Source organism: Lepisma saccharinum, chromosome 3, assembly GCF_977018435.1.
Source record: "Lepisma saccharinum chromosome 3, izLepSacc3.1, whole genome shotgun sequence".
NCBI lineage: Eukaryota > Metazoa > Arthropoda > Insecta > Zygentoma > Lepismatidae > Lepisma > Lepisma saccharinum.
In genome coordinates, this window is record NC_139231.1 from 74,727,835 (window position 1) to 74,872,013 (window position 144,179).

At 36.8% G+C, this 144,179-nt stretch overlaps 4 protein-coding genes across 12 annotated transcripts in view; 2 read left to right on the top strand and 2 right to left on the bottom strand.

Moving 5' to 3' along the window:
• Window positions 1–9,238: 9,238 nt before the first annotated feature.
• Window positions 9,239–37,444, bottom strand: LOC145985851 (PIH1 domain-containing protein 2). Its single transcript, XM_083119949.1, has 4 exons — window positions 37,375–37,444; window positions 24,836–25,000; window positions 17,334–18,101; window positions 9,239–9,778 (listed from the first exon to the last, which is right to left on the bottom strand). The coding sequence occupies exons 2-4, from the start codon at window positions 24,998–25,000 to the stop codon at window positions 9,617–9,619; spliced, it is 1,095 nt and encodes a 364-aa protein (XP_082976075.1). The 5' UTR covers window positions 37,375–37,444; the 3' UTR covers window positions 9,239–9,616.
• Window positions 37,445–37,805: 361 nt separating this feature from the next.
• On the top strand, window positions 37,806–77,698 carry Sirt2 (Sirtuin 2). 4 transcript variants are annotated; one of them, XM_083119951.1, is made up of 9 exons: window positions 37,806–37,961; window positions 38,949–39,011; window positions 47,791–47,963; window positions 53,253–53,349; window positions 57,421–57,653; window positions 67,085–67,208; window positions 68,940–69,138; window positions 71,302–71,488; window positions 77,017–77,696. In XM_083119951.1, the coding sequence occupies exons 2-9, from the start codon at window positions 38,996–38,998 to the stop codon at window positions 77,161–77,163; spliced, it is 1,176 nt and encodes a 391-aa protein (XP_082976077.1). In that variant the 5' UTR covers window positions 37,806–37,961; window positions 38,949–38,995; the 3' UTR covers window positions 77,164–77,696. The 4 variants fall into 4 exon arrangements, with proteins under 4 accessions (XP_082976077.1, XP_082976076.1, XP_082976080.1 ...); XM_083119950.1 differs by having other exon boundaries at window positions 37,806–37,956; XM_083119954.1 differs by lacking the exon at window positions 47,791–47,963 and having other exon boundaries at window positions 77,017–77,698.
• A 24,493-nt stretch (window positions 77,699–102,191) lies between these two features.
• On the bottom strand, window positions 102,192–103,059 carry mRpS33 (mitochondrial ribosomal protein S33). The gene has a single exon (XM_083118818.1). The coding sequence runs from the start codon at window positions 102,797–102,799 to the stop codon at window positions 102,341–102,343; it is 459 nt and encodes a 152-aa protein (XP_082974944.1). The 5' UTR covers window positions 102,800–103,059; the 3' UTR covers window positions 102,192–102,340.
• A 520-nt stretch (window positions 103,060–103,579) lies between these two features.
• The window catches only part of alph (protein phosphatase alphabet), a 100,438-nt gene continuing 59,838 nt past the window's right edge, over window positions 103,580–144,179 (top strand). For all 6 annotated transcript variants that reach the window (XM_083118823.1, XM_083118820.1, XM_083118824.1 and 3 more), the window contains exons 1-2: window positions 103,580–103,706; window positions 107,173–108,045. In XM_083118823.1, the coding sequence (XP_082974949.1) occupies window positions 107,200–108,045 (846 nt within the window). In that variant the 5' untranslated portion in view covers window positions 103,580–103,706; window positions 107,173–107,199. The remainder of the gene's footprint in view (window positions 103,707–107,172; window positions 108,046–144,179) is intronic.

Consider the following 144,179-nt stretch of genomic DNA (forward strand, 5'->3'; position numbering starts at 1 on the left):
GGACCTATTTAGCTTAGGGGTCCGAACCCCTCCCCCCCCCCCATCCGAAAGACTTATAGTTCACGCTAGAACCACAGTGGCACTAAAACAAAAAACTGTTTCCAAAATGACGATTCCAAACGAGCGTGCACAGGTTGTGTGGTGGTATTTGATTTAGTGGCTAAAACATGTGTGCATGTTTAATTTTCATTATTTTCAACATCAGAACCCCACCCCCCCCAAAAAAAAAATACATTCTGCTAGATAATTCTTGTGCTCCTGCTGGAACCTGGCATCCAGGATGAGGTTGTAGAAAATGTGCGGAGATCGTTCAAAATACATTCTTCGTGTCACCAAAGGTACCCATGTGCAAGTGCACTGAACCAGTAGCGTACGCAGGATTTCATCAAGGGGGGTGTTATTTCTAAAACTTTTTTCCAAATTCACATTACCATTGTTTTATTATACTTTAATTAAATAATAATAATCATAATTAATTAATAATACTTATAATTAATTAATTAGCTAAATTAATACTACTAATACCACTAATATTAAGTAGTAGAGATCTACATAAATATAGTATTTATGAAAACATTAGAACGAAATTACTTTCTAGTCATTCGATTTTTATCAAATCCTGGGAGCATTTTTTTGCTTCTTTGTTACGAAATAATTGTCTGGTCAACGAGGTGAGACATTTCAAGGGTGAAGAAGATCCGTAAATACAAGAAAATATATTAAAATAAATTGAAATAATCGAAGTATGGAACTCATCCAAGGAGCTGCGGTGATCTGGTTGGTAGAGCGTCTGACAAGTGACAATCACGCGGGAGATCCGGATTCGATTCTAGAAATAGGTTGGAAGTTTTCCGGCTTCTTCCCCATGTCCCTGATAATTCACATCTGGATTGTCTCCCTGTTCTTACCATCAAAACATTTTACAATAGTTAACCTTATTGTCGTTTGAATAATTGTCTGGTCTACAAGGTGACACATTTTAAAGAGACATTGAAACATGCTGCGGTAAACAATATAATGGAAAGGCAAATTGGTGACTGTATTCTTGTCCGCCTAGCCTTTGTCTATACATTAGCCTCTTACAACGTACCAATAACTTTATTTAGTTAATTCTCATTGTTCACACACAAAAAAATACATGTTCGTTGAACACTGGCGTACGTAGAGGGGTGGCCGATGGTGTTCCAGCCCCTACCGAAATTTTGAGAAAAATCAGAATTTTCAAATAAAAAACCGTTAAGAACTTTAAAAAATCAAAATGTGTAAATGCGAAACCTCTTTTAAAGTGAATCCCGATGACCATTTTTGTCTTTGAATGCAATTTTAATAGACTGAAAAGCTCCAAAAATACGAAATATTTTATTATGCATCCTGCCCTCCAAAACGAAGCCATGTGCTATCCACATTTACTATTCCAGCCTCTCCGGAAAAAAAAATCCTGCGTCCGGCAGTGTATTGAACATTGTTGCAACTGAGATACAAATCAACTTTTTTCTCTTTTAAATCATAGTTACCCTAACCTAACCTCATAAACTCGTGTTTATTTTCAAGGCATCACTCTGAAAGACACATGTGTTTGGAATGCTGTGCTTTTCTCCATGCTGCATGGAAATAATAATTCAAATTATCATTATTATTATTTTTAGTAGTAGTAGTAGTAGTAGTAGTAGAAGTAGTAATAGTAATATTATTGTCCCATATCTTTGACTGTGAAAAATTGGCCATTTAATTTTTTTCTACAGCATTTTTCATAATATTTCACAAGCTCAAGGGGGGGGGGGGGTTTAAACCCCGTAACCCGCCCTTGCATACGCTACTGCACTGAACTGACTTTTGTGATTTACACTGAACCTTTTTGTGAGTTACATTATCATTTTCATGCATAGTAATGATGGTATACAGCTTTTCCTTTCCATCCACTATATTTGTTCAAACTGTTGGACGACCTATATAACTGCACAAAGCAAATGAACAGTTAAAGACACACACAACATGGTGTATACTTACAGAGATCCACATTGTCCCTCAAAACAGTCACCATTGGTCGCTATGCATGTCCGCCAACATTGATATATCACTTGGCACACAGTGTTGGATAACATGTGACATGTTCAGGTCATCAGACAGAATTTTGTGGCATGTACCATGGCTAATCCCTACTGCTGCTGCGAGATCCTCTACTGTTTGGGTGTGGTTGGCACATACCAACGTTGCAACTTTTTCAATCTTTTAATCAGTTTGGCTCGTTCGTGGCCAGCCAGTATGCTCATCATCCTCCAAACTCTCTCTCCCCTGCGCAAAGCATTGGTGTCATATAAATACAGCACAAGGCATCGTCTCCATACACTTGATTCATCTAAAATGTTTCGCTAGCGGATTTACCTCATTTTTGGCAGAACTTGCTCAACCTGCGATATTCTAGAGTTCCGCCGCTCGCATTCAACAACCCTTCACAACAGAGATCGTAGTTCTGCTTACACAGCACCATCCCATGAAACTTATCTGTTTAATGCACCACAGCGAGACTATGCGGCCAGTACACAAACGTATTGACAGTACTGCTTAGAAGAGCAGGCATTATTGTCCTCCATAAGAGATACACGAGAGTCGAAACTCATTCATTAATTTTTAATAAGTTTTATCTAGCTTAAAACTGAAATGTGAGAAGATATATCTATCTATAACGTCCAACTCACTGTTCTACTTTTTTCTGATACTTGGGAGCATTTTGAAACAACTGAATGCAAAGTTGTACCTCAGTTTGATATCCATATTTTAACCTCGTATCATTTTTATCTGTACCGTGCAATTATATTTTTGTTCTTTCATAATGTCCCTGCCATACCTAGATGAATTATTTACCTTCTAATAAACCAATGCTCTAGCAAAAGCTGAAAGAAATTAGGAAGGAAATAATTGAAACACATCTCTTGACCTGTACGTCTTTTATTAAAGAGTATGGCTTTCGTTGTGGCAAGCAATCTTCTGTACAACTGTCATTCATAGAACATATACGAGGATTAAATTTTACACTTTTCATTAGTCAGTTATTTCAGCAACAGAAGCTTAAAAAAATGTTCCAATGAAGTGTAATTTTAATCTTAAATACTGCATATTATGGCATTATCTGTAACAAAGTTTTGACCAAAATGATAAGGAACTATAGTTGTCAGATGTACTACATGCTTATCTCCTTGTAATAAAGTACTAGCAAGATTACTTGAATATAAGTACTGCATTCACACCCACACACATACTATCAAAAGCTGTATAACCTTGCCACATTCATGTGAAAACTTACAAATAAGAACATCTATTACAATTTCTGTCAGAGGTAAATCTCGAAAACTATCGATTTAACTACACCAGAGTTGAAAATGTAACACGGTAAAGAAATTATGTAATTTACGCTGAAAATACACTCCGGAAAGGTACAAATGTGTTTGTGCAATACACAAGAAACACATACCACCATTTCCTTAAGATCGCACTATGATAATACTGTTTTTCTTTACATGTAAAAATCAAATTTTACACATAATGTAACGTGCATACACAGAAGCCATATGCAAGTTGACTAGAACGTTTATCACTCAGATAACTGTAAGTTACATAATACTGATTTCAATTATAAAACTAAAAGAAATATTATATACACAAAAATTACACTAATGCAACAAGATGATTATACTGTAATATATTAACCATGCAATATAGTTTACGAACATAATGCATAATGCTACTTGTAAGGAACAATGTATTGTACTAATAATTTCACATTAACTCAACATAAATTACTGAAAAGTAAAATAGTTAATAAGAATTAATTGCAAATAAAATTTAATCAGTGAGTAGATTTGCACACACATGCACTCTCCCTCTCTCTCTCTTTCTTATTTAATTAAGAAGAAAAATTGTACTACAATGATCATGAAAATAACCTGAAAATACAGAAATTGTCATCTGCCAAAAAGACAGCTTGCCGAAACTATTTACACCATCAAAGACGTTCTCTTACCTTTCCTAATATGAGCAACCAACAGATAAAAAAAAATCCCATCATTCATACTGTGCATACAGTATTGCATTGTGGAAACTAGAACAACTGTTTCCATTTCTTACAAAACCCCTTTCACCATCATATCTTATGCATTCAGAAAACACACACACCTCATTCTCACATTTACATATATACATAATACTGCATATTTACAGAATCATAACACGTTTCACACAGAACAATTTTTTTCCATACAGCAAACATCAAATGTGACACGTTTTGCTGAAAATTTCAGAACTACGATAGGTTATTTGTATTTCAGCAACATTACACACAATGATTACACACTTGGGGTTTCAATTTAAACTTTACAGACCTCCGTAAAAGAAGGATAATTTAATTCAACGTGATCTGCACATGCACACATTTGCTCAAATGTAATTTTTGATTTTTCTTTATTATTCCAAAACAACAATCTCATAAAATTATTATTAATGACTCTACACATCATATTATTTTAACATTGATGAGACTCTGCTATTTTGATATTTAGACATTTTATATGGATCTTTATAGGTGCACAATCTGGATTTATTGTCTTATGAAAATAATATTTTGCACGAGCATAAAATAATTTAATACATTTATAACAGAAAATAAAGTAACACCTGGTTGAGGCATTGGTAAATTTTGTATAATCTTGAATGGCTGGCTATGAAAAAATTTGTACAAAGTTACCAGCATATAGTTTCTTCCATGAAGAAAATAAATCACAAACATGACTAGAATAGTGGCTAGATAAGTTCCATTTTGAACTTTCATTTACATAAAACCATGGAAAAAACAAAAATTGGTATAGCTTAAGGCAAGTATGTTCAAAGTTACATAAGCACTTATTTCTCCAATGTAGAGGGGCCCAAAAAAAGGTACACATATTTTGATAATGTTCTCTATGATCTTTTTCAAAGTTGAATTGAATTACACTGTTACAATGATGTTCTTTCAAAAGATGTTGTTAATCATATGAATGCTAGGCATCATGCAACCAATAGGACATACAAAATTGGAGAAGCATGCTTGTCACTTGAAGAGCACAAGACTATTTTGAAGGGATATTTTAAATTTGAGAATGTGGGCGAAATATGACTATGGAGGCATGAGTTGGCAAATGAAACTCCAACTTGTCAGACAATAAATGCATTTGTGACAAGTTTAAAAACTCAGGAAAGAAGATGGAAGTATTGTGTGCAGCAATTCCAGTGGACACTTTGGCCAATGTTTGTTGACTGGATGCTCATGGTGGTCACTTGAGCACCTGTTGTAATTGCAAAGGTCAAGCATGACTTATATTCATCCCTTATTGTGTGTAAAAATTTAGTGCCAAGTCTTTTATTTATTTTTTTATTTGTTCATGTATGTATACATTTCTGAGCCTCTCTAGACGGAACAAGCTAGAGCCTACATTGGAAAAATTTTACCATAAGAAACATTGTTCGTCAACCGTACTCTCACTTGACTAGAATCAAAAGACTTGATGCTTGAGTTCAAAAAATAAAAATAAACAAAAAAATCATAACTTTTCTGTTATACTTAACAATTGCTTCCTACAAATTGCAAGAAATAGCATGCTACCACTTTATAAGCATTTCATTTTTCTTATTTGACAACTTTTACGAAAGGGTTCCAAACATCAAGTTCAGTTAAACAGAGTAATGAAATATCCCCTGGTCTTTCTGGAATGTTATGTCTGGCATAATGTTTGATATTCTTGCATTGCTCATATTTTAATTACAAGAATGAAGCTCAAAGTACTTCAGTAAGACACACTTCTGTCTTGGAAGAAGATCATTGCTTTTCAATATTATCATTACAATGCAGAAGTGTCAGTGAACTGTACGTATGCAACAAAACCATATGTAAATCTTACATTGTAAAGGCGTTGAATACCAAAATAATAATAATAAATGCTAGCAATATGACTACATATCATTGTTTCACATCTGCAAACAAAAAAAAAAAAGCATGGATACAGGGAAAATAGCATCACACCATGAATTTTTAACACCTAACCAAAAGTCATGTAAAATCTTGGCAAACTAAGAACAAAAACTTTCATATTCTGTTTTTCTACATCACACCAAAAAGGGTGTTGGAAACATTATTACCTGAGGAGGGCAAATTTGGATAATATTTATTCAGATATTCATCATAAATCCATCTTTAAGCTATTCCAAATTATTAAATTCCTTTTAAGAATTACAATTAACAAGTTTATTGTATAATGCATAACTTCTAGTGCTGGCACTTCCACATGAAAATACATGTAAGACAGAATTAGTGAAGAAAGATATATCCGAAGATGCATTATCTGTCACCATATGGCAGTCTAAAATGTGATGTTTCTGTAATAAATTTTTAGCATCTTGACATTCAAAATACTACCTACAGTATTCACAGGACACCGAATCTTTAAGTTCTGTCCATATTACACACAAAGGACTAATAATAATAAAACGGTACTGCAATGTATAAAGTTTTTTACTATTCAAAGTTTTGTCATATTTTACATGTCTTCCTGTTTTGGTTATAATCCCCGAGAAAAGAACATGTGAAATATACCAAAACATTGAGTAATTTGAAGTTTAGTCACTATAAGTACAGCTTCATTGTTATTATTTCTAATATGAATGTAACTATATAGACAAAATCTCTAGAGACTTAAGTTCCATGCTACCATCATTAAATGTTTCCGAGATGGTTCACACAACAAATATGTTGTGCCAAATATCATGTAAAAGTCCACCATATCAATGTCATTACACATTTCTGAGTAAAATGTTACATTTCATAATGTGTAGTAGTTGTACACAAAACTTCCTAACATTCTGATCTTATGCATTTACTATATCATTAGAGACCTGAACTTTTAACTCGGGTGCCACTATAAAATGTATGAAAAATGTATTGTAAAATGTAGTGATAGCAAAAACAAATTGAACTCTGGAATTGTTCTTTGGAAAAACATTATTTACAATATTATCACAAGGCCGTAACGCAGTTACGGCACTGCATTTACAACAATACCTTATCATGAAGTGAATCTCTTGGTATGTGAGACAGGTCAGTTCCGACAAAAGCTGGTTTCATACAAATCTCTACACTTCAATCCCTGAAGATGATAGTGATCTTAGCAATTAAAATCTCAGAAGAATATTCAGAACTGACCTGGCAGATATTCTGAGAGAACCTCTTCATTAATCACAACCAGGAAAGCTTCAAGAATTATTTAATACCTTTATACATAGAGTGAGGTGAAATTTCCTCTTTGGCAGATTTTCTATGGTTTTAAATTGGTATTTTTAAAAAAAACAAATTCAGATTTCTGAGTTTTAGTATCTCACCTTTCCTCTTCACTTTTAACCAAAAGCAAAAAATTATATTACTTTTTTCTTTTCAATAAAAATTCTATTACTATATTTCCCTCAAATAACTGACTTCTCTTCTTTCATAATTATAGACACTTTGTTTACATTAACATAAAATAAATTTGAAAATTATTAAAAATAGGACTAAGACAACACTTATATTAATAAAAGTTTACAATCAATCACTGACAACAATTGAAAAAACAAAAGTGGCAATAGCAGACTCAAATACAAAATACCCTGAATTATATTTCTTTTATCTTCCAAATAAATTGAGTAATGTTCTAGTGTAAAATTGATAAAATTAGCATGACAAAGATGAGTAATTTTACAATATGAAATTTACAAGTATTTGTATTTAAACATACCAAATGAAATTTCTTTAAGCTGAGATACAAAGATTTTAGTATTCAATGGTATGTACGTACACAAGTTCTAAGTTTTTTCAATAAATTTTGTTTATCCTAAAATATTCAGAATTAATGATTTAAAATAATTACTGACAAAGTCCAGTACAGTAATTCTCCACAATAAAAATGTAAAGGCATTACATACAGAATTGTGCACACAATCCTATAATTTATACTATATGTAAATTACAATCATTTGTCATTCATTTTCCTTTCCTTTCCTTTCCTTTCGTAATTTAATTCTCTTGATCAGACATTTGAAAGTTATGATATTTGACTTGAAATCCCAGAAAAAAAGAAAACATGCATATATCAATAATGGAGTTATGTTACAATAATAAACAAAAAGATTTTAATTTCAATGTATGAAAATATATTTTTTTCATATAAATAAAATATAAGTTCTAATTAAATTTGAGTAATAAGGATAAACAAAGAAAAATCACTGGAGTATTGAGGATAAATAAAAAAAAAGTCTTATTACTTGAAATCCAATTAGATTCAGCTAAAGGTAAAAAAAATATATTCACTAAATCCTAAACTCAGAACTATGCTTCAAATCTGGACTGACAATCATAATGCATGTGGTTCATTAAATCTGATACCTATAGGTGATTGTGTACCACTTCTCTTGAAACTCAGTACAAAAGCTATGATCCAATCTGGTAAACAAAGTAGTGCATCCAATTTGTTGTAATCACTTTTGCAACTACAAGAAACAAGTTGATACCATGCTGGGAATACTTTTTTGAATTGATGCCATATCATGCCAGCAAAAAAAACAGTACCATATATGGTTAACAATCAGATTACAAGTGCAAATACATACGTGTTTCATATATATGTAAATGTAATGACAGGTGGCAGCAGGAATTGTTAAAACTTGTGCTTACTGATAAAGATATATCCATATATATATACACACACACCTACATCCCTATTGCCAGCTGTCAGTAAAACATATGGATTGTTGATGTTAACAGCTGTTGAAAATTGAAAAAGTTATGATTTATTTGTACATTGCAGCACAGACAGTATTGTCCAAGTTCATTGCTGCATTGCTGTAATTTACATGGTTAAGTTTCCCGAAAATTACAGTAATAACTAATATACTTAAATTCACTGGTATGAAATTTGTAAATTCAAACTAATAAATGTACTGAGATTCCATAATAATTATTGTGAAATGTTGCACCATAATACTGAAACAACACACACTTTAGTTTTTCCGGTCTCATATCAGTTTCTAACTAGCCACCCTACACAACACCTACTCTAACCATCATCTACATCCTTATCTTTTCATGTAAATATTTACATAGAACTATTCAAAAGTCATAACATGTTGCAATGTTATGTTACTACGATCACAACTTTCTCCACCATATTGCCAAGGGTTTTTAGATCTACACTGGATTAGAGAAAATAAAAGGGTTTCCTCATTGAAAAGAAAAATAAACCATTCTTCTGTGTTTCAATACAGTGCAATAATTTTGTAACACAACCGTATGATCAAACATGAAAATAACAAAAAGATATTCTCACACTTTTAAAAAGAAAACCAAAGTACAACTTCCTATGCAATAAATACACACGTCTATTCTATTTTGAAGTGACGTGCTTGAAAACAAATTGCCACATTCTACATCTCCCTGCACGATGTATGTACATTGCTAGCGACTAAAGACACAACTCAGATTCTTTATTTTTACCCATATTCACATATGGATCATGAATAGAGCACAGGTACCAGTTGATTGAATAAAGCCAAAGTAAAGAGATTAATTCTCCACTTGCATTTGCAACATGTCATGGTCTCTGAGAATGACTGTGAGAATATGTCGTCGCTCACTGAACCTTGCCCTTGCCGTGTCGCACTGAACAGGTACAGGTAGTTCCAAGTTCAGCCTATAGAGGTCTCCCACCTCCAATTCAATGTCATCCTAGATGGTAAGAACAATATTAAAGCCGAGTATTTATAAAATCATTCACTTAGCAATTAAATATTATAATAAATTAATAATATAAGTAATTCTTTACACCTACTTTTAGGGATGGATTGAAATAAACTTTTTCTGATATCAATAAAGCAGAGGTAGAGGTAAGAAGATAAGGTAAAGCTATCCCCTGCATATACGAACATGCCATCAAGGAATATGGAAGATATGACCAGCACCATGCTCCACCCACCTCAATCCCCAAGGTCTCACTTATTAGAAGCTGGAATGAAATCACCTAGCTGGGGAATTGAACCTGGGTCTCATGCATAGCAGTCAGATGCCCTATTGATGATACCAATAAAGTACCAATATAAAATTTCCTGATACTGTCAATGATGCAACAGCCTGCTCAGGCCAGGGCCTACCTACCAACTGCCGGCCTCACTCCCGCATGCCTTAGCAAAGGTTCAACAAGTTTCTGGATGACGTGTGTTCAGCATGACAAACCCTCAGTTGCTGCTGTTGTAGGTGTCCATGTCTGGGTTACGCTACTCATTTGTAGCTAACCAATTTCCTCATGATGGTGGGTCCCATACCAGGGTTGGCATTTCGCCTGATTTTTTTTTTCGAAGGAAAAAAAAACAACAGGCAAAACTCAGTTTTTCAGGTTATGTTTATAATATTTGAAAAATGAAATACATTTTTCCCTGATAGTAATATATTGGAACATTCAATTTGTATTTAGTTCATTGAATCAAAAACTATTTAATATTTTCTGTTACCATAGTTAAGAATTGACAATCAAGGTCTCACACCTTGAAGTGATTAAATTAAAAACATACATAACCCTTAGCGCAACAGACCATTGAGGGCCCAGTCCTACCTACCGACTGCTGGCTGAACTCCCACCTGATCCTATTCTGAGGTGGGAGATCATTCAACCAGTTAAAGGGTGACGTGTTCAGCACGACGAACCCTCAGTCGTCGATGTAGGTTTTTCATGACCGGGTTATGCTACTCATTCATAGCTCCCCAATTTAATCACGATGATGAGTGTTCACCGGTCTCATACACAGTCCAAAATCTCAGTACAAAAGCTGTTAAGTTTCCCCAAGTAGGCTCAAACCTACACGTGTCCCATAGCCAGAGCCCAAAGCATGACCGCACAGCCACAGTACGGGACAAATGATTAAATTATCTAAAATACTATGTTCTGAAAAATTTGACCAACAGTTTGATTCTACTTTTGCTGGATGGCGTAACAGTTAATATATCTGTGATCAGTTCCCAGGGTTGCGCATAGCAATACTATACTAATATTTGATAGCTGTGGTAGTTTAGTAAAGCTCCGTGGCAGAGTGGTTAGCACAGGATGCTGCAATGCCAGGGGTACCGAGTTTGAATCTTGGTTCGTACGTGGATGTTTGTGTTTGTCCCAATGAGAATACAGAGAAAATTGATGTGTGTGAAAATTGAGAAAATAGAGAGAAAAAAGGGGATACTACTGCTTAGGGTTATTACTTTTATTACAAAAAAAAATTAAAAAAATAGATAGGCTCTCTGACTGTCATGCAGAAGACCCGGGTTCGAATCTTGGGGTGGATGATCTAAGGTTGGAATTTATCCGGTGTTGTCACTGCATAAAGCAGGTCTGGAAATCACTCAGCCTCAAATCAATGGGTCCTGGAGGGGTGGAGGGGATAAAGGCAGCCGGAGTATGGTTGTGATCACATCATCTCCACATCCGGAAGTTACTGATATCTAAAGTGCTACCACATTTCAAAATTATAAGCTTTGTTCGTTTAATGTTTTATCTAAATATTTCAGACCCTTTCGATTTTTTATTCCTTGGATATAGGTATCTTCGTATTATTTAGTGTTTAAAAGTCTATTTCTAGCATGATTTCAGAAAAATATCCTGAAAAAACCCATGACTTGTACCACATTAATTATTTTGAGTATTATAAGCTTGGCTAAGCCTTTATTTTACAAGTTTTCTCAAACTATTGACAATTCTAGAACATTGCAATTATTTAAAACATTTTCTCAAAAACCCACATTTTGAATGGGTTTCAAGGTGGGTTTTCTAAAAAAAAAAAAAAAAAAAAAAACACGTGGGTAAAATTGGGCTGGGTCCACTATCCCATACACTGGCTGAAATCTCAGGAGAAAAGTTATGTCATGTTTCCCCCAGGAAGCTTGAACCAGTGTGTAGCCCGAAGCGAAAGCCTAGTGTGAGAATATTCTACCAATGTTATATAAAATGTTCCTTGAACATGTTGAGTAGTTCATTCATCTCCTGATTAACATATGTAATCAGATGATTCTAACTTGTTTTACTTTAGAAAAGAAGTTGTATACATTTGATGAATTGTATTTGTATTTTTCTTATTTTATGTTGCTATCCTACCCCTTTACACTAATCTGGATGATAAGAAGTATGAATAAGAATAATGATGATTAAATTAAATTGGTGAAAGTACACTCACAAAGGAACACTAACTTGAACCTAGGATCATAAGTGGTGAGATGTGAGTCTAGCACTCAATGCACTCACAAGCAGAAATTAAATTCCCTAACTTTTCCAGATTTTCCAGGACAAAATTTACATTTTCCCTGACAATTACAAACTAAACTAAATCGATGTTTTTGCAAAATAATAAACTCGTTCAGATCCAGGTATGGATTTCTTAAGTACCAATATTATCTTCTATGAAATTGACTTAATTTCTCTATGATTTGAATTCAAACAGCAAAATAGTGAATTTTGAAAATTATTACAATTCACAAGCTAGGGAAGGATTATGGAATTTTATCATACACAGTAAGTTTAAAATAAAATACTTTATTATTTTTAAAGTTACGACTAAATGAGATTAGAGTGAAGAGTGATTGATTAAGAAATACATTTTGTAATTTATCAGTCTCCTTATCCATTCTCGGTATTATATGTTGATATTTGCACTGAGGTTTGGAACCCTCTGCTTGCAAGAACCATGAGTGCGGACTCATTTTTCGATGCATAAAGCTACTTCTCTCTTCTACGTAAAGCAAACAACTAAACTCTTGCATGTAAGTGAAACAATTGAATTGTACAAAAGAAAGTGTCACATTTCCTTACATTATCAACGGGATCTGCTTCAGTACAGTATATCCAAGTGATGTACTGTGAAACTGACAACATGCAGTTATACCATTTTTGATTATGAAAAGGGTAGCTATGTAAGTATTAGAAATTTAACGCAAGCAATTTATAGAATTGCATTGTATAGGTACCTGATTTAGCTAACCAAACATTTATATAGGAACACTCTGTTAATAACAGCTTCTGAAAGTTCATATACGAGGGGCATCCTGAAAAAAGATCCAAGTGCCTGTACGCAGCACTAGTGGCCGGAGAGCGACACACACGTGGGCATGAAGAAATGGCATGTAGCTGTAATCTGGTACAGTCGCAATGCAGCCATTTTAAGACAGTTCTAGGTTAAAGATGGCAGCTCTCATACAATCTCTCAACAACTGCGATGTAGCCTACATGTAGTAATCAGATTTTTGCACGCTCAGAATTTGGCACAGAGCCACCAACAATCGCATGAGGTGTGCAGACCGAACGTCGTGAGTGATAGTATGGTCAGATGATGGTGCAGACAATTCACGGAAGGCCAATCGAATGTGCACAACCTCATACAGCTGAGTTCACGTGGGTTCTTTGCATCACGTCAGGTGAGAGATCTTGGACCACTCCTTGTACAGCCCTGGCTTTGCATGTACAGACTTTCATCTCTTTGTTGAACTGAAGAGGTTTCTGGCAGGACAAGGATTTCACAGCTACACTGCGGTAGAGATAGTTCCAGTCTTTGCTGTCAGACACATATGCTAGGGGCATACAGAATTTAGTGCCATGCTACGACAAATGTTAGAACAACTGTGGTGATTATGCCGAAAATTAGGTTAGGACTCAGTGTTATTAATGCAATAAATTACAACTGATATTCTTGTTTTATTTATTCCTAATCGGTAGGGGTCTTGATTTTTTTTTTCAAATTGGTGTATTTTTTATCTTTTATTTTTTACTATTCGGTGTTATTTTCCCCAAAATTCACACTTTTATTTTAGCACATTTTCTGGCAAATATCTGAAATTATACCTTCATGGTGTTTTGAAACTACTGTTTCAAATTGTAAATCACGCCTCTTCGTGAGAGTTTAATATCTTGAACGTTATTTTGGAAAAGTTATTTTCCATACCCCCCTTTTTAATTTTAAGGTAAGGGTTTTACATAATGGAATTTTCCCCGTATATTCTGAAGGGTGCATAATGAACATAAGTGGCGATGCACCCAAAAAATTTAAATCAATCAATCTCATGTGACAGATACCGATATTGGCATTATCTTCTTTTGACTTGTTAGTGTTACATTTCTCAAAATTCACGTTTTTGTTTTAAAACATTTTTCTGCCAAATATACCAAAACGTAATACTCCATTGTGCTTTTAAACTATTATTTTAAATTGTAGGTCACATTGTCTACGTATTTTCGTGACAGTTTGATATGTTGGAACAGATTTTTGAGGAAGTAAAAGTAAAGTGCTCCCCTGCACTTTGCCATGAAGGTGTATAGGGGTGTGGAGTTAGGGCCCCACACTATTCTCATCACCACTGAAGTTGGGGGTGATGTGATCAGCACCATGCACCTGGCTACCTTTATCCCTCAAAGTTTCCTCCAGGTACCCGCTTGATATAACGCTGGATGGGTGCCAGAGCAGTTTGAATAGGTGGAAAAGATACTGGTTCTCCCCTGCAGGGGATCGACCCCGGATCTCTCGCATGGTAGTCAGATGCCCTAACGACTGAGCTCCATTATTTCTCGCTCGACAAAAATCGTGTGAAATACATTATTTAATGTGGCTGTCGGAATTATTCCATGTATAACAAGCATTATAGTTTACTCTTGAATAAAATGCTGCAAAACTTGCACGTTCTATGTACACAAACATGGCCTAGAAGAGACAAGAATGTTGGATTTCATGGAATTTTTCGTTGTTTTAGGACATTTGTTTTAAAAAAAATCGCTGAAAACACCAACAATTCGCATTTTATGCCAAATTTGCATTATTTTGAATGAGCGAAAAATGTGTCCAGATATCACTGCATATTCATAATTGGCATAATTCGCAGCAATTACCATTTTTCACGGTTTTCGCGTTTGCAAAAAATCAATGTCCCTACTAATTGGAAATTACCTTCTGGCCAGCCCTCGTATAAATCAGTAGATGGAAAGTGAAAATTTAGCAGGGCTGGCAAAGAAAAGTCAATTCTTGAAGAAAGTTATTTGCTCTTATGACTGAATGATTCGAGTAAATATGATATTAAAATATTTACGTATTTATTATTAGTATTTTTTTAATAATATTGTACATTAACTTCACTCAGTGAGAGATTATGGACAATCTCTCACAAGTTTAAACAGACAGGACAGAGAGGGGCATTAATTTAAATGCAATACTAAAGTTTTCCAGGCAAGAGAACGGACTTGTAAATTCTATTTTTGTCTTTTCCATCGAAAGCCAAGGAGGGTCACATGAACAGCTGAACCAATCGGCTTTGTCCAGTTGCCGTGGGGAGGGGGAGTTCTCGTGGTATTCTGCTTTGCCAAATTTTTTGTTTCGAGTCGTTTTTGAAACAGGTGGCACCCTCATCAAAGCCAGCACGGCGATGCTTATACCGCGTTTGTTACAACCTGTCCCAGTTCCCGCGCTAGCTAATCGCTCCCTTTTCTCCGTGCTGGGGAAAGTCAAAGCCAGGCAGCCAATTAAAATACGCAACGTAGCAACAGCGTCTACGTAAGTGCCTCTCTTCTGGCTTCCATTCGCTCCTCGCTGCCCAGCAGACGATTTTTTCCTCGTTTCTCATTGGCACCGAAACTGTCGAGCGATCTCTAGCATGGGAAAAGGGACAGGTTGTAACAAACGCGGTATAATGGTTGCCGCCGCGTAGCAAGTGAATGGGTCTCCGATTCCCTGCCTCTCCCTGAAATGTAAGCAAAGGGAGCTTGTTGACAGGAAGAGGTGTCGTGTACGACTGGACAAAAACCGGCGTGTAGCAACCGGTAGCAACACCACTTTCCCCCCCTTGAACTGGAGGTGGAAAGTCTGGTTTTCCTCAAGTCCATTCTCTTGCCAGAACCACTTTTTTCCCCTTAGTGTTGCAGTAAATTTGAGGTTGGGAGCATGCATGCACTTGCCAATTTTTATAACGTTCTCCAATGCAGATTTATGTTTCACTTTTTCGTGATAGTATTCAATATATGTCCCGTTTTGTTGGATTCTTCTTGATATCTCAGAATAGTGCAATGTCATTGTAAACGTATGTTAACTTGTGTGAAACCAGTAATACGTCAGGATGATAAAAGAAAATTTTCGTCAGCACTGCTACATTAAATAAGGTGAAGTGAGCCAGAAGAGTAATAAAATTCAAGCAGTATATTTGATGTCTAAAGCTCTTCTTGTTGAATGTTTAAGTCCAAAGACATCCAACAAAAATCAATTCCATACAAGTGCCATACATGCAATTTCTGTCGCATGTTGGAGTAAGATACTTTGTCAGGTGGCGATATTCAACAAAAATCGTATGTATCAATGGAGCCTATTTGTTTCCATGTTCCTTCAGTTTGTCCAACAAAATGCCTAACTACCACGTCCGACAACTATCGGACGGTGCCAGCCTCTCTCATCCCCTCCATCTGTTGACAGTTCTGTCCCCTTACTACTCCCATACGGACACGAAAAAATAATAATTCATTGCATTCTCCACGTAATATTTAAAGGCTTAACACATTTTTCTGCCCCTCCGGAAATTTCTCTCTCTCTCTCCTCCTGCCATCACTGGTTTCTGGTGCCGTGGTTGTGTTGTGCATAAAAGGGGCCTAAAAGTTGAGGCCGAAACTTAGCAACAAGATTTCCTGTTCCCGCGCAGAGTTCCATAACGATATATTTAAATCAATCAAGACAAAATTCCCTGACATTTCCCTGACTTTTTTTGACACCTCAAATTCCCTGACTTTTCCCGGTTTTCCAGGTCTGTCGCCACACTGACTCAGTCACAGAAGCAACTGTACCTTTATATTCATTAAAAATACCAGAAAATAGAAATATTGGCAAACTGATACAAGAATGTGCCTCTATTAGAGCCCACATTAATGTATCCCATCACTGTTTTCCTGATATTCCAGAACTCTGGAAATTCTTTTTCTCAATCCCAATATTAATATTTTGGGATCCAGCATGCCACAAGAAACTGACCTTGTGCTTGATCCTTTGTAAGGGAAGGAAGCCTTTTGAAAGGAAGTAGCACACTTCTGTCTAGCAAGCTAGATGAATGTTCAGAGGTCACAGGTGGCACAAGTTGCTTGATAATTTAGTTCACAGCATCAAGTAGGGACACCAGGAGGGAAAATACAAACACTGGTACTTCTACCATTCATGCTGAAGACAAAGGTGTAAACAACCAAGTCAGCCTCTAAATCTGAATTTGTAAATCCAGTGAAGCAACAACTCACCTGCGACACAAGTAGATTGCACTGCTCCACGTTATCCACTTTGGGTAAGTGGATCCTGAGCTTCCACATGTTGCCCTCCTCCGACAAGATCCTGTGCAACTCCCACTGCGGCAGTTCCGGACACTGCTTGTCACTATCACTATCGCCCGTGGTGAACTCCGCATCACTGGTGCCTTGGAGGAATGTCTTCTGGGATTTAATCACGGATTTCTTGGACACTGCACCTTTGGATCCGTACAAGTGAATGTTCTCCTTGCCTTCCTGGACCTCCTCGATGAGTTTACTGGATGTTGACGATTGATTATTTATGGAATCGTTGATACACTGCAATGCCTCGGCATCTATAATGTCGCCTGTGATGTTGGAAAGCTCATTGAGAAGGGAGGCAGGATTTGACGTTAAGAGTCCGGACTTCTTTTCCCTGTGACTTCCCTTGGGCTTTCCTTGCAATATGTGCCACACGTCCTTGAGTTCACCGACAATATCTTGGTTTTTCAGAATTATGTATTTCCTTCTGAACTGGATTCCCTGGTTCACGGATTCAATGAAATCTAACATGAGCTGCACGAGGGTATCCTGATCGTGAACATTTGCAGCCTTCTTCCCGAACTGTTCCAGCACTTTTGGGCTTGCCACCACAATAAATAATTTTTTTGAGTGATGCCTCATCTGCATGCCTCCGTGCAGTGGAACCGGGTCTTCATATGACTTCGGAGGTGGGACTTTGGTCCATGAGAGAACATTGATGTAGCAAGTCTCACCTGTACACTGAAATAACAATAAAAGAAAATTATTCAAGGACTCTACATATTGCCTTAATGTGTAGTATAGCACAATACTAATACATCAGCATTGGCTCAACTCTAATAATACATAAGCTTGAATTTGAAAGGCCACGAATTGATATTGATTAAATTTACCACTTTCACAACTAGGTTCAAGTGTTCAAAATTAGTATTGCAAGTTACAAAATACAACTACAATTTTTAGATTTACACCCATGTACTTTTTTCAAGTTGCTACTTTTGGCAACCAGACTCAGTTCTTTCAAGAAATACAACAGCTATGTTGGATGAACAGGGTTGTTTTCAATATGCTTTCCTAACATCTTATGCAATGCCTTTCTTGTTTTGCCTAAGTAAAAAAAAAAAAAAAGTAAAGTGCTCCCCTGTGCATAGCACTACGCCATGAAGGCGTATAGGGGGTGTGGGGGTAACGCCCCACACTTTCTTGATCCGGTCGTGAGTGGGGGTGATGTGATCAGCATCACGCCCCTGACTGCCTTTACCCCCCAGGGTTTCCCCCAGGTACCCATGTTATTCGACGCTGGGTGGGCACCGGGGCCGCTTCCATCCTTAGAAAAGTTCCTGGATTTTGAACCGGCCGGGGATCGAACCCGGGACCTTCAGCATGGTAGTCAGACGCGTTACCGACTGAGCCACCGCGGCCACTTCAATTATTTAACATCTGCTCACAACTCATATCTGCACCTAGTAAGACAGGAAGAGTATAGGAAACCTGAATCTTGTAAATCTAGAAATACAGTTGAAGACAAAAATTCCATGTTACCATGGGAAAGTGTCTTCAGTGAGTTTCAAAATAAAATCAGTATCAGCCAGCAGTCTGCATGGTGTTGAGCCTTTGTGAAATGCAATCCCTTTCAGTAACACAGCACAGAATCTTGAGCACATTTTCCTGACTTCCAGTTAGACTGTTTGTTGTGATACATAACTGCACTATATGTATTTTATTATTATTGCTGGCAAATATCAACATAAAAGACTGAAATTTTCTGCATTTTAAACAAATAATATTTGGAAATATACTAATAACTAAAGTGAAAAATGCTGTTGGGTCATTCCACATAAAATCACCCAATTGTAAGACAAATAGTTGCTTCATAGTCACGGATTTGCTTCATTTTTTTTTACTGATACATACTTGGTCCAATATGACAAATATGTAACATTACACTTGTCCAACAAATATGTTGAAAATTTGAAGATTTTAACCCATCCGCTTACCTAGTCGTCGAATCGACGGCCTGACTGGACATTCTGTTCCCATACCTAGTCGTCGAATCGACGGGTTCCCGATTTTCATCATGTAGTTCCTTTTTCATTCAATAGATGGCAGAGGTTGTATGATCTTTCAAATCTATGACGTGTATGTTTGTGCTGCTAAGTTTTTCATACCATTTCAAGCGTGTTTTGTTCAGTAATTTCTCATGTAAACAAACCTTCATTTGTTACGTCTTGCAAACACGTTGCATAAGAATGTTGTAGATGATTCTGCGATTGAAAAGTTGCTTTTCGATAACGATGAAAAGGAAAATGTGGATGTTGGAAGGGGAGATGAACACGGGGGTTCATTTTATGTTAGTGAAATTGAAGAATGTAGTGAAAGTGAGGAAGAGGTGGCTGTGGCAGGAAAAATATAAAAGGTTGAGGAATGGAAATGGAATGCAATGATGTGTGTGATCAAATTTATTAGGTGAGTTTCTAATTATCTTTCAAGTAAACTGCATATGTGCATACTTATTACTATACTTCCACTTCAATATATAAAATTTTCACGTAAATTGCTTGGATAGTTTAAACAATATTTGACATCTTGTCTTGCTGTGCAACCTTCACGGGAGATAGCCAAATTTAAATGGTATTTCATGGCAAAAAAATTGGCATTTAAATGGTAAGCGGATGGGTTAAGAAATTGGGTGAATGAACGAATGCACTATGTGACACAAAATATGTTATATCTCTGAAACTACTGTATGTGGAATATTGTGATGATTTAGGTATTGTTGGAGAGTAGAAGGATAGTTGTATCAGAAAAGAACCGTGTCATCACTCTTACTTGCTCAGCAAGTAGAAAAATCTTTAAAAAAATTAATATGTTGTGATGAAAAAGACACTCCACTTTGGGTAATTGTTTGATAGGAAGTCCCAGGTTTTACCACAATGAAAATTGTTACACAGCATAATCAATACATGTTCAACATAATATTAAAAAATCAGAAAGGTAATATTGTTCATAATAAAAATATCACAGTTTTCAGTATTCAATGTATGAACCATTCCTCCACTGGCACACAGTTATATTTTTGGCAAATGGCCCTAAAACACTCACAAATTACCACTAATATGAGTACATATAATATTGTTAGAAATGTTGAATATGTGGGACAGCCATTACTATGATATTTATCCACTTTTAGCTCTCAGAAATTGTACTAAGACCAGAGTTTTTGTCCATACGGGTCAGTCCATACCGAATGGTCGAGCACTGGTTGCTTGACCATTTTTAAAATTTTTCAATTTGCTTACCTGATATTAAAAGTGAAAAATATTATAAATTTTGAAATTATTTGTATTCCAAAAATTATAAAATAGATCAATATGAGAATTTGAGCATCAACCAGTCAACTTAGAGTTATGGTTTTAACATGTAAGTCAAGAAATTTAGCAAATTTCACACACATTACAACACAAAAAATTTAATTTCCATAGGAACCCTTTGCCTTCCCATTATGAAATTTTGCACACAAGTAATTAATTGATGTCTTCAAAACATATATTTTTATCAAAAAATTAAAGTTGTTTTTGAGATTTTCAATTCTTCTTTTCGAGTTTATGAAAAATTACAAAATTCAAGTAACACAGCCATGTTGCATTTCAAATTAAAGCTCATTAAAAGCAGAAGAGAATGACACCAATTTGAGCTCTCTAAGCCCTGCGTCAGGTCAACCTTGCAGCAGGTTTTAGCATATGTAGATCCAAACGTGCGCGCAAGAATATAGTTCCACTGAGACGGGTTCTATTCCGACACAACTGCATACTTGCAAGAAAACAGTTATTTAATTTGTAATATACAGACAAAATAATACATTGATTAGCAGGTATGGACTTAATTGGTTGCAATCACTGTGCAGACGAACTTAGAACCGCAGATTCGCCAACTCGAATCTGTAATGCGTTGAAGAGACATTGAAACTTTAGAGCGAGTCGAGCGAGACTGAATGCGTTGCAGAGCGCGTGAAATCGCTGATACCAGTGTTGCACCTCCCACTATTTTAACCCTATGTTTATTGTAGAGCGGCGAGAATGGCTGAATCTCCTGTTCAGCGCGCGGTTTTACCCGAATGTTATTTTGGGCTTCATCCGAAAGGAAATGTTCTTCAAAGTCAAGCAAGTTGTTTTAAATGCATAATCCTCCTTGCGGCAACAAGATCAAAGTAAAACAGGGCGTGAGGTGATTTGCCGTCAATGTGCACACGAATTGTATCACGGGTGTTGAATGATTTGCGGTTTGAGTTTAGCAAGAGGAAACGATTGTTTGTTGTTTGACGACAAAAGAATCTCCGCGGTATTAAAATATATCGCAGTGAGAAGAAACATGTTTATTATTTGGACGAGACGTCCTTCAACTCGGTGGGTGGGGGAAGGGGTAATAAAACATGGAAGGATACCACCATGCAAAACCACCGCCAGGGCTGAAGAAACCGACGATGAGGGGAAGGGGGAGGCTTATTGTTTCACCCACTGGCGGCAATGAAAGCTTTGTTGAAGGCGCATATTTACTGTTCCGCGCAAAGAAAGGGAAGGGTGATTATCAGCAAGAAATGGACAGAACAAGATTTGAATCCTGGTTTAGTGAAGTGATTCATAAATTGAAACCAGAGTAATAGCGACAGACAATGCACCTGATTGTATATATCACCAATAACAAATCATGCTTTTTTGGTGGTACAACTTGAAGTGCGTGTGTCTTACAGTAACGGATGTATTGCGAACGAAGCAACCAAGTTTTTCATAAATCTATTTCTTTCAAAACCAAAAACAATAATTTGTCATTAAATTCAAGAGGAGCCTATCGTTGTTTACTTTTATCTTTGTTTATTTTTATTTTTGCGTGCTCGAAATATACACACATGCTCTCATGTTTAGAAGTTGTTTCGCTCTTATATTAATGACACATTTATTAAATAATATATGCGCAGAAAGTACTTTTAAAATGTTATGTTTCAGGAGACAAAGAGAAGCAAAAATACAATCCACTTGACATGCATGCGGGTTTTGATGTGTTGTGCGGTTGGCAATACTGTAGATTTTCTCAGTGTCTCCGATGTAAGCAGCTCGGCGGTTGAGGAAAGACTGGCACGGAAGATTCTGAGCTCAGTTCTCGCGCGGATTGATACATAAAACCTGCTGCAAGGTTAACCTGACGCTTGGCTTAGGTCAAATAGTTTTTGATTTATAGCTGTTTAAAGATTTCAAAATGTCATCAAAGTTTTGGATTCTTGCTTTTTTGAGAGTCAAAAACTCGCAAAGTATGCGCCCAAAAATATGACATTTGGCAGCTTTCATTAACTTTACTGGTACTACTTCCTTCAAAGCTTTTGAATGCTTCCTTACCACTGATGATGCACCATCAGGAGGTATCAGGAAGTGTCTGCCATTGGATACTGTGGCTATGGGAGTATTGAGAAAAAGATGAATCATGCCAACTGCCAGAATGGAACAGAATGCTTCTTTGGGAACCATGGTCCTTTGGGTCTAAATGCACTCGGCTTGCAGTGTTGCAACTTCATTTCAAGTAGAAACAAAAGAAAATGCTCTCTTGCTTGTAAGTGTTCGTAAACTGTTTTCTCTCACTAGGGGCCATGACACACAATCAAGAATTTCTGCCCTAAAAGAGCTCTTGGTACATAGGACAATCCATACCCAAACAGAGGATAGCTGTGGTTGTGAGTCCAATGTCAGACCCTCATTAACCTGCAATAATATAGTCTTCAGGGGTACTATGTGGAAGAGAGGACTTGTAATTGGAGCCTGTTACATACCCACATGCCTGAAATCAGTTGTATATAGTTCAAGAAGTGGGTGATAGATGGCAGTGTGCAGCAACTAGCTAAGGGACATTAACTAGAGGAATAACGTGAGAGGAAATCAAACCAAAACAAATGTATATAGTAAAAAATGATTATTGACATTTGATTAGTAATAATATATCAACAATGAACTGTGTAAAGGCGTCATAATATAATGATCGCCATAGCTATCACATGTGTCAACAGGAGGAAAGTAAATAAGTCAAACAACGATGTTCGATTTGTGTCTTTGCCGTCTAATAGGAATGAGATTTCCTATTAGATTTTTTGGTTGTATTTTCCTTGGTGGTGCCAGGTTATAGGCAGCCCCAGAGCATTAGCGAGTTGCGCATTGTATTGCAGCACCGGATTGAGGTTGGCGAGGGATTGGCTGTGACCTTCAATCATCCCTTTTGGTTGTGTATGCAGTGGTGCAGTATTCAAACAGCGACCCAAAGGTGGGATAATTAGATATTTGGGGCAAGTGCCGAAGAAATGAGGTAGACGGGCCAGTAGGAAGACCCATAAAGCCTTGTTAGAAAGGAGAAGAAGCCTATAGAAGATGAAGTCTATCTACGTGTATATAATTATAGAAGAAAGAGCTTATGAAGTCTATAGAAGAGGAAATCTACCGACCTGCATATAATTATAGAAGAAGAAGCCTATAGAAAGAAGAAGTCTATTTATGTGTAGAAAGAATAAGAAGCCAACATCAGAAGAAGAGACGTAGAAAGAAGAAGAAGCCTTTACATGCGATAGAAAAGGAAGACTTTAAGGATATGAGGACCTTAAAGTCAAGATTGTGGAAAGAGAACCACATGTATTGAAATGTATTAATCTCATGTTTTCAGAATATACGGTGGTTTAGCCCTCTCTGTTGTAAGTAAACTGCTTTTTCCTTTCATAAACCTTTTGACGTTTGTTGCTCAAATTTAATAGCCCGAGGTAAGCTGGATGGTGTCTGTACCTAAAAGGGTGTGGCAATCCTATTCATGGCACATTATATATGTGAAAAATCATGCTTTTTGAAGGAAGTCTCATTTGCCATCTTTACAGACTGCCAGGTAGTTAAAGCTCTGCTGGACCTTTAGCCTATGCCAGCAAAGTACGAGTAGTTTTAAAAATTTCCTCTTCTTTCACAATACCATTATGATATTCCCAATTCTGAAAAATTACATCTGCTGGAAATCCTTCCAGAACATTCACGTGTATCTTCATGTAGTTTGCATTCATTGTTGTCTAGACATTCACAATGGTTTCATAGGCTTGCATAGCCATGAAAGTATTGCGAATATATAGACAACAGCAAAAGGAAACCACGCAAGGATTCACAGGAATGCTACAGAAGATATTATTCAGAAAAAGATTCAGATTTTGGAATATCAAAGCGATTTTCAAAAGCAGAGGAATTTTCAAAAATAGTTGGCTGGCACAGGCCAAAGGTGTAGCCAAGCCTTAAGCATCAACACTATGGTTTGATAATCACAACATTGTAGGATCTCATCTACCATTACACATTTAAGGAACAACTAGTTTTGTCCTATCCTCATCATTAACAATCTTATGCTGATGAGTAGATAAAAAAATATTTTTAATATAATATAAATGGTCTGATACACCCAACAGTGCTTACCGCGATGGTATCCTGAATACACATATGTGGCTGGGGAGGACTCATACATTCTTTTGCCTCTTTCATAGTTCCGGTAACAAAATTCCTGTATCCCTGAGGATCTGATGCAGCAAGGTGATCTAACATAGTCCACATTGTTTCTGCCTTCTTCAGTGCCTGATCCATCTGCAATGATTATTATTACATAACATTATGAGAGAAAAATAAGATATATTGTTTGGTTATTGGGCATCTCTCATGTAAACTCATGAACATGTGATCTACGAATTAGATATCACACTGGTGATATCTGACCGCAAGGAAGTATACAATTGGCTAATAGAAAATGTCCTCCACCCGCTCCTTGATTTTGGGCTTGCAATAAATTGTAAAGCAGAACTAATTATTACTTTGCACTGCTTAACTTGATGCCACACAGCACATGATGTGGCAAAGATAAAGCATTCTCTTTCTAAACATAATAATGTATTTTGAATGCTGGTAGCTATAACTGCAACTCATTTATTGCATCTTCAATGGAACCTCAGCTTCGACAGGTTGGGGACAAGCATCAATTTCTGTCTACTGTTTCCACTTAATGCCGCTATAAATAAATGTTCACTTCTTCATCAATTAATGTATGTGGTTTGGAGGTGCATTTATTGCAGAAGCCACTCATATATTTCTATTTTCATCATGTTAACACAACATGCTATGATGCCAGGGGTCCCAGGTTCATAACCCCCCCCCCCCCATCAAAGCATGAAATATTTAAATGTGAACCTACAAAAACCTTTGCTAAAATGTATCTTTTCTTTGTTAACTCACCTTTAGTGTTCTTTATTATAATAATAATTGCTAATACGTATCATCTAATTAATAAATATATTATTTTCTAAACGTACAATTATCATGTCTGTTCAATGGTGTTGGTACAAGAAAATCTGTCGAAGTGTTTCATCAATTCTCAGTATTAGAATAATTCTGTGTTTCACAAATAAACATTGTTAATTTGCAGAACACAGAACTATTTGAATACTTCTGAGAATTGAATGTAAACAAAGATATACGTTTGTGACAACCTTCATCTGTAAGTGACTGTGTGGCTGATTTTTGGATTGTGGGGGACTGTATCGGTGAGTTGATTTTTTTTTATCGTTATAATGGACCCTCTACAATTGTACATTTAGCCCTAACTATCCTCGGTACAGGCCTGCCCAAGTTGATCATATCACAACTTATTCTCATTTTCACGATTAGCCGATGGTGGCAGAAAAGGAAGTAAAATAAACTAAATCAATCAACATTTCTCATCATAGGTACAACTTGAAAATTACATGTTTAACCCTGGGGGGTCTAAAGGCTGCCAGAGTGTGGTGCTGATCACATCACCTCCAAAATGGCTGAGATCAAGAATGTGTGGGACCCTACACTCACAGTCATGTGCCTTCATGGCAGGGTGCTTACCTACTATAACATCAAGGAGTCTTGAAAAGAACAGCTGGGTACATGATGAAAATTCGTTAAGGCCAGTATAATTTAAAATGTCAATATATATACCGCATGAGGCACCTAAAAGTACCACCTGAAATAGCGAAGAAACCAGAAACAGGAGCGATGTGAGGTTTGCTGGAAACAATAATATCAAATGGGGCTCGTAAATCGGAGGTATGGAGTGGGTCGAAAAATATCGACAAATGGGGCATCTGGAGCAAAGTCATATTCTTTTAAATGGAACGATATACAATAACATGCATAATATAAAAGAGCACACGCAGAGAAACACAACGCCGTTGGTCTCATGCATCTACTGCACATAGGAACGAAGATATGGCCATGTGAAAATATGTAAACAAACTAAGAAGTGGCCCACTTGACCGTCAGTACCACGGCATGTACAAGTATGAGATGTCGGAAGCCATTGGACAAGATGAAGACAGAACGTGTTAAAGGAAGAAAAAATACAGTAGACATCGTCAGCACCATGTATTTGACAGTGTTACAGCATAATGAAAATGACCATGACAGTATGTCGAAGAAGCACTGCGTAAGAAGCGAAAACCTGTCAAAGTGTGTGTTCAAAGTGGTGGCCGTCAGCTGCGATACAGGCAACGAGGCGCCCACGCAAAGATCGTTGCACAGAATGTAGCAACTCGTAGGGAATGTCCCTACAGGCCACAGTAATGCGGTGTTGCATATCCTCTGGAGTTGTTGTTACATCCCGGTAGACAATGTCCTTCAGCTTTCCCCACAGGAAAAAGTCTAACGGTGCTAAATCTGGGGAACGAGCTGGCCATTTGACAGGCCCTCCACGTCCAATCCAACAATTTGGAAATGTATTTTTCACACATGCTGTAGCACATCTTGCACTGTGAGCTGGGCACCCGTCATGTTGGTACCACATTTCCCTCCTTGTCTGAAGTGGTATGTCCTCCAATAGTACAGGCAGTTCATGTTGTAAAAACTGTATGTATCGGTCAGCATTCAGTGTCCCTTGTATAAAAAAAGGGCCAATGAGATGTTCACCCACTATACCACACCACACGTTCACACTCCATGGGCGCTGGCATTCCACTTGGCGAAGCCAATGTGGATTTGTCACCGACCAATAGTGCATGTTCCTTAGGTTGACATTTCCATGATTGGTAAAAGTTGCCTCGTCAGTGAAGAGGATACGTGACAAATCGGGTGTGTCGTGTCGTAACATCCATGTGCAAAACCAAACACAGTCCACAAAATCATTCCCGTGAAGTTCCTGATGGAGGGAGATATGATATGGGTGAAACTTGTGTGTGTGCAGAATGCGCAATACACTTTGCTGACTCATCCCAGCATCCCTGGCAATTTCACGGGAGCTAACGTGCGGATTCACAGCAACAGCGGCGAGAACATTTGTTGCACCTGCCTCACCTTTAGTTGGCTTGTTCCGCACATGTGCTAGTGGTGTTACACTTCCGGTGTCTCTTAATTTAATAAATAACTTACCAAACAGACATCGAGATGGCTGTCGTCTGTCCGGATATCTCTCTGCGTACACACGGTAGGCTTCTGAGGCATTCCCCATAAATCAGGATCATGTCCGCTTTTTCTATGTTTGTGAACACCATAATCTTCGCTCTTACCACTACGACTGCTTGCTATGAACTAACACAATCTCGTGGACCTGCTATCAAAACTTGCTCTGCGTAAAGGCAGTTCTGTCAGGCACCTGAGAAGTCTTACATGCCGTGGTACTGACGGTCAAGTGGGCCACTTGTTAGTTTGTTTACATATTTTCACATGGCCATATCTTCGTTCCTATGTGCAGTAGATGCATGAGACCAACGGCATTGTGTTTCTCTGTGTGTGCTCTTTTATATTATGCATGTTATTGTATATCGTTCCATTTAAAAAAAATATGACTTTGTTCCAGATGCCCCATTTGTCGATATTTTTCGACCCACCCCATACCTCCGATTTTCGAGCCCCATTTGATATTATTGTTTCCAGCAAACCTCACATCGCTACTGTTTCTGGTTTCTTCGCTATTTCAGGTGGTACTTTTAGGTGCCTCACGTGGTATATATTATTAGCATAAAATTTTGGACATGGTACCTAGTTACACCGGATTTTAAAGGGAAAAATTTCCCTCTACAAAAACAAACAAGGGAAAATTATTGCTAAAAGAGGGGAAAAAAAGGGCTAAAGTTTTTTTTGCACTCCACTAAAAATACTATTTTCAATGAAAGGGCAACATAAACCATTCATAATATGATATTATATAAAAAGGGATACATTAAATTTTGTACCAACGTATCCGCTTTCATATATGAATGGTATGTATTGTGCTTTCATTTAACTTTTAGCTACCGGACCTCTCGTACGCCTATATTCGCGTTCACACCGGCGCATTTTCAAACTTGTTGCAAAGTACAAAAAAAATCGTAACTCAAGAACTAATTATCGTAGACAGATGAAATTTCTCGTTTTCTTTCTTAAAGACGGGGCTTTTAGAGGAGGTAAAATTTATACATTGTGCCTTCAAATAATTAGTGTTAAATTAAGAAGAATGTTGATTTTTTTCAAAAAAGTTTGGATATGGCATGCCCCCAATACACCGAAGTAAGTGAAACAAATATAATATGTAGCATTGGTAGTTACTTCCCTAATTACACCTTGAAATTAAGGGGTTCCACAATTGATAACTGGTGCAAGCACATAGTGGTTCGGATCCCTTTAAACTGTAGGTTCAAGCTCAAAAATCCTTGCCCAATAAATTAAAAGCTACCTATAATTCACTTAGAATCAATCATAGTGCATAGCTTGAAAATTATCTTACTTAATCGGGGTGGCGACAGACCTGGAAAATCAGGAAAAGTCAGGGAATTTGAGGCGTCAAAAAAAGTCAGGGAAATTTGACTATTGAATTTTTATTATTATTTTTTGAGAGACAGAGAGAGAGGGAAATTTCCGGAGGAGCAGAAAAATGTGTTAAGTCCCTAAATATTACGTGGAAAATGCATTGAATTATAATTGAACTGTCAACATATGGAGGGGCTGGAGGCAGGTGGTGCCGTCCGATAGGTCAGACGTCGTAGTAAGGCTTTGTTGGACAAACTGAAGGAACATGGAAACAAATAGGCTCCATTGATACATACGAGTTTTGTCGAATATAGCAACCCGACAAAGTATCTCGCTACAACATGCGACAGAAATTGCATGCATGGCAGTCTTATGGAATTGATTTTGGTGTCTTCGAACTGCAACATCCAACAAAAATTGCATGCATTAGACTGCAAATATGCTGCTGGAATTGTATTACTCTTCTGGCTCACTTCACCTTATTTAATGTAGCAGTGCTTACGAAGGTTTTCTTTCATCATCCTGACGTATTACTGGTTTCGCACAAGTTAACACGTTTACAATGACATTACACTATTCGTAGATATCAAGACAAATCCAACAAAACGGGATATACATATGTTGAATAGTATCATGAAAAAGTGAAACATAAATCTGCATTGGTGAACGTAAAAATTTGGCAAGTGAATGCTCCCAACCTCAAATTTACTGCAACCCTAGTATTGGAATGAAATTAATGCCACTCTCTGTCCTGTCTGTTTAAACTCATGAGAGATGGTAATTAATCTCTCACTGAGTGAAGTTAATGTCCAATATTATGAAATAAAATACTAATAATAAATATGTAAATATTTTCATATTTACTCGAATCATTCAATCATATCACAGTCTTCAAGAATTGACTTTTCTCTGCCAGCCCTGCTAAATTTTCACTTTTCACCTACTGATTTATACGAGGGGTCCCCAGAAAGTAATTTCCAATATGTAGGGACCTTGATTTTTCGCAAACTCAAAAATCGTGAAAAATGTTAATTGCTGCGAAGTTGTGTTTATGAATGTGCAGTGATGTCTGGACACATTTTTCGCCCATTCGAAATAACGTGAATTTGGCATAAAATGCGAATTGTTGGAGTTTTTAGCGATTGTTTAAAAAAATCTCCTAAAACAACGAACAATTCCGTGAAATCCAACATTTTTGTCTTTTCTTCGCTTAAAGAAACAAAATGTGCCATATTTGTGTACATAGAATGTGCAAGTTTTCCAACATTTTATTCAAGGGTAAACTATAATGCTTGTTATACATGGAATAATTCTGACAACCACACTAAATCATGTATTTCCCACGTTTTTTTCAACTTCTATCAAAACAATTTGCATCACAGAGCAAAGTGGCAGTCTTCTAACAGGAGATCGAGTGTGTATGTACCGTCACAAGGGAGCCGCCTGCATCTTCAGTATTTGTCCCGCAATATGTGCTTTGAATTACGAAGCTAAGTGCGCACCATCAGCACTTGTCGAGCTAGAAATAATGGAGCTCAGTTGTTAGGGCATCCGACTACCATGCGAGAGACCTGGGGTCGATCCCTTGCGGTGGAGAACCGGGATGTTTTCCACCTGTTCAAACTGCTCTTGTGCCCACCCAGCATTGTATCAAATGGGTACCTGGAAGAAACTTTGGGGGGGGGGGGGGTAAAAGTAGCCAGGAGCGTGGTGCTGATCACATCACCCCCACCTTTGGCCATGATCAAGAAAGTGTGGGGCCCTAACTCCACACCCCCTAGATGCCTTCATGGCTTGGTGCTAAGCACAGGGGAGCACTTTACTTTTATTTTCTGAAAAATCTGTTCCAACCTATCAAACTGTCACGAAAATATGTAGACCATGTGACCTACAATTTAAAATAATAGGTTAAAAGCACAATGGTAAGTTTTGGTATGGTTGGCAGAAAAATGTTCTAAAACAAAAATGCAAATATTGGGAAATGTAAAACTAACAAGTCAAAAAAGATAATGCCAACTTTTGGTCCCATAATATATATATCTGTATCTGTCACATAAGATTGATTGATTTAAAATTTTTGGGTGTGTCGCCAATTATGGTCATTATGCACCCTTCAGAATATACGGGGTAAATTCCATTATCTAAAACTCTTACCTTAAAATTAAAAAGGGGTATGGAAAATAACTTCCAAGATAGCAAACTCTTGGGAAGTGGCGTAGACCATGTGACTTACCATTTGAAACACTAGTTTAAAACACCATGAAGGTATAATTTCAGGTACTTGCCAGAAAATGCGCTAAAATGAAAATGTTAATTTTGGGAAAAATAACACCGACTAGTAAAAAGTAAACAATAAAAAATACACCAATTTGAAGAAAAAAATAACAAAAAATCAAGGTCCTCACCGATTAGGCATAATTAAAACAAGAACATCAGTAGTAATTTATTGCATTAGTAACAGTGAGTCCTTACTGTTACTAATTTTTTTTCTTCAAATTGGTGTATTTTTTTATTGTTTACTTTTTACTATTCGGTGTTATTTTTCCCAAAATTAACATTTTCATTATAGCGCATTTTCTGGCAAGTACCTGAAATTATACCTTCATGGTGTTTTAAACTAGTGTTTCAAATGGTAAGTCACATGGGCTACGCCACTTCCCGAGAGTTTGCTATCTTGGAAGTACAATGGTGCCATTGTTCTGACATTTGTTGTAGCGTGGCACTAAATTTTGTATGCCCATGGCATATGTGTCTGACAGCAAAGACTGGAACTATCTCTACGGCAGAGTAGCTGTCAAATCCTTGTCCTGCCAGAAACTTCTTCAGTTCAACAAAGAGATGAAAGTAGGTACATGCAAGGCAGGGCTGTATAGGGAGTGGTCCAAGATCTCTCACCTGAAGTGATGCAAAAGACCCACGTGTACTCAACTGTATGGGGTTGTGCACATTCGATTGGCCTTCTGTGAATTATCTGCGAAGTCGTCTGACCATACTATCACTCACGACGTCTGGCCTGCACACCTCACACGATTGCTGGTGGCTCTGTGCCAAATTCTGAGCATGCAAGAATCTGATTACTAGAAGTAGGCTACATCGCAGTTGGTGGGAGCCTGTATGAGAGCTGCCATCTTTAACCTAGAACTGTCCTATAACGGCTGCATTGTGACTGTACCAGATTACAGCTACATGTCACTTCTTCTTGCCCGCATGTGCGTGTCGCTCTCCGGCCACTAGTGCTGCGTACAGGCACCATTGGATCTTTTTTCAGGATGCCCCTCGTATATGAACTTTCAGAAGCTGTTATTAACAGAGTGTTCCTATATAAATGTTTGGTTAGCTAAATCAGGTACCTATACAATGCAATTCTATAAATTGCTTGTGTTAAATTTCTAATACATACATATCCTTTTCGTCAGCAATAATATAACTGCATGTTGTCAGTTTCACAGTAGTTCACTTGGATATACTGTACTGAAGCAGAAATCCCATTGATAATGTAAGGAAATATGATTCTTTTGTACAATTCAACTGTTTCACTTATATTCAAGAGTTAAGTTGTTTGCTTTACAGAGAAGAGAGAAGTAGCTTTATGCATCGAAAAATGAGTCTGCACGCATGGTTCTTGAAAGCAAAGGGTTCCAAACCTCAGTGCAAATAACAACATATAATACCGAGAATGGATAAGGAGACTTATAAATTACAAAATGTATTTCTTAATCAATCACTCTTCACTCTAATCTCATTTAGTCGTAACTTTAAAAATAATAAAGTATTTTATTTTAAACTTACTGTGTATGATTAAATTCTGTAATCCTTGCCTAGCTTGTGAATTCTAATATTTTTTTCGAAATTCACTATTTTGCAGTTTAAATTCAAATCATAGAGAATAGAGAAATGAAGCCAATTTCATATAAGATAATATTGGTACTTAACAAATCAATACCTGGATCTGAATGAGTTTATTATTTTGCAAAAACATAGATTTCGTTTAGTTTGTAATTGTCAGGGAACAATGTAAATTTTGTCCTGGAAAACCTGGAAATGTCAGGGAATTCCATTTCCGCTTGTTTGTAGCCACCCTGTTAATGGTAAAAAAAATATCATACTCCAGTCATTACCTAGCAGTTAACACAATATGATGCTAAACATGGCTTGCAACAATTTAATTCAGTTCAACATGGCAAAGTTGTAGAGATCAAACTGATTTTCGACCCAGTTCACCAGAATTTTGCCATTTGAAAGTAGCGAACATATTTAATTTAATGCAGGGTGCGGTTTGAAAGGACAGTAGGAGGGATTCCCCCCACCCCAATTCCTGTTTTGAAACATCAAATCTCAAATGAGGATCATTATTTCCAACCCACTTGTAAACTATATCGTGCTTATGGTGTTCCAGTTGAATTCAATTAAGCTTACTGCACCATAGCTACACACAAAAATTTCTTTACACACTTTATGGCAATTGTGTACAGTTGTGCCAATTTATATGGGTCCGTGCCCACCCAATAATTTATGTGATTTTTTTGTGAACTTATAATTCAAGTGTTTTTGAAAAACTGGCACCCCTGGCTGTCTCTCTTTTAGATGCCATGTATTTGGTATTTCTTCAGATTTCTGGTGTTTCACAAGAACTTTTGTATGGAGTATGTTGGGTAGCTTCGTCGTTCAATCCTGTTCGAGAGCTTGTTGAGATCTGTAGTGTTTTATTGTGTCGGATAAAAATAAGTTGGGATGGCCCCTGATCGATTCATGGGAGGTTCAGGTTTGAAGGATTGATAAAACGTTTGACAAAGTAGTAATTTATGATGCAATTTGTTATTTCAAGACTCTCTAGAAGTACTGAAAGTACTATCATTGTGTATGCAAAACCAAAATGCTTAATTTCTTAGATCAAAGCAAGAAATTGATGTGGCTACTCTTGAAACATTGAAAACGATTGATTCACTGTGTAGAAGGATGGTAGTTCAGGAGTTAGAGGAAAACCATACATTTGAAAGCAATTTTGTCAATCTTTGGTGGACAATATGAATAGGGTTGGGTTTCTTTTGAAATATAGCTTAAATTAGGGCTGAGCCGATGGCGATATATCTGAAAATTTCAGTTGGAATTCATATACCAATACCAGCCGATACTTTTCTGCCATGTGGGCCTTTTGAACAGGGTCCACAAAAATGCCACGTGACATATCCGCGGAGTGTAATTACCCTGAAAATTATGCGAAAATTCAAACTTTCTTGTTATTTTGCACGAAAAACTGTATTTTTTCACTACATAACATCTATTTTAATTTTCTGATGTAATTTTTGAATATTCTGAAACAAATTTCTTGGTAAATTTATGCACATAATTGAAGAATAATATTTAAACACCAATATTGGTCAATATTTTGAACACATGTTAATTTTTGTAATTTTCAAGTATTGGTATTAGTGGGAATCAGTTCAAAGTGGTATGGGCTCAGCCCCAGGTTAAATTCACACACATGATATTTAGATGATTAAGAACGTGTGTTTTATGGAGACATGTCAGGTGAACTTTAATGTAAGCAAAAACATGTGTGTGTCACTAGTTAAATATTTTCACATCTACAAAGAAAATGCAAAACACATTTCCAACTCACTCAAGGATTATGTGATTTCAATTGAAATTGTACCAATATATACAGCTGAATGTGAACGTGGGGCCCCAAGTTCCTTTTGTTTTATTGCGATTTGATCATGCTATGAATGCAATTTTAACATGGTTCGATTTTGATTTACTTCTGTTAGCGACTACGGAAGATTTTGTTCAATATATGATTTTGTGGTTAGGTTTGGTTCTCTTAGCATTAATAACATTTTTTCGAAATCCAAATAGTGCTCATTACTTTAAGGAAGGTTCAAATATCGTGTGACAATGATTGCCAAAACTCTACGATAATTAGTCTTCCTGCTAGGAGAATTTGAAAAAATCATAAAACAATCGGAACCATCTAAAACAGAAAAAAAAAACTTAAAATAACCCTCGATAACCATTTTTGTGTTTGAATAACTTTTATAACAAAGGTTTAAAATGGCAATCGGCGCTCATATCTCATGAAAATAAAACACCAACAAGAGGGTATGACCAAATTGATTTTCGCTGATGCATCCAAGTAAATATTTAATCGCAATCTGTTAAGTAAAGGTTAGATTCATAGCAGTGAACCCACGTTCGGCCTAAGTTCCTTTTGTTTTATTGCGATCTCACCATGCTACGAAATCAATTTTTACATGGTTCGATTTCGATTTACGTCTGTTAACACATACTACAAAGTTTTTGTGATTACTTAAGATTTTGTGGTTATGTTAGGCAGGTCAGGTTTGGTTCTCTTAGCATTCAAATAAAGTCCCTAAATGGATTATACTAAGGTTCCGATTTACTTCTACATTCATTCCCACTACTCTACGGTACTTACTATCACTGTCAATGGAGAATACCTTGTTCATGTGAAGCGCGCATGCTTGCGTAAGGTAATTTTTAAGTTGTTTTTTTCAACATGCAATGGGTACTATTATAGTATAAGGGAAACACCTATAAATCGTATATTTCGCACTTTTTCACATTGCTAACGTACTATTTTGGAATGCAGAACATTTCCTACGGTGAAAAAATGCATTTCTAACTCAGATAATGTCTATTTCTTACATGATTTTCGTAAGTACTTTTTCCTGTAAATTTGCTTTTCTGCCACTTTTGGCTAATCGCAAAGATGAAGATAAGTGATGATATGATGAAATTAAGGTAAATATGCGATATCGCCCAGATGGATTTCGTTAAATTTACAGGAGAAAGTACTTACTGAAATGAGTTTCTTTCATTCTGGACGTTCTTGGAGGTATTTTCTTTCACGGAAAGTAAAAACTTCGTAGTTTAATGCTACCGAACAAGAATTCATCACTTTTTACGTACGAAATTGGCATTGCCTGCCACATTATGCCGTTGTTTCCATTGTGTGCGTGTCGATGGCAAGAGCGTTGAAAGTCACGCGATCTCTACAGTGTTTCCAAACGTGCCTTCTTTTTACGAAAATCTCTATTTTCGCCACGCTTTCTTTTTCGATGAATTTAGGGATGAAATGAGTGCTAATGGAACCTAACCTAACAGGCCTAATCTAATCTTGTGTGAATGGTTTGTGGGGCTAGCCGTGGATGGTTTGTGGGGCTACCCATGGATGGATTCTGGGGCTAACGTCAATGGTTTGTGGGGCTACCCGTGGATGGTTTTTGGGGCTAACGTGCATGGTTTGTGGAGGTAAACATGAAAAAAAATCGAAATAATACGTAATTTTCGGTCATGAACGTTTGAAACACTGCTTGCGCACTGAAAATCGACAAAACACAAGTTGGCGCGTCATGACGCGCGATGATCATGATCCATGCACGGCATATTGTCTATTACAGGAGCGGAACACGTAAGTCGAATAATCAATCGTAATATGAAAAGTTGACAGTATTTTATGGAAAAAGGCATAACTTCACCTTAAAGAATGTTCCGCAAGTCAAAATAGGCAAGTACCAGTGGTAAAATTAAGGAAATAAATGAGTGAAAGATGTCGGGGCGTTATCGCATATTTACCGAAATTAATAAAGGGACATGCATAAGGAACATCCATGCTTAGGCCTGGATTTCAACTCAGGACTCCTAGGATTCTAGCACGCTGCAAACCACTCCGCCACAGAATGCTCTCAAATATCGAGATGGGGCACTCCATACGGGATCCACTCCTTACTATTTAGTACACCGTGAGCTGAATTTATTTAATTCGGTACTCCATAAACTATGAATCAATGCTGGTTTTCCTTCATCCATAATTAATTTTTTTTTAAAAAAAAAATCAAAAATAATACAAATTAAAGACCGTACATTATACGAATCATTGCTTACATTTAAATCCCTTTGCCACCATAACTTAAAAGTAGTTGGAGTCATTATACGTATACTGGACCCGTAATACAGAAGAAATTTTCATAGTCGAAAAAAAAAGCGAAATAAAGAACTATTGTATATTAAAATGCATCATAATAACAAATCACTCTTACGAACAGCAATCTCAAATGATTTATCTTAGAAATCAATAAGCTTATTTTCATCTCTTAATAGGCTCGGATATAACTTACCCGAGAAGTATATTTAAAAGTAAGCAACTTATTGATGTATATTAGAACTGGAAACAAATATTATGTCATAATTTTACTTGCCTCGGATCAAAGGGAAATAATTAATGGCAATTGCAATACGAGCGTACCACAACAAACTTGCAGGACCCGGATTAATTGACAAATATCACAGACTATGAATACAACAGTAAACAACTTTCAGTGTTGCCAGTTCCAAAATTATTTGTTTACTTTGTAACCCTAAGAATGATCTAGGACGTGACGGGGGTCCCACAAAGAGGAATAAAGCAGCTAGAAAGTAATTTCATTGATAGGAGAATTATGTCAATCACCTTATACCAATAACAACCTCGTTTCTGTTACACCTGTGTACACATTATTTTGTTTACATTACAACATTAATGAACAATGCGAATGATACATCGAGCGTTTGAAGGAAGTGAAGTAAACTCAATTCACGCTTAAACTTTTCGGGTAATCTGTGTTGAATTTGTCCTGTTTTCGTCATGACAAACACATTTAGTTATTGGATTCTATGATTGGATGTGAATTGATGTGGACTTTTATGGTGTTGACATTTATACAAGGAAGCTGTTTTATTTCGTGTCTGTGATGAACAATTTAGTCATTGCTTCATATTTCAAAATATTCTAGAAATTGAGGGTAAGGTACCGTATTATAAATAGCACTTGATTAAATTTTGTTGAGTACACTACATTAGGCGGTAACAGTTTCATATATCGGAAACACATTTCTTCATTTTTACAGAAGAAAGTACGACACCAGTCTGTTATAGGGAAAACACATTTCACTCGTCCATTTAGTCTTCTTTTACATTCGTACTTACCTATGAGGTACTATTTTACTATAGGGGTGACACCTATAAATAATTTATTTCGCACTTTTTACATTGCTAACATGCTATTCTGCATTGCGGAACATTTCTTTAGGTGAAATAATGAATTTCTAATAAAAATAATGCCGATTTCTTACATTTACGAGTACTTACTGTTACTCTTCAATTCTGTAACAGACATTATGGCGATATCGTACTGGTTCATCGTGCGTTTGAGAGTATTTTGTCGATTTATGCGGTGTTGCAACCTTGTTCACCGAAAAATACCTACTTTCGTACTCAGATTTGAAATTATGCTAATACCTCGCAAACCATTGACGTTAGCCTCACAAACCATTGACGTTAGCCCCAAAAACCATTCACGTTAGCCCCAAAAAAACATTTTCCGTAAGGTTAGATTAGGCAAGCATAGTTAAAAAAAAAAAAAAAAAAATTAAAAATCCTCGACACGTCATGTTCTGGTGAAAACACGACGAGTTTGAAACACTGACTATAGGGTTACGTCATCTTAACACACGGAACATTGTGCTCTCGTGCAGAAAGCAAGTCGCGGCAGCAGAAACAGCGTGTCGGACAGAGATTTTCGCAGAAAACAACATGTATTTGCATTAAAATGGATCAAAACTACATTCACGAACTTCCACAACGCTACAGAAAATGATTTCCGGAAATACTTTCTCCTGTAAATTTGAAGAAATCCGTCACCCCTATACTATAATGTTACCAATATTATTTTCAAGAATAATAATTAATGTGATGGAAAAAAATGATTTTATTTACATGTGTGTATTAATTACAGGTGCCTGCTGTATTTGTTTGGATGGGTGGTTTCTTTTCCCGTAAAAGATGGCAACGCAAGGAAGTAAGTAGATTGCTTAAATTCAAATTACAGTAAATATTAGAACAAGTCTAATCCAGTTTATTTGTTGTAAAATTCCTTCATGTTTTTGGCATGCACCACAGAGCTTTTTTTGTAAACATGGCTGGTGCACATTGTGCATATGGGCTGTATGCAGTGATTCACATTTCAATTACCACTTCCAAGAAGTGGGCAAAGGTGATTTAATTCTACAGAACATCACTTATGTGTTGAAGATATTCTCTGGGCTGGATATGCCTGTGAACTTTCATCTCATCTTCAGGTCATGCTGAAAATATTTCAGAATGCTATAATTTCTAACGAGTGATCAACACAACTACTTTGTGATATGAACATGTAACACATTAGGCTAACACTTTATGTATATTTCTTCTGTAAGGAAGAGTGTCTGAAATCCTAAGTTATATTATTTTTATAAATGAATCTTATACAACAGAAAAGTAATAATGTAGTGAACTTGCACAATATTGTCCCATATTCTGTGGCTATGCTTAAAAACTTATTTAGCATACAAGCAAAGTTCCCTGATTTTATTTCTATTTCCAGGCAGTCTTTTTTGTATTGTCTCATTTTGGGCGTTACTTCAAATAAGTTTGAGATTATTCAGTAAGTGCTAAAGTGGAGAGTTCTTTGTATTTTTATGCCACTGCATCAGGGTGTCAACCAACCAGTCTGGTGCTTATTTACTTATTCTGATCCTCTTCTACCAATTGGTGCCGAGAACACCTGTCCATCATTCACTCCATGAGATGTTCCTCCTGCTCAGGATATCCTTCATTCCCTCATTCCATGTCCTTTTGGTCTCTTTACATCCAATCCTCCCATTCAATGTTCAGGCATTCTGCTGCATCTGAGTTGTGCTTGCTCAACATCCTGATATATTGGTTTTGTGTTTAATGTTATTCTGATTGTTTGATTTCTGATTTTGTTCTTCTGGTCTTTCCTGCTATTCTCCTCAAATATTTAATTTCTACTGTCTTTAAGTTTTGTTTTTGTTTTTCATTAATTATCCAGAATTCAGTTCCATATATCAATGTTGGTACATAAGTTGATTTGTAAACCATATTTTTTTGTTTTTTGGCTTATTTCCTTTTTCCCTAAAATCCTTTGTTTATGGCATAATATAATCTGTTTGTATTCTTCATTCTAGTGTTTAATTCTTCATCTATGTTTCCATTACTATTGATTGTAACACCTAGATGCTTGAAACTTTGTACCTGTTTTATCTCTGAATCTTTAAGGCTTGTTATGCAGGTTTTTTATATTCTCTCTATCGATAACACAGATATCTTTGTTTATTTTCATATATTTCTTTGACATATTACCATTTATTATTTCAAATTTTTTTTGTATGTTTGCTTATGAATTTTCAAACAATACAATGTCATTTGCATATAAAAGTTCAGATACAGGTACAGTTTTCAATTTCCAATTTCCTACCTTCATTTTTTTCATCTTTGGTTTTATTTATTTCAGAACGTCATCCATCAGAATCATAAACAAGTATGGGGATAAAATATCACCTTGTCTTACTCCTGTTGTTGTTATGAATTCCTCTGATCTGTTATTGCAAGTTCTGACATAGCATCTGTTTGTTTTGTAGAAACTTTGTATTGCTTCTATTAATTCTTTGTTTACGTTGTTTTTCTTTAGTGTTTTCCATAGCTCTTGCCATGGCACCCTATCAAAAGTGATGTTGGCTCTCGAAAACTCGGAAACCTTTCCAGAATTTATTCATCAAACTATACTTCAGTTCAGTATATTGAGTATTACCGGTAGTTACAGTAGAAATTTCTTATTAAGAGGTCTACTACAATAAGTGGCTATTGGCATTTACCACTTTCTTGTTGCAATTTCTGGATTGTTTTTTGTTGAGATTACTAGTAAAACATATGTTACTAAATTCTCCTTATCAGGCATGTATATTCTAGGCTGCCTGGGCTATCTGTGAAGCCCAAACAAAAATACAGGAAATAATCAACTAGCAAATGTCACTGATGTCTCACATAACAGCCAAAAAGCACTAGTGAATGGTCGTCTTTACTTAACCTATATCCAGACTTCTTCCTGAAGATTCTTCCCCAACCAGCACCTGCTCATCAAGCTACTTACCCGTGACATATTTGTGTTGGTTTCTAGCCCAAGTGCTGGACAGAGAAGTCTTTAGTTCCTCCCGGAGATCCCTCATTGTTGCCAACAATTGGAATGCAAAAATCCGCTAAATGAAATGTGATTTAAAATGTACACATGCTTAATTCATGACAGAGCGTATTTTCCTTGTTGACAAAACATTCACTTAACAATTTGTATAAGGAAACATCGAACAAACTATAACTAAATGATGTTGATGACAGTCAGACAGCTGTAGCACTTACTGTACCAGATTTAGCGATTTTACAATGAAATTGGCAATTTGTTCCTGCTGCCTCTTGCAATTCCGCTTTTGTTGCCGGACAAGTCAAAAAGCAGACTTTCCCCTCAAGGTTAGGGTTCCTTCGCTCTGTGGATTTGAGCCTGTCCACAGCCAGAAAACATAAACATCCTTGCATGATAAGAACAGTTGGAAGTGTCGTCTTGAGAACTACAAAACTGGATGGGGAGGAATTTTTAAAATATTTTCCGTGACAGAGTTCATGTGTGAAGTATGGCATGTGTTGTACTGTCCTGTGCTGTGTGCGTGTCTGGTAAAGTGAGAACAAATGGAAATAATCCATGAATTCATGGAATAGACACCATTCTCTTACATTCCTTATGAGGATAGACTTGAAATAAATTTGGATGTAGTGTTTAGTGTGTAAAAAAATAATAATAATAAAAAAACTCATCTGAAGAAACATTTTGGAAAAAAGTGACCCAGAAATTCACACTCATGGAGAGAACAATGGAGTGTATGCTCAAGTAATTGATTTAAGGAAAGAAGTTAATTATTGATTATTTTGTACTCACATATAAGTCTAACGTAAATATGGCATATAGTAGGCTGCTACTTTTTATAAGTAAACCTGAAATAGTTTATGTTCATTTGTTTTTAATGATGAGATTTCGATGTAATAAAAAATCAAAACTAAATGAAGACCCCCCCTCCCCCACGTCAGGCAACTTCTTCTCTTTTGAAATTCAGACACTACTGTATATGGAGAGAGATCCCTGCTCTTGGGCTCAACATATGCCACTGGTAATTATGTATTATTTACACCATAATGGTTATGATTGTTTATGTAAAAAAGAATCCTTTGTTTCCCATTAGTCAATACGTGGTAAGTAATATGTAAAAGCTCACCCCTGATGACCCTATCCAACAGTCAATTTCTGTTCAGTTTTCCATCTTATTATTGCTTTTAACGTGTGAAGTGAATATTCTAAGCAGTGGCGTGTGGTGACATTTTCTGTTGGGAAGCAGATCCCGAAAAATTAAGAAAACCAAGAATTCATTGCTTCTACATGGTATGTTATAACAGGGTGCAAAATCATTGAAGACTGGTGGGGGGGAGAAGATCTTAATGTACACCCCCACCCACCCCCACACACTCACACACACACACACACACAAAAGAATTATTATGATATGGATATTTATTTTTAATGTTATTAAATATAAAAGTCAATTAATGACTAAATATTTTTAAAAAACATTATTATTAAATACACATAAAGTAATTAATTCCTTACTTTTATATAAATCATATATGTGTAAAGTAGCAAATTAATTCCTTTACTAACTGGTTAAAGATGTCAATAAATTACGAAATATGGAGGCACATAGTGGTTCGGATTCCACTTTAAACTGTAGGTCCAGTCCCGATTAGCCTTACTGTGCATAAAGTGGACTTAAAACACAAATTCAATCAATCAAAGAAAACTAAATAGTTTTGTTATGTACAAGCTTTTGTAATAATACAAAACTATTATAATTTATAATTATGTTTGACTTGCATTCTTCTTTTATTGCATCATATTGTTATTGGTGTGGACACAGTAATAATCTCTTGAAAAAGAGAGAAAGCGTTCTACACTCACTATTTTGTGTGTTTTCGATATTATCTTTAGTAAAGTACATACGAAGTAAGTACTAATTGCTTATATTATGTTGTTACAAGAAAAACTCTCTCCCTAAGAAATTTTTGGTGGGTGGATTTTCGAGGTCAAGACTGTTGGTGGGGGAAATCCCCCCCTGCCCCCCCCCCAGGATTTCGCACCCTGTGTTATAATGAAAAATACTGTTTCCATAAGGTCTAAGGGAAAGATGAATCTCCGGGTGCAGTTGTTCATTTTTTCGAATTTCAGTTGGTCTGTTGTCAAACATATTTAATGCAACAGACGGTTGCGGATGATTGATACAATTTTCAAGATTTTCACACATTGCAATATTCACAAATCCACTTTGGCACCACGTAGTTCTTTCCGTAATAAATAGTAAATGGTTCCAACACTAAAGTTTCTGAAGCAAGCAAATAGAAATTCACCCACCTGAAAAACCATAGCTTATCACCTCGCAAAGCACTTGAAAAAGTGTGACCGCAGCCAGGGAGTTTTACCAACTCCATTTGGCAGATGTGTCCATGGATATGTTAGCTGTCTTAATAGACCGAACGCTCGGAAACGTTTATCTCCACATGGAATATATCATCCGTATGTCAGCAATCATATTTTTGTGTTTCTCCTGTGTTTTGAAACTTTATAGTTTATTTATGATAAATTTTAAGTTTGGTGGATATGCTACATTGCTGACAGTACACTTGGACACTTAATCATGCAGTTCGCAACACTGAGGACATCAGCAGGCTGACCGACGGCACTCTCTGCTTTCTTCCAGCCCTTAGGGTTGGAAAATGAGCTTTGTCTCCACACAACGTCCCCTCCCATTGGATCCTTGAAGGTCGCTGGGGTATTTTTCGGGTTTCTGGTGGCATTGCCAGGGTGCTGATACTATGCAGCTGTTTTGTTTACATGCCACGAGAGGGGTTGATGGCCCCATATCGGAAAAGGACGAACCTTGGATACTTACAGGTTGATATTCTGTTTAGGCAACCCGGAAGAAATAATGAGAAACCAAAAGTTAAGGATTAATTTGTAACAGTTATGCTGTGTGCCACCACTGCTGATTCTTTTTTACAAAATTGTAGACACCCTGTGTATGCAAGTATGAGAGAGAATAAGCTTTAAATGCTTTCAGTTTTACAATAATTGGGGAAATACATTGAATTCAGTGATTCCTGCTAAATTACTGTTATCTACCATTGTTTAATTATTTTTTCACTACTGGCATTTTATTTTTATTTTCTGAGACAAAGGAAGGTGGTATTTATAGGGGGGTGGAGGAATTCCCCCTTTTGGATATTGCATCCCCCCTCCTGGCAGTAGGGGAAATGCTATTCATGTAAGGCTATACTGCATAAGCAACCCGTGTGTTTTTCTGCTTCAACGTTATTTTTCCACTTCCCATTGTTTCCTCCCCCTAAATCCTCCATGTCCGGAATTCTTGACTCATACCCTTTCCCATGAGGGATCATACATATTTCTAGTAGAAAGGGTCTATTCGACATCCTTACCTTCATATCAGTGGCGAAGCTCCTATGAGGCTTTTGAGGCTTAGCCTACCCAAAAAATGTTGAAATTAAAATGTTCTTGTACCCTGTAACAATCAAAGTTCGTTAAAACGAATTAAACTATGTAATCCGAACGTTTGCTTCCGCCGATCCTTCCAGATATCTCGTCAGTCAGGCGAGAAAGAGAGAGCGCGTTCGGTTCGGGCCGAACTGTGAGGCTTTTGACGAAAAGCCTCGCGTTAAAAGGCAGCTACAGCGTGAGCTCTGTGTAGGTGGAAGGGGATGGGACTGCCGATTCGCTGGGTGAAAGCGGCTAGCCTCAGAACCAACCTGTTGTGCTTCTAGTCTTCTTGTGCAAAGTGCGTTGTTCACGCGCTGCATTGTTGAATGTTAATTTACTTCAAGTGCATGCGCGCGTGTGTTTGTGTGTGGTCACATAGTGTATTTACTATTTATGTTATAAAAATATAATACTGTGAAATTATGTGTTGAAAATTCTAAGATGATTTGCAGTAAAATAAATGTAAGTGAACAAGCCTTCGTGGCTCTCAGATGCTTACTTAACCTACGAAATCTTGGACACACTGACTGTACAACTGGAAATACGTTTTGGAGATCTTGAAAAGATAAAACTTGTTGAATTGGTAGACCAAAATAGCTTTGGGGGATCCTAAACTACATTTTCCTGTGATGAAATTAAGTAACCTTCTGTCCACATATCCATTTTTCAACAAAGAAAGATTAGAAAATGATTTAAAGAATATCTATGCTGATGAAGAAAAGCATTTACCTCTTGCAGACCTTCTAAAATTCATAGTTAGCAATGATCTTCAAACAATCTACAAAGAAGTAACACAACTTATCAAGTTGGTCTTGACATTCCCTGTTACAACAGCTTCCTCCGAAAGAAGTATGAGCACCCTCAAGAGAGTAAAAAAATTATCTCCGTAATTCAATGAAAAATGAAAGATTAAGTTCTCTCAGTACAATAGCCATTGAAAAAAAGACTGGTTAGAAACTTTCCATTGATCAAGGCTTCAAGGAAAGAGTAATTGATACTTTTGCGACCAACAAGAATCGACGCATGGACCTGCTGTATAAAAAAAATAAGCAGATTTTTCAGCCTACCCAGTATTTACGCCTTAGCTTCGCCACTGCTTCATATAAGTCTTTATGCTTCCAAAAACCTACACGGATCCCCCAAATGCCCTGGAAAATTTTCACTCTGCTTATATGCACTTCAACCATGTGGTCACCTTAAATGTAAATGTGTATTGTCATACAATGTTTTCTATTCCATCCGTGGAAAATTTTTGTAAATGTAGTGTAGTACTGCTATGCCTGTTTCTCTATATTATGTTCACATTTCAACAAGTGTTTTGGATTCATGTGAAATATATGTATGTATGTACTCTGCTGAGGTTAAAATTAGGTTCATTCAGATTGTACCTACAGTTTAAAGTGGGAACTGAACCACTCAAAAGTACTGTGACAGAGAATTGAGTGTAGACAACATAAGTATTGATATGTGGAATTTGAATGAAAATTGATGCTCAACCAGGGTTTGATTGATTTAGTTTATTTTATTAGTTTATTTTACTTCGCGTTTTGTGCCTCTTGGCTAATTTGCGAAGATGGGGATGAGTGATGAAATAATGAAATTGATGAATGGACATTCACAAACAACCAAGCCCAAGCAGGATTCGAACCCGTGACCCTTGGCGTCACAGCGCAATGTGCTAACCACTCAGCCACAGGGGCTGGCAACCAGGACTTGAAAACTGAGTCTTTAGCATATGTGCCACAAAACCAGGTGGACCTAATTTTTTGTTTTTCCATATTCCCAGTATGGAAATTATTGTCAAGTATACAGAAAACAGATTCAGTATTTTCTAATGCCTATTTTGTCATATTCAAACACTGTAGTTCCAGAGAGCGCATTTGGTCTCATATTTAGGAAAACTGTTGTCTATTCTGACAACTTTGGATCAAACTTTCAACCGACCTATGGCTTTTATCTCTGATGCAATCCACTAACCAACACAGTTTGTCTTTTTCCTAGATTTCTAGATCTCTATCTGTGCGGAGCTGAATGTTACACTAGTAAACCTCATGTTAAAAATTAATGTAAAGCAACAGGTCAAAACATTCAGAAAAAAAGACATGTACTCCAATTTCATGTGAAATTTACTTATTGAATAATGTATGTCTGACATGTCTGCTGGATGGAAGATGCCCAGGAAGACAAGAAGAGAATTTGAAAGTTTGGAAACTAGTATGAATTAATGTTTCAAAACTTAATTTTTGTGAATTGTCTGTGTAGCTACAAAACATTTCAAGTTGGTAGAACATGAATCTGACATTTTTAGGTTGCAGGAAGGATTTTATTACTGGAAAGTATATTTCATTCATTATATTGTATTTCAGCAGCTAGAAGTTGCTTCTGGCTGTAAAAATGTTATATGCATTCAAAGAACAAGAACTAGCTGGAGAAATATCGATATGCTTTTAAAAATGGATCCATGGCAATTAGGAGAAGATAAGGATCTGAGGAAATACAAATGCAACATAACTGAATCTACGTAAGCTGCTCACTTGTATTTTCACACAGAAAAGAAGAAAACACAAATGTGCAGAATATGAAAATAAAACGTAATTTAATTCTAGAAAACCTAAAAGTGTGCAGATGTCAGCACTGGTCTGTTTCCTAAGCAACAGGGTTGTAAGGGGGTGGCCTTGCTGGAAACCACTCAACAGTCAACCTCAGGACATCCTACAAAATGTGTTTCTACAGGCAAACGAGGTGCTGGTGCCTGGACCCTCAGCCAGTATAACCCTCTGTGCAGTTTGTGTTCTATATCCTATCCAGTTCTGTTACTCCCTTCATCATTTTGATCTAATCCTGATTATCGTGGTTAGCCAAAACTGACAGAAAAGCAACGTAAAATAAATCTAATAATTGGCCACTTGATGTGAAACACATGGGACAGACAAATCTTTCTGCAAGAGAGACGCAGGTGTTTGTTATGCTAGTTCAGTATCCGCATTAACCCATATAGGCAATTCATATGATATACAACAGGCACATGCATAATGAAGATATCGGTATACAGCAATTGTAAGTCAGGGCAGTGATGTGTGTCACATAGATGTAAGGTGTTCACACGGTAGTAAAGCAAGGACACTTAGATGAAATTTGCATAATCTCTTTCAAGAACTGAATGAAGGAGATTCTTCTGATCCCGAGGAAGCATCGGGAGGCGAGGGGACAACTGGCAGCAGAGAAGGTGGTGGAACCATGGACATGCTTCAGAGATACTTCAAGGAAAAATTAGGTTTCTATGATGATAAACAAGATGATGATGATGCAGCTGAGGAAGAGCCTAAGGTTTGTAAAATTCTGTTTCTTCAGTTTCATCTGTTGTGCGAATTTTGGTAATCTGAGTTTGGAATCCATAGTTTTTCAGCACACTATTTGCATAAACTTGCACTTTTGTAACAAATCTTGCTTTCAGAAATTTCATTCTATGTGCATGGTGTGCACAGTACAAATACTTCTGTAATGACCAGTCCAGACTAGAAATTCAAAAATACTCTATTTTCAATAAACTTCCCACCCAATATAATCAGTATCATCTTCCAGCAAATGTGTATTGCTCTTCTTCAGAGCTTGCTTTTCAATCATCCATGAGAGCAAGATATGAATTTCTTAAAAGTAGGAATCGGATAGATTTATGTGCATTGGTAAAATTGCTAACTATTTTACCTATTCCCTGGTTAGTACAATATAATTTACTTATATCAGCAAGTGTTATATCGATACTTTATTATACTTTATTGGTATCAAATAATTCCTGAAGCTTTCCTGGCAGCAAATGATGAACATGTTTCTCGGAAATCATCGGTTGATATCCCAAGAAAACCTATTCTTCTTTATTGATATCAGTTGAAATTTCATATCAGTTTATCCCTGATTATCAACATGTTTGTTTTATTGTTATTACTAGGGAACGGAATTTTAGGTGCTAGAAAAGAGGGACTTAAGACATTATAAACTCCATTTTAGGACTTTTAGGTCCTTATAATAAGTTAATAGGCATAATTATTAATTAATAATAAGTTCATAAAATAACTGGTTTTAGATGTAATTTGTATACAAAAGTTAACTATTTTAAGTGCAATGAATTCTCTTCTTTGATTTTAAAAGATATCAAATTGTCCAATGCAAAAACTTTATCATATTTTGAAGCACTGCACCACTATATATGCTTTTCAATGTTCTCCGTGGTGAAGTTCTTTCAGTCGTCCGTGAGTGGGCGCTTGTACAGTCACGGAAACTCCTGGGTTGTAACAAGCCCAATAGCTTTCAATTTGATCGTTAATAACCCAGAAGTGTCCATAGGGAACCTTCTCTCCATGCACCAGGAAGTTATTGATGCAAACTTCATGAATGCAACTGCTGCTGATTCCCAAGGCATAGTGGTATCGTTGTCACCTTGTAATGTAATGGAGAGGTCATAGGTTTGATATCTGTTGGAGAGACACAGTTGTTCGGATCCCACTTTAAACTGTAGGTCCAGTCCCGATTAGTCTATCTGTGCATGAAGTGGGCTCAATGAACTCAAACCACAGGCAGGTTTGCAGTGGTCTTCTCACCTTGATGAACAGCCTCTATACTAGGACAGTTGTAGTTTCGGATCTGATCCCTCCCCTTTCACCTAGGCAAGTTGATACTTTTCTCTCAGCATACATGTTCCAGGTCTCACGATGTAAAACTGGGAATACTAGACTCAAAAAAATAAGATATTAGTTCCATTTCTGTGTATGGGAGAAGGGGGGATTTACCTTGGCAATTTAGCCTGAATTTTGTGTGATATTTTTTCATTAAAGCTGTGTAATGTTGTTTTTACAGCCTGTTCTCGTGTGTTACCATTTGTGTTTGTTTCATGTTGAAAATCCAAAACACTTGTTGAGTGCCATTAATGAAATAGGAAGATGGTAAAGAAAGGATTGGTGACAGTCTTTGTTATACCGTATTTACGCGTGTATAATGCATGTGCATGTATAATACGCACCCTGGTATTTAATGGAGAAAAGTGACTAAAATTTTATCTCGTGTATAATGCACAGTATAATCCAGGTTCAAGAAATTGCTTTGTTAGTTGTAGGTTGTATAGCTGTTGCTATGCCAACCAAGAGCTAGTGACATCATAACTATTCAATGAGGCACTTGTTGCTATGTAGACCAAGAGGAGACTATCCTCTTGTGTAAACAGTAAGTCACCAACCCAAGCCACTTCCCCCCTCTCCCTCCACTGTGTTTAGCATTCTAAAGCTTTCACTCTTTATCAATTATATTTATTCTGTAATAGTAGAAAGGGAGATCAAAATTACATTATGGATTTGCAGTGCCTAGGAAGTTATTTTCTGTTATTTCTCACCCAACAAATACCGCTGATACACATCCCATGTGATTGGAGGTGCATGCTCGAATTCTGCCAGAACAGCACTGCTTTTTTTGTGTCGCAGAACATTACATTACAAAGTGAAGAATCGTGGAAAATGGCCTTCAAATTTTTATGCATGGTGTTGCTCATTTTCTCTTTACTTTTTCTGAAAAAAAAAAAACACTTCAATATATATATACTTTTTCCATGACTAATGTAACATTTATAAGAGGCCCATTTAGGGCCCTCAAACTAGCAGTTAGCAGAACCAGATTTCTTTCATTAAGCCAATCTTGTTACGTGCCATTGAATAACATGCAATAAAAGATTCAAAGAAGTTCCATTGTTGTTACAGGGAAAAAAGAAGTTCTGTACCTTTCACAATGATCTCCTTAATTCCAATGCTTTTGGTGTACAGCGTATGAATTCACTATATATCTCTGTAGACTTGATGTGAACTGAAATTTCTATCTCATATATTGATGTATATGTAGTTCACAGTGAGTGATCATTTCATGACAGTTGCCTAGATTACATGCTGAACCTTACTTGAAAAATTAATCAGGTTATACTGAATAATGAATGGTGTGTTGTATATTAGCCAATAATTGTACCAGTTTTTCTCTAATTTTCCAGTGATTTTATCCCACAGTTTTTCTTCCTTTTGTTTTCACCCCTAACAAAAAAGAGAACTTGATGTATACTATTCATTTAATGTATTTCTATATAGCCAGTTCTTTGTTCTATTAATATTAGTTAATGCTTATTAAGAAATGTCAAACAATTGGAAATATAATATGCCTTCATTGTCTAGGATACAATCTATTACCATATAGCATGTGGAATGGCCACACACAGTATTACATCTGATGAAACCCACAGAGTGAGTCATAGTAAATTTATGTTATAAGGAAGCATGCTAAAGGAAGTGGAATCTTGATTATATGTTTTTCATGTTAAATTGATGTATTATTTTGAACTGAATACAATTCGGATTGCAAAGGTGTACCTTTTTGGAAGGCACTCGGTGACAACTACTCTTCTACATAGTGTATACTGGATACTACATTCTTGCTGATACCCTGACATGTGGACCTACAGACAGTGTAATCTGTTGTGGGATTTTGTATTCTCTGTTATGGCCTTGTGAGTGCCGAGAGTGCCTTTGTACAGCCTCAGTTTTTATCAAATGCAGGGCGATCTCTGTAACATAAATTTAAGATAATTCTTTTTTTTCTTAATTGTGATACGTGTCAACTATTTTTTTCTTGATAAAAGGTTTGTTCCCTCAGTAAGTGGTGTGTGCAAAGAGTACACACTAAAAATTACACGAGCTAGAGTGGATTTTAAAGGGTAATTTTTTCTCTAAAAAGGACAAACAAATGTGCTTCACAGCGTTCGACAGGGATTGTAATATGGCAATATAGCATGATGTAGTGGTTGCTTCTTTTATGCAGTGCATGTTCATTGACTAGCTAGTAACTAGTGTTGCTAACTGTATTACTGAAGCATGCGGTGGCTCAGTCAGTAACGCGTCTGACTACCATGCTAAAGGTCCCGGGTTCAATCCACGGCCGGTTCAAATCCGGGAACTTTTCTAACATTGGAAGCGTCCCCGGTGCCCACCCAGCATCGAATAACATGGGTACCTGGGGGAAACCCTGGGGGGTAAAGGTGGTCAGGGGCATGGTGCTGATCACATCACCCCCACTCACGACCGGATCAAGAAAGTGTGGGGTGTTACCCTCGCACCCCCTATATGCCTTCTTTGCGTGGTGCTAAGCCCAGGGGAACACTTTACCTAATTATATCACGGAAGAAGAAAGGCAAAGTGGTGGTGAGTTTTGTTGGATTGGAATCACCATATTTTTATTTTAAGTATTTGACTGGTTTGACATTGTGTACATGTATTGCGTGTGTGTATGTGAAAGTTTATGTGTTTGGCTAGTGAACGTTAAATTCCATAATGCCTCCAGTACTATTGTTCATATTTCATCACTTTAGAATTGCTCAAACTAAATAACTTATGTGGATGCATGAGAATTTCAACTCTTGGCTCTGGCACATGTTCTTGTAGAAATTGTATGATGGAAGCAGTTATTTTTGCTGCTAATGCGATGCATATTGTTTTCTTTGTTAAAATTGGCATGCTTGGATGGGTGACAAGTTTATAACAAAGGAAAAAGCCATGCAGCTTATTGTCTCGTGGCAATATATGTACTTCTTATTCTTGTTATTGTTGAGAAAGCCGGCATCGTTTGTAAATGGACAACAAAGGCAGCCGACTGTCGCCCTTCACAGAGAGGCAATAATACTGCTTAAAGAGTGTTTGTGGTCCAATTGTCGCGGTTTAACACATTTGCAGGTTATTAGTTCTCAAACCAGTGGTAGTGGCAGTCGTGTATCAATCACATATCGTTGCAGTTCCAGTGTACCAGTGCGGATGGGCTTATTGGGAGTGAACAGTTAAAATGCCACCAGGTTCATTAATGCAATGGAAAAATATTTTTTTCACTTTATTTGAAGTCACACAAATAATGAATCACTATGAAGATGTCTTCTTTGCATCATTTTGGGTAATTTTACGCATGTGTTAGTCCATATTTAGCGAAGTTTTAGTCCATATGTTTGTACAGTCACGGATACTACTAGGTTGTAACAAATCCATTGAAAGTTAATGAGATTGTTACAATCCAGAACTGTCCGTGACTGTACATATCAATCCCAGCCCTGGTTATAATGCATGGCGTTCAGAACTCAACGTTAGATAGAGCTGTGCCTCAGCGCACTGTAGCGATTTTTCTATCGAACGGATTAGCAACACTGGTTCTCGCATTCTGCCATGCAGATTGCGGCAGAAACTCGTGAGTTACACTATACTAATGCTTTCAAGCAACTCCCCCTATTGTCCTCATGATGCTGAGTCAAAAATGAAATTTTGGAGCTCTCACCAGGAATCAAACCTGGGATTTCAATTTAAATTAAGTTATGCACAAGGTTTAATTTAATTTCACTTTCTACATCACAGCATTACTCTAACCTGCCTGTCCCTTGTAAAGGCATAGTGGTTCAGATCCCACTTTAAAATGTAGGTCCTGTTCTGCTTCACCTATCTGAGATAAAGTGGATTTGAAACAACTTTGACAGTTTTTTTTACATTTGTCATTTTAGTCTTATTATAGAGTCCTGCCAGTTTCCCCTACTGATTCTTGCTTGTTTTTGTCTTGCAGATTTTGGAAGAGACGACACTTGATGGGATAGTCAAGTATATCAATGAAGGCAAATGCAAAAACCTAGTCACCATGGCAGGAGCTGGAATATCAACATGTAAGATGTTAATGTGACTCGAAAAAGTTGGCAAATTATTTTAGTAATTGTAAGAATGAATTTGCTTAACCAAAATTACCTGCTAGTAGTATATCAGCTTATCAGTAATAATTGTTTATAATGTTACTGATACAATTTTGTAGTAAGTAGTACATTACTTAAAATCTGCATCAATATCATTTACTGGTTTATAAATAATTATAATTAATACAGTACCATCATTGTATTTTTGTTGAGTTACTGTAAAGTTCAAAGCAATACTTCAGAGTTTGGTGAATAAAAGTATACATAGGAGACACTTGAAAACAAAGTGTTGAGTTTTCTTTTTGGTTTATTAAAAGTTAGATGCATTTATGTGTGGAATTGAGTATATTTTTCCAGTACATAGAAGATACCAGTGGCGGTCCCTCCATGGAACAGAGGGAACAGGCTGTTCCCTCCTACTTATCGCCCATGGAAGCTATTTTAATTATCTATATTAACATAATAAGAACACTTCTTTCTCCCGAAATCAACACGCCAAAGAAAACTTCCACCTTGACTGGACGTTTGTTTACTTCACCTACCCTCGTCGTTCCACCCTCTAGTGCCTGACACCGAGTATTTCCGACCACGCGCGAAGGTAAACGATCCTCATGGTCCCACCTCCCGCACCACGGAAGCTGAACTCTATAGCTGTTCCCTACGAGAGACAGCAAATTCGTTTTCCTTCGAGTATTTGCTATGTGCTAAAGTTTAATTGCGTCGTAGTAATAGTTTTGAGTGTAGTAAGTCTATAGTTTCCTAATCTCATTGCAAAATTTTGTCTGACATTCATAACAAACTGGAAAAATCTTTTACAGTTAATCATCTGCTAAATGCCTTGGCTAAATGCTGCGAAATAGCTTCCGAGGGAACAGCTCGCATCCACCTGTTCCAACAGCCCCAAGACCAGGCGCACGCAGAGGCAGGACAAGAAAGCGATTGCGAGGGTAGGGTTGAGAATGTTGTATGATCGACAGGCTGAAGACTAGAGCTTTTAGTTCATTAAACTTTACAGAAAAGACAGCAAACCAACACCTACCGAACCGAATTAAAAACAAAAACGAAATCATACACAAGGCATTTTATAAAAAGTTACTACAACTCTGTAAAATGATTAACTGGATACTCTTCCAGTGGCAAATTATTGTTGTCCTTGTTTGTTTGTTTGGAACAGTTCGGGTTTTGTCACAATTTCTACAAATCTAGCGGACGTCATGGCGCAGGTTGCATTATCGAGATTTGTGGGGGTTCAAATAATATAAAATTCAACATTTATATCTTTTTCCAAAATATATGTAAAAATTTTACACCTAAAATGCAGCATATTTAATCCATTAGATGAAGAAAAGAAAGTGTTTAAGGGTATTATCGAAGGGGAGGGGGTGGAGAAATATTCAACTCTTACATATTAGACCTTAATTGACACGGGGGTTTTGGGGGGATTGTGAATTAACATTTGGGGGGAACAGTATCTAACTCTAGGTCTTAGATTATTGCGGGTATTTTAATTAGAGGGGAATTGAGCCTTAAATTGAGGGCAATTACAATTATTGTGTATTACTATTGTCTTAGGCAGACTATTGCGGAAATTCTGGTGTGGAGACTGAGAATTAATTTTTTGGAGGAGGCATAATTCATTCTTCAATATCAACAGTAAGTCTAAAATTTTCATGGAAAGTTTGGCGAAATCTCAGATTGTCAAGGGATTTCTGTAGTGGAGAGAGAGAGAGAGAGTTCGAAAATTAAGTTTTGGAGACTGCATTTAGCGATATGATATCCACACGTTTTCGACCCCGAACATGCCAAAGGGGAAGCTGGAAAAGACTAAATATCTCGGGGTCTTAAGAAAGTATTGACATCCCATGAAATTAATATTCTTGAAAGCCTGCAAAGGAATGGATTTAAATATTTTCTTGCTAGCTTCGTTTGCAATGATATGTTACTAGGATGTGTGTTTGGCGCTTGAATGAGGTGAATGTGAAGTTTATATATATATACTATAGCTGCATTACAAGATAAGATATATTCTCGATTATGATGAACGATTTTAGGGGTGGTCTTGAGTGATGGGCACCCCTGTTTAGTAATGAGGGGCAGATGAAGTATAGTGTTCAGTAAAGCTAAGAAAGAACTTACTTTCAGTAGACACGCTGTCGTAATTAAATACGTTGTGGGGTTTACGATATGGTTTAAGGGCACAAATTATATGATTTGGAGGGGATGCACAATTGGCCTTGGGGGGACACCCCTGTATTTAGTTCATTTCAATAAGGGTTGAATTTTATTTGGTCTACTGTATTATATTACGACGGATATGGGAGGGGAGGGGGGAAGTGCAGGTCACCTGTTCCCCTGTCTGATTTAGCACCGCACGCCACTGGAAGATACTATTCTGAATTAATAGATATGTTGCTTTTATCATGTTCCGAGAACTATAAGAAGGTGTTTGCAACCCTTATACTATAGACAATTTAATAGAATATCTGTCCCTATTTATGTGTGTGTGTGTGCGCAAAAGAGAGAGGGGGAGGAGGGAGAGTGAATGTATTAGTTCTGTTTCTATATAAATTAGAGATGAGACAGATTAACTGGTAATGGGTATTATTGACTGATAAACATGGAGACATTTTAGTGTAGTAGTCCATTTTCTTAACTTTAAATGTATAATTCGTATTTTCTTAACTTTATAAATAAAATGTATAATTCGTATACCATAATTTCTTAAAGAAAATGTCCAAATGCGCAGTTCCTTTTTCCTGGGGCAAGGGCAAATCCTATTGCAGTCAGCTGGTTATGTGAGATCTTCATGGAACATTTACACTTTAATAACAAATCTCTACAATATTGGCAATTTTTTGATTGATACTATATCACTATCGCCAAAAATTTCACAAGAGTCGATCCCTGGGTTTTTGAAAGTTCTTAGTGTGGATCTTGAGATAACATGCTAAATGTAAATTCATAACAATTGGCATGCGACTGTCACTTTAATGTCAGGTGCCTGTATTTTTTTTTTAGTGAGTTGAAAAGCTTCTGTTGATGTCTTCTCAATTGGATTTCACATTTAAATGAAAACTAGAGCTGATGCAATACCAGTGCCAATATGTCGGTATTAGAAAGTATCGGTTGTATTTTATTTACTGATACTGTGAGATACTTTTCCAGCATTTTAGTCTTTCGCAGGGTCATCAAAGATGCCACCTTCATTGGAGTCTAATAATACTACACATTATCAAAAATTTCAAGTTTTCATTTATTTTTCACCAATATTGTGTGAAAAACTGGATTTTGGATTATGTAACTGATATTTTAATATTTTAAAATAATTCTTGAATATTTTGAAGCAAAACTGCGGTAAATTGATGCTTATAATTGGAGTGGAATATTTACTCACTAATATCAATTAGCATTTTAAATAACTTTTAACTGTTACAATTTTCAAGTATTACTATCTGTGGGAATCAGTAACAGTATCTACATCAGTATGGGTAACAGCTCCAAGTAATATTGGCTCAGCCCTGATGAAAATACACTACTAATTTAGTATTACAACATTATGTAACACAACATGCAAAGTATTAACTTATACGTATACTTATCCACAAAAGCTAAGTTGAAAGTAAGTCAATTTTCCATGTATTCAACACATATTCTCAACAGTGGTGCTGATATTGCATTGTGATCCCTGACAGATCAAATGACATATGTATTAACATAGAATCTCTGGACATGTTTTAAGAAAATATCATATTGAAACCCTTTTAGTTTGTCAGTTTTCACTAGCTGTATGAAATTGCTCAAGTCATGCAGAGAACATGTTACAATTTTCTAATTTTGGCTCAGCCAGGAAATGCATCTGGGTCGTAGGTATAATTCCTGGCAGAGCTGCGATTTTAACCCATCTTTTCAATAACTTTTAATAAGGTTTTTAGAGTATTTGTATTGTACAGGTCATTATATGATGAAACAAATATATATCAGTGCAATTATCATGTGTTCATTTTTCCTCTATCCATTATAAATTCTAAATACATTTATACATTGCAGCTGCAGGGATTCCAGACTTCCGCAGCCCAGGCTCTGGCCTCTACCATAACCTTCAGAAGTACAATCTTCCAGATCCTCAGGCAATATTTGAAATAGATTTTTTTAGAGAGAACCCCCGCCCTTTCTTTGCTTTAGCCAAGGAACTATTTCCAGGTTCATTCAAGCCAACAGTTTGTCATTATTTTATCCGCCTTCTGCATGAAAAAGGACTTCTACTTCGTCATTACACACAGGTAATTTTTTTTCAGTCCTAGTACTCCCTAACAAGTAATTATGTCAATTTTTGTGTTAATTATTTGTAATGTAATAGAAACAACAAGAAAAAAAATATGGGTCATGCTAGAATTGAAATACTAGTGTGTGAAATAACGGGAGGATTACTAGGGTTCCCCAATCCTAATAAGACCCAAGTACCCTGACAAAAAAGGTAAATTTCAAGTTCTCTGCTATAGAGCGTCTCACCCCTTAAAAGTCAGTATGGGTTAAATGGAGTGCGGCATTGCCAGATCAACAAATGGATTCGCATCGAGTCGCTGTTAATTCCTAATGATTGCAACAAATTTACTTCCTTAATATCGTATAGGAAACATCAAAATCTATGTATTTGATGCATTTTGGAAAAAAAAAATTATAGTTACCTCAAGATTTGCATGTAAATATTTATATTTCGACGTAACTATTTACCATTTTACATTTGCATTATATGTGTAATACATAAGGATATTGAATTTTCACGATGCGCGAAATCGCGAAATGTGAAAAAAAGATGCAATTTTGAACATTCTGCACGTAACTACACCCCAATGATGAAATATGCACGAGTTTTATTCGCGAACTAATGCGAAATGTGTGCTTTTCCACGAAATGAATGCTTTTTCGCGAAATAACCGTGAAATATCATCAAATTAAGTAGAAAACACGCAAAAACCGGCAATCGAGGTTGTGCGCGGAAACTGTCGATTTGTAACGAAACGTTTGCCTAAAGTTTCCTACCACTTGCAGCTGAAGAACGTTTTATTTTCGATCACATCAGGAAGACGCTGCAAATTGAGATTTCCCATGCACATAATCTCAGTTCGAAAACTTTGCTCCCTGTCAAGCTGCATTCCTTTCTTCCCCCAAATGTCTACTCAACTTCCAGTTTCATTGAACTTGCTAGCTTTCTTTGCCCCTGTACTATGGCCTCTAAATACTAAGCCTTGTCTAGCAAAAAAGTAAACAATCCTTGCCCCTCCCAATCGCCGCTACTGGCAATTACAGTTGAAATCTAAGTACCTGTGTATGTGTACAGTTTATAAAAATGAAGTAGTTTATCAACTTATAGCTCTTTTGTATGTTGTTTCCTCTCATGATGAAAAAGTGTGTGCCAATTTAATTTTTTTCCACCGCTGGTATATACCGCTGATCTAACATTTTATTTACCGCTCTCCTCAGTTTTTATTTACCATAAATTTGTCTCCCTAGTAATACACGAAAGAACTATTGTTACTTCTTTCGTTGAATGTTGTATTCTTTACATAAACAGAATTAAGTAAATGCAAAACCAAACATAAAGATACATTTTTTATGGAAAATAAAGTACACTACACTTCCTACGAACCGGGGCACCTGCCTGCAACCAGTGACGTTCGGTGATGTCGACACTTGGGGTAGCAATCAGTGGCTTTCCCAAGGGAGGTTGGTGTGGGTCATAATCCCCCTCTCCCCTTTAGGGCCCAGTATTCCTAAAAATAGAACGTCAAAGAAAGGAAAGGATTGCAAAATGAGGAAGGGCTACTGAAAGGAAACACGTGTTAATCCCACCCACTGTCGAAAATCCAAAACATGTTGATTTGACTATTAAGCCAGAGATCCCGGGTTCGAACCCCGACCTGGGCATGGGTGTTATTTGTGTTTCTCCCTTCATCAATTTTACCGTACCATCTTGATGATTAGCCAAAAGTGTAGGAAAAGCGAAGTAAATCAAACCAAATTAAACAATCACAATGATTTGATTTATGCTACTTAGCGTCGCTGTCACATTTGGTTAATCACGAAGATGGTACAATACAATTAATCAGGGGCGGCGGCAGAAATTTTCGACCGGGTGGACAGAAGCTGTATATTGATAGATTTGGGTGGGCAGGTATGTATAAATGTAAGGTCATATATAAATACATGTTCCTGATTTTCCATCATAAAATTATGAGTTTTGACTGAAACTTGGGGGTTAATGATCACTTTTCTTGGCTTACAAGGTTATTGCAACTGACAAATGTATCTGAATGTTTGCAGTAACGGCGATCGGGTGTCAAAATGTGGGGGCAAGGACAGTTTACATTTTTGGTATAAGAGTCTTAGCATTAAGAGGTCATAGTGCGGAGTCTTAGGCATTAAGAGGTCATAGTGCGGAGTCTTAGGCATTAAGAGGTCATAGTGCGGGTGCAACAAGTTGCAAAATGTGGCGGGGGAAACTCCCCCCTCGCTCCTCCTAATCGCCGCTACTAAGTATTTGGATTAAAATTAATATCTTATTGGGAATGTAAACACACACACAAATGGAAAAAACAATTCTTTGTTCATTCTGCATAAAGTATCCCTAGGCTCATGAAAGGCTATTTTGATAAAATTATCGCCCAAAAGTAATAATCAAGTAACATTGAAAAATCTGTTAAGAATTGAATACATTTCCTAAGTTGCTATTCGTTTTCTGAAGTAAGTCTTCGTTACTCATGCGGGAGAAGTAACACACGTATGGTTAGATGAACACATGCACTGAGGGGGATCATTGACGCACCTGCGTCATAGGAAATGGGGGGGGGTCGTTTCGTTTGATTGACTTGTTATTGATTTCTAGTTATGGTTATTATGTACAGTTTCTCTACCTACCTGTGGGTGATCGCGGCGTTGGGGTTGAAATGAAACATCAGCTCTTATGCCTTTACAATCGGTTTGGATGGGAGTGGCCGTGCTGTTCGCATTAATACAAGGTTAGTCAAGCAGACAAACTATTAAGAATAAGGTTCAGTACACTAACAATGACAGGCTTTATGTTAGCAAACATGAAAGCCTAAAGTACCTAATGTATACATATATTGCTTAAATATGTCTGTATTATATTGTTCCGCAAATTTTGGGGGGATGAGCACCCCTGCATGCACTAAGGTAACAAGTCAGAGGCGAGGCGTCTGGTCATCGGGAGATGCGGCATTGACCTGCAGAATAATGAAAATATTGCATTTTGAATATTTTAGAGAAGAAGTAAAAAAAAAAGTAAGCATACTTGCATAATTGTGCGAAATAATCCAAGCGACAGCATGAAACTGCTGGAAATACGCAAGAGATTTGCTAATCTTAGCACATCGATATGAGGCCCCAGTACTACCCCTCGCGCCAAACCCTCCCGCCAAGTTTTCCATTGAAGGCAATGGTGTTAGTAGCCTCAGCTCATCGCAGAAGTGGTGCGAATCCCTGTTGTCTTTGTCGGTGCCGAGAACAGCCGAACGCTTCCGAACAGGCAGACCCTACGACAAGGTCCAACAACCTCTACTTTGTCCCACTCTTGAAGGTCTGGGTCATAACAGGTCCTTTTTTCAGCCCGCATCCCCATGCTTACAGCCACGGCAAGGTTTCTCTGGAGTCATCAAGATTCTTCCGAGTGTACAGTGGATTGCTCAAGGAGGGGTGGTGAGGGTCATAATCCCTGCTTAGGCTCAATAATCTTACAAAAAGAAAAAAAAGAACGTCCAGACAGGAAAAGGTGGCAAAATGAGGAATTCATGAATGACTACTAAAAAGTACATGTAACCCCTCCGCTCTTCGAAAATACTGGGCACACCAATACGAATGTCTGCTATTTCCACTTGTTAAGAGGAAAAGTACACATTGAACGATATGAAATCTGCTTTTCATTATCAAAACACAATTGACGGCGGACCATTAAAGACCTTTAAACGTGACAATTGAGGTGTTTTCATTTCAGATTTGATCATATTTAATAATTCTCATCGTATGGGATAGAATTATGTGTCTTTTGTAATCGTAAGGTCTGTAGTATGAGCTTTTACATTGAACTGGCAATGACCTTGGCGTTTATCGCACAGATATATTGTACCTCCCCCCCTCCGTTGAAAGATCGACCATGACGTTTGGCAAATCTTGCGATGACTACCTAAAAATGTTACGCTTCGCCACTGGTAACAAATAGTTACATTTTGTAGAATGTGAATTTGGACACAAGGAATTCATCGAAATTGATCACCATACCCGGTAATTCATCTCTTTTTCACAGACGACTATCGAACACACTCAAATGTCAACCAGCTCTATCCTACCCAGTATACCCTTGAAACTTCAATCTTGCAGGCGAACTAGTCTCTGGCGCCTGGAACCACAGTCAAAATAATAATTTGTGGGTGGGTTGAATTTTCAGTGTCTGCGTGTATTTGTTTACACCCTTCGTCACTTTCATCTAATCACCATTGAACCTCATCTTCGCCATTAGCCAAAATTAGCAGAAAAGTGACTTCACATAGAACAAATCAGTCAAATCAGCAACAATTTACTCTTCCAAAAGTGGAGTTGCATTAGTTCATACCCCTTCCAAAGTTGAGGTGGTAGTTTTAATTTCACAGTGTTATATTGTTGGATCAAGGCAGCTAACTCCGTGTACAATAACGCTGTTTTCCGAAAGTCTTAAATGCTTCCCTCTGGCAATACACCCTCTTAAATGAACGCATCTTCTGTGGTGATAAGATGACACGTTCTTTCTGTATACTTTTTTCTCCAATGGCATAATGTTGTCGCCTTACAATGCTCTTTTAATCAATGGTCAACGGAAGAAAATAAAATTCAATTCAAAGAGGTTCTGAGTTCTACTGCCCCCTCCCCTGGTGGATCGGACTCCACTTTAAACTGTAGGTTCAGTCCCGATTAGCCTATCTGAGCATAAAAGTGGATTTGAAAACAAACAAACAAAAAATTATTTTGCATACTTCGTGATAATACTTTCTTGTTTTACTTCATCTGCATCTACAGATTCTGTTGACCTTTTCGGTTCAACCTCTGATGCTTCTAAAGTTTAAACCATTATCATCGTGATTGGTTAGTTCTCTGACGCCCTCAAAACAAAGCTTTCCTACCAACTCCTTCTTCTTTTAATTCTACGTAAGTTAATCACAAGAAAAATCGCATGATTACGTAACTGATAGGCTAAATTTATGCGAGGAACGAAGATTTCTAAATAGAAGTAGCCAACCGTTATTAATTCAATAATTCTGCATCCCAAACCCAGATAACTGTTACATCAAAATTTATACACCTCGGTATTGTAGTGGTTATTGTGATTGCTTCTTATTAGTATTTATTAGTAGAATGAATACAAAGTTGTTATTTTGTAAACCATGTAGATATTTGAAGATGACATGACGCTAAGATGGGTTTTTTATTTGTTTATTTAGAGATTTTTAAAATCATACCCAGGCCGGGATTTATATATGTGAAGACCCGGACCTTACAACACCAAGACCTCACCCCAATCCCCTCCAAAGTTTCAGTTATAACTTTTCTCCAAGCTACATAAGGTGGTTAGTTATACGTATTTCTACATTTTTTCATCACATCCGAAGTACCTCATTTTTTTTCTTTATGTCGTACTTTTCAAAGCAGTTTTTCCCCAGTGAAGGCCCAGAGCTGCAGACCTCAAAGTCACCCTAAATCCTGATCTCATCTTGATCATACCCTGCATAATTTTGCACCTCCTAGGCCTAGTAGCTGCTTCTAATCATAGAAGTATCAATTGGTCACAGCTTTTCTGTTTCAAAATCTCTAATTCCTTTTGCTTTTTAATGACAAAGTTAAGACAGCTTTTTATGGGATGATGATATGTGAACATTTCTAGTATAGATAATATTCATGAGTAAAATATACATGTAATGAATACCAGAATACACTTATTTATTGAAACATTCACATTTCCCAAGTATATGTAAATACTTAATGAATGTAAATACTTAGTGAATTTGATTGGGTGGGCAAGCGGGTGGGCACAGGAATTTTTGGGTGGGCGCTTGCCCACCCGTGCCCACCCCTGTCGCCGTCCCTGCAATTAATGAAGACACAAACACAAAAAACACCCATGCCGAGGTTGGGGTTCGAACCCCCAAACTCCTGGTGTCATAGAGTGCAGTGATAACCACTACCCCGCGGTTGGTTGATTTGGTGTTTAAGTCCACTTTATGTACATAAAAGCTAATCGGGACTGGACCCATAGTTTAAAGTGGGATCCAAACCACTATGTGTGTCCACCTGGTACCGATCCGGGGCTACTTGCACTCCCCACGGAGGTCGACCGACAACAACGATGAGTGGAAAGCTATCTCTAACTATTCGGATACTTTGGTGTCGGTAAAGCAAACTGCATATTTACTCAGTGGTACGTAAATTTCAATTGGATTTTTGAAACACCATATTTGCATATGATTAACGTTTTTCCAAAAAAAATTGCATTCCTTGATTTCCCTAATTTCTTCATCTCACGATCCCGTTACTGAAGGATCCGAGCTCGAGCCTTGGCCTGTGCATTAGTGTTCCTTTGTAACCACTTTTCATCTGTTTAATTTAATCAACGTTCATCGTGATGGCAGAAGTTAGGTAAAGTGATGGAAAAGCAAGCTAATGAAAGGAAAAAGAAAATACAAATAATTTTCTCCCAGTGCATCTGCAGGGCACTGTGAAATCAGGAGTCCAGAGTTCTCTGTTTATGATTGTCCCTCATGACTTCCATAAGCTCATAAGCTACTTATCGCGATAAAATCCATACAGCTAGAAAAAGTGATGGAAGGTGGCAAAAATTAAATTTATTAGAGTGGATGAACAGGTAACAAAACACACTTTTTTGTAGTTTCTTCTTCTTCATTTGGCTTTTTTAGTTCTGGGATACACTTTACATTCCAAATTATTTCATTATTCACTGCAGAGTACAACACACAGGAACAAGAATGCGCGCTCGTCACGGGTTCGAATCCCAGCCTGAATTGTTCTTTGTGAGGTCCCTTCATCAATTTCATTATATCATCACTCATCCTCATTTTCGCGATAACCAAATGTGGCAGAAAGGTGAAGTAAAATAAACCAAACCAACAACAACAATTAGAATGCACGTTTTCTTGCCCAAATTAATACATCCGTATTCATGACTGTTTAACTTACCCATTTTTTTATTGGAGGCCAAATTATTAGAATATTTAAAAAACACTACTAAAACGAGAGCAAGAGATAGCGTGAGTAAATATTTGTTATTTAATCATTATATATTCCATATTTGAAAAAAATAAAAGAAACCATAACATTTACGTCTGCACATAATACAAGTACGTTCCCATTCATATAGAAATAAAACTACATCCCATATCATACAACGTTTAGAAGGTTGTGTAAATACAGAGAACATAAGTACTGCAGAAAATTTTCCCCTGAGTTCTTTAGAGGATTTACAAAGGAATCGAAGGGAAACCAATCCCCTATCTGTCCTATAGGAGATAGACTGGAGGACCTGAAACCACGGACTTTCAACCATGGGAGCGGGGGGGCAAAGGGGCAAGGGAGGTACAGGCAGAAATCTTCCCTTTCGCTTCAGGCGGTTGTCTATACCTGGATCTGGGAAGGCGGGAGAAGAGCCAGCTAGGGTATTCAGGCTTGCCAGCTGATCACATCGAGGGACGAGAAGCACGTGGAAAGAAATGTTGCATATGAACTGAGGCTTCAAGATAATAAATATTGTGATTTGAAAATAATTAGAGATGTGAGATTGATTGATCTATCTCTGCTAGACTAGCTACTCCTCAGTGCACGTCACTGCCTGCAACTGAATTGTAAACTTGATCGCACGCAATGAATTTGATACGTGAGACAGCCCACATAAACAAACTACGATTGCGGAATAAATAACGGTGCTGTGGAGTAACAATGCATTCTAAAAATAACTTCAAACAATGGTCAACACTTTTCTCGCTTGGTCTGCATGTGTATCGCAACAAGTTGAAACGTTTCTCGCTAACCAACTTTTTCGTGTTACGGTCTGATGATTTATACAAAATATCCAATGTATGTGTGTGTATATATAAAACTCTCCTCGTAAGCAAATTAATTCACTCAGGCAAAGAATAGCATATCTACAAACATCATAGATCCTGTAGAAAAATAATTGGTGAAGTTGTTCAAGCAGTTTGATATTTATGGCTTTTAAAGTATTTACTAGAAAAAAATTAAGCGTTTTGCAAAATTGCATAATTATGAAAAATCAAGATCACATTAATTTATGACAGGTTATATAATGCCGTCAGTAAATAGAGCATAAAAAACTCTACAGGATAATGATTTCACTGTTTGAAATTTTTGACTTTTACATGTTGTAAATTTTGTAACATCTCGCAAGGCAGCAGTGGTAGAGAAGGACAGAGCTATTGGCGAAACTCATATATTAGAGAGAGAGGGAAGTACTCCATTTACTTTCATACTTTTAAGGTTGAGACACACTATAGTTGATTTTATCCCTCACTCCATAATAGTATAGGTATTCAGTCACATTTACCAGGATGAATAAATTGTTTTGGGAGACAGAGATTGATGAGCCTCCACACAGGTGTTAAATGTTCAGTAGAACAGACTAGGTACTGATTATCACCTGGTCATGCGTATGTGTTACCAGACAGGTAACCATGTGCTGAGGCCCACACCCATGGAATTACGATGAAAACAACTGAGGGGAAACTTGTTGTTCATCTGCCCCTACACCACTGTTGAAAAAGAAGTTGAATGCTACATCTGCAGTGAAGAAAATCTAGTGCTTGTAGACTGGAGACAGCTGACTTGTCGACAAGCCATGGTATGCATGGTCAAAAATACCACTGAGACTCAACTCCAAGCTTTAAATAGCACCTGACAATTAGGAAACCACCATCCTGTATCACTGACTCATGTTCTCAACCTTGAATGGTTTCTCATGAGTTGACCCGAGAGCAAGCTCAGCAACATGCCACACTTTGTTGCAAATTGCTACAAAATTCACATGACAGAGTTCATGTGTAAAGATACAACAAATGTTAACTTATTTTAAATATTAGTTCTCTAAGCAAAAATCATTGAGATTTTTTGTATAACTAGAAAATAAGTAATTGTCAGAGAGTGAACGGTTGGAAAATACAGTGGAACCTTGATTAAATGTTCTTTGTGGAACCAAACATAAAATGTGAAATCCAGAAACATAAAATTGGGGTTTCAATGTAAATTTTTGAGGAAATTAAAACCTGATCGTGTAATTTTATATTAGTTTCCCCTATGTTGTTGTTAATGTGCATTTATCTTCCTCCAAAGAGAGTTAATTTCCCTATAGATACAAAAATGCATTTCTTGTATGCACCTGAATCCAGCAATGGATAATTAATTGTATACCATGTTGCTTTGTTGGGACCAGGGAGATTAATTGTATCATATTAAAAAAATATATAAAATCAGGACTCCACTGTATCAGTTGGGTGGTATTTTATATATGTTTAAGTTCAAATTTTCCATCCTAAACAGTCATTCTCATTCTCAAACGAAACTGTTAGTAAAATATACTTTTAGTTCAAAGTTAGTTAAAATTACAAAATCTGTTGGCGGAACTCATCCTTTTTTTTTTCTTTAGAACATTGATACATTAGAGAGAGTAGCTGGAGTTCCAGGTGAAAAAATAGTGGAAGCTCATGGAACTTTCTTCACGTCACATTGTCTTGGATGTCATAAACCTTACACTTTGGAGTGGATGAAGGGTAATTTCTCATTTTTGCATATTTTTTATTTAAAACATTCCCGAGGTATATTATAATTGCTAATTATGACTGCAAATATTTAGTTCAAGGGTTTGCCTTGAATATTAGGAAAGGCTATTGTTGTTACTTTGTCTTTTTCTGTTTTGGTTAATTTACTAACTGCCAGGATAATTAAAACTACATACCAACTATATACTACATTGATACAGGGTTTGTCCGGAAAGTAATAGGACTGAGTCGATTTAAAAAAAAATATTGAGCCAATCGTTACAATTCTTTAAAAACTTTCAAAGTAGTCTCCTTCTTCGTCGATACAGCCCTGCCAACCCGATTTCCAATCATTGAAAGCGTCACGGAAGGCATTCTCCGGAATAGCCTTTAGAGCCGCGGTGCAAGATGCTTGGATCCCCTCTGTCGTCTCAAAATGCTTGCCTTTCATCGGCCTTTTCAGGTGAGGAAACAAAAAGAAGTCCGGGGGGGGGGGGGCCACATCTGGGCTGTAGGCCGGCTGCGGAAGCGTTGGGATGCCTGCCTTGGTCAGGTAGCTGGTCACAAGAAAGGCGGTGTGAGCCGAGGCGTTGTCGTGGTGCAACTTCCAGTCGGCTGCGATGTCTTGTCGGACCCGATTGACCCTTCGTTTGAGTCTCTTGAGCACTTCCACATAAAACTTGGCATTGACGGTTTGTCCAGGAGGAACAAATTCATGGTGGACGATGCCTTTGATGTCAAAAAAGACAATGAGCATCGTTTTCACTTTGGATTTGCTCATTCTTGCCTTTTTTGGGCGAGGAGACGCCGTCGTGTGCCACTCGAAAGGTTGCCTCTTTGTATCATCTGGGTAAGCCTGCTTGATCATATCAAACGTCTCTGTCGCAGATTTACCGAGTTTCACACAGAATTTAATCGCATACCTCTGCTCTAACGAACGCTGCATTTTCGGCTTGCACCACTCACAGAAACACGTCGCGCGAAAAAGCCTGTCCTGACTCTCCGGGTGCTCGGAGACAACTGACTAGCCGCTTGTAGGTTAGGTAGGAACCCCCTCTACCGAATACAGTCAGTGCGCGCGCGCTCCGAAGTACAGTCGCGGCGAAAAAAAAATCAGTCCTATTACTTTCCGGACAAACCCTGTATATTCACTTTCTTAATCTGTATGTGATAATGTATGGAGGTATGTTGGAGTGCTCCTCTATCACCCAAATTAAAGCTGAGAAGATTTGACCAGTAAAAGATCTGCTACATTTTGTCTTAATTTATCTATCTTTCTAATTGAGAGTTCTACTTTAACCCCTCAACTAATTTTTCCAGTTGTCTTCTCAATGCTGATTCAATATCAAATGCCTAGCTTGCCACCGTTCACAAAACCATTAGGAAATAAGCAGTGCCGCATGCAAAAGGCATGCAGAAGACTACAAGCGTCGTTAGTGATCTCAGAGAAATGTAGTGTGTAGCCTTCCCTGGCAGTTAGTTGCTAAAATCAATAGGTCATTGAAATTACGATATTTTTTCATAAGTAACGTGGAATTATTGTGGCATCGCCAATGGCATAGTGGTAAAGTCATCAACTTGTAATTAAGGAGTCCTGGGTTTGAGGCACAAGTTGTTCGGAATCAGTCCTAGGCATAAAGTGGACTTAAAACCAAAACTCAAACAAGAATTATTATTTTATGTAAATCATCTTTCTATGCTCCAGTTTGTGGTATATATTTTTATGCATTTCTTTTCTTTCAGAAAAAATATTTGCTGATCAAATACCAGAGTGTGATGATCCAAAATGCAAAACTGTAGTTAAACCCGATATAGTGTTTTTTGGAGAAAATTTACCAACTAGGTTTTTCAATAACCTGAAAGATGATTTTCCCAAATGTGATCTTCTGATCATTATGGGTTCATCACTTCTAGTTCAGCCATTTGCTTCTTTAGTTGACAGGTTAGTGTTTAATATGTGAGTATACTTCTAGATTTAACTGGATGTAATTTACATATTATGTACAGGGTTTTATACTTTCTTGTGGGCAGATGTGTCATGTTGAAGAAAGATTTATATTTGCTTCTGTGTAGTTTGCTAAGGTGATACGTGATAAACTAATAAGCGTTATTAGTGTAGTTGTAATGCTGCAACATAAATACAGAAGGCTGTTCCGTGTATGTTTGACCAAATGCGATTCCTTCCCCCAATGCCACCAAAACTGAATCACTTTTGGGAGGGTTATGTTGTAGCCCTTTACGATGCAAAATTCAGTGTCAATGATCAGGAAGCGGTGTAAGAACAAGGGTTGTGACGTTTATTTGACTTTAATCAAGAATGTGATCAGCAAGTATAAGGATTCCATGGCCCCAGCATTCGGTTCTCCAACAAAGGGGACGAGAACACGGTCGTGCACACAAGCCACCACCAGTATGCAGGCGAAACTTTGCAGAATGGTCATGCAAGAGAATCCTCCGACCCAAATACAGATGGCGAATCATCTAAATGTGTCTTTGGGAACTGTTAACTGCACCTTCCGCCAACAACTGAATCTTGAAAAGGTGTTCAAGGCTAGCGGTCATCACCTTACTGATGCCCAACGATGGTAACGCAAGTGTAATGCTTGGAAGCTGTACAAGCGGCATCTGGCAAACCAAAGGTGGCAGTAAGTCGCTACATTGGATGAGGCGTGGGTGTACCTTTCCGAGTGCTGCAAACCAAGAGCCATCATGTACAGAGACAAAGGTATGAAGCGCTTCACAAAATGGGGTCCGAGCATGCAAAGAGGCTTTCCTGAAATGGTTCATGGTGGTTGCCAGCTACTGTCACCGAGGCAAACTTAAGATTCGCAGGGTGAAGAACAACTGCAAAATCAACTTGCAGTACTACCAGGAGGAGATCCTGAGGCTGATCTACGAGCAGGGGCTACCAGAAATGTATGGAAACGAAATCAACATGGTCCGCATCCATCAAGAAAAGCTTCATCACACACCTCAAGATCGTCCCTTGCATTCTACCAGGATATAAAGGAGGCTACTAGAATACAGGCCATACCTTTCAACGATATACCTGTAAAGTCTCCATACGCAAGTCCAATGGACTTTTGTGGATTTGGACTGCTTAAAGGGCTTTGGGCAAGAGACGTGTGACAACTGTGAATGGACTCTGGAAAGTTGTACAAGAGGAATGGAACAAAATCCCCTCGTAGTTCTCCAACAGAGCCTTCTGCAATGGAAACTACGTTGCCGGGCCATCGTTTGGAACCAGGGGAGACACATCGAGCATTGCCGCACCTGGCGCCACGGATTTTCGTAACTATTTGGGAAGTACAATTTGGTCACATATACATGTAACAGCCTCGGTACACTTTAGAACAAAAAAAAAATGATGTATGATTCTTCTGTGAAAACAAAGTCGTACAGAAGTAGGAGGAGGAGGTGATTTTCAAGGTTACTTTCTCAAAAGATAAGAAAAATTATACATTGGCTTGGAATAACCCAATCGCCATTTCAAATTTCAAAGGGGAGAGATCATCACTTCTTTAAACATCACAGAGAAAAGGCTATTGCTGCCATTTTAGGCCTCTTGGTAGTTGCAGCTTAATTTTAGACATTAAAAATGGAGGTAGTCAATATTTACTTGTTTTATTTTACAATTTAGTTACTTTTGGAAATCTTTAAAAGATTGCAAATTGATGGGGACACTTTACTTCAAACTGCGCACACCTGAGTATCCAATTTTCCCTCCAGTTGAGAGAAATATTCACTGTGCGACAAACTCAGGAGACAACGATATACACACTAGGTAAATAATCACACTTCAGTGATAAGCAACATGTGCAGTCACTGTGATGTGAGAAGGTGCATTTGTTTCCTCAGGTTCATTTTTAAGTGAAATGTCTTTTTGTTTCTTTCACCTCGGCATTGAATCTATCTCAAAAATATTTCATGTTGATCTAATAACATTTGTGCATCTAGTATTAAGTATCATGTAGAATGGGCATGCAGTTTGATATCTAGTTCGAAAATGTGTGACATTTTAAGAAAGATATTCGGTTAAATGGGGAATTGACTTTTAATAAGTAATTGACATTAAGAACTACTGACTAAATATGTTTACTTCTAGGGTGCAAAGTTCGTGTCCTCGACTGCTAATAAATCGAGAGAAGGCTGGCCAAAGAGACAGACTGATGCAACTTTTGGGAATGGGAAGTGGATTGGACTTCGATTCTGCAAAAAATAGCAGAGACGTAGCGTGGCTGGGTGACTGTGATGAAGGATGCTTGGCATTAGCTGATCTACTTGGATGGGGGGTGAGTGTGGTCAACAAAAGTTGTTCAACCCAATATTCAAATGTCTGTTCTTTCATATTCAACTTAGCCATCTCATATTTTTCTCAACAGGTGTCAGTACAAACATTACATAGTCTAACTGGTCTACAGTAGGTGTTTGTTGGTATGCCATGGAACACATGCTGTAACTGTCATTGAGAGAACATTATGACAATGTAATATTATAGAAAGTACTCACCTTGGCATGACATAAAGCTGTTATCCTACCTTTAACCAGGATGACTTACATATTGGACACTGCAGCATGAAAAATATAAAAATAGGTGTCCATAAGAAAGTTAGAATAGTCGTAGTATTACATGAAAAAGACCTCACTTCTGTAGAAACACGTTTTAACCTTCATCTTTTACACGTAGTACTACAACCATTTTAACTTCCCCTTTTTTTCTTTCTTCGTAAAATTAGTGATTGTGCGGTCATTCTTAAGTCACCTGATTTTAATTGTTTCTGACTAATTCCTGCATGGAGCACCTGCAAATCGGTCACAGATCTTTGAGAATCAAAAGTATCATGCGTATGGAAATCAACACCATTCCTATTGAGAGCATCTTGATTGATATTCTGTTTGAGTCTGAATGTCATCAAGGTGTTGGGCCATCTGCCAGACATATTATTGAAAGCTTGAAGGTGACTGTGGTTGTTTCACTAATGGGCAATGTGTAAGGTTGCAATTCTTGTGTTTGTCTCATTAAGAGGAGTATCACTTTTGTTACATTTAGAAAAGTCCTTTTATACAGGGTGGCCCAAAGAAAAGGTATCCAAATAACTTTTTTACCTTATGTTTTGGTTACGTTTTTGGGTCACCCTGTATAACAACTCGGGCTGAGCTGATACCACCATTTGCAGATTCCAATCAATACCGATGCTTGTATAATGGACATTTCCACTTTGACATGAAAAACGTTTTAAATCCATTCATTTTACAGATAATGACACAAACATGAGATGTGCAAAATATCTCGGCGATATTTGTTTCGGTTCTCGAGAAACACGCCTTCGAACACCGCTGAAATTCACCTACTACGTCACGGATTTGAAAACGTCCTCTCCACTGACAGAAGGTCCTCTGACGTCATCACTTAGAAATGCGTGCAGGCGGGGCTTCTGCTCGTCCCGACAACTTAGCATGAGCCGCGGAAGCGACAGAAAATTCACTTGCTACTGTGTAAAACAAGTATTTTACAACTTCCAGTGCAAAAATCTGTGCTCCATTTCTTGGAGATGAATTATGCCCTAGCAGTATAGTAGTATTTACTATAATTCAGCCACTCGGTAGAGGGTTTTCCCATTAGGGTGGCAAAGCAAACCTTGTAACAGTCAATGGCTGAACACGTGAACAGCCTTGCTCATTGTGAATACATAGGTTAGTTCTGACTGGCAATAACTTAATATTATAGGAATGCCTTTTCTGGAATTACAGTTATTTTCGTCATAAAATTTTCTTCACAAATTTTAAGATAATACTTTTAGAACACACTGGTTTACACGCCAATTTCTGCAATATAAGAGGTGATACGGAATAAAAAGGTACGGTGAGTTTTTCAATTTCCTGCAGTAAATGACAGTTTTCTTCAGTTAATATATATATATTGCAAATTTTTGTGTTTAGCCTACTTTTACGTCGCTTTTCCGTTCACTTTGTTTAACCGCAACGATGAGAACGCATGGTTAATTTATTATAATTTATTTATTAATTATCATCTCTAACATCACATTTCTTCCCACTTTTGGCTAATCGCTACAATGAAGATGAATAACTACAAGCTGTATTCGAAGTCGGGGTGCAGGAGTACACCCCCCCCCACACACACACACTACCACCAACTGCACAATCTAAGTATCACCCAACCTGCCATGATAAGAGACGAACTTTTTCTTCTGTCCCATCTCATTTCGAAAACATTCACTTGTCCCATCTCCTTTTATGAGACGAGACGGAACATGCCTCATCTCGTGAGCAACACTAACATTAACAATAGAAGCATCCTCCTAGCTATCCCCAAAGTCTCGAGCAAACATCCTCCCATGTAACGATTTCCAGTTCAATGAAATGTCACTCACAAGGAAACAGTCATGCCCAGGTCGAGAGTCAAACCTGAAACATGCGACTTCCTCAGATAAATCATGAATTTTGTGTATAATAATTACAACGCCAGTTCATTCCTGGTAATTCTGAATCTGCAGTTTGGTTTGCATATAAAGCAGGATAATATTTAGTTTTCGAAATGAGGAGTCAAATAATAATAATAATAATAATAATAATAAAAATATTAAGAAAGGTTTTCTTTGTATTTATAATGATAAGCCTCTGCATACGTTGTTAATTCTATATTTTTCTAGACTTGAGACGAGAACGAGAATTGCCCTCCCAAACCGAGACGGATGTTTATAAATTGAGACGAGACTGTCAATGAGACATTTACAAATAAACACGAGACAGACATTTACAACTCTCAACGAGAACGAGACCAAGGCTGCCATGTCTCATCTCGATAGGATCCTTAGTGGTGAAGTTGTGAACCAACCAATTAATGCTTTCGGGGTAACGAGATGAGGCGGCTTTTTTCGCAGTACAAAATTCAAAATAATTATATCGTACCATTTCAGTATGGGATATTGTTATACACATGGGCGTATATATAGTTCACGGGGGGATTGATGGATCAACTTTTGGTATGAGTAGGGTTGCTATATTTCGTAAGTGAAAATCCAGGACACTGCTGGCCGGAAGCTTGTTGGGGAGCATGGGGGGAGGGGATGTTGAACCCGACAAAGTTGTGTGTTTGTAGTCACGAAGTATTGATACTTTTCTGTTCATCTTGTGTCACTACGTTTTTAAGAACCAAATTTCTTTAATATGATTCGGGGGGGAAAAAATAAATGATTTGATAGTCTCAATGCAGTTTCTTATCGCAGAAATTCCAAAACTATCAGGGAATTGCAGATATTGGTCTGCAGTCCCATCTGGTGAGTGGAATTACGAAATTTCCTTCCCATCCGTATCCCGTCCTATACGTCTCTAATTTAAGAGAATGAAATAAGTCCGAAGGAATTTTTTTATAAACAAGCGGATAGAACAAGGAAACTGGTAATTTTAGTGAACCAAAAAAAGAGAGGGGTTGGACCCGTTGAATCCCCCTTAAATACGTCCATAGTTATACACATTATTTCCTTGTAATAATTATACATAAACTAAGTATAGATATGTACTGTGCAACTAATGTAATCTTCTCAGTGTATTTTCTCTTATCTGCACAAAAATGTTTGATCATAATTTGCGCAACAGAAATGAAACACAAACTGAAATTGCTTTATGGAAAAGAAAGTTAAATAGGCTTGATAAATAAAGTGAAGAATGTGAAAATTCCTATTTTGCACTACATAGGTTACGATAAATATCGATAAATATAAGTTTAAAAAATATTTTTGAGTGTCTGGTCAGCAACCAATTTTATAAGCAATATTTTTCGCATAGCCTGAGAACACACACGCAGCTGAACCCTTTCATTCATCTTGCACGTGAGCAGCACGGATATTTCATAGAAGAATGATCATTACAAAGCATAGCTTTCCTTTCTCCTATCGCTCCTTCTTCCATTATTTAAATCTGTACAGATTTGTAAAACTGCTGCACGTGTTCGCTCACCGTGGGCTACCCATCCGGAACTGGGACGCTACCCATCCGGACGCTCGAAGCGGACGACAAACGAGCTCCCCCTAAGGAGTGACGTAGTAACATGGCGGCGGCGTGTTTTCAGCGCAACGCTAGCCTCCCAACTTTGGAAGTCTCGTTTCTGCCTTAAACTGGACGCAGAGAAACGCGAGAACTTGCAGGGGTCATTTTTCCAGGGTGTAGTTTTTAAAATTGTTGTAAAAAAAATTGAGTGGAAATGTCCATTCCAGTAAAATAACAAAGGCTAGTTACTGAGTCACAAAGTCCATCACATCACATTAGTATTCATGATATCAAATACTCCAAATTATTCTCATATAACATTATATCACTTAAAATGTCCCGTGACATTTTATGGAACTTCTTTCTACCCCCAGAGGATGCAAAAAGGAAGAAGTTTTAGAAATGTTGCAAGCATTGTTAAAGTGTTGCAGATACACCGAAAAAATCGATGTATTATTATAAACGTCCCTGCAAGAGAAAGTTATAGTGTGTATAATAAAATTTATGTAGTGCGTATAGCATACAGCTTGCACAAGGAATGCAAAATAAATACAAATGTAAACAACATTCTTATCATTTGGATTAAACTGGAGAAGAAGGAAAGTGACGTAAAAATATACACAAATACAGATATATATTTAATGCTCATTTGGCAGCTCTGTATATGTCCTGCTGTCCATTATTCTCGGTCATTTGCAATAAAAACAAGTCACTGCAGTGTCGGCATCGAGCAGCATTCACGCAGAAGGGTAAGAGAACAAGAAGAAAATCCACACTCCTCCCTCCCACAGCGACATTCATCTCTTTCCCAGGAACTCCGAAATTAGCCTAGCATTAATGCTGGTTTTGAAAATGTCATGTTCTTAACCTTTGCTAGCAAGAATTGGCAATGGATGGTTTCTATAACTTGCGCATGGCGTTGACCACCAGAAGTTGCATGCCTTCAGTGTCACCTTTGAGTGCAGCACTTTCACTTTAACCCTACCTTTGACCTTGTCATCTGCTTCCCAGGAGGGTGCATCATTTTCGGAAATGTACATGGAATTCTTGTGCAGGACCCCAACCTGTCACAAGGAAGGGTGAACAAACTTTTGAAAAGGACAAATCTTGACAAGTGAGTTGTTTCTCTCTAGCCACTCAAAATCTTTGGTATCATCGCTGGCCCCCATGACAGAGTGGTTAGCACATCGTGCTATGATGCCAGGGGTCCCGCATTTGAATCCCGGCCTGGGCATGGATGATTGCGAGTGTACATTCATCAATTTCATCATATCATCACTCATTCCCATCTTCGCAAATTAGTCAAAGGTGGCACAAAAGTGAAATAAAATAATGCAAATGAATCAATCAACCTTTGGTATCGGCGAAAAAATTGAACTGATACTTACCGATACCGCTACGTCAGTATCGGCTCAGCCCTAATGACAACATGTTGTATGTGAAGTGTAATATTTACCTTAGAATTTTCAATCTGCCAAAATATTCAAGTACTGGTATTTGATTATATTAAATTGCTAGTTATTTTTATTTCCATTAACAAAATCACTTACCAGCCATGAATATTAGTTTCTTGTACTTTTGATAAATGCAATCTGTAAAAATTAATAATAATAAAAAAATATTGTTAGGTTGTATAAATTGATTAGGTAGTGAATGCATATTTTTCAGTTATTCCATTTGCCTTACTACATCAGACTCATACACTATTGATCTGTAAAATTCCCCATCTCAATCCATCAATTTAGGTTATATTTTCTTTTCTGTTAAATTAGATTCAAGTTATGTTCTGAAACAACCTCTAATTTTTTTGAAGGATGAGTTACGAGACGTGGTGAAAAAGGAACATAAAAGAATTGACTCTGAAAATAAACCACAGCAACCAAAGGAAAGCAATAAGGATGACAAGAAGAGTAAAAAGCCAGAAGAATCAGAAGCTGGAAGCAGCACTTCCAAGATTTAGAAACAGATTCTAAAGTGCAACAAACTGGTATTTTATAAAAAAGTGACATCTACACTAGTAAGATTCCTAGAAACAGTGAAAGGCAATTTGTAAGTTGCAACAGGAATGATCTATTTAATTCAATGTTTGCTTTGTGATGACTTTTCTTATATAATCTAATATTAAAATGTATATTATTTCTGCTTAATCCAGTACCTTATTTGTCGTTATATACAGTAAAACTGTGATTATACATTTTCAGAAAAAATGTATAATCGATGTTCCACTGTACTTTGTTATTAGGTAATTATTTTGTAAATGGCTTGTTTTGTTGTGAATTGTTATTGGTGTACCAAAATGTAACTTATTTTTGTACAGTTATATGTACCGTATGTTATGGTTGTTTTGTAATTTTGGCATTAATTCATACAATTTACTGTCATGGAATTGAGGTATGTAAAATCATGTAAGTGTTGTGGATAGTTACTATGTAACAGTTCATTTTTTAAGTTGTATCAATAAAAAAATGCAAATTTCTAGCTGTGCGCAGTGTTTAATCAGTATACAATCATAACAATAATGAATGGAAAATGCTGCATTTCATTAAACAGTGGAACCCTGATTTTATATTTTCCCGCATTATACATTCAATCTTGATGGTCCCAACATAGCAAACTGTAAAATTTGCCCCCATTTTAAGGTTTTTTTTAGTGTGGTCCCCTGAGAAATGTAAAATCGAGGTTTCACTGTATACTGCCTCTCAAATCCCTTCGATGCTTGATTGAGGTGCATTGCACATTCATTTCACTTGAAAACTGTATATCCAGTCCCGATTAGGCCATCTGAGCATAAAGTGGACTTAAAACAATCTTAGACTTTTTATTTTGGCTATTTCTATGTTACAAATCCTACAAAAACAGCATTTTCGATACTATATGCATGAAATTACGTGAGGAAATTCATGGTTGCCATCAGTGGCGTAACTTTTTTGTCTCAGCTCTGGTAAGTCCTAGGACAATGAGACAAAATCTGTGAATGTTAAGCACATTATAGACTACAATTATATTTGTGTGTAATTTTCTAAATATTATTGTAGCCTATAATGTGCTTAACATCACAGATTTTGTCTCATTGTCCTAGGAATTACCAGAGCCGAGATAAAAAAGTTGCCGCTGATGCTTGCGAATGGAGAAAATGATGTGCACCATGATAAAAAAATGCCCGTCATCTTCAAATCGGTGATAGTAAAAATAAAATAACAGTGGTTCTGAACTGTCAACATATGAGGCTCACACCACACAAAAAATACTTTTTTAAAAATTGTCAAGGAACCATGTTGTACCACTTCATAGGGATTGACCCATGTGTGAAATTCGAATTCGAAATCTTAGGAAATAAAGACCTAAAATCCTCAATTATTTTATGAAATTTTCATCACACAAATAATATGTTGTTCCAAGATGAAACATTGAAAGTTATACATTGGGCCCCTTATAGAGGGTGCCCAAGCGAAGTTTGGGTGGGCCCTGCCCACCCCTGTGCATAGCCAAGCTCAGTAGATTCTAAGCAACGTGCAAAACTTCATGGAAGAGGCCAGTCGGGTTATTAGCATCCCAATAAAGAATTTTGGCAAGAGAGCAGAGGCTGCGACGAGTTCCTGAACGAACAATCTCCGGCATGTGTTCTTGTAGGAATTATATAAAGTAGGCTGATATTTTTGCTGTTTAATGCGATGCATATTGTTTTCTTTATTATAATTGCCATGCTTTGATGGGTGAGAAGTTCATAGGAAAGGGAAAAGCCATGCTGCTTATCGTCTGGTGGCAATATATATACTTGTTATTCTTGTTATTGTTGCAGAAGCCGGTATCATTTGTAAATGTACAACAAAGGCAGCTGACTGTCACCCATAACAGCGAGGCAATAATACTGCTTGAGGAGGAGTGCTGTGGTCCAATTGTTGCACATTCGCAGCTTATTAGTTCTCAAACTAGCAGTAGTGTCAGTCGTGTATTATCTGTCATTGCTGTTCCAAGTGTAGATGGGTTTATTGGGAGTGAACAGTTAAAATGCCACCAGATCTAATAATGCAATGAAAAATAATAAATTGTTTATTTTATTTGAAATCTCACAAATAAGGAATCACTATATGAAGAAGTCTTTTTTGCATCATTTTTGGTAATTTTTACCAAAATGTGTTAGTCCATATTTTAGTCTATACTTAACCAAATTTTAATCCATATGTATGTACAATATGTTAGCATATATTATTCCCAGCCCTGGTTATAATGCATGATGCTTAAAACTCAAAGTTAGATAGAGCTGAGTTCTCTAATTTCCTTGTTTTACATAACAGCTGTGCCTCAGCGCACTCTAGCAATTTTTCTAGCTCTTCCATTAGCAACATGCTTCTCACGATGTGTTGCACAGCGCAGTAGTGTAATTGATGCTATTATAAACTCTAGAAATGATGAGCCCCCCTGAGGCAGATTTGGCTACACTTAAAACAAGCTCAACATGCCTATATGAGCTTTTTGCTCAAGTGTGGAACCCTGTCTAATCCAAGATTTTTGTAAAAATGCCCTCGGGAATTTCCCGTGAAATGATGACCCCCCCTCAGATTGATTTGCCTACACTTACAAAAGCCACATCTGTGAGATTATTGTCCATAATCCTGTCAAAAATATGCCCCTCTTGATATTTTTTTTGGCTACACCTAAAACTAAGCCACCCTCACCCACACCCACCCACATACACACCCACACACATATTTACTTCCGGTTTAAGTTTAATTATACACCAGGCTCAACTTGTGCAATATGCAGAGGCCTTCTAGAATTGCTCTGTGACTCTCTCATTTCTTACATCATAAATATATGATTTTTCCCCTATAAGAATAACACTACATATAGTGTCATCAGGGAGTGTATCGTGGAATTCACAGATAATTTTAATGTTTGTCCTGTCATTAACCACAACTTGTTTTCTTTTTGAAGTGTTGATGACAAACATGGGTCTCTGTGCTTTGAATTCATCTGGTGTGTAATACATGTCAGTATTGCCAGTAGTGACCCTTTTGTATGCTGTAAATGCTTCATATAATTTGAGGAAATCATCCTTGGACATGTTTAAATTATAATTTTCTCTAGGAAACACCTCATTTCTGCCATTTTTAAGATATATGTTCTTGATGTTGCAGTTATCAAATTTACTTGAATTTTTTTTCCTGATTATTGTGTCTTCCAGTCTGAAACAGTACCACCACAAAATCCGGCATGTCATATTGTATACTGGAGAATGAATTTGTAGCATCAAACTCATAATAGGTACCAGTGGCAGGTTTCTGTACACATTGATATGTATAAAATTGTAAAGGAATCTGTGGATTTTTTATTATATCTGCTTTGTATTTAAGAGCATAACTGGCTTCATATTCAACAACCGGGATTCTTAGCTCCATAGTCTGAATAATGCATTTGCCCTCATCAGGTAGGGTATTAGGCAAAGCTTCCCCTGTAGAGTTTATTGCACTGTACCTCATCAAAGCATTATTATCATTGGCAGCTCTTCTAAATGTGATTCTTAAACCACCCTTCCACATAATATCTTTGTAATCTGAGAAGAATCCTGGCAACAGGCGCATTGGGAACAGCACTGTGTGGCTCTTAGATATAATTTTATCACCAGCCTCAAATACACCTATTTTGTAGTAAGAAGCCTCGGTTTTGGATAATTGTAGTGTGGCCAAAGCTGTGGAGGTAATGCCGGGATAATCCACTCTGTTTATAACAACACCATGCTTTCTGATCTCAATTTCAGAGAACAGATGCGGCACAAAATTGTCCACCAATCTTATATTTGAATTTGCCGGATAATCTGTACCATCAAGCTTTACAACATCAAATTTGATGTATAGATCTGCTCTGTGGGGGTGTATAAAGCCATCCCCTACATCAAGATCAACCTCAATCTCTGTGTTGGGTTGATTTAAATTTGCAAAGGTCCTCCTGTTTGGGGGGAATGATTGTAGCTCATAACTCTCAATATTTTCCATTTTTTTTGTATGTATTTTTATTTAAATATTAATCTCCATGATTGCAGTTGTTGTGGCTCCAGCAAAATCAACTAATTCTTCTTTTTCATTAGTGACCATCAATTCAATATAATCTATTCTATTATGGCACACAGGAAAATATAATGTTGGTGATGGAGTGTAGATGATGGGCTCCATAAATTCAGAGTTAGGTTTGAATGTTGCAATGATGCCAGTTTGTTTGTGAGTGCCTATGCCATTTGATTTGGTGATCATACCCTCGGCCACATTACAGTGAATATTCAGAGTCTCTATGGCTAAGAATTTAGGTATATCAATAGCAGTGTGTTTGATGGCTGGTTCAAGTTTTGTGTTGTTCTCAAAGCCTAACAGCTCTCCTATAGTACCCAGATCCACTGTTTCTGTAGCAGATACAATCTCTACTCTGTGAGTGACAGAATTTTGAGTTAATACTATACCTCTGGGTAACTGAGCATTTAGAGTGGATAGATTATATTGCCCTAGAGTGATGACAATTTTTTGATCCCCTACTGCAATTTTGTTGTTGTGGTGTGTAATATTAGGGATCAAGTACATGCCATAAAATGCTCTGAGAGCTATTGTTTTGGGATACACTATATCATCATGTAATTTGAGTTTCAATATTGAATTTTGGCTGGTGAGATGGAATACCCCCATGATGTTTTAAATACCACAGGGCTTTTTGAAAATTTTCAATTGATGGTTTATTTATTTGAGACATATATCTAAGAACAGATAAACACAAATGTCCACAATTAACATCTTCGAAATTTTGAACACGGGCATTATTATAATAAAGATTAGTTGATTTTAGATATTTTACTAAATTTTCAGGTGGAACACCTCCAAATGAATCAAACACAAATGCCTCATTGTTTAAATATTTAAGATAACAAATCCAGTGAGTGCCCTGATTTTTGTACTCATCCAAATTAACAATGCCACACTCTTTGTTGAGTGGTTGTTCTGGTAAAGAATCAGACATGTACACACCTCTAAAATTTTTGATGCCCAGTGGCTTGATTAAAGTTTCAATATCTTGGTTTGTAAGCGGCTCTTGTTTTTTTAAACTTATTTTAAACTCTCTTAACACCTTTGCCTTGTTTCTCCATGGCCAGGTTATGGCGCTTCAATTCATCTAATTCTGCCCTATTTTTCTTGGCATCTATTACTGTTTTTGCTATGGCAGCTGATCCCCCAGCCAAGCTCCCAACAGCCCCAAGTGCTGCTAAGATGGCCGGGATAGTAAATATAAATCCACCCACATGTGATTTTTTCCTGGATTGCTGTAATTTTTTTAATTGGGGGGTACTAAGCAACAATTTCATACTATGGCACTTGGCAATACAAGAGCTTTTTTTCTTGCGCTGCTTTTTGGTTAAAAGACTATCAATAGTTTTAAGAGATTTAAGACCTGCATAAGGTATCTGATACATAACACCCTTGGCCTTCATTGTAGGTTTATTATATATATATTCACAACCCCCACCCCAGTTTTTGTTTGGTGTTCATAGCTATGGTGGTTCCCAATGCTGCTATTCTCTCACTCAAAGAAGCATCTTTGCTTACAAATCTACCAAATGCAGCCTCTTCTAATTTTTTGTCTGCAACATGTCTCTTGTCAAGATCAGAATGTGTGTTGTATGCTATGTCATGGTCTCTACAAGCAGCATCTAGGGGATTAACACCAGGATCACCTCTGTTTAATCTATGGTCCAATTTTGTGACTGGACCACAATACTGATAGCCTGGAATGTGTAGTTCAAATGGCAGCTTGTTTATGATGTCATTAACCAACCCCCGACCCTCAGAAATATTCCAAAATTTAGGTGGTAGAGTATTAATAATTTTTATAAGATATCCAATCCCCTTAGTGTCATTCACTATAAAATTAGACAATTTGGTGCTTATCATGTCCATAATTCCAACCTTTTCATTGTAAAAATTGTGGTTGCCAGCATTTTCCTCCCCAGCTATCACCAATAACCTATCTACAAGTTTCCTGATATCATCAACCCACACAAATTCTTTAGGCAGGGTGTTGTATTGTTTGATTCCACTGCCTGTCTTGATCTGTGACCATATGGGCTTGATTAAATTGTTGTATTTTGCTCCACTGCTAGACTTGACTCTTTTTTGTGTGGGATCATTGTTCTGGTATAGAGCATCTGATTTTATTAATATTTCTTTGTAATGCTCATAATCTTGATCTGTATAGCTGCCAGGCCTTTTCCTAGTCATCAGTTCCCACAATCCAGGTGTGCCAGGATATTTAACAAAACCACCTTTTTCTCCAAGATGAGATTCTGAATATACAATTATATCATCTCCCATAAATGTTACTCTGAAATTGCCAATTCTATGTATGATGCTACCATCACGCTCTGTGTCGGCATATAAGCCAAAAACCTCATCTTTGTTGTCTTTAGGTGTGCTTAAATATTTTTGAGCAAGAAGACCCAATTCAATAGGATCCAGAGTAGCTTCAATTCTTCGAGGAGCAACAGGACTAGGTGTATGAATACTGGAAAGTGGGGTGATTGGATAATCTAATATGTTCCTAGCAGCTACAGGTACAAGCTGTGATCAAATTTTGATTTTGCTCTGTAACAGTTTTGATATTTTTACCTAATTCACTAATAGCATCAATAATAGGCTGTTCTGTTTGCTTGTGTTGTTCATAGATTCCTCGGTTCTGTGATTTCCATCCCTTAAATCTTTTTACAAGATAATCTCTTAATTTAAGATCATCAATGATTGGCCTTTTCATGGTTATTTATATGTTTCAATGTCTAGAAAATTGTTAATTTTATTTCTATATTTACCACTATTGGGTTTTCTTGTCATATCAATTGTGACAAACCCATAACTGTCCTGGTTCCAGCACCTACTGCAAAACTTGGAAAAATCATTGTAGCTCAAGTCCCCACCTACATATTCATCATGTATGTGTTTGAGGTTGGTATGATCTTGATGAAACACACATATAAAATTGCTGTTGTCTCGGATCAGCTGCTTCGGTATTTTTGAAAAAGTCTGTGCCAGGTAGAAGCAATCTATGTTTTTGTGTCGGCCCTGTGTAAAGAAATTTCTAACCTTGTTTTGATTATCCAGTATAATGTCATCAAACACAACAACAGAGTTATCAAGACAGTCATGGAGTGGCTTAACATCTGATTCAAAAGTGGCTATATCCAATCCATCATATAGCTTCATCAGTTGCTGATATTTTAATTGTTCCAAGCTCTTAGAGAAAACATACAAGTGCCTGTTTTTCCAGTCTAACCAGTTGGGTGCCAATAAAAAATTATCAATCATTAGTGTAGTTTTACCACAAGTTGATGGGCCAACAATAAGACATCTAATATTATCAGGCAGCAACTTGCCATTTCTCTTAATCTGCTGTTCAGGTTCTGGCAGCCTTTTTATAACATCCCAGGTGCTCATATTATCACTTTGTCTGCATCGATCCAGCTGTGTTCTGGAAGTCCTAGCCATTTGACAAATAACTTGTTGCCTTTTCTGCGGATGATTTTTTCTATGAGATATGTGTCAGGCTGTTTAGTTTTGTTGAGTTCTTCTTCATAGAACCGGCCTTTGAGAATTTCTCCTCGGTGGTCTTTTATTATATATGTGTTAAGGGTCCCAGGTTTAATTTGAACCACTGTAAATAATTCAGTGCTCCAGTTTCTGGTAAAGCCTCTTTTGAATAAGTGCTTATATTTGCTGATTCTTACTTGATCACCTACCTTGTATTTGGCTTTTCTTGTTGTTGGCTGGTATCTAGGATAATAAACAGTGCTGATCAATTTTTGCTCATCAGATGAAGTTACCTCAGAGGGCTTCATGTTGATTGTGGAATGGACCGAGTTGTTATATTTATGTAGAAGTTCTGGAAGAATATTAAGCCATTTATAATTACCTTGAAGTGTAAATTGTTTATACATAAGATTTTTTAGGGTTTTGTTGAATCTCTCTACAATTGAGGCTTTGAGATCACTGTAACTCGAGTAATGTTTTATTGACTGGCTTTTAATAAATTGTTGGAACACAGAATTATAAAATTCTTTGCCATTATCTGTTTGCAAATAGCGCGGTGATCTTCCACTCTGATTGATGATTGTCCTGAAGGCTTCTGTAACACATTTTCCAGTCTTGGATTTGAGTGGCACAGCCCAGGCAAATTTTGAAAATGTGTCTATTACAGTGAGTAGATACTTGTAGCCCTTGTTGATTTTGTCTAAGTTTTTCAGCTGTCCACTTGCCATCTCAATCAAGTCACACTGCCATAAATCATCTATGCCCTTTGTAACCACTGGCAATCTGTTATAATTATGTCTGGCTTGTCTGTGTAATTCATCAACAATAATTTGTCTAGACATGGTATGTAAACAAGAATATTGCAACTATGGGGTGTTCAGCAGCTGATACTACAGGATTTTCTAAATACAGTTTGTCTCCTATTTGTATATTAAATTCCAGAGAGCCATCATCTTCAGCATAAGATGTCTCTAATGTATTGGGATCTGTAAAATCCTCTAACTCTACAGTGGTGATTTTTGGTTTGTTGTCAGCATTTGTTATTGATAAGGTAGGGTAGTGGTGTGCCTGTGGTTGAAGCCAATATTTGATCTTGATTGGTCTAAGTGTGCCCCCAACAAAAAACTGGTAATAAAATTGTGCAGGGGACAGCATATATATTTTGCCACCTGGTGTAAATGGTGAATCATATTCTTTGTTGGGGATACTGTACAATTCAAGAATTACTGTATGTTTAGGATTCTCGATTATGCCAGTTATTTCTTTTTCTGCTGTAAGCAATCTACTTGTTACAGATTCAAGGTGCTCATTGATAATCCTAACAACATCATCATGGCCTGGCTTGATCTTTATGTCCACAACAAGTTTCTTGTATTGTTGCACAATCTCTTGTAGCTGGGTGGCAAAAACAGACAGAGCATTTGCTTGATTGGATTCCATGGTCCCTAGCTGTTGCTTGATATTAGCTACAATTTGCTGTAAATTTTCAACAACTGCCAATTTTGAATTTTGAGCAGTAAGATCATGGACTTGTCTTCTGATATCCTCAAATATGTTGATTGGTTGGTAGAGTGGCCACTGTCTGAGTAAGTTGTTTGATCTCTGTCTGGATATTCTTGATATCTTCTGATTTCAAGATGTGATTCACAGCTCTCTTAATATTTTTAAGTTCCTGTGATGTAGGCAGATTTGATACAGTATTCTGCAAAGATTCAAGTGCCAATTTCACATCATTTAATTCAGAAGCATCAACCACACCACGCAAAGCATCTTGAAGCAGGGTTATGTCTGCCTGAGTAGGTGTTGATTGTTGTAAAATTTCAAGTTTTGTTTGGATATCATCAATCAAGTGATGAAAATGAGATAGCTCAGATTCAGTGTTGAGGTTTTCAAGCTTTGTGATTTGTTGCTGGACACTGACAAGTGTGTCTACCATACCAGGCAGGCGAGATTCTAGAGATTCTTGTACATTTGTCAAATCACTTTGCACTGTTGCTATTGTACCCTCAAGATGGGTTATGGTACTTTGAATTTTTCCAAAATCTTCATGTTTCAAGTTGCAGCTTAATATTTGCAACACTCCGAGTTATTGCACTCAAAGCATCAGAAGATGGCAAGTTGTTCATAAAATTTTCAAGTGTCTCAATTTTTTCTTTAACCTCGGCTATGGCATTGTTCAGAGGGTCCAGATTAGGTATCTCCAGTGATTGAATCTGTTCTTTTAGAGTGGAAATCACTAGATCAAAATCTTCTTGTGATTTTATGCTTTTGACAATTGTTTGGAGCTGTGTCTGGACATTATTTATCTGCTCTTCCAATTGTTGTTTCAATTGCTCAGAGTTGGTGGCCTGGGTCTTAAATTTGGCTTGAAGAGCTGTTACAGCCTCCTCTAAACTTTGAAAATTATCCAATGTGGCCAAGTCAGTATATTTTTGAAGCAATAATTTGAGTTCAGAATCAATTTTAAGGAGAGGGTCCATGCATTGTGATTGCAAATTTGTAATTTCTAGTTGAAGACTGGCATTCAGTGTGGTTTGTAAAGCTTGTAAATCACTTCTTAATTTCTTGACTCTGACATCAAGCATCAGAATCTCATCACTGTGATCTTCATGCCTTGTATGGCCAAATATATCATTAGGCATTTTGTTTTAGTGGTTATTTATTATTGAATATCTAATTCTTAATTCTATAAAAAAAAGGTATAAGCTTGTCATAGGATCCCGGGACCTCAATATATAAGCAGTCACCAGCAGAAACAGTATATACAGTGCCAGAAATCATGTTTGAGTGCTTAATTCTATAAATATTTCTCCCTATTGAAATCTTGACATTACCTCAGGGGTTGTAATAAATTGCAATTGACCACCTACAGGTAATTGGTAATGATTTAAATTATTGTTAAATATGTACAATGTTTTACCTGTTTCATCAACATCTGTAAGTATGCTGTTCAGATGAATAATTAACAAAGCACTTAGTTTAGATATTATATCAGAAGAGGGTTGTGGTGTTGGAAGGTCCATAATAGCCTGTTTTTTGAACCCAAATAAGTTCATAGGCATGTTTATTTATTTCAAATCATGCTCTGTAATTGGGCATTGATTGCCACTTTTCAAATCACAATGACCCCATGGTAGAGTATGTATGCCACATGATAAAATGCATCTCTTATCATCATGTGGGTCCAGAGCCACTTTTCTTACAATATTTGTAGTCAACAAGTGATCCACACTCTGAATTCTGCATTCTGATGTTCTGATTGTGCTACATGATTTGAGGCAATTTTTGTAATCTTCAAATTCAAGCTCTTTGTCCACAATTACTCTGCCAATGCCCTTGGCCTTTTTGGCAACAGCGCCACTACATGTTTCAAAACTGTACATCTTGGCCCTTAACCCAGCAAATGCCACAATAACATCACCAAGTGTCTCATCTTTTAACTTGCCAGGCACCTTTTTGTTGTGGGGTTTAATTTTTGAATGTTCAGTGGTATCAAAATATTTAAACAATTCAGGCTGTGTTATATCTTTATAAATATCTTCTGTTTGAATATCAAGGATAAAACTATCTGTGTCCATGTACATCAGTTTTACACGATCCTTATAAAAAGGCTTCAACACATCATAATACAATTTTAACATGTGTAATTTGGCCAATTCCAATATCACAGCCCCTACATAAATAGGCTTATCAAACTTAATCTTTGTTTTTTTCATGTTGAAAAGTGCCATATTCTCATCATAAATTCTTCTGTAATTGAAGTGGGGCTTTGCAATCAATTTTTTGCTCCGGCTGGGGTCAGTAATTATTTTAACATCAATATGTTTTCTGACATTTTCTATTGTTTTGCCATACACAGAATTGACCATCAATTTAAACAAGGTCTTATCAAATTGGCTCATTGCAGATGTTCGAAGCTCTGTGTTTGTATCAATATATGGCTTCAACCATCTTGAGTGCCTGAACCTTAAGATTTTGCCAATTTTGGTCACTTGAACACCATGATTCATCAGGAACTGGAGGTTTTTGTAATATATGACATAGCCCTGTTTTGGCTCTAGAGTCATCATCAATTTCTTCTGTTTAGAGCCAGGTGAGCATTCAACCTCAGGAATTGGGGGCAGATCAGAAAATTTGTTGTGTAAATCATCAGGAATTGTCAGATCAACCTCTAAGAACAGGCCATAGTTACTGTCATCAAAATCCTTAAGATCTTCAATGTTGAAATCTTCAACCCACTCAAGCCCTGCATATGGCAGTTTATCCATCATAGCATAACCATACAGGCTGTTTGCATCCACATACAGTATATAATTTGATGGCAGTGCTGGATCATAATTGAGAATATACTTGTTATTTGCTCTGGCATATCTCTGAGAACATTGCACCATGCCTCCTCGTATACATTGTTCCATAAACAGATACATATCTTGATCTTGGATCAGATCCAACTGCATTTTAGTTTAAAAACATTGCAGACCATGCTAGGCCCGGAGCACTGTAAAAATACATTGGATCCAGTTTATAATTTTGCATGGAAGATTTTCTGAAAGCCTGCAGTATATCAGCTAAGAGGGTCACATCAAGTTTCAAATATGCCTTGTGATCACCAAATGTCTGGCATTTTAAATTGTTCCACATCAACTGGGCATGGTGATAATCATCATCAGTGATTCCAGATGCTCTGATTTTGCTGTAAAACTCTTGTTGTGGTGGCAGAGAACACTCATCAAATTTAGAAAAATCTGTAACATAATCATATGGATATACACCCTTCCGCTTAATTAATTTCAGGTCCTGATTTGGAAACAAAGCACATGTGATTTTGAATTGATCATCAGATAATTGAGTGGCCAGTGTGGCCAGGCTAGCAGACAGAATTCTGTATGAATCAATAAATCTTAAGTGAATAGGAACACCATTAACTTTAATTATCTTGCTAATGGCAATATATTTCTCATTATTTTCAGCTAAAATATTTAAATTCTGCTTGTCAAACCCCTCGTACCTGATCAAATGATGAAAATCATAATTGGATGCACCATGGCAAAATATGGGGACAAATTTTGGTCTCTGGATCTTAATATTACAGCTATTACACAGGGCCATTAAGAATTTACCATCTGTATGGGAATGGTGATGAACCTTGATATTTGCACCTGAAAATTCAGAATCACATACCGGGCATTTTTCTGCATTGTTGAAATCTTCAATCTGTTCCTCTGTTAAAGGCAACATGGGTTTTGATTTTAATAAGACATTACATGCTATGTCATGGCACTCATTTTCTATTCTATGTGCAAATTATTTGATGGCATCTGCTCCCATGTATAAATCTTCTTTACTAACAACCCCATCCTGTACAACCACATAATAAAAACTAGAAGGTTCATGTAGCTGGTATGATGTAATTGAAGATTCATCAGGATCTGGACTGCAGAATGCAAGGGGTTTGAGGTTTGATTCAAAATCACAGACTATATATGCTGGGTGTTCCAACAAGGCTTCAATTTTTTTAAAATTGGCTTTTTCACTTGGATTAGGCATCACCATATGAACAGGTTTATGGTTGCCACAGTATTTCAGATGCTCAATTAACTTGTTTTTAGCAATTTCTGCATTCTGTTCACAAACACCAGTCACCATTTTTCTACCATCAAATACAATTAAACATCTTCTACACAACTTGAATATTGTATTGGATTTGTCTAGTTGTTTTCTGACTAAAGCTTCAAGATTATGTATCAGAGTATAATGGTGTGTATCATCCCCTTCAATTAAGAGCAGATCAATCGGAACAGCAGAATCATCATCAAATGTACTGATTCTGAGAGGTGCATCAAGCAATTGCCACAGCCAGTAGAACAAATAAATACATTAATAGATAATTGTTTACCATTGATATTCCTGGCCTTTTTTTCAAATTTATCAATATTCTGAACAGACATTGGATATTCTAAACCGTCCATTGCTTCATCAAAATCATTTTCATGCTGTTTATAATAACTTATTCTCTTTGGATTATCTGAAACTGGATACAAAGCAGCTAAAATACACCACAGAAAGCATTTCTCATCATTATTTTCTATGTTAAGCACAGCTTTTTTGTTTTTAATATTAGCAGGTAAAGGCACATATGTGGAACCTTGTAATGGGCTGAATTCAGAAATATTAACATAGAGCTTGTGTGGAGATCCGCATAGGCTCCAACCCGATTCCTTTGCTGCAAATTCAGAGTGTTTAATATTCAATTGATCTATCAAACTGCTTATTATTTTGTCTAAATTTGAATTTGAATATACAGCTACAGTTTCTGTTATGTGGGGCTGTGTAAATTTTGTGCCATTTGGCTTCTTATATTGTGTAAACAATTTGAGGGACAGCTTATAAGAGCCATTTTGTGCATTTAGAATTGCCTGCACATCAGAATTTATACTGTTCAAAAAATTCTTAATGTCACATTTTGGCTCTGATACAAACCGGTGATCCCTAAGTTGGCCATTAAAACTGCTATGGATAGGTGCATAGCGTGGCTGCTTTGCTGCTCTAGCATTAACAGGTGCTTCATGCTTCCTTTTCAGACCAGATGTAGATGGTTGTGGGGGCAATGTTGATGACTGTGCAGAACAAGTACCTTTATGTTTATATGTGAAATATTCCAGACTATATTTTCTATGGCATTTAGGGCATATTTTTGTGGGAGTTCTGCATTTGTCTGGATTACAATTCTTTTGGTGCCAGGCCCAATTGGGGCTGGTTATATTCTTATTGCATTGATTACAATATTTTTGATTTGGCATTTTTGTTGTTGTTTATTATATAAGATTTCCTGGGGTCCAAATCAAAATTCTATGCTTAATAAAAAATATCAGTTGGGTTCAGCAGTGTGTTTTGTATACCTAGTGTGTGTATATGTGTGTGTATGTGTGTTAATATTTTTGGCTTTGGTATTTATATAAAATTTCTTGGGGTTCAAATCAAAACTCTATACTTAATAAACCTATGACAGGTTGTAAAGCTGATAGCCTACATGCACAAAGGCAAAATAAGTACAGAATCACTGCCCTAGCACAAATGCATGTCTACACAGGCATGTCCTAGAAAAAAAAAAGACCTAATACCATGTGTCATGTATAACAAATTGGGGCAGATATAAACCTGACTCTAAATATGAGTGGATTACAACAAACAAGCAAAATGTGTCAAATATCAGACCTGTATGAGGAGCAATGCAACAACACATCTGTACTCCTCAACCACTCTCACAATACTAACTGATATGTGATGCAAAAGCTCTTGCATCATAATTTGTTGCATAATATTGGGTAATAATTTGTTGCACACACATGATGCAAGAGCTATTGCATCATAATTTGTTGCATAATATTGGATAATAATTTGTTGCACACACATGATGCAAGAGCTATTGCATCATAATTTGTTGCATAATATTGGATAATAATTTGTTGCACAACATGATGCAAGAGAAATAAACATGTGTGTGGGGGGGGGGTGTGTGGGTGAGGGGGGCTTAATTTTAAGTGTAGCCAAAAAAAACATCAAGAGGGGCATATTTTTGACAAGCTTATGGACAACAATCTCACAGATGTGGCTTTTGTAAGTGTAGCCAAATCAATCTGAGGGGGCTCATCATTTCACAGGAAATTCCCGAGGGAATTTTTACAAAAATCTTGGATTAGACAGGGTTCCACACTTGAGCAATAAGCTCATATGCTCATCTTGAGCTTGTTTTAAGTGTAGCCAAATCTGCCTGAGGGGGGCTCATCATTTATCGACCCAGTAATATCACAATCATACTACTCAGCACACTGCAGACTCCTGGGTCCAGCTCTAACAATAGGGAATCAAAATGCACTCTCTGCATTTCTCATTTGAAAACACTAATTTTTGTTTCATATAGATAAAAAGTAATACAACATATTACCATGTCTGAAAGATAATGGGTTCATCCCCCCCCCCCCTGAGTGTTCCATATTAATTTTTGAAATGATGTAGATAAAATAGTTATTGCAAGACCTTGCTGGTTCATCCTAAGATTTGAATAATAATAATGGGTTGGATACAGCCCAGAATTCATGGAGGATATAATATTCTCATAAAGATATAAATATCTAATTCACAGTAAAAGAGTCAATGAGCAATTCCAGAAAAATGTCAACCTTGATTGTCAAAATTATTACATCAGTGAAGAGCAATGTGCTGCACATAGTTTTAAAGAACATCTTTAAATGCAAATATACAATGCATGCGTTTCTAAACTTTAAAATTAGTCTGTAAAAAATTACTATTCCACTAACTTTTGATTCAGAAAATCCAGATTCCTAGGTTGCCAATTGTCAGTCTGTTACTTTTAAACATAATTTTATATAGTGCTGGCAGAATACATTTGAAGAAATTTTGTATGCAAGAAGAGAGTACTACTTTTAAATTACCTGGGTTATATTTTTTAATGTGTTTCATGTGTCATATGCAAAGAAATAAAATATGAATAAAACTGCTTCTAAAGGGGCAGTCTGTTAACTCTGGAATTGCTCCAATGTAGAAGCACACCTAATGCCAATAGAAACAAAGAAATCCATGAAAAATATTGACAAAGTAAGTGTCCTCAAATATGTAGATGATGGTGTGATCGTGGGTTGAATATAATATGAGAAAGTCTCTATAATTAGATAAGACCAGCATGAATATCCTCTCATTATTCATATCCTTTATCAGCCTCCTGCATGTGTAAAGCCTCACTATTTAAAGCAATGTTTTGCTATTTTTACATAAAGGTCAGTTTTTACTACACATTTACTGTAGGGATGGACCAATATGATTTTTTTTACATTCAAGCAAAAAGTATTAAGGATTCAGTTTCATGGCATTTCCTGGATGCAAAGTTAAGTAACAGGGAGCAACAGCTGACAACAATTGATAATCATCTCACGATCCCAAGGTTATTAGAAGTATAAGGTTGGGTCAATCCGTTGTTTACTCGGATGACGAAACGACGATAAGTGGTGAATTTATCCATGAAACGAATTCCAAATCTATGCGCTAGTGTTGCACTATGCAGATAGGAAACCATACCAGAAACTGAACACACGAAATGGAGCACAGAAGATCATTTCCTGATGTAAGATGTTTTCTTCGTTATAAGCAATAAATGGGCCTTCGAAATACTACAGACCTGAATCTGCGATGCTGAAAAAGAGTGATCCTATGTTTTGGGGAAATACATATATTTGAATGAGCAAGTAATTCCAAAAACAGGTCGTGTAAATTTATTTATTTCATAGTAAGATTAATAAATATAATCGCAAATTAAAAATTATTATATCCTGATCAATTACAAGTAAATTTGTGGGTTGTATGTAATACAAATCTCAGCTACATGTTAGTGCAAAAATGTTTCAGTTCAACAAGTGCTAAGTACGAACCTAGCTCATTGAACATGTTGATTATATGCAGGGATGTCGACCATATTACTATTAATATTCCTTTATTTAACACGAGAGAAAAATATTGGTATTTTTATGCCCATATTTTTGTGCGCACGTTGCCGGAAATTGTGTAGTTAGATGTGTATAGGACATGTATTTGTTTTCTAGCCATACAGGATATTCAGTTCCTTCTTCAATAACATAGGCCTATTATGTTCCAGCTGTATAGCATTTTGGTAAACGTTACGTCAAATAAATATAATGTCCAACAATGAAGTTTTACGACTTCATTAAATTTAAATAGCCTATTTTACAAATATATTGTGGATAATTTTGAAGCTTTTTACTTAATATAAACAATGGATATTATTTTATACCTTTGTAGAATATCTCTGTCAAAAACAGCAAAATATTTTTCATTATTGTGATGATGTTAATAAACTATTTAAAATGTTTTACCTCAAAGTAGTATTTAACGTGTATGGAAATTTAAGAAGGAAAATCTGTAGACAAGGTATTAAAGTGAAAATTAAAGACTGCACAATCAGTCATTCCATTTCATGTAAGATATTTGTTTGTTTTTTTCATTAACGCTCTGCATGGAAGAGTAACAAAGTGAGACATTCTATCCTAACCTGTTCAAAATGTAACAAGTAGTTCGGATCCCACTTTAAATTCTAGATCCAGTCCCGATCAGCTCATATACGCATAAAGTGGACTTGAAACAACAAAAAATATAAAAATCTTCAATGGATTAATTACTACTCTCGAATTCGAAATTTTGTCCAAGTTTATATTACAGTGTGATTATATTTTCATTATACATACATTTATTTTACCTGACATAATTTCGGCACACGTCTTATGTCAGTTGCAAGTAAATTATCGTTTTTAGGAATTAATGAAACACTGGCTGATATTCTTAAAACTTATGCCTTGTACTGAAAAACAACTTGCATCAATAATTGTCTATTGATTTTTACCATTACGTAGCTTGCCTACCGATAAGGAATATTAAAGGGATTTTAGAACAAAAAATGCAATCTTCTCCTGGTTGTACAGTACGTACGTACATGAGGCCTCCTGTGTTCTATTGATTCTTGCTCTGGATTTATTGAAATAAGTTGCTTTAATTAATATTTTCAACCAGTTTCATTTCCCGTGTGATCGTAAATCCCTTTCCATAGGCTTGAATTAGTGGGTTAGGTAATTTAAATGACAATTAAGTTTGGTATTCTTAGCGTCCAGGAGTTTCAAGTAAGTTAGAGTAAACTAGTTAAGTTCGTTGCATATTTGTAGTCATGGACACTTCTGGGTTATAACAATTCCATTAACTTTCAATGGAATCGATACAACCCAGAAGTGTCCATGTCACACTTTGCTTGAACGTGTGTGTGCACGGAAAATCTTTAATGAGAAAAATGCTTTTAAAGAACTCCAACCTATGACCACGGTAACTTGCGCAGCCAAATATTTAACATATTTATCGAAAATTAAAAATTTCTGCACATTACACACGAGAATTGAGTTTTCAAAGTTTGCAAGCTTATTTAAAACGAATTCCAATCTTTCTCTTTCCCAATCCTTCTGTACATTATATTTTCAAAAATTATCTTAAATACAGAACTCGAACACGTAAATTTTTATTACATAGCAATTAAAACGCTGAGAATTTTCAAACGGATTCAGAGAAAGATTCAAATGTTTGATACAGTTTTAATTAATTTGAAAAATAAAGGTAGATTACGCAGAACTGTAAAGTTTGGATTTAACGTTTATCAATGTCATTTACGTATTTTCAAATGTTCTTGGAGATGAAGTGAACATTCTCAATTAATAAGAAAAATGACGATTAGGTCAGAAAACTAAATACATACGCTTTTACAATGCGCTGTGCTAAATGTTGATTATACTGGACTAGTCCTGTGACGTCACAGAAGCTGATGTGAAGCTCGTAATATTTCGGAAATTCATTTACAGTTTTTGGCTTCAGATAAATTGAATACACCGACGGTTATATATTATACATAACATGAAATAAAAACTAATTTCCCGATGTTAAAAACGAGCAATAAGATTTTTCGGTTCAATATTTTTATAATATAAACACAAAATGTAATACTCTACATTTGATTTTGTGAAGTGTAGTAAATCACGATAAGTTTCATGTTTATCGCAAACTAATCGCCTGTTACTTGTCCATAGTCTTGTAACTTACAGTTGCAGTCTAACTGTTTCATGACTCTAGTGACTTACACATTAGCTTTTCCACAGACTACAGTACGCATTATAATATAGCCATTGTTCTTGTTCTGGTGTTTTATATCTGCATATTGCAACACCGTCGTTCTGCACTTCACGTGACTTCACATTGAAGTGATACATTCATTTGACCGGTTTGACGTAATCGCACGCAAAAACTTCAACCGTTACCATGGATATGGACCTGGGCTGTCACGATCCATTCGTTTTAATATTGCACCTCAAACTTGACTGGAGGGCTACAAAATATAACTAAGGAGATCTATTTATATCAGTAACTATTAAAAATGTTATATATAGTTCTTACAATTATGTAAACTTTGACAACTTTAAACATAAGCCACCTCTTTGTATATTATGCACTTAATTTCAAGTGAGTTGCCACCTTGCCTTGCTCCAACGTTGAGCGTTCCTGGAGGTTCCCATCAATTAATTCTGTTAGTTACATGAAGTAGGACAACTCTTCATGGCAAGGGCGGTCCGTGATTTCTACAGCAAGGGAAGCACTTGCCGTAAAAAGTAAAAACACATAATAATAACTTTTTCTAGTCTTATTTGATAGTTAATTCCATCCTCGTCTCATTCTTTACAAATTTTTGTATTCCATCCTAGTCTCATTCTTTACAAATTTTTGTATCACTAGATTGTAGAAACCCATCTTCGTTTGCCATACATTTCAGTTCAGCAGCTTCTCAAAAGCAAGCACTGATACGTTCGAGTCTGCTGTTGCTGGGTGTTTCTGCAGTAACTGTGGATTCGACCAAGTACTGAAAAAGAACGTTCAGCACAAGCAGTATACCCTGAATGATTGAAACCAACACATGTCCGCTATTCTTCAATATTTATTGTACATAAATGCATTTTAACAATACTTTATTATCATCATTATTTGACTGTACTTCAATTTTCAAGTGCCTTGCATAATATTGCTGTGCTCCCAAGTGTTTGTTGAAACACATCAAAAACTATATTTTTTGTATAAAAATTTAAATAATCGACCTTGCGTTAATTCTGTGGACATAAAGTGTCCATTTTTCCTTAAAATTCCTAATCTTACACATGTGTATGGATTTAGAAGACAAATTGCGAGCTCCAGATTTCTTCCAATTTTTTTCAGCATTCTGGATCACTGTGTATCATTTTGCTTTAGTTTTTGCACCGGGTAAATCAGGCAGTGGTCTATTACCAGAAAAAATCTCCCTCCCTCTTCTCTTCAAAACTTCCAGAGCTCAGGCCTTGGATGAAGCTAGTTTCCCCGCAGTATGAGTTCTGTGGATTCATTCCCTTAGAGTCAATTGAACCACAGTAATTTAGTCCAACTGTTAAGTATGATTTTTAAACATATCTGTTTGATACAAATTCCACACATAACACAAATGAAATTCACTGGAATAACTCGCAAGAATATAATCGCAAAGTAAGAAAAAAACATTACAATATAAATATTTTAGGCAGATTTAGATCGAAAAAAGTGAGAGGCCGGAATGAGTAGCCCAGATACGTTCGCTTTCCCGAAAATTTAAGAAGCATGCCTGAGTGCTCCTTTTCCCAAAGTATCACAAAACATGCAGAGCGTTAGCAACATCTGATGCCGTCTTCTACAGCTCGACCACAAGGAAAAAAACCTTCCGTCCAAAGCGTTCGCGCAACTTCCCTGCCGTTATCGGTGTTCGGGGCAGTGTTGCCAGGTCAGATTTGAAAAATTCGGGAGATTGTTCCTTGGGATACCAGAAGATCTGCTACAAAATCCGATGATCTAATAGTAGCGGATGAACGACGTTCTTGGGGGCGAAGGGGCGGCATAGGCGTGCGCACTGGGGGGGGGGGGCAAGGGGAGTGGTGCGCATTGTTTACGGTGTAAACGTCACAGATACTTTTGTAACAATGGTGCTAAACTCAGAACTCTGTGCTTGGCGAAAATAAACCGAAGATCTCCATTTCAGGAGTGGACATGTTTCAAACAAAAGAAAGTAAACCGCCCGAGGGAACCGACCAACATCTTTCATCTCTTCTGCATTTTCCGGTTAGAGGGTGCGTGGAAAACACCCTCAAATTTGCCCTTTCTCGGCACCGACACAAGGGGTTTGTGATGCCTCTATTATCGCGAAGAATTTTTATGACAGGAAATGGTAGAAAGTTGTGTTCACAGATGAAGCTAACGTGCCGCCTTTCGTTGTCGGCGATTTTCCACAATCTTTCAAGTCGAATGCTAACAATAACAAATCAATTTGTCTTCTGCTGGTGTTCGGTGTACAGCTATCGATAGGAGTGGGCACGGGTTCTGCACCATAATGAGAAAATGCATTACGTATGTGAAATATATTTGGTGAATTAGACAGCATGTGTTCCTCAATAATTCAAGATAGCAACGCTTATGCTAGGGTGCCACCCATCCTCCCCATCTGCTAGAAATACACACACACACCCACAAACACATGCATGTATAACATAATTTGCCCACGCTACGAAGTCAGTGTTTCTACCTCTTAAGGGAAGTACATTTCACTGTGTTTGTGTCACTTCATCCATTTCATCAGTATTTCTTTCATCCATATTGTCGTACTTACCCGTAGAGGCACAAAAGCGACGTAAAATAACTAAAATAGAAATAGAGTTTTGGGGTGGGATAAAAGACAGCCATCTAAAAATAGTAATGTAGTAAAAGTAATAAAATAATGTCCTAGCACAATTGAGTAGCGTTTGATTTGATTTTGATTTGGTGTTTTAAGTCCACTTTATGCACAGTAAGGCTAATCGGGACTGGACCTACAGTTTAAAGTGGGATCCGAACCACTTGTGCCTCCACCGGGTATCGAACCCGGGACCCCTTGATTACAAGGCGACGACGATACCACTGCGCCATCGGGGAGGCCCGTGAGTAGCATTTGACATAATTTCACAGTTCAAACAGCATTTTTCACGGCTGAGTGAAGTTCCACTCCACATCTCCCCTCCATGTTCAAGTAAGATGAGCAGGAAACGTGTTTTTAAGCTGGCCGTTGGAGGTTCCATAGCAATAGTTTATTATGGAATCCTACCGAGAAATCAATAGGTCTGGCAACACTGACGTTGGCCTCTCTGAAGGCTCCTTCCTCCTTTTCCCCCCCCCCCCCACCCGCCAGCGCGATGGGGTCTGCGCAGGTTTCTTTCCTTGTGGTTCCACTATAGCAAGGCTGAGAGACTGCCCATGTATTTTACAACAGCTCAAAGTATTAGAAGATAAGCAACCACGTGTGAATAGTTGGAACAAAACTGTACAAATAAATTGACTACATAAGCATTGTTAATAAAACAGTGGTTTTTTTTATATATATTATAAGGGAATGACTAATTCCCTTCATTCCATGAAGTAACTGCCCATGCTTCGTGGAATGACCCAATTTGAAAATGAAAGACAATCACAGCAGCTACTAAAATAGATTTGTATTTATTATTGATAATGCATACCTGAAGTGAGGCATACAATGGATAAACAAGTGGTTAAATGATACAACATTGAGCTTGTACTTTGGACTATCAAATTGAAGTTAGTTCCCAGTTATTGTGTGTTACTTCATATTTGCAGAATGAAAACAATTCCCGAAGGAAATCTTGCATTTCTTTTACTTTATCTCAGTTGCTATCCTCATGGTAGTGGCTGACCTAACAGCTAGGATAAGTGATGTTTATAAAGTCATCACAGCTTTGGTTGGTTTATTTACTTATGGTCTCATTTTTGTCATTAGGAATATGATACAAGGTTGACTGGTGAAATCAACAAAGTTTAGTAAGTTAGTTTTAGCATACTCTATTCTCCGATAGAAAAACTGAGATTGATTTGAAAAAAAACGGTAACGTTTCTGATTGTTTTGATTTTTTTTTTTTTCAAATTCTCCTAACGACTAATTATCGTAGAATTTTGGGAATCATTCTCACATGAAATTTGAACCTTCCTTAAAGTAATAAGCAGTATTTGGATTTCAAAAATTTTATTTATGTTGGGAAAAAAATACCTTACACAAGCATGCGTGCTCCCCATGGACTAGGCATTCTCTGTTGAAAGAAGTGACAGTAAGTATCGCAAACTAGTGGGAATGAATATAGAAGTAATTTAGAACCTATTTTTTAAAAGGCATTTAAGAGATATTATTTTAATGCCAAGAGAACTAAACCTGACCCACCTAACCTAACCACGAAAGCATTTGGGCTATTATTAAAATTAAATTGAAAGAAATACCTCTACAGGAACAGCAGCAGAACAGTAGCACATACTAGAAGTAAACTGGCACTCAACAAACGACAAAACACTCATATTCTATAACTGTAATTATTGGAATTTTATTGCTATCTTCAAATTATTATTATTTACTTAAAGGCAACCTTATGTTAACATTCACATCTATATTTTTTCTTTTTACATTTTTTTAGGGCCTCCCCGATGGTGCAATGGTTGCGTTGTCACCTTGTAATCAAGGGGTTCCGGGTTTGATTCCCGGTGGAGGCTCAAAGTGGTTCGGATCCCACTTTAAACTGTAGGTCCAGTCCCGATTAGCCTTACTGTGCATAAAGTGGACTTAAAACAACAAATCAATCCAATCCAATTTGTATTTTTTTTAAATATTTTTTTTGCTCTTTCACATTTATATTATCTCATGACTAATATTACTGTAATGAGAATATTCATAATTGTAGGTAATGTGAAATTCTTTATTTCTTTTTAGTGTAATCAATCTTTCCATCTGTATTAATATATTATCATATTATATTATATATACTTATATTTTCTTATGTAGCTCAGGACAAGAGTTAGGTGGCAGAGCAGCCTACGGCTGAACCTCGCCTGCTAAATAAAGGAATTATTATTATTATCATTGGTAAAAATTTACTATCCTTCGGACACCTCTAATTTTTTCGTTTCGTCAATTTTTGACATTCGTACTTATGTATCTGCTTCGCGGAACATTCCTGAAGGTGTATCAACGTTGTTTTGATGAAATTAATTGCAATTTTTCACATTACCAGTAAGTCTTTCTGATAGGCCTTTTTGCTTGCCCGAGACGAACTAACCTAACCTCGTGCCAATGGTTCGCAATTATTTTCAATTTCTAGATCCTGATACTAACACGACACCAAATTTTTACTATGTTTACTAACCTAACAGAACTAAGAACTAACCGTGGGACTAGCACCAATGGTTCGCAATTATTTCCAATTTCTAGATCCTGATACTAACATGACACCAAATGTTAACTATGTTTCCTAACCTAACAGAACTAACCTATCCACGCGCCAATGGTTCGTGGGGCTAGCTATTCTCCGTCGGAGAATTAATTTTCAACAAACAACATGGATTTCAGCTATGAAACATTCCCACATCACACAAAACACCTTCCCTATGTTCGACAATGCTACAGGAACTTATTACGGTAAGTAGTTTCTTCTGTAAAAATAAATAAATGTGTCCGAAGGATAGTAAACAAGTACCAAACTGGATCCTTATGCTTTTATCACCAACTGATGAATGTCGTTGAGGCCCGTATTGTATAGACCCACCAACCCATCTGAAACCCTGGCACGGGAGCAGTTTCGCTAGTTAAACTTACGGGGAAGCTTGTAGTTCGCATATTTTCCGAGGTTTCAGAAATCATGTTGGATCTATAATACAGGCTCCATCCAGAATTGTCGCTAGATGTAGAATTTCATTGCAGTTTTGTAATGAATGTTTACAGGGAAAAAAAAGGGACTACTAGGCCTTTCTAAATGTATTAATAAAGAACTAATACATATAAGATTAACAAATTGTTGACGTTAGGTGACACCTACCTAACTATATTGTGTTACACACGAGCGTTAAGACTAATAAAATGTAAACAACAGCAGAGGTTTTCTGAAGATCCTATTTCTTGGATGCTCGTTTCCCTTCTCCTTTCTTCGGTTTTGCTTTTCCCCTTAAAGCTCTGAGCCTCTTCATTTCTTCTTTGAAATCCTGGTGCTCGTCTCTAAATAGTCCATAATAACGAAGTTTCATCATAAGGTTATGAGTCTCGATATGTCGAGGGTAGTAATCTACTACGTTAGTTCTCTTGGTCACAGGTACATCACTAAATAATTTGACAACTTTTAAAGATTTCGAGTTTGTTGGGCGTGCAACTTCTCCAAATATACGATTGCTGAGCTGCCCCATTCTCTGTGCATATGCCGTAGCAATCGTTGCTAAACTGGTGTACTTGCTCATTTCCAATTGAACAAATAGCTTACCTAATACAAATGTAGAAAACGAAATTGCATCGCACACGGCAGGGACGGCACCAACAAAAAAGAATAAACTATCCTCTTTTTTGGGCACCAATATCATTGGACGGCACAATCTATCTTCATGTACCTTGGGACGGTCCACACTGGCACAGGAGACAGGAGAGAAGACACAAAACACAGTTTACCACTAATTTTTGATACCAACACGAAATTCACAGATCACCACCCACCACGAAACCAGTAGACGTGAAATGAGTCGTTTCATGAACTGATTTGAACATGAACTGTTCATTTCGATTGTTAAAAAAACATAGTGATTGTTAAAACCCAAAACTACCCGCAAGACACATCCGACGATAAGTTGGATAAAAAATAAATTGTAGAGAGCATAAAAAATGTGTATCAATAATACCTGTGTTAGCTATCTCTATTCTATGTTGACTATGACTGCCAGCAGATTATTTGTACAGTTCTTCGATTCGATTCCGATGAATTACAACTTAAGCCAGGAGGTAAGATGACATTTTAATTTACCAATTCCGATTCTTTCACATATTTATATTTTTAGATGAACCCCCGCTGGCGCACGTCAGTTATTTTCAGCAAATTTGATCATTTGATTATCTTTCCCGATCCTGCTATTTTTTGCATCTCATGATGCCGATGTCCGGTGAAGTCTTGCGTGCTTCGGTTAATTTATTTTCAGCGTAATGAGTGAATAATGGTATTCTAGGTCAGGATTTTTTATTATTTGTAAATCAAATAATGTACCCGATAATTTCCAGGGTCTATTGTTTGTTAGAGGCTGTTAGGGTCAGCTGATTGGAGAAGCATGACATCACTTTCAATTCCTATTTTTAGAAAAGAGCATGCGCAATGAATCAGTTTTCCGCCATACTATCTGGTTGTTGCTGTGGTCTGCAAATGTAATAGAATAATGTGGCCGGGTACATTTTAGCTACATTACGTTCAAACTCTCAACATATAATGGATGTTGAGCTTGTAAGGTACGAAATCGTTTGAAAGTTTTAAATGAGGGTAGTCGATGTTAATTACATAAAGCATAACAAAATGTGAATTCATGGTTCTACAATACATTCATAACTAGAGATGTGTAAACGAAGTTTTCAACTTGCATAGATGATGAAGTAACTTGCTGTTCTATTCAGTTATGGTACTTATGAGGGCGTGGTGAAACCATGTGCAAGATTAACCATACAGCGGAATTTGTTTGGAATATAAGAGAATTTTTTCCCCGAAAGTGGAAGGTTTCTAGATGAGGCCAATCCCAAGTTCTGTTAACTACAGGCTTAAATATCATGGCCAAGAGATACCTTAGTATGAATTTTGTAATGAAGGAAGTTAAATGAACATGTACAAATCAAAACTTTATATCATACAGTCGTTAACTACATAATTTGATCTTTTTTTTTTAGTCTAAATCGAATAACTAGCTAGTCGTAGGAGAAAATTTTGTTTGGTGGATGTACATCATGATTTTCTTTTAGGTATATAGGTGTAAATTGAATACGAAAAAAATGATTGTAACAGTTTCATACATCGGAGACACATTTCTTAAATTTTACACAAGAAACTACTTACGGAAATGAGTTTTTTAAAGGTTTACAACGTTCGTCGAGGTATTTTCTTTCATCTGGAATATATTTGACCGGGAAATCATGTATTTTTCAAGAGAAATATCACAGCAACGCACAATTGACGTTGCTTTCATTTGCTTGCCCCTACGACAACCAGATGCTGCGTACGTTTGATGACGTCAGCCCCTGTTAGTTTCAACCCCCGTTTTTTTTACTATGCTTGCCTAACCCAACCAAACCTAACCTAACCTTATCGGAAATGGTTTGTGGGGCTATCCGTGCATAATGTATAATTTCCACCGGTGACTAACACGAAAGTAGGTATTTGTCGGTAAAGAAGGTTGAAACACTGCATAACCACAACGTGAGTCAAGATTTGCCCGCCATACTGTGTATTCCGGAAGCGAAGAAAGGAATAAAAAAAAAGCACTCAGAATGAAAAATTGCGTTTGTTTTCGTGTAAAAAGCATAATGGCACCTCGAACTATGTTCCGCAATACACAATTGGTAAGTACAAACCATATGAAACACAAAATATGTGATTTTAATGTGTGTCCGATCTATGAAACTGTTACCAAAATGATTTACAGAAAAAGAAACAAACTTATAGAAGAAAGTTTTGTTGGTGAATAACTGGAATCAAATAATAAAAGCCTGATACATTTCCAGCAGTGGGTGATTTTCTCATGGTTGGACAATACTTAATTGACATCGTGTACACACGGGAAATTAATTTGAATATCAATATCATAATTTAACATTTCCCAGAATATCCAATATGTATACGACCTTCTTCCACTCTTCTACATACCCAAATGTCAACCTCTTTTTCCATGTAGTACATCCTGGACTGCAGACTAACAAAGCTCTGGACTCACTGTCAGTATAATCCTCTGTGAGGCCTGTATTGTGTGCTGTTCATGTGTGTTTGTGATAGTTCTTTCATCAATTTCTTCTTATCACTATTTATACTCATAGTTCTTTCATCAGTTTCTTATCACTATTTATACTCATCTTCGTATTGAGCCATAAGTCGCAGAAAAGCACAAAAATCAGTCGGTCAACCACTTTTGTACATGCTTAAGATCCAGAGCACTTTGTACAACAGGGAGAAAAATTCAACAAATTAAAGAAATAATATACATATTAGATAACTGCAGTTTTTGTACTATATTTCTTCACATAGCTTTTGACAGTGCAGCAATAGTTTATGAATAAGGGGGAAGATTGATAAGTGCATTTCAAAACTATGACCTTGGTGCCACAAAACTAAAAATCCCATCCTTTTATGCAAGAAATGTTTACCATTTCCATCTGGAGAAAAGTAGTACCGATACATGTCTTTTTAATACATTTTGCTTTCTGCCTGGTATGCTTTTTAAATTTACAAAATGCTCCTCATTTTCCAAATTACAAATTAATGTTTGTTCAATAAGCCTCCCAACAAGAAAACACTAAGTGATTGAATGTGTCTTCTTAAACATTCCATTGAGATAAAGCAGCATGCACTTGCCCTTTAACTGTAGTGAATTGTGCCATTTAATCTGGTAAGAAGTTACAATACCGGACCCCTCCCTGATTTTTGTAATATTTCGCATACTCACTAATTGAGGCCTCGTAATTATGAATTTGAAGTTAAAATTTTGGGGTCATGTGTAGAACTTGCAAAATAAGCTAAATTGAGTGAGGTAATTTTGTCGTTAGAGTGCTACGAAACTAACATTTTTTATTAGTCCGTGATTGCAATTGGCCCACAAACTATTCACGGGTAGCCCCACGAACCATTCTTGGTAAGGTTAGGTAAACATAGTTAAAATTTGAGGTCGTAGAACCATGCACGGGTAGCCCCACAAACCATTCATGGATAGCCCCAAACCATTCACGGTAAGGTTAGGTTAGGGAAGCATAGTTAAAATTTGGGGTCGTAGTAATATCAGGAATATATAAATTTCGTTCTAAAACGTAAAATATTGCAATAACCATTGTTTTCGTGGAGAAATCCAGGGTTTCTGTTCCGATTGCGAACTGCTCAATTTCTACACGTGACCCCCAAATTTTAACTTCAAATTTGTGATTAGGAGACCTCAATTAGTAAGTATGCGAAATATTACAAAAATCGGGGGGGTGTCCAGTATTGTAAATTCGCTCCTTTAATCTAAACAGATACATAATTGCCAAGGAGGTTTTCTGCTTATTGCATTTTAAAATTGTGGTAGACTACCAGGCGAGTTAGAAATTTATCAGAAGTTCTGAAGTAGGCTAATGCTTTTCCACCTTGACCCACAATGAGAGTGCTGAAATTGTTTCCCTCATTACATCAGTGAGCATAGAAATGCAAACACTGGAGGTTAGGGTGGGCAACAAGTTAGGAGTGATCAGTAATAATTTTATATTTGTGTGTTTTAATCTGTATTTTAGAGTTGATTCTTTTTTATGAAATCTTTAATAATGTAGAGAGCCATGTTTTGTAAAAAAAAAAAAATATCTGGTTACCTTAACATTTCATTACAACATCGACTTCTATCTCTGCTTGTCACCACAATTTGAGCATTAATTATGTAAATTTAATGATAATTCCCCATGACCCTTCAATTATGCATATTGCAAAACCATTAGGAAGTTTTTTGGCCAGTTAATGTTCATTTATTCTTTATCTTGATTGATACAGAAATGTAAGCAGTAACTGCAATGCCAAAAGGTTTCTCATGCTCAATCCTTCTGATGCCCCAAAACTAAATAATAGTCGTCAATGTTGTTGTTTTTATTTCAGAACCTTATCACTCTTTTGATTATGACTGATTCAAGATATTTTCTTGCTTCTCTCATGGTATAGAAGAATCTAGATTAAATCGATGTGTTCTTAATTCAATTTCAGATGAAAATGGTTGGGTAAAACTCCATTATGGGGGCATTTCTGGACAAACCAAAGACTGATAAATTCAATGAGCATGGAGCTGGAAACGGACTGCATTATGGATTGGCCAGCATGCAGGGTTGGCGTGTCGAAATGGAAGATGCCCACTGCGCGGTGACAGGGTTGCCAGGTGAACTAAAGGATTGGTCATTTTTCGCGGTTTTCGACGGACATGCCGGAGCACGGGTGTCGGCACACTGTGCTGAAAACTTGTTAGAGTGCATCATGCAGACCGAGGAATTCCGCAGGAGTACTGCTCGTGATGAAGAGCAACTTACAATAGATGATGTGAAAAAGGGCATTCATTCTGGCTTCCTTTGTCTGGATGATAAAATGCGGAAAATTCCGGAAATGGCTAGTGGCGAAGACAAATCAGGGTCAACAGCCGTGTGCACTCTAATATCTCCTCAGTTCATATACATCGCAAACTGTGGAGATTCGAGAGCGGTTCTTTGCCGCAGTGGCCACCCTAGCTTCTACACCCAGGATCATAAGCCTATTATTCCTGCTGAAAAGGAGCGAATACAAAAGGCTGGTGGGAGTGTTATGATTCAAAGGGTAAATGGGTCATTAGCTGTCTCACGTGCCCTGGGAGACTACGAGTACAAGAACGTTGAGGGGAAAGGCCCATGTGAACAACTTGTCTCCCCTGAACCAGAGATTTTTGTGGAAAAACGGGATAATGATAAGGATGAATTCTTAGTGTTGGCTTGTGATGGTGTGTGGGACGTTATGACAAATGAGGACTTATGCGATTTTATCCGCTCCAGATTATTCCTCACCGATGATTTGGAAAGTATCACCAACCAAGTTATTGACACTTGTCTTTTTAAGGTAAGTTAGAATGTTACTCTTTGTTGTCATGGCTCTGATTGTGTAATAATTTTCACAAGTTTTGTAGGGGTATAAGGAAGCCGGAAATACTAGAAATGAGCAGAGACTTTAAAATTGCCGAAGGTATTGTTTTATGAGAAATTGTGTCATGAAGTGGCTACAGTCGTAAGGTACCTCTTTCTGAAATGTTATTTTCACATAGAAAATCTTATGTGCTTTGGAGAAGAGGGTGGAAATACTTTGCATGGTTGCAGGAGTGCTACATACTACAGTTTTTCATTCACTTTTGTCTGTTGTGATAGGATGGGTAGCAAATACAAATTTTTGCATAAAAAATCTATTTTCTTCCATCTTTTAAAATTTTCATTATTGGGAAGTAAAATGTATAAATTTCACCTCTGCTAAGAGTCCTGTCATTTGGCATTAGACTGATTTCTTTTCTCTACTATAATTGGTTTTCTTTCTACAACTATTATACACATCATTCCCTGCCAAATCAACCGGGGTCTGAACCTTGATTAATAATTTTTGGTGCAGTGGTAGTACCACTAAAGTTGACGAAAACTCCCAAATTTCAAATTTTTCGGCTCTTAGTTTTTGAGTTATTGATTTTCAAAAAGGCAAAAATCCTAAATTTGACGACATTTTGAAATGTTTAAACAGCTGTAGATCAAAAGCTATTTGACATAGAGAGCTCAAATTGGAGTCATTCTCTTCTGCTTTTAATGAGCTTTATTTTGAAATGCAACATGACTGTGGTATTTGAATTTTGTAATTTTTAAGAAAGTTGAAAAAGTTTAGAAAGTCTTAAAAACACCATTTTTTTAATATATATTTTGAAGACATCAGTTGACTATTTGTGTGCACAATTTCATAATGGGATGGCAATGGTTTCCTATGGAAATTTATTTTTTGTAATGTGTGCGAAATTTGGTAAATTTGTTGACTTCCATGGTATAACCACAACTATATGCTGAGTGGTTGATGTTCATGTTAGTCTATTTTATATTTTTTGTAGTACAAATGACATGAAAATACCCAAAACTTATCACTTTTAATATATGGTAAGCAAATTATAAAATGTACGAGGGGAAGTCATTAAATAACAGGAATTTTATTCTAAACTTCATGGAGATTTATACACAACAAAAATTTGAGTTTCGGCACTCAAAAAAGTTCCTTAGCAACACGCCATAAAGGTGTCATGACAATTGAGCAGTATACTTCGCTCCACTGTTGACTTGCACTGTAAAAGAGCTACGAAGTGTTATTCGTTTTTTGTGGTCAGAAGGATTGAAACCTTTTGAAATCCATACTCTTGCATAGGAATTTAGTGCAGAGGAATCTTATCACTGTTATTAAATGATATTATGCTCTTTACATAAGTATTTTCAAGCCATCGAAAGTACCAAGCAAGTACGTGAGATGCATTATTTCCTATGTAATTGAACTATCCAACTTCATTCTCTAGCAAATTTTTGTTATTAACCTTTTGATTACCAAGCCCATTTTGCCAGGTAAGCTCCCCGGTACCAGGCCAATTTTAAGCAAAATGCAATTTCATTTAGATGACTAGATCGGAGCCTAATTGCTCTAGACAGATGATATATTGTTAAATGCGGAATGAACCATAGAATTGGACTATATAAAATTTATGCACATTGAGTGTATATATGTATATCCGGTGGGAATGCCCCTCAGTTTTCTTCTTTCTCCTTTATTTTCTGTGCTTGTTAACAAAACAGGTAACATCTTACAATTTGACATACACAGAACATGTACTATGTAGTCTATAAATTTTCGCACAAACTCAGTCGAAGTCAAGGGTGGCTCAGTTGGTAGAGCAATGGCATGGTATGCCAGAGCCCTGATTCCGGGTCCTGGTAGAGCCTGCAATTTCCATTAAAATAACTACATATGCAACATCTTCTTGCTTTCTCTTCTTGACTTCCATAAAATTTTCGTCTGTCCCTTCATGGTAGTTAAGTATTTGTGTGTGTGCGAACCCAGTAGGCTTAAACAAAATTATTTATTTTATTCCATGAAATTCTCGGACTGCATACATGAAATTTTGTTCGGGCACAACTAAATGATCACTCAAAACTTTGATTTTCAGTTGATCTGTGAAGCTTATTAATATTTTAATAAACCACTGAAATATTCACTTTAGAGAGAGAGACCTTCGATCTCTTCGGCCCTCGACCTGAACTAGCTGCATTACATTGAGGCTCCAGAAGTTCCGCTGTTGTCAATGTCTTCAGCTTTGGACCCGAACTTCGTTACTTTACGATATTCAGTCCTTTTCATTTTCGAATCACTAGATCTTACAAAGCAAGCAATGGATACTCACAGATCACTAATCAACTGTATGAATTCCCATACTCTGAAAATTCTGAAGTCTCATGAACCGATTCTATTGTACAGATCGACCGGTAAATTGAAGCCACATATTTATATCCTCATTATATTCTAGAACATTCCGCAGATAAAACGATTCGTTAATATTGCCAGTAGTTCGACTCCTCTTATTCAAGAACATTCCCTCTCGTGCTTTCCAGAGATTAAAAATTACAACGAATCGTTCTACTTGTGGCGCTATAGTGGAACCACAAGGAAAGAAACCTGCGCAGACCCCATCGTGCTGGCGGGTGGGGGGAAAAAGACAGGGAGAAGGAGACTTCAGCCCGGGTCACGTTAGTGTTGCCAGACCTATTGATTTCTCGGGAGAATTCCTAATAAACTATTGGTATGGAACCTCCAATGACTTGCTCAAAAACACATTTCCTGCTCATCTTACTTGAACATGGAGGGGAGAGGTAGAGTGGAACTCCAATCAGCCATGAAAAGTGCTGTTTGAACTGTGAAATTATGCCAAACGATACTCAATTGTGCTAGGACATTATTATTATTATTTTATTACTATTACTACATTAACATTACTATTTTTAGATGGTTGTATTTTATTCCACCCGAAAATCTATTTCTATTTTAGTTATTTTACGTCGCTTTTGTGCCTCTACGGGTAAGTACGACAACATGGATGAATGAAAAACTGATGAAATGAATGGAGTGACACAAACACAGTGAAACGTCCTTGCCTTAATAGGTAGAAACACTGACTTCGTAGCGTGGGCAAATTATTTTATACATGTATGTGTGTGTGTCTATTATATATTAAATGCAGCAACATGGAGGCAGCATAACTGACAAATAAAGCATGTGAGTGTTAATAACAAGAAATTTGCTAGAGAACGAAGCGGCATAGTTAAATTACAAAGGAAATAATGCACCCCCTCGGCCGTAGTTGCTTGAAAATACTTAATTTTCTATCCTTAATATACTATTCTATACTTAAATACTTAATTTTCCCAAGGAACAATCTCCCGATTTTTTAAAGTCTGACCTGGCAACACTGCACCGAGCACCGATAACGGCAGGGAAGATGCGCGAACGCTTTTGAGGGAAGGTTTTTTTTCCTTGTGGTCGAGCTATACCTTTGTTATGCAACTTACAAAAAGTTTGCTGCGACAACACCGAAAGCGCAAGAAAAGTTTACGTGCAATATTATCAACAACAGGGTTATATAGAACATTCTCAGTCTTTATAATTATGAATCTCCTTAAATTATCGTCACATTATTCAAGAAGACAAAAACATAATTTTATGCAGTGTAAACGTAAAAATTGCCTGAAGGGGTGGTTCGAGCCCCCTGATCCCCACCATGTATACATGCTATTAACAATAATAAGGTTATAGAACATTTTCCGTCTTGTCTCCATAATTATTACTCTCAAATTATCATCATACTATTAAAGCACCAATAACCTAATTTTATCTAACGTAAACTGAAAAATTTCTTGAAGGGGGGGCTCGAGCCCCCTGATCCCCATCTTGGATACGCGTTATTAACAATAACAGGGTTATAGAACATTCCCCCATCTTGCCTTGATAATTACTTCTCTCCTTAAATAATTGTCACATTATTCAAGAAGCCAAAAACCTAATTTTATCTAGTGTAAACTGAAAAGTTTCCTGGAGGAGGGGGCTCGATCCCCCTGATTCCCAACTTGGATACATGCTATTATCAATAATAGAGTTACAGAACATTTTGCGTAATTCCTCAATAATTATTTCTCTCCTTAAATTATCCTCATTTTATTTTATTTGACACCACAAGGAATCAAAAACCTCATTTTATCTAGTGCAAACTGAAAACTTTGGGTGGGGGGGGGGGGCTCGAGCCCCATACGTGCCTGGGGGCAAGGACAGTTTACTTTCTCTTTGCAGACAAGGCTTAGCATTAAGAGGTTATAGTTTAGGTGCAAAAAGTTAGGGAGCAGCCACCCTCCTAATGGCCATCACTGTTGGAAATGAACATATTATGTGCAGTTGTTTTGAATCTGCTGTATGAACCATGTTCATATGTAAATTAGGGGGAAAACAAGATCAGTGCCACCGAAGTGTGTGTTCTTCTAATACAGCTATTTTCATTAGTTCTGGACACACACTATATACGCCCTTGTTCCATACCCTTCAATACAATAAAACAATGAGATGAAATGAGGTTTTCTTTCTCCAAATGAACTTTCATCAAGCCCCCCCCCCCCTTCCACCTAATCAGAGGGTGTGCGCATGCCTATGCTGAAATCTACAGCAGAATGAAGGTTCAGTACGGAGACAATTGTTTAAGTCAGGGGAGAGTGTACTAATAGAACAGATTCGCAGATCGATCTGCTGTTTCACGTGCTGCATTGTTGAATGTTAATTTACTTCAAGTGCATGCGTGCGTGTGTTTGTGTGTGTGTCACATAGTGTATATATGTTATAAAAATGGCTGATACTGAGATTACATTGATGTCATTGTTTGAGAAATTAAAAGAGAAACCATTTTCAAGTTAGACTTATGAAACAAAATGTGCTTACAAAGATAGGCGATGGACACCACATTTAGATATTAATGTAGCAGATGGAGGAAGACAAAATAGAAAGTTTCACTTTTCATGGTATAAGAAATATCCTTGTCTTACAGGTTGCTCTAATACAAGTAAGTTATATTGTTATACCTATATTCTGTATGGGGGTGAAATATAATGGTCATCATCTTCTTACAGGGTCTGTGTAACAAAAAATTTTGATAGAAAGACTGAGAAACATCAAAGTTCAAGAAAGCATTTTCAGAATGAAAAGAGTTTTCTATTGTTAGGTCGTGGAAGAATTGAACATGCATTTTCTGAAGGAGCAATGTTGTTTGCTTCTTGGGTAAGCAAGAGCTTGCTTTTAGAGGGCACTTTGAAGATTAAAGTTTGGACAACAAAGGAAATTATCTTGAATTATTAGAACTTCTTTCCAAACAAGAACAGTTTTTACGTGATCATTTGCACTAGTCTTCAAGCTTTAAAGGCACGTCAAGTACAATTGAAAATCAGCTGATTGAATCAGTAACTGACGTAATTAATGAACATATTAAAGAAGAGCTACATTCCTGTGAGTTTGTTGGTGTGCAAGCAGAGGAAACTCTCGATGTTTCTTGCAAAACTCAAATGAGCATTAATCTAAGGTTCTGTACACAAGATGGTCCTAAAGAGAGATTTACTGGCTTTTATGACATTTCTAGTGATAAAACTGCTGTAGGGCTATCAGAAATTATTAAACAACTTAATGCTTGGAAAGTTTTTGATAAAATAGTGAGTCAAACCTATGATGGGGCCTCTGTAATGGCAGGTGATCGAGGAGACATACAACACTTTTTGAAGCAAGTATGTCCATTTTTTACATTGCTATGCTCGCAAATTAAATCTAGTGCTGCTACATTGTTCAAAAACAATCAAACAAGTCAGGCTTTTCATTTATAATCTTGCAGCTTTCCATACATTTTTCAGTAAATCCTGTAAGAGAACTCTTAGAAAGTATCAGGTTGCCACAAACATGTAGTACCCGCTGGAATTTTAATTTCCGAGCAGTGCATACAATTTATGGAAAATACAATAAGCTGAAAGCAATTTTCCAGACAATTACAGATAATATTGAAGATTGGGATGCAGATTTGTTCAATTGTGCCTCGGGCCTGCATAGTACACTTAATAAAATGCAATTTATTTTCCTGCTTTGCCTTTACAAAGACATTTTTACGTATATAGACCACCTTTTTGCACTCCTTCAATACAAAGTTGCATCAGACATAAATATGTGTAACACAGAAATCAAGAAGACCATCGAGGTAATAAGGAATATGAGATCAGAAAATACTGTGATGATATGTGTTGAAAACTGTAAGAGGATTTGCAGTGAAATAAGTGTAAGTGAACAAGACTTCGTGGCTCTCAGATGTTTAACCTACGAAATCTTGGAGACACTGTTGTACAAATGGAGATACGTTTTGGAGATCTTGAAAAGATAAAATCTGTTGAATTGCTAGACCAAAATAGCTTTGGGGGATGTAAACTACATTTTCCTGTGATGAAATTAAATAACCTTCTGTCCACATATCCATTTTTCAACAAAGAACGATTAGAAATTAATTAGAATTAAAGAATATCTATGCTGATGAAGAAAAGTATTTACCTCCTGCAGACCTTCTAAAATTCATAGTTAGCAATGATCTTCAAACAATCTACAAAGAAGTAACACAACTTATCAAGTTGGTCTTGACATTCTCTGTTACAACAGCTTCCTCCGAAAGAAGTATGAGCACCCTCAAGAGAGTAAATAATTATCTCCGTAATTCAATGAAAAATGACAGATTAAGTTCTCTCAGTACAATAGTCATTGAAAAAAAAAAACTGGTTAAAGAACTTTCTATTGATCAAGGCTTCAAAGAAAGAGTAATTGATACTTTTGCGACCAACAAGAATCGACGCATGGACCTGCTGTATAAAAAAATATAAGGTAAGCAGATTTTAAAGTCTACCCAGTATTTACGCCTTAGCTTCGCCACTGCTGACCACAAGAGAACAAAAACAAACGAATAACACTTCGTAGCTCTTCTACAGTGCAAGTCAACAGTGGAGCGGCCATGCTGTATGAGCTACTGTGCAGGCGCATACTTTTCTATTGTCACACCTTTATGGCGTGTTGCTAAGGAACTTTTTTGAGTGCCGAAACTCAAATTTTCGTTGTGCATAAATCTCCATGAAGTTTAGAATAAAATTCCTGTTATTTAATGACTTCCCCTCTTACATTTTTCAATTTGCTTACCTGATATTAAAAGTGATAAGTTTTGGGTATTTTCATGTTATTTGTACTCCCAAAAATTATAAAATAGACTAATATGAAGACTTCAACATCAACCATTCAGCATATAGTTGTGGTTATAACATGGAAGTCTACAAATTAGCAAATTTCGCACACATTACAATACAAATTTAAAAAAAAAACAATTAGTAACAGTTTGATTTAGGCAAAACACATTTCTTCAATTTTACAGGAGAAAGTGCTTACGGAACTGAGTTTCTGTAGACTTTCGAAAGGTCGTGGAAGTGTTTTCTCCCCTCGTTCAATTTATTCGGCCGGTAAAACATATATTTTTCGACACACAAAAATGCACAAAAGCTTTTGCCTCCATTACCTTCGACTATGTGATCCAAATATTCCCTGGTCAGTGTTTCCAACGACGCCATTGTTTTCCCAGAACATGACAATTTTAACTGTTTGCCTAACCTAACAGAACCTAACCTAACCTTGCCATGAATGGTTCGTGGGGCTATTTATGAATGGTTTGTGCAGCTATCCGTAAATGGTGTGTGGGGCTATGCGTGCATGGTTCGTGGGGCTATCCGTGCATGGTTCGAGAGGTTTTGGAAACCGGAAAAAAATACGAAATCTGTAACGCGAAAGTAGGAATTTTTCGGTTAAAATGGTTTGAAACACAGCATACCCACAGATGATAGACAACGCTAGTCAAGATTTGCCTGCCATATTGCGTGTAACGGAAGCGAAAAAGCAACAAACAATAAATACTAAAATGTGAAAAATTACAATTTCAGTGAAAAAAGCAAAATCCCACCTTAATTAATGTTTCGCAATGCATAATAGATAAGTACGAATGTAAAAAATGACGAAATGGATGAAATTTGGCAGGTTTTGTGCTCTTGATAAGTGCAATGTATAAACAAAAAATCTAAGAAATCTGAATCCTCAAGGTTCAAAAATAATTTTCATTGGTTGATTTGACATGGAATGAGCCCATTATGAGAATTTTGAAAAGTTTTCTTCCCGAGAGGCTAATAAGTGTGCGAGGTTGCCACCATTTAAAGGTTAAATGGAAAAATACATAAAATATAAGGCAAGCTAAAGATAAAACAGACTAATTTTTATTTTAAGAAAATACTAAATGTGTCATTGTTACAATTAGACAGAGCAAACCAAAACTTTTTTACTGTATGTATAAAACAAATAAACACTGTAAACGTGTGTTATTACAATGCATACAGCACCAAATCTATTCACATAAACATATAGGAGTGGTATGACAATCAGAAGTGGAATGGAATTGCAAGACATCAAAAATTCATCTTATAACACAATCAAGTCATGTTTCAGGACACATGAAATAATTTGTAGATGGCAGCAATGGATGTAATCAAATAATTGCTGCATGATGAGGAAATATGTTCAAGAGATGAAAAAATTACTCTCCACAAAGTAGTGTATTTGTTCAGTATACTGGGTGGTCCATTTGAGGTGTCAGAATAATAAACTTTCATACAATAGGTTAATGTATGTAACTCTGAGCAGTTTTGTTGTAATATAAGCAGAAAGGATGTAAGTTTCAAGTGAGTGGAAGTTTACAGACTTCAGCCATCTGGTGGTGCTAGATGCACAGATCATTCCAGAAATCCTGCTTGCTACATGATGCAACATGTCTGCATGGTATGATCTGTGCTGCGTCCGCATTGGCGGTCATGTTGGGTACTAACGTGCTGGGACACGAAAGTTATGAATCTCCTACACATGTATGTACCATAAACAGGCAATAAATATGAATATTTTCTTGTCTATAACAGTTTACTTTTCTGACATCTTAAACAGATCACCCTGTATGCTTAAGTGAGAGTTATTGTAGTAAATGCATGTGTAGAATACTGTATTTGTAATTACACAATCAGTACCTGGACTGTTTGGTGTCTTAAGTGTTCGTTATTGCCTGAAAAAGTATTTTTGTGTTTGATTTTTTTTTTTAACATATTCACTCTCATAATAGTGATGTGTTTTGATTGTTTTGTGTTCTTCACTCTTATTGAAAGTATAGTAATTCTCAACTGAGGGTTGATAGTAACAGTTGAATGTGTATGTATATATTGCATTATGTGGATTATACTGAGCATTACATTTCTTGATCCTTTCAAAGGGAAAACTTCAGGGTGTTCCTTTAATTATTTCCACTTGTCTTCAATCATTCTTATAGTCATAATTTTCCCAAAGTGGCTGCAAAGGGAAATAAAATTATATACTTGTATTATACATTCTTACACACTCTCTACACTGCGAACAGTTTACTTTTGTGAATGAATAGCTTGCAATGAAATACGTATACGAAAAGAAATATTAGCTACATTTTGGAACAAGTCAGATTGTTGATTAACTAATTTGTAGGAGTATTTGAAGATTTTTGGCAATGTGTGAGCTATTTCAATCCCTTCGCTACTGCTCATTTGCTGGAGCTACCACAATAGGGAATATTGTAATGGAATCCTGGAAAGTATTGCATTCACTGCGTATGAAACCACCTAATCTTTAAAAATTGCTTTTGTTCTCCCTTGGAGCATTTTGTTGCTAGGTGATTTGTTTCATATGTTTTACCTGGTGTGCAACCATCCAGAAGAGCCTATAGTAAAACCTTGCTTTAGACAGTTTGCAACAAGAATGACATGTCGTGTCGGATCTGGTGTGCAGCTGGCCTGGCTATCTTCCAGGCTTTAGTCATTTGCTCCCCATTCAGGGTGGAAAAAATAATATTTATTTTAAAATATCAATTTTGTATGTTCTTGTATTAAATTGAATTTTTATGTTTTATTTAAGGGCCTAATAAACATCATTGAATGATTATGAGATTAATGTAGTTTCAGCAAGTCATTCTGAGATATACAAGAGTATTTGCAAATTTTTTTAATCTAATTTTTTTCTTTAATCTGAAAGTGATTTAAATCACCCTGATTTTAATGAAACGACCTTGTCCCCCTCCCTCAATTAGAAGAGTGTGTGACCCTATTACACTAGGAATAAATGATACTTCACACCAAGGTCCATTGAATCAGTCTTCCTCCCTGCCTGAGGTCTTGCCATAACTGGGCTTTCTACTTAACAACCCCCCGCATTCGAGAATTCTGTGATGTCATCTTGGAAGCACTTGCCTTCCTTCGCCAGTCTTTTTACACGGAAGCACATTGGAGGCACGAATGTTTTAAATTAGTATACAGACCTATATGTATGCAATTGTTGTTAAGAGTTTTTGTATGCAACATCGTATTTAGGAGGAGGGTCAGGTGGGTCAAGCTCCCGCAGAAAGGTTTGGAAGTACTAAAATGAAATAAGCAAAATACTTGATTACAGTATGATCAGGGTTTCAAGTGAGTCGGAATGCTCCGGAACTCTGTTCCTGCTGCGACATAATACACAAAAGTCCATTCTTTGTTACACCTTGTAAACAATAGGTAAAGTGGAAAGAGAAAGTTCTTAAACAAAACTTGTCTTTTGTCTGTGGGTGGTTCGAAAATTTAGAAAAAAAAAAATTTCAGTCAGTGCTGTTCGTTTAAGTTGTAATTCAGAACCTATTTTTTTCCTGAAATGATAGACATGATAGATCTTGTGTTTATTATGCAATAATAATAATAATAATAATTACAATATAATCACTCCATTTTTCTCTCACACGATCAGTTGTGAATGATGAATTGTTTTATTTTACTTGCCATTTTTTGCCACTTTTGGCTAATTGCGAAGATGAGGAAAAATGGTGGTAAGATATACATACATGACGGACAATCATAAATACGTATTGACAGCACACAACACAAGTCCCAGAGAGGATTATTCCGACCATGTGATCAGATGCCAGAACCTTGTTAGTCTGCATGATGCAGTCAAGTGAGGTTGGCATTTGGATGTATTGAGAAAGGATCACTCCTTACATCCCGCATGATCAGTTATGAACATACCACAATATTTCGAGTAGTTCTTATGATGAACATAATACAAACAAAGGATCTTGAAGAGTACCGAAACCTTTCTTCCCAGAAAAAATCACTAATGATGATGATATTTATAATATAGATAATAAATAAATAAAATGGCATTGTTTTAATATGCTTTTATTATTATTATTATTAGTAGTGGTGGTAGTTCCCATGAGCCGGCCCCCGTGGCCGATTGGTTAGGACATTGCGCTATGACATCAGTGTGTCGAGGTTCGAATCCCGGCATGGGCATTTATGAGTATATGTCCATTCATGAATTTGATCATATCATCACTCATCCTTATCTTCGCAATTAGTCAAAAGTGGCAGATAGGTGGAGTAAAATAAATCAAATCAAAGTAGTTCCCATGTCTCTTCATTGGTGGTTGGCGTTGCAGCTATTGAATGAATTAGTTTTGTATTGACAGTGTCTGCAGAACTTAGTGCATGATGATGATAATACGTTATATTTTTATCACCTGGAACTAATAACCTTTTCGTTAATCTCACCGTTGCCATGTAATCAAGGGCTCTGGGTTCCCATTTTAAACTGTAGGTCCAGTCCCAATTAGCCTATCTGTTCATAAAGTGAACTTAAAACGACAAATCAATCAATCTTCTTGTTCATCTATAAATTTCCAATTTTACTATTTAAATTTTATAGGTAGAACACCTCTTTTTGATAAAAAGAATAAGTGGTCTTAAGTAAAAGTAAGCTAGATAATGAATATGTTTTGTTACATGTATATTCTTGCACCATGTCTTTAATGTTCATATAGATAAGGTAAAGTTCCCATTGAACATTGCACCATGCCATTAACCACACATCTTCAATCATGTCATTTTATATGTGTGATCAGCATCACACTCGGGCCAACTTAGCCCACTCCAAGGGTTGCCCCCAAGAACCCATTTATTTGAGGCTGGGGAACCCATTAGTTGCTTCATGTAGAGAGCCAAGGTACCGCTGCATTTTGAAGCTTGAATCAGTGGCATGCCGACCATTCCTTTTGGGGGTACAACTCAAGTTAGATTGGTCATATGTTAATAATGCAAATATTTTTGTGTTCCTTACATGTCAGCGATAATATCTATGTGCATTTTCATATCCTTTTTTTCGGGGGGGGGGGGGGGGAGAAACCCCATTTTTTTAAAAAAAAGAAGTATTTTTGCAGGTGCTTGAAATTCTATTTTTAGACAATACAGGGTAACCCCTGTTGCAACTTGTGGACACTTGTGCTAAAAAAAAAACAACAAAGGTTTCCTTCAGTGCGCTTCGAAATCCATTCTCACAACGCAGATTCAACAACCAGTCTTCCCCCTGCTTGTGCCCTCATGAAAAACTTTCATTTTGACATCGGATACTGATAAACAAGCTTCCTTCGAATGCACTTAGCAGGAGGGAGTGAAAAGCATTGCTTTAGAACAACAAAGCCGGTGTTCCTTTGTCAGCAAAAATTTGACATTGAAAAGAGATGCAAAAAAAAAAGTGTCCCTTTCCCCGCCTTTCCCCATCCATTTTCATGAAGACAAAAAAAAATATGCAAAAAACATTTCTGTTAAGTACATGTGTTAGGAACAATATAAAAAAATCGAAATTCTAGCCAAAAATAGAAAAGTTATAACGTAAAAACTACAACCTTGACACAGCGTCTCGATCGAGATGCTTGGGACCGTGAGGGTTACATTTGGGTAGCTCGATTGAGACGCTTGGGACACAAAAGGTTAAGGTGTAGAGCACAAACACAAAAAGTACACTAACAAGTGGAAGAACCTCTGGCAACAGAGAAATGGTGTAACTTTAGTGTATGTGGAAAGTGATAGTAACGTTACAATTAACCAGTAACTTAATTGAGGTCACGACTGAAAAAACGTTACACTCCTTTTTTCAAAGCAACAACGTTATTTATAGCTGGTATCATACAGACGTTCCGATATGCAATACCGTGTCCGATGCCATGTTCCGGAGAGAATAACATAGGTCTTTCGTATAATTGTGCTCGTTACTTTTGTAACGTTACAGTTCTTTTCCTCCACAAAAGTCTGTTTCGAAAAAGTGATACACATATCCGTTACGAATAGCAAATACCGTTATCGAAGGCGTTTTCGAAGAAGCCTCATAATTATGATCGGCAGCATACTAACATTACAGTAATTTGACCCCTTGAAAGTCACTAAGTTATAATACGTATTTTCGTTCTGGATGTCAGTGAAAAAATTAAATTGTAAAACAAAACGTTTGAAAACATCCGTAAACAAGATTTGGCGTGACAAAAGTTCTAGTTATTGGAATTTACTGAATAACTATGTATTTATCACAAATATATTTATTTTCTGAATACTTAATTGCTTTATGTGAATTTGTTCTCATTTGTTCACTTTATACGATTGTTGAGGGAAAACGTTTATCTCTCTCTCTCTCTCTCTCTCTCTCTCTCTCTCTCTCTCTCTCTATCTCTCTCTCTCTCTCTCTCTCTCTCTGTCTCTCTCTCACTGAGACTGATAGCAGCGGCACCACGCAAAATCGGAAAATCTGAATCCTGAAACTTTGTACACGTGACCTTCGATCACGAAGCATCCGAGTAGACAACGCCTTGGGGCGATATGAAAGGCACTTCTGGCAAGTAGAAAATACGTAGAAACGAAATATTAGATGGAATTGTTGTACGAAACAAACGAAACCGCGTTTGTGCAACTGCGCTGTAGCTAGACAGGGCCATTGGACTCTCAAGAAGGCAAGAATTGTATGGAAAGTGATTCTCAAAACTAAGCGAATAAATGAACAGTATATTTTATCATTTACAAGAGCCCTCATCCGCTTACAATTTTGAAAATTACTTTCAGTAATTCTTGTCTTCTTGGACAGGAGGTGCATTAAACTTTTTGGTGTAGAAACAGACAGAACGCCCACCTACCTACCACGTTTGAAAGAAGGGCATAGACAGACAAGAAAGTAACTGCAAGAACGGCAGTCGACATGGACATTGAGCAACGTGTGACTGAGAAATACAATCGGAACAAAGGACAAGATTATTCAAGAAACAGTAATTTTATAAAACTTCCTATCATTAACTCAAACTCAGTTCATCCTTTTATCCTCTTTTGTTTGTTATACTTTTGTATTATTCATGTTTTATATCGCTTTTCTGCCACTTGTAGATAATCGCGACGATGAAAATGAATGATGATCGTATTAAATCTACGAAGGGATGCTTACAAAAAAAACAGCCATGCCCAGATGTCTACTCGAACTTGAAATGTTTGGTACCGAGTGTATGAGTGGATCACTAAACGACTTCGGCCTTCGAGGCTACGGTTTCAGTTGCAACATGCAGTATAATTACGTTTCTACTACTCTGAATTGACCAAAGCATGTGGTATGTATCCTTAATTTTACTTAAAAAGCCCCCTTGATACATGAGATACTACAAATAATTTCAGGCATACCCTCGAATTCTGATTGCCTGGCACTTTTTTTTAACTAAGTAATGAAGTGATGTTTATATTCATATTAGGCCTACGACTAGCTCGAACTAAGAACTCTTGTGAAATACTGTGTATATGTTATCTTCGTGAAGTGAGGAACTTCATATTTTGCTAAGAAAATATGTATGAAAAATTATATTTGTAGCTACTACTTGAAGAATTCAAATTATTATTATGATGGAATTTCAACTTACATATACTCTGCATATAATGTGTTATCGGAGAGGAGTTTTTGTCTCGGAGTCAATTTATTTTTAGTTGAGGAACTCGAGAGTAAGTTCGAAATATATAATGACCCACGTTGTGGTGTGCTGTTCGATTAATCAGAATTGGAGTGAGAGAAATCTGTAGTTAACTTCATTCAACACGTCAATTTGTAACTGTGAATGCAAGTTTTCTTTGATTTACCAGGAAATCAGTCTGCTATTGTTGTAAGTAATAAATGGAAATATATATATATATTCTGCTCGAGTAGGAATCCGCAGCCGTTATCCAATCAATCAGTTTCTGTGTGTGAAACTTCTGTCTAGGAAAGCTACATACAATTTGTTTTTAATAACAGCAGCTTCAAAATAACCTATCCATTCTTGTCATGCCAAGTAATGTTTGATTTTGATTTGTTATATTTAACTTTGGTTTTATGCCACTTTTGGCTAATCGCGAAGACGAGGATGGGTGATGAAATGACAAAATTGATGAAAGGACATCACAAAGAAAATAATGCACAGGCTGGGATCCGAACTCGGGACCTGTGGCGTCGTATTGCACTGTGCTAACCACTCCGCCACGGAGCTCTGCAAAGTAATGTTTGACCATACATCGGTCATGAAATAAAAACATAACATATATAGTGGCTCACGTTAGTAATCAAATACATAGCATTTTGCTGCATTTCTTCACAATATTAGAAAATTAACAACATGTACATAAATATAAACGATGGTGAAATATTTATACGCATTTCTTAAAGTTATATGTAACTTTTTTTTTAAATTTTGGGTGCATCAACACTTAGGCTATTTTGCACCCACCACGTTATACGGGGTGCAGCCCCTTACCATAACAAATAGCATAACTGTAATGTCGCATAACTGAAATATTAAAATATTCTGACTTAGGTTAAAAGCTGAGGCTGTAAACAGGCACTCAACACACATGACAGAAAGCAGGAGAACACACAGAATTATACTGGCCATAGGGCCAGTCGCCAGAGTCTCGTTAGTCTGCAAAGAGCAGTCCAGGGTGTACTACGTGGAATGAAGTTGAGGATTGGATGTAATACGTGGAAGGTCACCCCTTACACCCCTGTTACGTTTTCAAATCTGAAAATAGTTATTTATGTTTGGGTGTAAAAAAAGAGATCACTTTAATATTCAGACAAATCGTGAAAGCCTTCTGTTTCTGTTAAGCTAATTTTCCATTCTGACAAGTTCCAGACCCATGACGTGCAACATGTGCTGGCGCATGTTGCGCGTCATTTAGTGCACTGTTTCCAATTCAAAACTACTTCTGCAAAATACACCCGCAACAACACCGGAGTGCAGGACTTGAGTGTAGCGTTGTTCCATTGTGCTTTAGAGTAGTCAGTGTTTCTTCTCTTGTATTGTAGTAATTTAACTTGTGTAAATATGAAAAATACAACTATGGCGGGTTTTGTGGTTATGGCAGGCGCGTACCATGAACTTGTAAAAAAAAGAGGCGAAAACGACCTAGATGGTGGATTAGAAGTTTTCTAGCGAAAATAAATTCGGAAGGAGCGTATAACTCGTTGATGAGAGACTTACATCTTCAAAGTGGATACGAAAACTTTGTAAGAATGACTGTAAGTGATTTTGCATTGTTATTAAATCTTGTTGGACCACAGATTGTAGTCGCGTCGTCTGTTTCTACTCTAGTACGCATGCCCCAGGAACTTGCTGCAGGCTGTTTCCATTGTCCGCGGCGCATGTTGTGCGTCTTAATCGTTTGGGGCAATTCTGTCCCCGGCACTTGCGCCGCGGCATGTTGCAGACAGTTTCCATTTCAACAAATGCTTGGCACATGCAGCGTCGCATGCCGCGCGGCAAATTTGTGGTAATGGAAACGGGGCTTTACATAGTTTTTTTTTACTGGTCAACTACAGTGCGGGGAAGGAACAATTGATGCTACTTCCTGACTACATTTGTTACCAGTAGCTGCATTGCTCCCTGACTGAAATATGGGAAAAATGGGTAACAAAAACAAAAATACAACATTTGACGAACGGCAGCTATTTATTTTTACCGTACCTAACCAAAGGGTACAGGGAAATTGAAAATGTTAAGTACATGTAAGCATACAGTGGGTGACGCAATAAAACGTAATGAAAAGCAAAATGAGGTAGATTCTGTATCTCAGAAAATTCAACCAAGAGAAATAGGAGAACGAAATGAACGAGCTTCAGTATAAAAAATCAAGACCCTTTCCTCATCCCCACCCCCTTTCCAAACCAAGGGCTCCGAAAGCAGCTGTGCAACTTGGAGCAGGCATTGGGACTGCTGTACGGTTCAGTAGCGTTTCGTTCGGAAGCGAAATTTCTAGAAAAATGCTACAGTTCGTCTGCGACGGTTTAATGAGTTGTGTTTCGTCCGAGCCTGGCTGATGATGAGTCACACCTTGACTAACCACTGACAGCGATGGAATTGGTGACTAGTATACCTCGGTTTACAACTTTTAAAACTACATTGCATAGACAGCGGAGTGCAGCACAGGGAGTGCAGACTCAGACAAATTGTCGAGAGAGAGAGAGGTCCCGGGTTCGATACCCGGTGGAGACACAAGTGGTTCGGATACCACTTTAAACTGTAGGTCCAATCCCGATTAGCCTTAATGTGCATAAAGTGGACTTAAAACAACAAATCAAATCTAAACAAATCGTCGAGAGGATGTGAACTTGGATCTAGAAATTTTAGTCATGGCAGATGGCAACACTTTCTTACTATCTGACAACTATGAAGGTGAGATTTGCAATTTCCAGAGGGAAAGAAATATTAAAACAACAAAAAAATATTTTCTTGGATGGAGCATTTAAGAGTGTTAGCAAGAGTTTGCTTCATTAAACACTATTAGAATGTTAGCCCTCGGACGAAACGCTACTTGATCAGGTAACCGTAAGTTGCCTGTTCTTGGAATTCGGACGCGAAACGCAACGACACGTGCTGTACACCTGGCGGTTCAGAAAGCAAAGATGAGCATGAGCGACGAATGCTGAAACTGATGAAGGGACACTCACAGAGAACACTCATGCGCAGGTCGGGATTCGAAACCGGGACCCCTGGCGTCGTAGCGCGCTGTGCTAAGCACTCTGCCACGTAATATTTTTTATTTACTCATTTTTAGCTACTTCCTTTTAAACTAACTAACTCTCTAGCTTTCTTAAACCCGAAGGTTCATTGCTGCAGCAACACAGGCCTTCCATCTGTCCCTATCTTGAGCAAGATCTATATACTCTTTTCCATCCCTGCCGATTTCCTTTAGGTCCATCTCAACGTTGTCCCTCCATCTTGGTCTTGGCCTTCCTATAGGTCTCTTACCATCAGGTTTCCCAACAAGAATCCTATAAACTCCTCTTTCCTCTCCCATTCGTGCCATATGGCCTGCCCACCTAAGTCTTCTTGATTTAATTAGTCTAATAACATCTGGACATGAATACAAATTATGTAGATCTAAATTATGTAACCTTCTCCACTTACCTGTCTCCTCATCCCTTTTAGGTCCAAATATTTTCCTAAGAACCTTATTTTCAAATACTCTCAATTTATGTTCCTCTTTCAATGTAAGGGACCAAGTTTCACACCCATATAATACGAGCACTACATACAAAATTACTGTTTTGTATATTTTAACTTTTAGTTTCTTAGTTATTAAACTACGTGTAGAAGACAAAAGTTTATGAAGAGAGAAGTAACATGCATTTCCTAAATTAAGCCTACTTTTTATTTCCTCTTTAATATAATTTTCATTTGTTAATATTACTCGCTTTGGAAACTGATTCAAACGAGTTGTTATCAATAATTAGATTCTGATTATTACCTAACCCTTGGTTTCGGCCTGTAAGCATATATTTAGTTTTCTCTTTGTTAACTTCCAAACCTATCTCTTTAGCAGTTTTGAAAAGTATTTTAGCATTATTCTAAATTGTATTTATATCATCCCCTAATAAGTCTACATCATCTGCATATGCTAACAACTGAGTCACACCATTTAATTTTAGTCCTTCGTTAGTTTCTTTTACCTTCCTAACAGCATATTCCAAGGCAAAATTAAAGAGCAATAGATATAATGCATCTCCTTCTTTTAACCCATCATGAATTGTAAATTTGTCAGACCCATTAATACCCACACGAATTTTACTTTCTCTTTCACTGGTGCATACTTCTATCATATTAACAAGCTTCTTAGGTATTCCAAACTCGACTAATATATTATATAATTTCTCTCTTTTGACCGAATCATATGCTTTTTTGAAATCAATGAATAGCTGATGGACATCTTGATTATATTCCCACTTTTTTTCAAGTGACTTCCTTTTACCTACGCTAAAAAATAAATTAAAAAAATGAATATTAGTCTTTTTTTTCAACATGTCCATTGAGAATGTAAATGATCTGTCCGTTTATCATTTTGTCAGGAAACCTTTAAAGTTTGACATTATAGTTATTGGACCTTTGTCGCCATTGCACTGAAAGTTTACATCATTGCAAATGCTGATATATCTATCTACCAGATAGAACACTGGAATTGAATGAGATTAGGTAGTTGTTCTGTAATGGAGATAACACAATTCCATTATAACTTTAATCGATTACTTTGATTTCACTATTATTAAAAATGTATCTATCTGTTAAAAGCAAAAGTAAGAACCGAAGTCCACCATGCCAGCAACATTACTACTTCTAAGCAGCTCCCACAAGTGACTGAGGTTAGAATGAAATCTTGTCTTGTTTTAAGTTCACTTGTATGCACAGATAGGCTAATTGGGAGTGAACCTACAGTTTAAAGTGGGAAATGAACCACTGTGCCTCCACCAGGAATCGAACCCGGCTACAATGCAAGTTGTTTCTCATACTCAGATGGCAATTGTAGTTGATTGAGGGAAATTGTAGGCTGCAAATGTTTCATCTCCTATCGTCTGATGTCTACATGCAAGCAATTTTGGTATATTGAGTGTATGTTTTCGTTCATCTACGCAATATGGCAGCAGCCACGAGAATGCAAACTAAAGACAGGCACACAAATTTGGAAGTAGTAAATACTGTATAGATGAATGAACAGAGCAAAATTTAAATTAACACACAACTATTGCTTTCGAAAATCTTAGCATGCTGTGGAGCAAATTGTGGTTTTGCATTAAAGGGAAGACACGCGAATACCACTACTCACTCGTGCATGCAGTGATCGAAGTGGTAGTTTGTAGCTAGGGTGAAACGAGCCTTGGAAATCGGTCGGGAAGTTGTTTGTTATTGTTTCACATAATTTGTAGGTAGTCACACGTAGTCTGAGAAACAGAAAACTCACACATACAAGAACCTTGCTTGCAGGCCACGGACAATAATCCTCATGGGTGAAAAAGTGTAGCTTTCCTGGCAAAGTGTTCTCGGCTTGCGAGCCAGCTTAAATCGGCGTTAGCGTCCAATGTTTCGAGCGCATACATTGCTCCCATCATAAGGTAGAGAGCATCCTGCTTAGAGCAATGTATGCGCTCCAAACGTTGAACGCTGACGCCGATATAACCTGGCTCGCAAACCGAGAACACTGTTCGAATCTCCACAGGCATATAATAAAAATGTGTCATACCCAAATGACACATCTGGCGTAATACTTAACGTGCCAAATTTTGCAAAATAGTAGCTGATAGCTTGTGTGAGAACCAGAGGGACTTAACTCCAATTTATCAAATTTATAGGAGAGGAAATAATGCATTCTTACGAATATGACTCTTAAACGTGACTCCGCCTTACAGATAAGAATTAGAAGTGGAAAAATGTCGATTTACTCCAAATACTCTTCAGAGGATTTTTTTTTAACAAAACTGAAAACAGCATTATTGTAGTTACGTTCCTCTGATTCCCGTAGGACGATAGGTGAAATATATTTCATATGTGATGTTTGAAAGAAGTTGTGTTAAGATGTCAAACATGTAGCCCACAGCCATGCTGTATGAAGAAAGTATAGAGGATAAGCTCCGATCACACTTAATCTAGGCTCACAACAAAGATAGCGGATGAGTGACCATGCGTAATGAAAGGCAAAGAAAACAGTTAATCATTGGAAGAAACAATGAGTTTCAATGTTTAAGATCATTCTATCATATGTATAATTAATGCAGGTGCTTATAGAAATAAGAATGGTCCAAAATGCTTCAAAGTAATTTAAAATATGAGGTGTTGCGGATACGAAGGTCGAACTCAAAAAAGTTCATTGTGAGGGAAATGCATTTCAAGTTGCCAGACACAGTGCGAACTCCTTAAAAAAGTTTGAAAATCACGCATGAAACATTCCGATCTACTGTTACCAAGTTTTTGTGGAGCTAGAACTGTGCCTGACAACTTGAAACCCATTTCCCTCACAATGTAAGTTTGTTGAGTTCGCCCTTCGTATCCGCAATGCCTCATATCGTCTCTAGGAAAAACCATTCAAAATAAAAACCACGATTTTCGTACTAAATAGAAGGCATTTTCACCACATACTTGAAATTAGTTTGAGAAAATCTAAAATAAGAGGAATTCCTATCCCTGTTCTCGTGTTGATATTTTCTGGCAAATAAGAGGCTGTCGCGGTCTATTGCCACGCTATACATTGAAGAAACAATGCTTTCTAACGACCGCCATGTTAGGCAGATTCCAGTTGTATATTGGCATTTATCTTATTCGTATATTTTCAAGTTAAGAACTGGGATTAAATTATTTATAGTTAATTGTTTTTATAATTCATGTATATATTACGTTTTTTTATATTTTATAATATTATTTGCATATTTTTGCAACATTTATTCGGAATTTATAGGCTAATGATTATCCCAAATAATATATGCAACGTTTTCATTGTTTTTGAAGCACAAGTTAAATACATTTCTTCTTAATATCGATTTTTGTTCAACAATGTACAAGATTGAAGTAATTTGTCTTCGTTATAAACTAAATCTTTATTTAATCATTTTTTTTAAGTACAAGGGCAAATATGATTTATTTGATAAAATCAGTTTAGTTATTTCTATATAGTTTAATATTGTAATATTATAGCAAAGTATTTCTCCCTCGTTTTCAATAAAATATCGTATTTCTATTGGCTGTTTATCTTAGGAGTGGGGAAAATAAGTTGGCAATTCTGCAAACACCGAGGCATTCTTGATAAGACGCTTGAGGAGGGTCGAGAAAACTTTCCTGATAAAGCGCAACCCCAGTATCGAAGGTCATGCTACACGTGGATTGGCAACTTTCGGGAGCATGCTAACTGTCTACACATCTACCCAAATACCTGTTTGAAAATGAATCTTCTGCTCGCATTTTATTTTTCAAATGTAGTTCTGACATTGTAGTCATTTTGCAATTATTTTTATTTGTTCTTATTTTGCTTTGCTTTTATGTCACTTTTATAATTAATCGAAACTATGAAGATGGATGATAAATAGATGAAATTGATGAAGAGACACCTAAAAAAGATATTTACAGACCAGGACTCGAACCCGGAACCTAAAGCGGATAGGTTGGGGGGGGGGAGAACGTCAATAACTCCCGGCCACGAACTGGCTTATCATTTTTGTAATTTCTCAGGAGTATTTTTGTTCTGTTCATGCATAATGCCTGCTTTCGGAAACTTAATTTATAAGTAATCAAGGGGTCCCGGGTTCGATACCTGGTGGAGGCATAAGTGGTTCGGATTCCACTTCAAACTGTAGGTCCAGTCCCGATTAGCCTTACTGTGCATAAAGTGGACTCAAAACACCAAATCAATCAATCATATACTTGAAATGTGACGTGCTAAACACTACTTTCGGAGATCAGATGGACATGGCAATTTTGATATACAAGTTGCATTTTTTCTACTTAGATTATTTATGTCCAAATTTTATCCTAATAGATAATCTCGCAACAACGCAAAATGTTTAAATTGACTCGAATTCACAATGACTCATATACAGTGTGTTTATAAATGAAATAAATCAAATATTAATAATACATCTATTTATTACCTTACACGGGCAAATCTTACACCGTAATCAGCAGCAACTGTCCAAGTTTATATAACTTTATTTAAATTGGTATAAAGATAGAAATCGAGAGGGGGCAATTGCCCCTCTGTGCCCCCTTGCAGGTGCTCTTGGCCGTCTGGAAGAAATAGTGCACGAAAGACGTGAAAACTAAATCCATCTTGAGTATCCGTTTGTCTTGGTACTCTTAGATTCTGCAACCTTTCTTTCTATAGTCCAATGTTTGCCTTCCTTACCTCCTAGAATTGATTTCTGTACAAGTTTGAGGGCTAATCTTCCGCCGTTGTTCCTTTGTGAACTTTCATCGGCTTCAAAATACTTCATTTTCTTCAAGAGCATAATATCGTTTAATAACCGGCGATATGATGCCTCTACCCTAAATTTCTGGATTAAAGTATAATAATATAGGGGCATGGAAATCTGGAAAGGGGGCGAGGATGGCCACCTCTCCCCTTTAGAAAACGAATGTCAGCTAAAAGTATATATTTCACACGTATAATTTGATTTGTCATAGTAATTTACAGTAATTATTATAATGGTGATGCAGGAATGCGATAATTTCGAATTCAAGTGGTGTTTCTTGAGGGGGCAACACTATTATCGGGTTAATATGCATATGCATATGGCATATTTCCCTGCGTCTAAAATATAGACAGATGTCCATGATTAGGGGGGGCATTTGCCCCCCCCCCTCTTTGCACCCCGTGCGCACGCCTATTGCTACTCATTTCTACACTAGTTGGAAGCTTTATTCAATTTCGAGCCAAAAATGTAATTTAATATCAAATCAGGGTTGTTAAATGCCCACGAACCCATAAATTCTAATGGGTTCTTCTATTGGGTTCCGCAACAAGACCGGAACCTTTTTTATCGCACAGTTTAAATTCGGTCCAAGTTGCGTATTCTTTCATTTCAATATGGAACTTAGACCGTCTTTAAATTGATCCGGAAAGAAGGTCCCTGTGCCGTATGTCAATTGATCCGGAGAAAAGGTCCCTGGAACGAATTGAAACACATAAAAAGGCTCTTTACAGTCCAGATCCATTTATGCTTGCTAATATTCCCTGCTTAACCGGAATTGAATTGATTTAAAATTCCTGACCCTTTAACAACCCTTGTTGAAATTCATTTTTTTACAAACAACGATATTTTTAACGGCTATTTCACATTAATCCCACACGATATACTGAGTTATTTTTCGCAATGTTCCAATGAAAGGTAAGAGATTTGGGCTTTTCCTTTTTCTTCCTTGATGTTAAATAGATTATATTCGTCACGCGCCTATAACGTTACTAGCTAACATTTGTGAATTGTTCTTACCTTGTAACGTTAACATCTAACTAACTAACTAACTAACTCTCTAGCCTTCTTAAACCCGAAGGTTCATGGCTGCAGCAACACAGGCCTTCCATCTGTCCCTATCTTGAGCAAGATCTATATACTCTTTTCCATCCCTACCGATTTCCCTTAGGTCCATCTCGACGTTGTCCCTCCATCTTCGTCTTGGCCTTCCTACTGGTCTCTTACCATCAGGTTTCCCAACAAGAATCCTGAAAACTCCTCTTTCCTCTCCCATTCGTGCCACATGGCCTGCCCACCTAAGTCTTCTTGATTTAATTATTCTAATAATGTCTGGACATGAATACAAATTATGTAGTTCTAAATTATGTAACCTTCTCCACTCACCTGTCTCCTCATCCCTTTTAGGTCCAAATATTTTCCTAAGGATCCTATTTTCAAATACTCTCAATTTATGTTCCTCTTTCAATGTAAGGGACCAAGTTTCGCACCCATATAATACTACAGGCAAAATTACGGTTTTGTATATTTTAACTTTTAGATTCTTAGATATTAAACGAGAAGACAAAAGTTTATGAAGAGAGAAGTAACATGCATTTCCTGAATTAAGCCTACTTTTTATTTCCTCTTTAATATAATTTTCATTTGTTAATATTACTCCCAAGTATTTGAATTTGGAAACTGTTTCAAACGAGTTGTTATCAATAATTAGATTTTGATTATTACCTAACACTTGGTTTCGGCCTGTAAGCATATATTTAGTTTTCTCTTTGTTAACTTCCAAACCTATCTCTTTAGCAGTTTTGAAAAATATTTTAGCATTATTCTTAATTGTATTCACATCATCCCCCAGTAAGTCTACATCATCTGCATATGCTAACAACTGAGTCACACCATTTAATTTTAGTCCTTCTTTAGTTTCGTTTACCTTCCTAACAGCATATTCTAAGGCAAAATTAAAGAGCAATGGAGATAATGCATCTCCTTGTTTTAACCCATCATGAATTGTAAATTTGTCAGACATATTAATACCCACACGAATTTTACTTTCTGTTTCACTGGTGCATATTTTTATCATACTAACAAACTTCTTAGGTATTCCAAACTCTACTAATATATTATATAATTTATCTCTTTTGACCGAATCATATGCTTTTTTGAAATCAATGAATAGCTGATGGACATTTTGATTATATTCCCACTTTTTTTCAAGTGTCTGTCTGATGTGAAAAATTTGATCTGTAGTTGATCTGTTGCGTTTAAATCCACATTGATAATCACCTATAATTTCATTAGCATATGGGGTTAGTCTTGTTAAAAGAATGTTAGATAATATTTTATATGTTGTTGAGAGTAGAGAAATTCCACGGTAATTATTGCAGTTCATTTTATCACCTTTTTTAAACACAGGAACAATTATGGATTCTTTCCACTGTTGAGGGATTTCTTCTTTATTCCATATTAAACAAATTAATTTATGAATTTGACAAATTAATGAATTTCCACCATATTTAATTAACTCAGCTGGTATTAAATCAATGCCAGGTGCTTTGTTATTCTTTAGCCTTTTAATAGCATCTTTAACTTCAGTCAAGTTAGGTTCTGGGACTAAAGGTTCTGCTGTGTGTACTTCATTCACTTCTGATTTATCTCCTACATGGACATTTAAAAGGTCATTAAAGTAGTTCTTCCATCTATTTAGAATATCGCTTGGGTCAGCTAGAAAATCACCGTCTTTATCTTTTATCAAGTTTACTTTAGGTTGCCACCCCTTTCTAAACTCATTTACACCTTTATATAAATCTCTGATATTTTTATTTTTGCTGTTTGTTTCAATTTCGTTAATTTTGCTTTTCAAGTAATCTCTTTTTTTACTTCTAAACGTGCGGTTAACTTCTCGCTTTATTCTATTATAATTGTTTAGATTTGTATCATCAGAGTTATTTAACCACCTAAGTCTAGCCTGATTTCTTATTTCTATTAGATTATGACATTCATTATCAAACCATGGCTTACTTTTTCTCGGTTTATGGTATCCTATACTTTCTTTAGCTGCTGATTCTATTGCATTACGTATGTGCTCCCAATTCTTATTTACGTCTGTTTCATTTATATTTTCATCATCATTTAAATCCTGCAAAACATCAAATCTATTTGACAGTTTAATTTGGTAATCTTTCTTAATTCTTTCATCAGTAAACTTTCCTGTATCAAATTTTAGAACTTTTAGATTTTGTTGCTTATGATTTATCACTGAGAGTCTTTCTCTTAATTTAGCAATTACTAAATAATGGTCACTGGCACAGTCAGCACCTCTATGTGTACGAACGTCAATTATACTAGTATGCCTTCTCTTATCAATGAGAATATGATCTATCTGATTATGAGTTTTACCATCTGGAGAAGACCAGGTATATTTATGGATATCTTTATGTTTAAAAGTGGTACTTTTCACAATTAAATTCTTTGAGGTTGCAAAAGTAATCAATCTTATACCATTATCATTACTTAATTCATGAAGACTTTCTTTACCAATCGTGGGTTTAAATGTCTCTTCTTTCCCAATCTGTGCATTACAGTCACCTAACAGAATTTTCATATCATACTGAGAAAATTTATCAAAGACCTGTTCTAACTCTGTATAAAAATCATCTTTAGTATTATCATCTTTATCTTCCGTTGGTGCATGTATGTTTATTAAAATAATTTTACACCACCTACCCTGTAAAACTGCATATGATATCCTATCATTAATAAATTCTATTGTTTTAAGAGCCGAGATAATTCTATTATTTATGAAAAAGCCTGTTCCAAAATTATGATTTTCAGTACCACCATAGAAAAAAGTATAATATTTAGTTTTACAATTCCCTTCTCTTGGCCACCTAACTTCCTGGACAGCTACTACATCTAATTTATACTTGACTATCTCATTAACTGTACACTGAAATGCCCCAGGCCGGTAAAGGCTCAGAACATTCCAGGTGCCTAATTTAATATTTTTCTTATTCCTAACGTAGATCTTATCCTTAGTCCAGGGACCTCCCAAAGTAGTCCCCACCCGGAGATCCGAACGGGGGACTATTTTACCTCCGGAATATTTTACCTTGGGAACATCCATGGCCTTATATTGCTGATTCTTGACATGGCTTTTTACAGTGCAGAGTTGTCAGCTCTACGCCTAACCCCCAATATGAATGGAGGAACTACTACACAAGACAAACACAAACACATTAGATAGCACAACTACTACACAAGACACACACAAACACTTCACAACTATAACACAATATAAACACAAACACACCACAACTACTACACAAGACAAACACAAACAAATTAGACAGCACAACTACTACGCAAAACAAACCTACTAGACAGCACAACTACTACACAAACATACTAGACAGCACAACTACAACACAAGACACATACATACACACCACCGATACTACACAAGACAAATACAGGGTGGGAAATAACCCCTTGCATTAGTAGACTCATCGTTACTATCTGTCGATTCAACTATGCTTATTACAAGATAACATGGCACTGTCGTGACGTTACTTGTCTTTCCCAATAAATTAAGCGGGCTCGAAGGCCTCGCTCGTTTTGGGTTAAAGTTGTCCCAAAGAAGTTCCGTCACTTGTTTACCAATATGCGGGGTAAAACTATTTTCGAACAAGCCTGACAATTCCAATAATTTCCTCCCGCCTTCTTGTCAGCTGCTCCGTGAGAATTTTACCTTTCTTATTCTTACGTAACGACACTCCGTAAATAAGTTAATCGCAACTGTCGTAATAGCAGCGGTGGAAGGAAACCAGTCAAGTGATCAAAATTACTGATTTAACTGACTAAATTAACAAAGAAATTGACCAAATACTGGCCATTTACCAACCTACTTATTTACACCATACCAATAAATCGTCATCCTAAAACATAAAAATGGGATTTCATTTGTTATAATTTATTTTCTTGCCTCCACAGTCACCGCAGCCAACACACATTTTCTATTGACGATAAGACAATGTTTACCTTAATGCTCTAGCCCGCCGTGAAATAGTTCTGCCTACACACGAAAAACTTCCATATTCATTTGTAGAAGAGCATCCATTCCCCACTCACAGAGGAATAAACGTAAGAGAAAAGGAATGGGACAGAAAGTAATACAGTTAACATCTACCATACTGAATTTATTTACGTTCCTTATGCAGATGGTATGTACCCAACTGCATTTTGTTCCGTTCCGCTACAGTGATTTACATTTTGCTACATTCCTATGTAACGTTAATTAACATTTTGCCTTTCACTTCATTCCGTTACGGAGGATTGCATTCATTACGTTCCTATGTACCGTTATTTACTACCATGTTGCATTTCGTTACGTTTTTGTAACGCTTGTATATACCATATTGCATTTCATTATTACGTTCCTTGTAACGGTAGTATATACCATATTGCATATTACGTTATGTTCCAATGTGCTCATTTCGTTCCGTTCCTTTATAACGTTAATATCTACCATAATACATTTTGTTACGTTCTCTGTAACGTCAGTCTATAACATATTGCATTTCGTTACGTTACATGGGTACCAGCAGTTGAACCATATTCTTCCTCCTACAAAATGGAATGTACCGTGTAACGCAAATTGGGTACGTTACGACTCCCTGCATGAAACCAGATGTATTTGACTGTAATAAGTTCACTGGAGTGGCTTGCTTAAATAAGTATTAACGAAACGAAAGTAAAAATTACATACATACGGTAGCAGAAGGTATACTCTAATGAGCAAAGGTTAACCAAAGGGTATATGGCATACACCCCCGACTACAGCCGTGGCTCTACTACTAGCAGCATGAATAACTATGCAATACATTCTAATACATAGCCACCTGTACCATATACTGCAGAATTTAAAATTATTTTAGCAACTGTGAAAAAAAATTATAATGCATGTTTATTATTCCAATTTAATGATGCACATGATACAGGAAACACACAAACATTAAATACTGTACCTGTTATTTTGAAAAAAGGTTATGGAAATTTTGATAAGCAAACTCAAAATAATTTTAAAAATAAAATGAGAACTTAATTTGAAAATTCAGACACCAGGGGAACACTTTCAGGTGCCGTGGCGACCAGGCAGCCTGTATTTTACAACCACTAGTTATAACGATCGGATAAATTTAACAAAAAACAAGAAAGGAAGCAGTTATACAATGAATCTTGTCAATAATGTTAGGCCAGACGCACACCGGATCCGAAGCAACACAACAAGTAACAAAGCAAAATGACAAGTCATTTTGTTAGTTCATGAACGAAATCTGCCATCAGATTTTAACGAACGCAATAGGTTTAGGTCCATCTTTTATAATTTGAGAAGTGGATTAATGATACATGATAACAGTTTACAGCAGAATCAATGTACATGCAGAATTAATGTATCATTTTAAATGTTGTGTATAGAGTCAGTTTTTGATATCTCAAAATGCATCTCCAAATATGACATAATATCTCCATAAAGATACAAAAGTAGTAGCACCTTGCATTGGCCTTTAATTAAACCTTAATTCATAGGTCAAATAACAATATATGAGCTATTTAGCTTATTTTCTAAGGGCATCATAAATCTGGCCATTCAGATTTTCTGTTTCAGCAATCTTCTGTGTCAGAATATAATAACGTTTAATTTGCAATAAAATAAAAATATTGCCGCCATGATGCTGAATTTTTCATTATGAATCCCAAATGTCATCAGCAGAGGCAAGGCATCTAGTCATCGGGAGATGTGGCAATGACAAAGAAAAATAATATAAATTTTAAACATTTTAGAGAAGAACCAGAAAAAGAAGTCTGTATATTACCATATTTGTGCGAAATTAGTCAAATGACCGCTTGAAACAATCAGGAATAGGCAAGGGATTCACAAAGTTTAGCACATCGAAATGAGAGCCCAGGCCCGCTGTTTCCTCTTGAGTAGTGTGGTATTTAAGACATTTCCAGAGGAAGGGGGGGGGAAATTCTACTGACTATCTAGAGACAGCATGAGATAATGCTTTAATAAAGGGTGTTCCATAAAGTGCGCAGTTTTTAAATCGCTGGTAATTTTTTGTTTGAAGGTTGGCAACACTGTTCTTATAATTTTTGTAATCTCTGATCACTCCGAGTAACACGTCGTTATCTTGATTATCTTGAAAACACATTACAGAAACGGGAAGTCTCATGCACAGACAGTTCGTAATCTTTGCGCGGACGTAACAATGCCCCCCCTGCAACAACAGTTAGGAGGTTCGTGAAGAAATTTGAGATATCTGGGTCAGTTGCAACCATCAATTCGCCTGGGTGAAAACGTAGTAGTCGCACAGATGAAAACATTGCAGTAGTGCAAGACAGTGTGAATGTTAGCCTCGCGAAGTCGCTTCGCCATCATTCACAACAGTTGAGAATATCGGTATCCTCAGTGCAACGAATACTGGAAGAAGACCGTCATATGCACCCTTACAAGGTTCAATTGACACAAGAGATCAAAGCAACCGATCATGCGAAATGAAGAAATTTTGCACAGTGGTTTGTGACAAAACAAGAGGAGGATGGGGATTTTGCAAGAAAAGTAATCTTCAGTGACGAGGCACATTTCCACCTGTCAGTTTTTGTTAAACAGAATTGCCACATTTGGGGTAAAGAAAACCCCAGAGTGATCCACGAAAAACAAATTCATTCGCTACATGTCACAGTTTGGTGTGGATTTTGGTCAGGAGGTGTGATGGGCCTCTTCTTTTTTTGAAGATGGGAACGAAAATGCAGTTACGGTAAACGGTCCTTGTTATCGGGACATGATCAGAAATTTTGTGTGGCCTGCTGTGGATGAACTGGATACCGTGAGTATGTGGTTTCAGTAGGAAGGGGCTACCTGCCACAAATCCGAGACAATAACCTTACTGCAAGAAAAGTTTCCTGGCCGCGTGATCTCACTTCGTGGTGACCAGGAGTGGCCTCCGAGATCTTGTGACCTCACCCCATGTGATTTCTTTTAGGAGGTTATGTGAAGTCACAAGTGTACATGAACAAACCACAAACAATCCTCGAATTGAAGAGGGAAATCCAACGGGTAATTGGTTCAATCGACAGAGACGTCTGCACAAGAGTCATGGTGAACTTCACAGATCGAGTTACTGCCTGCTTACAAAACAGAGGTGGACATATGCCTGACATCATTTTTCACTTTTAAATCGCATATGGTCATATGCCGGACACTTTTCAATTATTAAATCGTAGTGAATGTGTAAAATAATAAAAATAAAAATGTCAACTATCATGCAATTTTGGCTGAGTTATTGCATTTTCAAAAACTGCACACTTTATGAAACACCCTTTATATATGTGTGTTTGTGGCCGCTAGAGGAGAGGGGTTGCAGCTGGGGGGTGGGGGATTTCAACAATTTTAAATGGTAAATGGAGTCATTCCACACTTCATTTTATGTCACTCAACTTTTAAAAAAAAGCTTGAACAAAACATATTTTGAATACAGAATTGCTGAAAATTGCCGATTTACATTTGTATCTTGACAGAAAGAATGGCCAAGTCCACTTTATGATCAGAACAGCTAATTGGGACTGGGCCTACAATTTTTAAAGTGAGATTTTGACACCCACCCCCAGAAATCTATAGTATGAGACCTAACTTTTGGGGATCTGAATCGAACATGGGCATAATTTGGGGGGGGGGTTAAAATCAAAAAAGCTTTCTACCCCATAAGAATAGCACCCAAGACTACTTTGCTAAGTTACGGTTACATTTGCAAAATCATAAAAATTACTCGTTAACTTGCTTCTCATGTCTCAGGAGGTTAACAAAAGTACCATTAGATTGTTAATTCTGAAAATTTGTTAGGTGACGAGTGTCCCCGCCAAGGTACGCCTAGTTAGTCTAGGGCTCCTTGAATACAAGACAAAAGCGATTACCACTATTATATATCTACGTAATTTCATAATCATTTGTTGTTATGGAACTGATCAAGAGAATGAATTCAATATTGATTCTTCTGTGCTTTTAGTCATGATATTTTATAAATATGTTTAGCTTGATGCAAAATTACAAAACTACATACTTGACAATGCATGCTCAAACTGAAAAATATTTCCAACAAAGAATACCACATAGATTTCAGTCATTTTTAGCCAGATTCCTAATATTGCAGTGTCTGGAACTCGTAATGCACACTTTTCCACTAACATTCTAGCCTCACGAATAAATCTAGTATCTAGTTGATTGTTCTAAAAGCCGGCCCCTGTGGTGGAGTGGTTAGTACATCGTGCTACGATGCCACGGGTCCCGGGTTCGAATCCCAGTCTGGACATGGATGTTTGTAAGTGTCCATTCATCATTTTCATCATCACTCATCGCTTCCAGTTGTCTGACAGAAAATGTTGCAATTGAATGGCGAAGTGGGGAAAAGTAAGTAAATTGCCAATAATTTCTTGTTTCCCATCCAAATATCATTCCCTCCAGGGATAAAATTTACCAAGCAGAGAAGGGGACATAAATATCCAGTGGGGGAATTCCCCCCCATACCCCCCTACAAATACCACACAGCTCTTGAGTGAAATGATCTTACCCGTGATCATTCATGTGACCTGGGTAAAATCCGATGCACAAAGTTGAGCGAATCCTCTCCACTATGTTCGGTAGTGCTTGCCATTCTTCAGCTGATCTCAGCAGTCACGGCACGGGAAGCCAGGCATGGCTTAGAGTCTGAACGAAGATACAGAAGCCTTTTTTTGCAGTTATTGACAAGCTGTCATGTAGCTGGGCATTTTTCATCTTTGCTGAACTTGCTGCATTTGAACTTTTAAATTCCACAAATTCTAAATCATATTTGGAAAGAAACAATTTTCCTGAAAATCTGCTTGCTGACTTGCAAACACAGTTTATCCATATGGTTTTTATTACAAGTCCTTAGAAATGAACTGATTGTGTTTTATAGAACTGCAACGGTCCAGGATAAAGCGTCATGTAAATTGGTAGCATTTATGAAAGAAAATTTAGACAACGTTTTTACAGCACCAGTTGAGAGTTTTTCTGCTCTTAATAGAATTCATATTTTTAAAAATCAACACAGGAGAATAGCGAATGTGCAGTTTGGCCCTATTATCCATCAATATGTAAATGAAAAGATACAAAAAACATATGCTTTGATGAATTGAAATGTCAAATGTATATAATGAAAGAAAGCGCATTATGAAGTCCAGAACGGCATCAACTTGGCAGGAAATGACACCACTACTTCGCGTATGACAGAAGATTGACTTACCTGTTGTTTACCCTTCACATGAAAAACAGACAGACAGACAGATTTCTTTGCAATAGGTTTCTCATCCTTACCCACTTTTGTCTTTCCCTTAGTTTTCTAGCAACCCATTTCTTAATTTAGTTCATTCTAGGAGTGTTAAAATACAATTTTCCTTCGCTGTATTGTAAAGTTTTTGTTCTTCCTTCATAATATCTTCTTTATATGAACATAATCTTTCTCCTCTTGGGAAAGAAAATTAAAAAAGCGAATTGTTCACTGTTATATGAGAATATTATGAATTGACATGGATGTATTTTTCCTTGGCTAATTGTTGTCCCAGTTGTCTTGATTTCCAGATCCTAAAAAGAAATTACATTGTTGTTCATGTATTCACAAGTGTATTTTATGAGAGGGTGTGTTTCATTAAACAATTTAAATACATCAGTGACAGTGCTCTCATTGTTAATAATCAGTGGCGGCGAAGGGGACAGTTGCCTAGCCACTTTTGCCATTTTTTTTTTTGTCCCTACACTATGACCTCTTAATGCTAAGCCTTGTCTACCAAGAGAAAGTAAACTTTCCTTGCCCCCCCCCCCCCCTTTGCCAAATCACTGCTACTATGAGGGTCTGTACAAAACTTTTGAGATACATAATAATTAAGATAGATAAAATCATTTTCATTACTGTATTTCTCAAAGTAATCGCCATAACATTCTATGCACTTTTGCATTCTTGTAAACCATTGTTGAAAACAGTTTTCCCACTCATTTTCATCGAGTGCTGTAACTTCACATTCATAGGTGTGAGCAGCTTCTTCAGGACTGGAGAACCTTTTTCCACACATGTGATTTTTTACTGTAGGTAACAGGAAATCATCAGGACTGGATGAGTTATAAGTTTAACCTCTGTGGACTCCAGGAACTGAATGGTGATGTTGGGTCTGTGGGCAGATGCATTGTCATGGTGCAAAAGGAGCCCTTGTAGTCCTGTCCTTGGCTGCTGTTCTGAAAGCTTCTTGAAAAATTGTGCTAGGCAAACTGTTGTGTACCACTGAGCAGTAACAGTCTTTTGATCCTCCAAAGGAACAGATGTGACATGACTGCTTTTGGAGAAGAAAGTTACCACTATTTTCTTTCTGACACTTCGGGGCCACTTTACTTTTGTTGGTGGAATGTCATCGGGAAAAGACCACACTGTCGACTGATGCTAATTCTCTAGATCAAACTGGTAAATTCAAGTTTCATCACCAGTAACGATGTCTGAAATACCTCTAAAGTTGCCTCCATCGAATCTGGCCAACATTTCTTCACTCCATTCCTCACGAACATGCTTTTCCTCATCTGTTAACATGTTAGGCACCCATCGGGATGAAACTTTCCTAACTCATAAGTAGTCGTGCAGGATCTTGGACACTGCTGGCGATCCAATTTGTAGGTCCACTTCAATGTCCTTAAATGTCACTTGATTGCTTTCGCGAACCATTTTTTCCACAGAGTCAAGGTTTCCTCAATCACTGCGGTCACCGGATGCTCACTTCTCTCCTCGTCTTCCAATCAGTTTCGACCTCTTTTAAATTCTTGAAACCACCAAAAAAAATTGTCACATGGGAAGGAGCAAGGTTGCAATCGCTCAAGCGGACTTGTTTAACCCACTTTTAAATTCATCGCACGAAAGAGCTCTCTTCCCAGCTCCATACTGCAGACGACTTGATGCCGCACAGACGGAAACAAACGAAACCCTCTGAGCAAACTGATAAGCCGAGCAGGTTGAAACTTGGATGGGTGAATCAGCAAGGATGTTGCTGCTGATTGTATTTCTTAGAAGTGAAACAATGAATCATAACACAGCCTGGCTCAAAACTTTCTTGGTGACCCTCGTATTAGCCATTATTAGCACATCATCTACATATCTAATGTAGAGCATAATATCCATGCATACCTATGTGATTAAAAGTGTAGATTCACTTATTAAATTACCGGATGACTTTTGAGATTGACATTTAAATTTGATAAGATCTTCTGTTGAAGATAAAGAAAAGTTTTTGGTTTCACAATTGAGTTGTACAGTTCCAACAATGTAACATTATTGATAAGAATTTATTGTATAATTAAATTTATCTCATTGTTATAACTGTAAAATTGATCAAACTACAAATAAATGTGTGACGAGGGGAGTGTGTGTTCTCAAATGTTACATCAATAAAACATATTTAAATGTTCGTAACAACCGTAGATGTTTAGTTGATGCTGTACATTAGAACTGCCCCACAAACTCTCAGTGGCCCTACTCACACTCATTTCTTGTGATATGTAAATGTAGCACAAAACAAAACACGATAAGAAAAATACACAGACTGATGTCCCTATTTGGAAACAGACATCCATTTTTTCCCGGAATATGCTGTACGACTTGTCATCTTATATCTGAATGTTAACTGCTTGACTGAGCTAACAGTACCCATGATCAACCAACTAATATTAATATCTTCATAAACATTAGAAAATTGAAATGTAATTATAGATGAAAATGATTGTTACAGAAAAGATTCTGCGACAATTATGGGTTAGATTACTAGTCTCGTCAGTATTGGCTGATTTTGACATACTGGTATAATGGTAATATAATTGCTTATATTTTTCTAATCCTATTTTGTAA

Bases quoted from the DNA above. Each gene is read 5' to 3' on its own strand.
- LOC145985851 (XM_083119949.1), bottom strand. From the start codon at position 25,000: ATGGATCAGGCACTGAAGAAGGCAGAAACAATGTGGACTATGTTAGAT. The intron at 18,102-24,835 runs GTAAGCACTGTT...TTGTTATTTCAG, and splicing joins GTATTCAGGATACCATCGCG to TGTACAGGTGAGACTTGCTA. The intron at 9,779-17,333 runs GTGAGTTGTTGC...CTTACCATCTAG, and splicing joins GCAATCTACTTGTGTCGCAG to GATGACATTGAATTGGAGGT.
- Sirt2 (XM_083119951.1), top strand. The intron at 47,964-53,252 runs GTTTGTAAAATT...TTTGTCTTGCAG, and splicing joins CAGCTGAGGAAGAGCCTAAG to ATTTTGGAAGAGACGACACT. The intron at 57,654-67,084 runs GTAATTTTTTTT...TTTTTTCTTTAG, and splicing joins TACTTCGTCATTACACACAG to AACATTGATACATTAGAGAG.
- mRpS33 (XM_083118818.1), bottom strand. From the start codon at position 102,799: ATGATATTGGTGCCCAAAAAAGAGGATAGTTTATTCTTTTTTGTTGGT.